At 45.7% G+C, this 124481-nt stretch overlaps 6 protein-coding genes across 16 annotated transcripts; 4 read left to right on the top strand and 2 right to left on the bottom strand.

The window, feature by feature from the left end:
- The first annotated feature begins 21067 nt into the window (after positions 1-21067).
- Positions 21068-32662, top strand: SMU1 (SMU1 DNA replication regulator and spliceosomal factor). Its single transcript, XM_062019177.1, has 12 exons — positions 21068-21198; positions 22191-22401; positions 22492-22644; positions 22936-23046; positions 23920-24048; positions 24749-24868; positions 25212-25328; positions 25527-25654; positions 28443-28569; positions 29621-29788; positions 30085-30237; positions 30848-32662. Exons 1-12 carry the CDS (start codon positions 21173-21175, stop codon positions 30944-30946), a joined length of 1542 nt encoding a protein of 513 aa, XP_061875161.1. The 5' UTR covers positions 21068-21172; the 3' UTR covers positions 30947-32662.
- A 3135-nt stretch (positions 32663-35797) lies between these two features.
- DNAJA1 (DnaJ heat shock protein family (Hsp40) member A1) lies at positions 35798-43658 on the bottom strand. Its single transcript, XM_062018492.1, has 8 exons — positions 43390-43658; positions 43025-43202; positions 42057-42161; positions 41727-41954; positions 40208-40322; positions 38329-38444; positions 37653-37753; positions 35798-37030 (listed from the first exon to the last, which is right to left on the bottom strand). The coding sequence occupies exons 1-8, from the start codon at positions 43519-43521 to the stop codon at positions 36812-36814; spliced, it is 1194 nt and encodes a 397-aa protein (XP_061874476.1). The 5' UTR covers positions 43522-43658; the 3' UTR covers positions 35798-36811.
- A 464-nt stretch (positions 43659-44122) lies between these two features.
- APTX (aprataxin) lies at positions 44123-54675 on the top strand. 4 transcript variants are annotated; one of them, XM_062018715.1, is made up of 8 exons: positions 44123-44209; positions 45041-45177; positions 46109-46155; positions 48398-48727; positions 50226-50285; positions 52975-53201; positions 53929-54032; positions 54298-54675. In XM_062018715.1, exons 2-8 carry the CDS (start codon positions 45048-45050, stop codon positions 54450-54452), a joined length of 1053 nt encoding a protein of 350 aa, XP_061874699.1. In that variant the 5' UTR covers positions 44123-44209; positions 45041-45047; the 3' UTR covers positions 54453-54675. The 4 variants fall into 4 exon arrangements, with proteins under 4 accessions (XP_061874699.1, XP_061874698.1, XP_061874701.1 ...); XM_062018714.1 differs by lacking the exon at positions 44123-44209 and adding an exon at positions 44240-44538; XM_062018717.1 differs by lacking the exon at positions 44123-44209 and adding an exon at positions 45946-46016 and having other exon boundaries at positions 45113-45177.
- A 6126-nt stretch (positions 54676-60801) lies between these two features.
- Positions 60802-61898, top strand: ACTL7A (actin like 7A). Its single transcript, XM_010203291.2, is given in 2 exon segments — positions 60802-61834; positions 61837-61898. Coding segments are annotated over 2 exon segments (1095 nt in total).
- Positions 61899-64487: 2589 nt separating this feature from the next.
- On the bottom strand, positions 64488-97179 carry ELP1 (elongator acetyltransferase complex subunit 1). 3 transcript variants are annotated; one of them, XM_062017891.1, is made up of 36 exons: positions 96975-97179; positions 95624-95776; positions 93299-93380; positions 91302-91382; positions 90925-91010; positions 89615-89714; positions 88641-88731; positions 88017-88140; positions 87244-87334; positions 86556-86786; positions 86105-86275; positions 85366-85465; positions 84520-84702; positions 83687-83793; positions 83010-83113; positions 82124-82177; positions 81917-82022; positions 81146-81261; positions 80403-80476; positions 79710-79788; positions 79386-79465; positions 78344-78484; positions 75891-75976; positions 75190-75338; positions 74238-74361; positions 73676-73773; positions 72587-72788; positions 71104-71165; positions 70546-70608; positions 70369-70429; positions 69271-69384; positions 68475-68586; positions 67242-67369; positions 66697-66851; positions 65585-65663; positions 64488-64642 (listed from the first exon to the last, which is right to left on the bottom strand). In XM_062017891.1, the coding sequence occupies exons 1-36, from the start codon at positions 97122-97124 to the stop codon at positions 64575-64577; spliced, it is 4005 nt and encodes a 1334-aa protein (XP_061873875.1). In that variant the 5' UTR covers positions 97125-97179; the 3' UTR covers positions 64488-64574. The 3 variants fall into 3 exon arrangements, with proteins under 3 accessions (XP_061873875.1, XP_061873876.1, XP_061873877.1); XM_062017892.1 differs by lacking the exon at positions 78344-78484; XM_062017893.1 differs by lacking the exon at positions 95624-95776.
- Positions 97180-99681: 2502 nt separating this feature from the next.
- Positions 99682-117528, top strand: TBC1D2 (TBC1 domain family member 2). Of its 6 annotated transcripts, none has more exons than XM_062017537.1 (15): positions 99682-100084; positions 100168-100328; positions 102260-102761; positions 103387-103519; positions 104446-104587; positions 106521-106657; positions 107254-107441; positions 108419-108805; positions 109581-109691; positions 111280-111467; positions 112603-113073; positions 113936-114056; positions 114675-114860; positions 115520-115641; positions 116322-117528. In XM_062017537.1, exons 3-15 carry the CDS (start codon positions 102354-102356, stop codon positions 116521-116523), a joined length of 2796 nt encoding a protein of 931 aa, XP_061873521.1. In that variant the 5' UTR covers positions 99682-100084; positions 100168-100328; positions 102260-102353; the 3' UTR covers positions 116524-117528. The 6 variants fall into 6 exon arrangements, 5 of the variants coding, with proteins under 5 accessions (XP_061873521.1, XP_061873520.1, XP_061873523.1 ...); XM_062017536.1 differs by having other exon boundaries at positions 106521-106660; XR_009820813.1 differs by lacking the exon at positions 116322-117528 and having other exon boundaries at positions 106521-106660; positions 114675-115297; positions 115520-115609.
- The last annotated feature ends 6953 nt before the right edge of the window (positions 117529-124481 follow it).

The raw sequence follows: 124481 nt of genomic DNA, 5'->3' as shown, positions 1-124481 counted from the left end.
GGTTACCTGTGGGGGTCAGGAAGAATATTCCCTTTGCTGGCCAACTGCATTTTCTGATTTAAATCCTCACACCTGTTTTGTCAGAGATGAAAGTACCGACCAAGTTTGGCATTGCAGTGAGTTAAAATGATCACGTGCACAGGATGCTCCAATGATACAGGGTAGACAAGCAAATTGAGCTCACCTGTGAGCAGGGATAGACCTGCACAGCTGAAGCCACTCCTTTGGTTGGATCGTCTCACCTTGAAGGGCTGAAATTTTTTATTCCCAGTCTTGTCAGCATGGGCTCTTGCCAGATCTCAACACTTTGGCCATCCTCTTCATCTCTGGCTGCACAGCATGATACCCATGACTTGCATCCACCTACTTGGGTACTGTTTGTCCATTTTTCCTCATGCAGCTTGTCCAGCCAGAGCATCTATTTTCTCTTGCATTTATTTTGCCAAGCCACAGATATACATGGTCCTGGGAGAGGGATCTCAGCTCTGCCAAGTCCCTTACTGCCTGTCGGTAGAGAACAGCCTCTCCACAAGCATCAGGTGCAAAAGCCCCAGCGTGGGGTCAGCAAAAGTGGATGCAGACATCTGGTTTTAACAAACCAGTTCTTCCTGAGTTCCAAGCCAAGAGCAATGCAGCTTTTTCCTCTGTCCCTGAGAGGAGAGGATTAGACCCTGGACCTCGGATGTTTTCCAGCCGAACATTTATACAAGGCCTTCAGCAGTCTGCCAGAGGAGTGCCACGTGGCCAGACAGACGTTAAACAGAGACAGTCCCCAAGGGAAGCAGCAGCAGGGCCAGAGGAATTTTGACAGCTGGGTGCAATATGGCCCAAGAATGAAGTGGAAAGCAGAAAAGCCCCCAAAAATATCCTGTTGGAAGGACAGGGCAGGACAGCTGCATGGCTCTCTGAGGAGATGCCTGAAGCCTGTGGGTGCGTTTAATAAGGTGGCCTTGTAATCACAGAGCCAGAGGGAAGCCCAGCACCCGACTGCAGAGCAGAGGAGAGGAACTAGGGTGGCTCACACACAGAGAGGAGTGTGGATAGATCCCACCATCCCACTCCAAACCTCCAGAGTATTTCTTCCTTCCCTGCCTCTGCCCTAAAGCTGCCTTCCCCGGCCCCAGGAGCACAGCCCATGCTGGTGCAGCCTTGAGCAGGAGGAGGAGGGACCCAGAGTCCCATCCTAAACCAGCAGGAGCCAGAGGGTGCAGTTGTCAGGTTGACTGACTTCTGTTATCTCTGGTCTGATTATTTCCTCCCCACTGCTGCATTCCTCAAATAGCAGCGTTTGTTTGGGAAATTCCTCTCCTGAAGAGTTTCAGGCTACAAATCTGGGAGGATGCTTGAGGGGGAGGAGGTTGCCCTTGCCAGGGTCTTGTGTGACAGGCTGCCTGTGTTTTCTTGCCTTGCACCCACTGGGGTTGCTGGGGGAAGCAATGCCCCAGTCTCGGAGCTGCTCAGCATATGGTTTATGCTGTCCCATCACTTGCAGTCCCTCTGTGGTTCCTCACTGTGCCGCGCAGCAGTGGTGGTGTGGCAGAGCAGCCCTCTCCACCCTTGCTGCCCCTAAATCACAGTCCCTGCCCTGGCTTCAGGACTAAGGCAGAAAGACTGCAGCTCAGCAGGTGGGATCTGGCTGCAGGGCATATTTTGCTTTCTGGTGGACACCATACTCTGTTTTGTGTTACTGCACAGGACACTAACAGCTGTGCTGGTTGAGGAGAGCCGTGAAATCACAGGAGAGCCTATGGGTGTTTTGCAGTACAGATGGTGACAAAGAGGCTCCTGGCCTGCATTTGAGCACACTCAGGGAAAGGGCAGTCCTTGAGCTGAAAACTGTATCCTGGGAAGTCAGGAATCAAGGGAGGGAAAGGTGCTGTGGCATGGTTGTACTCACCCCTGGACAGCTGCTTGGCCTCCTGGCCCTCTCGAGAGACAGTTGTGAATCGTGTACACAGGGAACATCCTGACCAAAGAGGACTTGAAGGAATATAGGGTTGTTGGTGCCGAACTGAGCAGCTGTATTTTGAACCTCAGTCCGATGCCAGCAACAGCTTGCCTGACTAGAGAGCAGGTCAGTGTCACAGGACTCATCTGCTGTGTTTATGGGGCGCAGGAGATGTTTGAATGGGCTCATACACAGGATGGAACCTTGGCACAGAATATACAAAACACCTCCTGACCCCTGAAACCTTGGGCAGGCTGACTGAGTGACATCCAGGTCTATCTCTATGCACATGCATGACTGCCCAACTTATTGCTGGCAGATACCATCTAGATGTCTGTATATCTGACAGCCTGGAGGTACTGCAGCCAAAACCCTCAAAATCTGCTTGCTACAAAGCTGTGCTGGTTCCAGAGGGCTTTTTTTTTCAGCCACAGAGGCACTTAATCCACCAGGAAGGTCATTAAAGTATGATTTGAACTGCAGATTGACCCCATTGGGTGAGCAAGAGAAGAAGGGAAACAAAAAACTGGGCAGCATGGGGATGGATCAGAGAATGAAAAGACAGTTTAATAGGTAAAGCAAAAGCAAAGCAAAATAAGGAATTCATTCACCACTTTCCACGTACAAAGGCAACAGGGATATCTTGCACTAGACCACAGGACAGAGAGTAATGCTGCTGCACCAGGGAGCTGCCATTTTCTTGGCTTCAGGAAAATCTGGGTAGTTGTGGAGCTCAAATTCTCACACGGGAAGGTCAATGCTGTGGTCAGTGCACAGAAAAGAAACACAACACCTCACACAACACCAAAATCCTATGGCAGGGAAAGCCTGAGTTGCAACATTTTTTGGATGACCTCAAGGACATAAATTAGCCTCGCTTCACTGCAAACACGGAGACTGACAAACACATCGCAACACAGCTGCTGAGTCCTGAGAGCTGTGGCTGTATGGTGGTGAGGAGCTCAGGCTGCTCTGGTCCAGAGGGCAGGCTCAGCTGCTGTTTGGGACAGACATCCTCTGCAGCACACGGAGCAAGGAGACTGCTCGCAAGTTATGGGTGTTCAAAGCAGGTTGGCCACAGCTTTAGACATGGGCAAGTTGTGAAACCAACAGGCTGAGGGCAATGGTCTCTTAGAAACAAGATGCCAATGCATTCATGGAAGACAGGGACCACACCAGACAAGAAGCATGGCAGAGGGTGATGGGGCTGCAATGCCTTGAGGGATAGATGTGGGACAGGTTTTTCCACCTTGTCCTTCATTTGGGATGGTTTGTGAGGCATCCGGAAGAGGAAGCAAGCTCAAGACCTTTATCAAGAGGAGTTTCGTGTTTCGAGCACAGCTTACTCCTAGCACACCCGTATTTACACAACACTTATTGGTCTCAAAATACTTAAAGAAACACTGGGGAACTTGCCCACATCCTCACAATGCCATTTGTCACCCAGACTGGCTCTCTAGGTGGGGACACTGAATTGGTAATCTGAGTCTGTTCTCACAGTCCATGGGTGGGGACAGAAAACTTCAGCCTTCCCATCTGGAGAAAGCATATTTTTCTGCATACATGATACCAAAGTGTCTTGAGTATCTTGAGACCTTGAATACCAGGAAAGTTGGCAGCATTTGCATGGCATTATGCCTTTTCATGGCCTGGGAAGGGAGAATAGCCGTTTCATTTCTCATTGGCTTCCTTTCGGCTCCTTATACATCTGCAGCAGAGACACCAAATGTATTTTGGCACCCAAACCCTGCACAGCCACTGCCACTCACTGGGTGCACAGTCTGAGCAGAGAGGCCCAACACAGGTGCTTGCATGCTGGGTAAAGCCCTAGCTGTACAGACTTTCTCCTGATTCTCCTCTCCCTTCATTAAAAGCAGATGCTCACAAGCCAGGGTTGATAGTGAATTACCCTGGGAGATTTATGCCCTCTGACTCCCACAGATGCAGAAGGTAGAGTTTTAATTGCTGCTGCTAATGGTAGTTTGCAGCTCCTGGCTTCACAGAGGGCCTCAGCTGCAGTGGGTCACAGACCTTACTGTGATGATTGCTAGTCCTTAACACTGCTGTCTCCTGCTCTCAAGTTGCAGCTGCAAAGACAGTTATCTCTGAGCCATGTTTCACCTCTCTCATTGCTCTTGCCTACAGATCTGAGCCAGTGTGTATCTGGACACAGCATTTTGCACAGCCCTGGCCAGCACACAGCAAGAGTACAAGCAGATATGCTTGGAGGGAGCTAAAGAGGAGCTTCATGCTAAGCAGAGTACATGTCCTTCAGGTGGCTGTGGGCAGTCTCAATTCTGCAAAAGGGATCCTCACGTTTAACTATCACAAAAACTGATTTAATCCTATCTTTGATGTCTTTCCTGCTGTCAGGGTAGTTCAAGACCTTATACACATGGCCCTGTCCCAGCATTGCCTTCTCATGTACCATTCCCAAAGTAAAGCTCAGGGGGATGCAAGCAGCTCTGTGGGCTCCCAGCCACTGCAGCAGAGAAATGCTGACTCATGTCTGCAGTTGTCATAGAAACCGTCCATCATCAGGCCTGAAATGTCATCATACTCCCTTTCTGCAAACTAACCTCTGCCAGCCCTGGGAAAACTCAGCTGTGGGCCAAGCCACTGCCTGGGAGATGGACGTCTCCAACCCACCACTGGCAGCTGAGATGCAGGGAGAGGCTCGTCCTGGCACTGCTGGAGATAGTGACGTATCCTCATCCTACAGCTGTCACCCCTCTCAGCCCAGAGCAGCCCAGAGCAGGAGGGTAATCAATGCAGATCTGAGCTTCAGGAAGCCCTCTTTTCTGTTTTGGCTGCAGTCTCACTTCAGACTTGAGCACTGGGTGTCCTTGCTGCCTTCCCATGCAGTCAGGCAGCATGTAGCTGCCTCATCTCCCCAAAGATCCCTTCTAGTGGGCACACAGTGCTTCATGGCCTCAAGACTTGCTGGTCTATGTGTGCCCAAGGAGGATGTCTGTGCAAAGGTGGACATATACATTTACCTTACTGTCATCTGGGCAAAGGACTGTCACAGGGAAAGTACTGCTTAGAGGCAAGGGAAAGCCTGCAGGAGGAGTGTAACTGGAGACCACAGTACTGGTAGGTGTCTCGGAAACAGCCCAAATCCAAACTCACAGACAAGGCTTAGGACAACCAGACCTGAGATTGGGGTTAGCCTACTTTGAGCAAGGGTGGTGAGTTTAAGAGCACTACAGAGCTCCCCTCTGATTTAAATGCGCCTCTGATGTCCTGCTAGTATGAGCCAGCTGGTTGTCTTAAGTCTCACAGGACCTCTAAGGGCAAGTCTTGTGTAAGATCTTCATTTTCTACATTCAGGACTGTAACTTATCAGAGAATCGTTATGGTTGGAAAAGATCTTTAAGATCATCAAGTTCAACCACTTGCACAACAGCCATCTGAATTGTCGGTCCCACTGCAGTGACTAAATGCTGTGTAGGGTCACTTGTGCCTCTTCACTACAAAGGTGAAGGACATGTCCTGCCAGGTGACTGCTCTTTGGTGACTCCTGAAGGTACAAGTCACAGCAAGCCTACCACAAGAGAGGGCCTCATGAGGGGCCATGGTTTAGCCTCATGGGCTTCCTGAGAGAGACAAATGAGACAACAGCTGACGTCAGATGAAGTAAGATTTCATCAAATGAGGATGTGGCCAAGGAGAAGTGACTCACAGTGGCTGCAATAGCCCAGCCCACAGACTCCCTCAGCTTTAGGGCCTGAGATGGACCATCAACACCAGATCTGGGTGGATCCTATAGCAAGGTTGAGGGGGGATATGTGTATCCTTAATAAATGATTGATATAGTCTTGGCTGCTTCTGGCAAGGGTCCACAAATGATCTGCAAAGGTGAGGAATGGAGGGAGAGACAGAAAGCCATAAAACTTCACTTCCAAGGGATGAGGCTGTGAAAATGGCAATTTGTACGCCTCCTACAGACAATTCATCTCATCTGCAGCCTCTTCCCACTTGCTTCTGAAGGAGCTTCATCCTGCCTGAAAACACAGGGGATGGGCAGAGGTGGTGCTAGGTGAGGCCCTCTCTACATTTCATAGAATCATAGAATCATAGAATGGTAGGGGTTGGAAGGGACCTTTAGAGATCATCTAGTCCAACCCCCCTGCAGAAGCAGGTTCACCTAGATCAGGTCGCATAGGAACATGTCCAGGCGGGTCTTGAAGACCTCCAAGGAAGGAGCCTCCACAGCCCCCTTGGGCAGCCTGTTCCCTGCCCTGTTTCCAGAACAGTGGTATTTGGAAAGTGACCTGGCCCTAGCAGGGTCAGGCCTTTCATCACCCTGGGGTGTGTCTCAGGCTCAGCCCTCTACCCTTGTACCCCAATATGTCCACATCTGGGCTCCTGGGGATGACCAAGCAGATGGAGGTGCTGGGTGTAATGCATTACTCATGTTGATTATGCATTCCTAGTTGACTGTCATCTCAAAAATAAATGCCCACCTGCATTCACATTTGAACACGGTAATATTTTCCAGACCTGGTGTTAATAAAGGTTACTGATTTGCATTCGGTAGAACAGGAGGAAAACTGCAGAGGAGAAAAAAAAAAAAAAAAAGGAGGTGGTGCTTGAATAATCAAATCTTTCTGTCATAAAAACACCTGGATAGCTCTTGAGCCTCTTGGATCTGAGTGCAGAGGAGACAGATGTTGCTGATGTTCTGCTGTATTAACTGTTGGTCTAAAATTTGTGCCTGGACCTGATTAAACCAAAACACTTCTCTTATATCTTCTCCAAAGTATTCCATCTATGGTAATGTGAATGCACTAGACAAATGAGCCCAAAGAAGAAAAATCTTCCCCATTCTGACACATCTGAACTTGGAATAACTACCTACAGGAAAAACTGCAGACTAAGGTCCCTATTCTAAGACTATAGTGCTGTACCTTCTGTCCCCTCCACTGAGGTTGCTTGTAAATGAGAGCAAACACAAAAGCCAGAACAAAGGGAGGCATTTGATTGCTTTATTTTGCGAATTTTGGTTGGAAAAATAAACCAGAAAGGAGTTCCTTTGTTAGCAAAGGCTGTGGCTTCTTTTGTTAGCGGCTTCCACGTGGTCATTGGTTGCACATGAGTAAGTGATTATCCTGTTTCAAGTAATAGCCAGGAAACTCTGAAAAAGCACAGACATAATGACATTGCAATGTTTTAACAAATCAAATTTCTAACCCCTGCTGTCAAAGTTACATTATTGCTAGGACTACAATACAAAATAAGGACAGAGCTATAAAGACCCTCCTTTAGGGGAAATAAGTAACTTCTGCTAATGTTTAACTCTGTGGGCTGCTGTTGCATCAACAGCTCAGGGTGGAGACTGCTTCAGCACTTCAGCAAAGCTTGCTCTGCTAACACAACGTGGTACGATAGTCTGAAACTCACCCAGCAGAAACCACAGTGATATCAACAAGAGCAACACTGGAAACATGGTGTGGACAAGGATCTCTCCAGAAAAAATAACTCCTAGCAGAAGCAAAACATAAGAACAAGCTGAAAGACAGCAAACAAACAGGGCCAAAACCTTCCCATTTTTGACTGAGAAAGGAACAGACTGTTTCGCAAGATCCACCCTAACCTTTGCCTTTCCAGTGTGGTGGGAGTGACAGCCCCAGGAAGAAGGAAGAAAGGATGGTGCTGCAGGCACCCTGCACCCCAATGCAGCCCTCACAGTTGCCCCATCCAGACAGGGAGTTATTTAGTCCATGACAGCAAGCTGCATAGTGTTCAGTCCTGTGCCTAACATGCAACAAAACTTCTTGCCTGCCATCCTCTGCAAGCATGTCAGCCCAGTTTGGTCTCCCTGACGAAACACATGGGTTTCAGCCAGTCTGACAACATGTAACCTTGGCAGGTGCATAGCGGGTTGTAAAGGAATCTTGCAGTCATCCATCACCCATCACCCAAAATCATCACTTGTTTTTCCTCACTGTAACACATTGTCTTGAGGAGCTTTTTGGACTCCCAGAAACACAAAAGTCTCCAACATCCCTCCACTGGGCTGGCCACAATCCTCCTTGTACTGCCCAGTAAGCAGTTTGCATTACTCACAACAAGAATGACTCTCGGCCTATGTTCTAGCTCCTGTTCAGTTACCTCTGAGTCCTATCCAGCAGCTCCACCAGTCACTTCCCATCCCAGACTGATGCTCAGGGTTATCTGTCTGTCACTCCTGTGCTATAGGTGCTACTGGTATTTCTACTTGCTGGGCTTTGGGAGCATCCCAGTGGTCCAGCCCTCCCATTTAGAGAAGTCCCTCTGGACTGAGGCTCTGCCTTTCACTATGTCAGCCACTGCATCATAATGATTATTTCCAGCACTGTAAAAAGAAAAATAAATATTGTAAGTATACATGTACTTATATATGTGTATGTATGTATGTACATACACAATTTCTACTGTCTACAGCTTCTAGACATGTTACTGCACTTCTGTTTTTTGAAGTTCCCTGGCAAAGGAAGATTTGTATCAAAAGCAATAAGAAAATAAATACCCAATCTACAAAAGAGGAAAACAACAGGAGCCAGAGTTTACTTCAAGGTCTTACCTGTTGACCCCTTGTGATGCTTGTAATAACTTCTGAACCCAGTCAGGTTTGAGACTTGATGCTCTTGGCAACTTATGTAGCAACTGGGAAGCAATAAAGTTAACTATTCGTGATACGGTTAGCATAATAACCTTTCCATTATTTGCTATCATGTTCCTGGAAGGCTGCCTGCAACTGAGCAATACCATCACTGGATGTATGCTAGGTGGTTTCTGGTTTGTTTTGTTTGCATTTTTACCCCATAGAGTTTCTCCAGATGAGGGACAATTCCTTACCGAGGTCTTTTTGTTGCACTCATAAAAGCTTTAGTAAAAGCACAGCAAACTGACACCTGAAGCTGAAATGCGCCATGAAAAAAATCATACTCCTATCACAGGGAAGCACAACCAGCACAGCTATTTGTTGTTTTTTTCCTTGGTTCAGGTATGTGAATGAGAGCACAGCACTGCCTTAAAATCAGCCATGCATCTGAGTTATGGAAAGGCCTTCCCCAGTTCCTGGGACAGAGCTTTGGAGCGTGGGATGCTCTATCCTGGCGCTATTCATGAAAGGAATGTCAAGATGGAGATGATCCAAACCTGACTCACCATATTTCCCTGGGCATATAGGGTAGAGAGGAAGGAGAGGCTCACTTTCACACACATATCACTACAGAGATACAAAACTCTTCACTAAATGCCAGCAACAAGTTTCTGGGACCATCCTTGAATCTTCTGTCAAGTCCATGGCCTCTGTGTGTTCATGTGGTGCTGTGACCTGGCCAACAAATCCAAAAGTCAAGGCCCTGACACTGGGTGGAAACCTGCACTTCTTGTGTAAGCCAGCAGAAAGCTCTCCTGGGGCAGCAGTTGAAGAAAGAACACCCTGTACTGCCTTCTCACCACTACAGTGCTCAAGGTATCGCAATCCATTCTCAACAAATTCTTCTTTAGAGGAACAAGAACAAAAGACAAGCAAACGTGCAGTGACAGAAGAATTGTAGGACATGATTGTGGTTGGGAGAGATCTCTGGAGCTGACTATCCTGGCTCAAAACAAGGACAGCTTCAAGGGTTTGAATTCTTAAGGGTTTCCAGTATATTTCTTTTCCATGTAGAGTAAACATCAGAACCACAAGCAGCACTCATTGCATACTGTGCCTCCACAGATATCCCTAGCATAGACAGGTACTGTAGATGTGTTTATGGCCACTAATAGCTCAGGAATCCACCACTTGAGCCACTACAATTTGGATGGTCGGGCAGGACAGGGCACCAGGAGGTCTCCATCCTTAGGGAGAGGCTCCTAGACACAGCTTCACAAAGCCACAGATGTCTTGACTTTGTGCTGGGGAGAGACTTGGGGTTGCAGATCTTCAGTCTGACTCCTGTGCTGCTGAGTTTTGTGCTGCTGGGCCCTCTGCAGCCCTGCATGTCACCCTGGGCTCAGCCCTGTCCCCCAGGCATTCTGTGCTGAGACAGGTGACATCATGAAGAGGTGTGCGCACACCACACTGCCTGAGGTGCACTGAGAGCTGCCCTGGATGTTCAGCTCCACTCCTTTAGGGTCATCCCCAGCCTCTGCCACCTCTGAGCTGAGCTGCTTTGGCACAATCAGTCCTGGTCAGAGTCGGGAGGTTGAACTGGAGACCCCCAGAGACTCCAGCACCAGCACTGCTGGGGACCCAAAATCTCTCAGGTAAGGCAAGCTGGTCAATGGCTGAAGGTACTTTACCAAATTCACAAAGTGCAAAACACAGTCTGTGATACACAACTGAAATTAAATCAGCAAACAATGCCTACAGCTTCTCATGTTGTGACAAATAAAAGAAAATCCCGCTTAGGTTCAATTACCTGCCAAATCCATCTTTGCACAAGACTTGGGTGACCCACCTTCCTGTCTTGGATCTTCTCTTGTCAAAGAAAACAACTCAAAGACAGCTTTGCTTATTTTGAATTTTAAGTATCTCTAGTGTCTTCTTTTCAGGAGGAGCCAGGCTTCCTCCTGGTCAAGTTGGATTCCTGGCTATAAAAACAGTAATTACAGGGTCCCAGCAGATACTTCCAAGACACTCAAACTTTTGCCTTCAGCCCCTGTGAACTGTGAGCTTCTCAATGATAGGACAGTGGGGGATCTCGTCTGGCCACCCTGCCACACGGAGGATTCTTCTTGACATCTCCAAAATGTGCTTTGTGGTGGATGAAGTGACACACTTGTAAGAATACTTTTCCAATGTATACAAGCAGAGTTGCAGAAGTTTCACTAGGATGTATTTCAAACTGATAAACATATTGTTCAGTGTCAAGACAAATGTCTTGGTGTTTGATGGTTTCACTCTCACAACTAAAGCCTTGTGTTCCTGCACAGGGGATGCATTAACATCAATCATTTCCCATCATTTCCCCTATTTTGTCCTGTACTCTGTGTTCTAATGGATAGTCCCATTGTGATTTAATCCTAGCTTAGTGATTGGGAATATGGTATATACCAAAGCATGATGTACTGATAAGACAAAAGCTGTGGCCTTATTGTTGATGTGATCACAAGTAAAAAAGACTAAATACCACAAAGACTGGAATTCCTTATCAAATGTATCCTAAATTATCTTTCCAATTTTGGAGGGTAAGTTGCCTTTTCCACCTTCTTTTATAATTCTGCTGCCATGGATTGCATCCATAGTTGAGCCTGGATACAACTAAGAGCTAGAAAGACATTATTTTGGGCCGTACTTCCACAATCAGTTGGTGGTGTCTTTTGTTAATTCTTTCCCACTGAGGCAGTATATGAAATAAGAGCCATTGGTTAATACGAGCCATTGGTTAATACCCAGTGCTAACAGAAAAAGATGGAAACGAGTGTAAACAGCTTTGTAAGGGTTTGAGGTAGTTAACAGAAATACGGCAGTTCCCTGCAGGGTGCTGTAAGATAAAACAGAGACTTGTTTCAGCAGTCTGAATAGGTTACCCCATTATGAAAAAGGAAAAAAAACCCCACAATATTGTGCACTAAATCTGTGTTTTGCATCACTGCAATTGATAGTTTACCAGGCAACTGGCCCAAGAGGTTTAGTCAAAGTCAGAAGCACAGTACTGAGAGATGGCATACAGAACTTCTATCCTGGCTGTAATGTTGTTCCATAGTCCCAGTAAATGGGACACTAAGCTCAATTTTTACAAAGCTCAGTTTTTACAAAGAATGGCTTAGAGTGGGCCCTTATCAACTATGCAATTGATGGAGTCCCCTATCCCATTGAGCATCATGTAATTTAAGATTTCTTTTCAATAAGTCATTAGCTCTTTCTAACCAAACCTTTGATATGGGGTGTGAAATATCCCTTTAATTCTTTCTTGTTTACCCAGTGTTGCACCTCCTTAACATAAAAAATGTAAGCTATTATCACCTTGGATAACACCAGAAGTAGGCAGATTTGAGAATCAAAACAAAAGCCCTCACACTGTTTCAACCATCTGCTTTCTGACACTTAGTCACCACAAACAAGCTGGAGACTACTTCCACCCCTGTGAGGACAAACCTGTGTCCTACAAAGGATTGGAATAGTTCAATATAATTAATTTGCCATGTAGACTATAAAGTTTTCCCTTCAGTGACAATAAAGTGGTGCTTTAGCAGAATGATCTGCTTGTAATTTCAATCCATGCTGGGGACATTCTGTAAGAATAGTTTAAGAAATTGGGCCTTTTTTTGCGTTTATAGGACAACCTGCTTTTTTTCTGTTTAGACGCAAAACCAAGTGCTTCCTGTGTGGCCTGGGTTTTGATGTAACAATTCTCCAGATTGGGTTAACTCAGGAATTAAGGTGATTTTCTTAATTTTATTTAGCTTATATACCTCTCAATTCCATTTTGTGTTTGGTGAAACCCCATTCAGCCTCAAAAGGGTCAGGGGAGGTGGGCAAGGTGTAATGGTCCCAGTGACTGGTATGCTTTGAAATCTTGAGTTAAAGTTTTTACCACCTCCTTATGTTCTAATTTACTATCCCAGGGTTTGCCTTTGTATAAGAGTGAGTACAATGGACTATTAGAAAGTCCAGGTACACACTTCCTCCAGTATCCTAAAGTCCCATCAGTTGTTAACTCCTTCCTCAATTGGGTTATTTGCTGCTCTTTGATGTCTCTTAAGGCATCTGGGGGAATCACTGCATTGCTTGTTATCCATCAAGTACCTAAAAATCCTATTTTTTTACTTGGTTGGTCCCTCCCATTTTCTGGGTGGAATCTCAATTTCAACTTGATTTAGTGCTTGCCACACTGCTGCTGCCGCTTCGCTCATCTCAGCGGTGGTTCTTTTAAACCGAATATCGTCTGTATACCGGTAGTTTCACATCCTGGGGGTGAGACCGCCTGTAAAAGTTCAGCAAGTGCGGCATGAGCAACTGTGTGTGAATGTTTACACTCCCGTAGGAGTCTGTCAAAGGTATATTGTACACATTCCAAAGCAAAATTCTCTTTATCCTCGTCCTTCAGGAGAATGTATCTGTTAGGTCCAGCGCTGCCATCCATGGCTGTGCCATCCATGTGCACAGGGCGTGTAACGTTGGGTGCAGCAGCTGGTAGCAGGGCTGTATCAGCATTCCGGGGCCGATAATCGATTGCTAAACGCCACCTCCCGTCTGGTTTCCGAACTGGCCAGACAGGTGAGTTACATGGGAAGTGAGTTTCGGAGACAATTTGCCGTTTCTTCAAGCCAGCTATGACTTCGGAAATTCCATTTCGCGAAGCAGCAATCGGATGTTGCGGCACGTCAGTAATTTTTGGGTCATGGAGAGCAGAAGCTGCGCTTCGTCCTCGCACTGCGACCTGCGGATGCCTGATGGGGCTGGGAGAGATGCTGGTGCCCAGGGATCACACGCCGGGTCGCCCGGCCAGTTCCAGACAAGAAACCTAACCTAATTTTCATGGTGATCTTTAATTGCCAAGCAAGCAGTCGACCTGGGAGTGGTAAATGGACCACAGCAGTTGGAAACAATGCTCTATTCACACCGCTAATTCACACCACTCTGTTCTTTGCCACCTGGATCACGCTCCCAGCTTCTCTGTTCTTTGTTGTTGTTGGTATTATAATCTGTGCTATCTATTAAAAACTTCACCAATTATCTCTGAGGACCATCTTGAAATTAAAATATAAGGGCCATCATCACTTGTTCACTGGTTAAGCCTCCCCTTTCCTTTCCAGACATGTAGGCCCAATCGCCTCCTGGACATTACTCATTTTTTTTCTGCTTCATGTCCTGCAATTCCTCCCTAAGAGGAAAGGAAGAGATTGCCCTTTCTGGGCGTTCTTGTTATGCAGCTTCTAAACGAGCACTTAGCATCTTGCAGATGCCGAGTTTTCATCCTTTGTGCTTCCCTTAGTTAATTTTAGGTGCTTTTCAATGACTCAGGGAATCGGGAAATTGTCGAGCCTGCTCTGAGAATTCTGGACTCTGATTGACTTCATGCCTCCATACACAATCAGTGATACTATTTGCAGCCCTGCTGACTATGCCAGTTTGTCCACTCAGTAAATGCAGCAAAAGGATGCCAGCTCCCACTCTGCCATCTCCTACAAGCCTGGCTGAAGTACAGGCTGCTGGAGTGTCTGTCTGTCCTGGTGGCAGTCCCCAGCCCATCAGCCCAGCTCGCCCTTGCTGGCTAGAGAAAAAGGCTGCCACCTGTCAAGCCCTGTCCTCTCCTCACACCTAAACAATCCTGTTATCACGTATCCCTGCATTTGTAAACCTGTCCAACAGCCCTGCCCAAGATTTCAACTTGGAAATACAACATAGCCTGCAAGTTAAATATACTCAATCCTATTTAACGTCATCAGGGAGTGTCATTATGCGTGCTTAACCTCCAGTTACACAGAAATTATTCATCTCACAGTTCTTCTCTGCCAGCAGTCATCAAAATGAAAGGCAAATGTCTCAAATAAATTTTTGCCTGTGAATAACAGCTCTTTCAGCCTACTTTCTAATTTCACTTCTACCCTTGAAGCAGTTTTGACACAAGTCACACATTAAAATGGCTCCAACAGACCATGAGAACCAGCTTCAGAAATAAATCTGTATCGTGGTCCCCCCCTCCAAGATGATACAGCTCAAGTACACCATTTCATGTGTTGCTTTCAGGAGGCTTCCTCTGCTCTGTGTGCACTCAAATGAATGCCTGTCTGTCCTCATGTTACAAATCCTTTCAGACTTCAAAACCTATGCAGATAAGCAGCACAGGGGCCACTTCTGTGAAAATTGTGCAGGAGTGCACAGCAGTGTCCTTTTGACACTCTGTGTGCCAGGACTGATGCACAGCTCCATGCATGGCTTCTGCAGACACTCTGTGCTAACTGCATGCAGAAACACTATGGGGCTGGAGTCCAAAAGCTGTCCTCCACAGGATCTTCAGCAACTGCCTGGCCATCTGCAAGCTGCACTGAAGTTCCCTATGCCCCTCAGCTGCTGCTCCTCATTGCAAATGGCAGAGAAAATTTCCCCACACAAACTGCTGCTAGTATTACTTTCCCTAGCCTCCTTCTTCCAGCATCATCCTTCCTCAACCAGACTCAGGGCAGCCACTCCTCATGGCCTGCAGAAGGTACCAGTGCTTCTGAGATGCCCAGGCCAGAAGACAGAAGGCCAAGATGAAGTCAGTGAGCAGTCTGAGAATGAGCTCTTTACATACTGCTGCAGACCCTTTCGGACACCCCAGCACACGTGAGGAGCCCTGGGCAGACCAGAGACTCCCCATTAACATCTGTTCACCCAAACCAGAGCTCAGGCTCTGCTGTATTTTCAGACTCAGTCCTCGTCCCCACAGTGGTGGGGTAGGCTTGGTCCAAAAGAGCATGTGAAACCTCTGGCTCAAGGCCTGCAGGTGGCCCACCACTGAATGTAGGTGAAGGAAATCTCCGACCACACTTAGGCCATCCTTTCACCTCTCAAAAGGAGAAGAGTGGCTCCACCTCTAACTACATTACATATGAATTGCCTTTGGCAGCAAAGCCACCTTCCAGGGAAAGAGCAGTTCCAACGGCTTGCCCTGGATGCCTGGGCAAGAGAGGAAGAAACCCTTGGCAGCTCTCAGGACCCTTGCCGACCCACTGCACACATATCTGGTGGAAAAGTGAGTCTCAACCCATCCCAAGAAATGATGAGGAAAAAGCTCATAGCTATTGTCAACAGTGGGAGCAGTTCCTGTGTTTTGGGAGGAAGGTTTGCCACCCAGTGTGACCTCAACAGGCTGGAAGAATGGGCCGGATGCAACCTCATGAAGTTCAGCACATGAGGGGGATCCTCCCTCACCACTTAGTGTTGCTAAGACACTGATAAACTGCAAAGAGTCCAGCAATGATCATCAAGGTGGTGAGGAGGGTGCAGCACAGGCCATATGAAGAGCTGCTGAGGGGACTGGGCTTCCTCTGCCTGGAGAAGAGACATGGGGTGTTCTTACAGGGGTGGCGACTACCTGACCAGTGGCTACGCAAAAAACAGAGCCAAACCTTTCTCAGAGGCAGATAAAGTCAGGATGTGATACAGGATGGGACATTTCAGCAGGGCATGAGAAAATTCGTCTTCATGAAGGTGGTGCATCTCAGAGACCAGACTGCCATCCTTGGAGGTGTACAGGACTTGACAAGGCCCAGCACAACGTGATCTAGCTTTGAACTGGGGAGTTGGACCACAGACCTCCAGAGATGCCTTCCTTACAAGACCTCATGGCAATTCTGTTTTATGGAGGGAGAAAGGGAAAATGGCTGCCTGCCTTCCTTTGAGGCTTTTGGCTTAGCCATGCTCTGAAGCATCCCTGGTTCCCAGGACAGACCTGAGACACTACATGCCTCTCTCTCACTTTCCTCCTTGCATAACATTAATGCGGAAGGGAGGATGTTTGGTGTGGTTTCTGCATGGCCTCTCAAAGGCTGGAAGTTGTGTGCCCCAGCAGGCTTGCCTGGATGAAAGTTCTGAAAACCTGGAGGTGAGTTGGAGCTGGCACCAGCTCTTCACCTCTTCAAGGAGTATTTCTATCTGCGCTGATGCAGAGCAGTGACTGAGCAGCCAGAGGAATGAAACAAGGGAGGAAAATGTCTCCAGGCATGTATTAAAGTATTCAGCTTATCCAGCTGAAAGAGATTTCTGCCAAACGATTTTATAAGGAATGAGGCATTTTACAGGAAAAGCAGGGCCTCTCTTCTCATTTCCTTTCCCTTCTCCTCTATGAACTTCAAAGAAAAGAGGGGTCAAAACAGAGGCCAGGCAACTGGAACTGAGTTCCTGAGCCCTAAAGCCTAATTAGTCTAAGATACATTTCATTGGCTATCTCTCAGAGACAGACCTTAATTACCAATCCTCCCCGCTGTCTGCGTCACTGAGGGCTGCACAAAGCAGTCTGCACTTGCAGGGCCTCAGCAGCACCAGGGCTCTCAGTGGGGTTCTCAGCGCAAGCTCTGCTGGTGGCAGGGCTCTCCCACCTCTCCAGGCTTTGTGTGGCCACAGCTAAGACCTCCTCCCTGGTCTTAGGGATCATCCTCATCTCCCTGGTGCCTTGTCTCAGGGCTGCTAGTGAAGGGGTTTTGCTGACTAAAGTCCTGCCGCGCCATGTGGCTGTGGCTCCTCATCCCATCAGCTGAGGCTCCAGCCTTCAGCCATTTGCAATTCCAACAGTTTTAGGCCTCTGTTCTGCCTTCCAACAGTTAAACCTCTATCCTGCCTGCCTTCTGTCTGCTCTTTTTGTAGATCACGTGCCCTACGCCCCTACTTGCCTTACAGATCATTGCTGTCCCACTCCAGCTTTACTGCACCCCTCCCTGACAGATGCACAGACAAGATAATAACGTCCCTTGATCTGGCTCAGCAAGTGGTTTGCCTCACCAGCAACAAGAAGCAAAGCTTGGTTTTGCCTAGGTTTAGGGACTCTCTAGACCCACACACCAATTTCAAATCACACATCTCTCCCTGTGAGACGTGTCACTTGAGATAGGGTTTTGTTATCTTTCAGGACTCATAAAAAGTATTCTCAAGAAGAGGTAGGGGTTTTTTTCAGGACTCATAAAAAGTATTCTCAAGAAGAGACGCAGGTTGTTTCCCCTATGCAATCTCTCTCAAGACGCTGGCCTCAGAAGGTTGCAACTTATTTTGAGACTATAGCACATGCGCTTCAACGGAAGGACTAATTTCCGGCCTTGTGGTCTGAAAGCCGAGAAAAGCAAAACTCTACTGGAGGTCACTGGACTGTAATTTGTAGAACAGAGAAAGGACGTTAGTGTCACTGTAAGCTTATGTGGCCTCCTGGTGCCATAGCACAGCTCTGGAGTGTAGAAAACTAAGTCTTGAAGCTTGTGAGTCAGAGAAGAGTTACATATGAAGCCAGATGGCCATCTGGCAGGGAAAGTGAGGCCCCTGTGGGTGTACAGCTACAGATGTTGCAACCTGGCCGGCACCTGGATCCTGCTCCTCAGCCACTACAGGACAGTGAACTGGTCAGCATAAAGCATGGCTCTCCTCTGGCCTGGTGCTCAAGCTGCTCTCCTGGGGAAGTGAGAGAGCAGGAGAGATGCAGGAGGAGAGTGCAGAAACTTGACTACTTTTGGAATGGGAGGGGTCCGAAAATTATTTTATTAAACTTTCTGCATGGAAAAAAGGTTACATTCTTCCTCTAAAAATTCCGATTCCAAGACACTCACTCAGCTGTCATGTAAAAGGAGACTGAGGAGGGACATTTTCAACTCCATTTTACTGCAATTACCTGTGCTGCCTAATGGCAGCAAGACTGGGACTATCTCCCTTCACATCCATTTCTCAGTGGAGACAAAATATAAAATGGAAACCTTTCCTTCCCTTATGTAATGCTCTGCTGGGGTTGGCATTCTGAGAGTGTTTGCTGGCAGGACTTCTGGAGGTCTCCAGACATGGAACTGCTTCCAGCAGCAGATCAGGTTGGCCTTAGCTATGTCTAGCCACAAAACCAAAATCTGCATCTTCTGGGCTTGAGCAGCACCTGGTACATTAGAGCCCCTTTTGCAGATGAAGTTCATTGAAAGCTCTGACTCATCACACAGGGAGGCTGAGGTGGGGTGTTCACCTCCCTCTGTAGCTATCAGGAAGGAAAGCCAGGTGGGGTACAGAGCACTGATACCCCTCCAGGCTGTTAGTGTGTTCCTCTGCGGGGTTCAGCTTTCAGAAAAATGCCATCCTGTGCAGGACCAGGTAGAGTCTGCCTATTTGGCTTTTCCTGTTAAGAGGCCAGTAACACAGGAGGAATGGAAGGAGGGAAAGAGGGGAGGGCACGCAGAAAAGCACCATCTGAACTTACAGAGGGATTGAGCTGTACTGCCAGCACAAAAATAGCAGCCATCTTTGGATTTTACAGCTTTGCTCTGTTACAGTCTGGATCAGATTTGTTTTCAAATCAACTTTCAACAGACATAAATACTCCTGTCATTGAAAACAAAGAAGCCTGGAATGATTAACTGATACTTCCCAGTAGTAATCCCTGCACCTCTGCAACGGCAGTTAAAAAAATAAGAGTTGAGATCATGGAGAGGAAACAACAGCAGGCAAAATGTTAGCTATGTGCCTCATTCACTGTTTTTTCAACTTTATGCTATTGGATTACTTTCTTAAGCACTCTGGGGACAGAAACAGTGAAGAATAGTTTCCCTTGGCAAAGGCAGGCAGTTTCTCACACACAGCTCTATTTTCCATGTCTCATCCAGCAAATTGTAAGCTAAGCCTAAAAAAACAGCAAAGGAGAAGTCCAAGAGGGGCCAAGTACAGCGGACTCTACATCCCCATGCACCGGCAGTCTAGCACTGCTATCCGGCACTTAGTGAGGGCAGATGGCAAGTGCCCCACAACAGGGAGACATGAGCAGCAAGATCCTTGGTGCTGCCCAGAGTGCATGGAGCTCCCTTCCCGGCAAGGCCACCTGACCTTATACGCAGCCAGGAGGTACATGGTCCATTTACTTGTACTCCAGCATTAACCAGGGCTTCAAGGCTTTTGGTCAGTCTGAGCAGCACAGATTGACTGCCACAGCCACCCTTTGTGTGCTGTCTCTCACATCTTCCCTTACCACTGGAGGGCTTTGCCTGGTGCAGCAGGATTTTCCCAATTTTCAGTCCAAAATTAAAGCAGCCAAGAGATGTTATTAATTTCCTTATTAATGAAATATTGCTTTATGCAGTTTCACACATGTGCTTTGCTTTTGAAACACATAGCTCACACCGACTTAAGGCTTACAAACAGCAAGGAAGGTTTCTGGCTGGCCTCTGCAAATGTGTGCATGCAAAGAACCAGGTGCCCAGGAAACTGTTTCATACCCATGCGAGGCCTGCCTTGAGTCCAGACACATCTGTGTCACCATAGAGAATCTTCTGGAATCTTGATGAGTGAAGGACAGTGAGTGGACTGCAACTCTGTGGGACACTGTCTGGAAGTGCTGTGCTCTGAATTAGTGAAATGTTCAAACAAAGCTTATGCTGAAGGCACAGACCGTACTTCTAAGGCAACACTGCAAAGCCAACTAGCCAACTCACAGAGTAACAGTGCACCTTATCTTATGTTAGTGTTATTCAAAACGCAGATTCATGCCTGGTATGCAATAAGCCAGCCTACACAGAGTTGAGATACAGCTTTATTTCTTGTCTGTGCAGAGATGGGTGCTAGGGGATAGTTCCACAAAGCCAGCATACCCAGCAGTACATCCCACGCTTCATTTCTACAAAATCTTCTGTAACAAATACTATCAGTCTTCTAGTGCCTAAGGAGGAAGGGGGTTCCTTCTTTATCAGTCTACTATCCTTTGTCAAGAATAGAGGCCTTAACAAACCACAAGCGTAAAGTAACCCCTTGATGATGGTCTAAGTACAGTCATTAGTGACTGGACCCACCCTATCAAGTTGTTGATATGATCCCTACCCCTCAGGTAGACAAACCTGTTACTATTCTGGGACATCCTTTAAGGGAATGGCATGTCTGTTCCGGACTCCACCCTTATTTTAATCAATATAATTTTAATATTAGTTCTAACTATGAAGTACCTATGCCCACTTTGATCTATCTACTATGATCTTCCCATCTGGTTTCCTTAGCAGTTTTGCCTTGGTGTTACATTTTCTGTGCTCACTTAATGGGCTCCGTTCTGCTCCAGAAGCTGCCGTTTTGAAGTAAAGAAAAAAAAAACCCAAGCACCTCTTGGTTGGCAGGACCTATAGCCACTCCTCAGAGAACACTTCTGCTGATTTCCCCTCACGTGCTGTCTCGCAGCTGCCCTGCCTCATCCCGCCCTGTGCTGTGTAGTTCTGCCCAGGGCCACACTGCACTAATCACTAATCAAGTTTCCTCGAGCCTCGTTCTTGGCCTGTGCTAGTCACAGACCGGACGCGCAACCCGAACTCCAGCTTCCCCACACGAGGACCGTGACGCGGCGGACGGCGAAGCCGAGGGCTCGCTCCCCGCGGGGCGCCGGCAGCTCCGGCCCGCCCCGCGCTGGCGGCCCGCCTCCGCCAGGGGGCGCAGCGAGGTGCGTGCCCGCCAGGCTCCGCCCCCTGCCCGTCACGTGACATGGCGGCGCGGCGCGGGACGGAAGCGGCGGAGTCAGAGGCCGGAAGCGGCGGCGGAGGCCCAGTCGTGAAAGGCGCCGGCGGACGCAGCGGAGGCCCAGTCGTGCGAGGCGCCGCCGGGTCAAGATGTCGATCGAAATCGAATCCTCCGAGTGAGTGTGGCGGCGACAGGGAGGGGAATTGGAGGGGTGCCGGGAGAGGACGCGGAAGCAGGGCGGGCGGAGGGGCCATTGCAGGGCGGCGTGGCCGCTGCGGAACCCTGGGGTGGTCAGGGACCGTCGGAGCGGGAAGGGGCCGCGGGGAGGAAAGGGCAGCTCCCGGGAGCTGCGCGGGGAGTGGCGGCGGCGGCTCAAGGTGTCGGTCGAAACCGAGTCCTCCGAATGAGTGTAGTGGCGGTCGTGAGCGGGGGGCTGCCAGTTTCCGCCCCCGTGGCGGTGCTGGTCCCCGTCGCTGCTCCGCGGCGATGCGGGGGGAGGACGATGAAGCGGGGCCGCCGGAGAAGTCGTTGCGACGTGGCGTGACCGTCGGTAGGAAGCCTGCTCCTGAGGTGGCTGGGGAACGTGAGGGCTGGAGAGTCTGTGGCGGCTGCGGAGGAACGCGGGGAACGGTGGCCCCTGGGACTGTTGCCGGCGTCTCAAGATGCCGATCGAAATTGAGTCCTTCGAGTGCGTGTGGTGGTGGCGGAGAGGGAATTGAAAGGGTGGTGGTCTTGGCCTCGGTGCGGGCATAGTGTCGGGAGAGAACGGTGAACTGCGGCCGTTGCAGGGCAGGGTGGCTGCTGCAGGGCTCGCCCCGGAGGTGGTCGGGGGACGTCAGGGCGGGAAGGGGCTGCGAAGGGCCACGAGTAGGGAAGGGCAGCACCTGGGACTGGCGCAGAGGGTCTAGTGGTGGTGAGGTAAGCGGTATCGGCGGCTCAAGATGCTGATGGAAATCGGCTCATCCGAGTGCGTCTTGCGACGGTGGGGAGGGGATGGTGCCGTTCCCGTCCCGGTGCCAGAGTAGTCCTGGGAGAGGACCGTGAAGTGGGGCTGATGAAGGAGCCGTTGCAGGTCGGCATGGCGCCGGAGTACGAGATGGTGGGAGAGTGCCGCGGGAAGGGCAGTCTGTGATACCAGTAGCCTGACCTCATCCTGTTCCCCTGCAGTGTGATCCGGCTGATTATGCAGTACCTGAAGGAGAACAGCCTCCACCGAGCCCTCGCCACTCTTCAGGAGGAAACTACTGTGTCCCTCAACACTGTGGACAGTATCGAGAGCTTTGTGGCTGACATCAACAGTGGACATTGGGACACGGTTCTGCAGGCCATACAGTCGCTGAAGCTACCTGACAAGACCCTCATTGATCTCTATGAGCAGGTGAGTTCCATGCAGGAAGTGTATGAACCTTTCTCTGCTCTGGAGGTTTGCATTTACATTCCTGCTGCAAATGTGTGTCTCTTATTGCAGGTTGTGCTGGAGTTGATAGAACTCCGGGAACTAGGCGCTGCCAGGTCTCTCCTGAGACAAACAGATCCGATGATCATGCTCAAACAGACTCAGCCAGAGCGCTACATCCACCTCGAGAATCTTCTGGCCAGATCTTACTTTGATCCTCGTGAGGTATGTTATGTCATTCCTGGAGACCTCATGATACTGTCTTGTGTGACCCCCCTAGCATTAGCACAAGTTGCTAACAGCTTATGGCATCTGGGAGTCAGAAGGTACAGCTGCGCAATTTGGTGGTCAGGGGTGGTTTATGAAATGTTTGAGAAGTTATGTATTTCAAGGGTTGATGTTAACGGGGTGGGCTCTTTCAAAGGCCTTAACAGAAAATTAACCTGAAAGGAGTTTCAGTTCAGAACAACTACTGTTTTTATGGAAAATGGTTTTCTAAAAATAACTTTTCTCTAGGCCTACCCAGATGGAAGTAGCAAAGAGAAGCGGAGAGCTGCTATTGCACAAGCTCTAGCTGGAGAAGTCAGCGTTGTACCTCCATCTCGTCTCATGGCATTGTTGGGACAGGTAAATCCTAAAAAACAGTTTAGTAGCTGTGTCAGTTTCTGTAGGTCTTTGCTGCATAGAACTAGCTGTGATATAGTTGATTCTCCAACTTCAGAAAAATAAAGCCTAAATATTGTACATTTACGTGTGTTATAGTTAAAAATGCTATTTTCTCCAGGTGGCAGGGTTTAGTGGTTGTAGGAGAAGTCACAACTCCAGTGGTAGGTTCTTCCCATAGAATAAGTACTTGGATCGCTTTCGAAGTACAATCCTAACACACAATTTCTGTTGTGCTTGCAACTATTTTTTTTTTTTTAAATTTTCAGAATATATTGATGAATAATCTACACAGACAGTATTTCATGTATTTTGCTGTTTTATGGCTTATCTAATATTTTAAGTATGCCAAATCAATTCTGTGAATAACAAGTCAGTCCTGTGACTGAAGGCAGCTCTCTTACAAAGGGGTTGCATAACATTCTGTCTTTTAAATGAAGCTCACGTATGCCTCCAGGAAAGCTTGTGTGTCATTTTTAGTCTCAATGTATACAATTCTAGGCAAATATACACGGGTCAGGAAATTTGAGTTAACATGAGACTGAATTCACACTGTGTACGTACTATGTGCCATAAGTGGCACGGGAAGGGTGAGCCTGAGCCGTTCTCCCTCCCAAAAAAACATTTGAGCATCATTTTCTACCTGTTTCCAGTCATGAGTTACAAAATATAATCTGGGAAGTCTTGTTTTAAGTAGTTGCAATGTATTTCTCTCAGACTGTACAGGTGTACAATTTGTAAGGGTACAAGAAATTAGCAGTGCATTGTGTTAATTAGAAGTAAGCTTTGTTCTGTGTTAACTGATACCTAACAATGTGTCTTTCAACTCCTCAAAAGGCACTGAAATGGCAGCAGCATCAGGGCCTGCTTCCTCCTGGTATGACTATTGACTTGTTCAGAGGCAAAGCAGCTGTGAAAGATGTAGAAGAGGAAAAGTTCCCCACACAGCTGAGCAGACATATTAAGGTGATGTTGCATTTGCTTTTATATGTGTTACTGCAGATTTCTCCTTTCTATGCTTTATGTTGAGAAATAAGAATAAATCTGAATTCTTGTTCTCTTTCTCAGAAGTCACTTCTCCCCCTGCTTACTCCTCATCATCTTCTTCGTGTTTAGTCTCATCAGAATTCATGAGAGTCTGAAACAAAGTCCCTTAACAAGATTGGGTACCCACATATTTGTGACTATGATAAATATATGAATCATTTATTTTCTTCACAGTTCAAAATGATTAATTTTTCATGAGTGGTTCACTCAGTCTCCCTTATCTATGCAAGGAAAAACCTTAAAGTATACATCCATGTTAGCTTCTGTGAACAAATGAAGTTTTGATCATGAACTGCTTACCAGGCTTATTAATATGACCAGTATGTTCTTCTTAAGGATTTTATCATATAACTTTTTAAAGAGAAAGTCATCCCACAGCACTCACAATGCAGAATAGGCAGCTTCCTCTTGCGAAAGCTTTGCACCGAGCAGTTCTGTACAGTAAGAAGTGTTAGTTCACTCTATTAGCTCTACGAGTTCTTGCAATGAATGATGTGTGAATCCTTACCTCTAGGAAATACTGTGGTTTAGCCACTAAAATGGGGCTACAGTTTTGCTTTAATGAGTTGCTTCTTTTAAATTGTCTGTTACGCTTAATTTATGTTCTCTTTTATAACAGTTTGGACAGAAGTCCCATGTGGAGTGTGCTCGATTTTCCCCAGATGGACAGTATCTGGTTACTGGCTCTGTCGATGGTTTCATTGAAGTGTGGAATTTCACTACAGGAAAGATCAGGAAGGTAAATTGCACCTCATTTCACATAAGTAGTTTCTTGGCTGGAGCACCTGATCTTATTCTTGGAGACTAAGTTTGTTTTCATTTCTGTCTGTTTGGGAAATTCAAATACCAGTCTGGAATCTTTACATCACAGACTCCCCTTTGCGACAAGACTTATTTTTCCCTTTCTGGATCATCAGTGTCACCTCTAAAATGCTCATAGTAGCACTGTCTTGGTGTAAGGCTGTGAGATCTGCTTGATTACATAAATTGAAGTCAAAACTGCTAGTACTTTCGTGCTTTGACTGAAAATACGTTTAATTGAATTCACTGTTTTGAATGGTGGATCTTCTGCTTTCCTTTAGGATCTGAAGTACCAGGCACAAGATAATTTTATGATGATGGATGATGCAGTGCTGTGTATGTGCTTTAGCAGAGATACAGAAATGCTAGCAACTGGAGCACAAGACGGAAAGATTAAGGTACCAGTCTTTTTGTATAGTGTGTTGATAGAGCTGCTGACCAGAAAGATGGATGCACTCACAATCACAATACTGTTGCCGTTCTGTATAAAAACAAATGAAGTTTAGCCTGGCTCACAGATACATGCTGTCTCTGACAGCTTCTGTGGTTTCATAACAAACTAACCACCTCTGTTTTACTCTTCATTTCTTCTACAGGTGTGGAAAATCCAGAGTGGTCAGTGTCTGAGAAGATTTGAACGAGCCCACAGCAAAGGTGTTACGTGTCTGAGTTTCTCTAAAGACAGCAGCCAAATCCTTAGTGCTTCTTTTGACCAGACAATCAGGTAAGTCAAATGAGAACGTGGCCACTGCAGTGCAGGAGAAACAAGAACAGAATTTTCATGTGAATCGTTTAAACTTTTGAAAATGGATTCATTTCACCCACTGTGTTTTGAATACTAATAGGAGAGCATGACTGCTAAGGATTGGAGAGGAACAGTGTGAAAGTTTGACCTTCTGCCTTGCTTACCTTGTGTTATTCCAGGGCTAGAGGCAAAGTACTTCTGCTCTGTTGTCATTTACATTGACCTTGCACGTTTCCTTTCTTAGGAGACTCCTAGCTTAAGAAACAGTTATGTTGACCTTCAAAGACAACATTTTTTTCATTATAAGCTTAGGGCAAAAAAGTGTGAGGATGACAGGAGGATGACAGCATGATGACATCTTTTGAAACAGCCTAAACAGCTTATTCACTGGCTTTGATGGGTGACACGACAGTGGTTGGTTCCATTCAGTTTATTTCCTGTGTGATGTAGTATCATAGACTTGCATTTTTCTACCACCTAAAGAAATCCTCTGAGAGCAGCTTTAAATGTTTTGGTGCATCTTCTCTGCTTCCTCTTGATAGTTGTTGAATAGAGCAAAATTTTGAAAAGTCGCAAGGGCTTAAGAATCTCAATTGGCAATAGTCATTGTTCTTGGTGGGCTTGAATAAGAGTCTGTGTGTCCCTGTGATCTGCGTGTGGTTGAGAGAAGATAAGGTGGATCTGTACACATTCAGGGACAAACACTTTGCATTATCTTGCTGCTAAGTCATACATTGCCAACTCCTTTTGTAAAAGGGTTTTTCACCCTCTCACACCTGTCTCTGGAATCTGAATCTGTCTCTGGAATCTCAGCCTCCAGGTTCACCCCTCCCTTTCAGAGTGGGAACAAGAGGAACAAAGACTTGAGGAAGATGCTTTCTGGGCATCTGTTGTTGCAGCAGTCTGACATGAAACCCTAGAGATGGGCAACCCTGGAAGACAGCCAGGCTGATGGACCTTGAAATTTTCAAGAGCAATTTGTATCTGGGAATGACAATTATAGCCTTTCCTGTGGATTAGAGTCATGGTTTTTGATCTGATTCTCTTCAGATATACATGCTAGGTTTATGTGACTGGAAAAAAAGTCTGAGAAGGAACCTAGTTGCCTCATCTAGAGGTAGTTGTAGATGAGGCAATGCCATCTGCCTCAAGTGCACACTTCCTACAGGGACAACCTCCAGGAACAGAAATTCTGATTCTGTAGAAGGAAATGCTTCACTTGAGAAAGAAGCAGTTCTTTCAAAGCTAACAAGATCATGACTGACTTGGAAGTTGACTTTGCTTTGAGGAAGAAGCAGTGGAATAGAGGTATAGTGAGGTCTCTTCCAGACTTTGTTATTCTGTGATTGTCTGACATATATTGCTGTTTTGGAACCTCTTGTTAGAGAAAATTCATATGCCATTTATGCTAACAAGAGGAAAAAAAAGTACTCACTCGGGGATGAAAAAGAGACATAGAGAGAGGATCATTTTTTTCTTCACTCTTGTTAGGTAACTCCTGTTTCTCCAGGCTGCCTTGCAGTTCTGCTTTCAGGCATGATGGTTCTCCATTTCTCATGCAAACCATCCCTTGCTGTTTAGCACTAGCACAGTGCTGGGATAGGATAGCTTGCTCAAGGCTTTATCTAGATGAGCTTTCAAAATCTTCAAGACTGGAGATTTCATTGCTTCTCTTGGCTTCTTTCCTAGGGCTATACAACCCTTTCAGAGAAAATCCTGTTTGGTTGTAAGGAAAGAGATTTAGATTTGAGGGTGGTTTTTTCCCCTTATTTCCTGTATTCTATCTTGTACTCTTTGCCTCTCGTCCTTTATCTGTGCACCTCTGAAAAGAATCTGACTCCATTTGTTCTGTAAAAATTGTTAGGTAGAGATGTTAACCAAATAGTAAAAAATATGTTTAGTAAGCATTTGGATATTATTTGTCCTCTTTTTTGGATTGCAGAACATATTGCCTAATGTTTGTGTAGTGCAGTAATTCTGATCCAGCACCTATGTGATGTCTTGTTCCTGAGTGGTATTTGCTCATTGCTGGGTTGATTTGGTTTGAAACAAAGCTATTCTGTTGCTACACAGATGCTTTGCTGCAGCTGAAGTCTGCTTGGATCACTTTTATCTTGTTTACAGTTATTTCTGTTCTTTGTGGTTATCCTGACTTGTTTACCTGGAAGACAGCAGTCACGCTCTCACTCTGGGCTGAACATACCCAGCTCTCTCAAACCTCTCCTCGTGCATCCTGTGGTCCAGCCCAAAGGACTACCTTGGTGGTCTCTTAGTGGCCAAAACTAGACTCACTCCTCCAGAGGTGTGTACACCTCTGTCAAGTAGAGAGAAGCCTTGATGTGCACCTGTGCCTCTCCTCCTGAATCTAGTATCTGCTTGCATAAGCATTTCAGTTGAAATAGTGTGAGGCTGAATGTTGAATCAAGGACAGCAAGCTTCATGAATTTCATTGGCAAGGCTTCAGACTGCTGCTTGAAAACCAAACAGAGCTCACTTCAGTTGAGGAGTCTGTTAGATTAGAGACTTCCAACCTCAAATCCGTAATTTTCATTCTGTCAACTTCATAGCTGTCCTTGAGGCTGAAGCTTGATGGTATTTCCCTAAGCTTTTAATAGGACACATAATCTGTGATGAAAGGGGCTTGGGAATTTTTAGCACTTTTTATTGTTGCCTATCAAAAGTATCTCAGGTTTAAAATCGGGTGAAGCCAGAGTGTGGTTCAGACTACCTCAGTTACTCATTCACTGTGACCTCTTTTATGTGACAGGATTCATGGTTTAAAATCTGGGAAGACTTTAAAGGAATTCCGTGGACATTCTTCCTTCGTCAATGAAGCTACTTTTACCCAGGATGGCCACTATATCATCAGTGCATCCTCTGATGGCACAGTGAAGGTAAGACAGCCTTTACCCTTTCTTTCTCACTAACACATTCAGGCTCTTTGCATGGTGTAGCTGGATTGTTAACAGCTGCTGCAGTCACTGGAGAACGACTTGGGGATTGTCTGCAATAATGTCACTTTTTTTTCGTTCTGTTTATTTCTTTGTCCTCAAGGGTCCCTTGCCTAGGTCATTAATGGGTTTCATTAGTGCTGGATTAGCTAGGTAATGCTAGGGAATCAAGCATTAATGAAACTGATTGTACAAGTGATAGGTTTGGCTTCTGCTCTCAGCAAACAGTGAAACTACTCAGTGTGTGGCAGTTAAGAGGAGGAAAACGTTGTTGTGCATAGGGCATTACTGATTAATAGTGAATAAATGAACATAGAAACAGCTACCCTAAGTAGGTCATCAGTGCAGTACATGGGACTGGGTGAACAGATACAGATAAAGCTTATAGATGTGGCCTAGGAGAGTGTAATAGGTTCTAGTTGTACAAAATCGGGCACTACTTCATAGTCTTTGCTACACTGCCTCAGTCATGGGAACATTCATTTTGATTGTACCAGTGTGTAAACAGCAAAAATATTCCACAAATGTTGAATAGTTTAATTTACTGTTACTAAACAGGTGGAACAGTCTGGTGTTGAGCGTGAAGCAGCTTTAAGCTGGGATGTGTCTCCCAACAGTGTCAGTGAGGCTTGGGTTTTCCAGAAATTTTCGTGTGTGGCTCGTGTAAGACAAATTGCATGTGCAGAGGCTGCACCATATATTCACAGATACCAGCTAAAACCAGAAGGCAAATCTGGTCTCACTCCTCAGGGGATACGTTTAATGAAAGGAAGCCAGAATGAATTTGGCTAATGGAAATTCACTTTCAGTTCAGTTGTAGTGAAATTGTTCACGGTGTCTGTGCTTCAGAATAGACACGATAATATATATATTTTTAAAATTTGCTTTAAAATGCTATTTTTTAAATTCATATTTCTCCCCAGAAGCCTGAAAAATCTGTATCCTGGATCAGCTCAGTTTTGTTAATTGGTTTTACTTTTATTTTTCATACCAGGTTTGGAACGTGAAGACAACAGAGTGCTCAAACACCTTCAAATCTCTTGGCAGCACTGCTGGGACAGACATTACCGTGAACAGTGTCATTCTGCTGCCCAAAAACCCGGAACACTTTGTTGTTTGCAACAGATCAAACACAGTTGTCATTATGAATATGCAAGGACAGGTATGTGATCTTACTGATCTCTTTTGCCTCTCTCGGTCCTTTTAAGTGTGCAAAGAACACTAGTTAATAACCTAGCCTTGGGTTAAACTCGGTGTCTCCAGTTTGCTTTCCTGATAAGCTGTTCTGTACCCAGGTTATTAAAACAGCTTGACTTGCAGAAAGTGATTGCAGTTATGGAGAGAGCCTATGTTCTAAGCAGACCTAGTACTCCTTAAATAACGTTGCTCTGAATGTGATGGTGATGTGCTAAAGTGTAATCCTGCAAATATTTTGTATTTGTGGGGGTCTGTTTACAGATTGTCAGAAGCTTCAGCTCTGGTAAGAGAGAAGGCGGTGACTTTGTCTGCTGCGCGCTTTCACCTCGTGGTGAATGGATCTACTGTGTTGGTGAAGATTTTGTGCTCTATTGCTTCAGCACAGTGACTGGCAAGCTGGAGAGAACTCTGACTGTAAGTTCTTAGCTTTGACCTTTTGCAGAGCTGTGAACACAAAGATGATCTGAATGTTTATTTATGAAGTCCATAAGGTACATTCCTTTTACCAAGGAATCTCACCTCTAGCAGCCGTGATTGGTAACAAAGGCATTCCAGTACGTTTGCCTGTAGAATGTCATTATGTTTTTAGAACCGTATTAATTTTAAAAGATACAGAAATGTATCTCCACCAAGCCAAGACTGAATTGGTTCAAACTTATTTGAACTAGTGCATGCCTTAACTGGCACTCAGGTTGACAGAGAATCTGACCAAGCTGTCAGATTTGAAGTTGCCAGTCTTAAATTTATCTTGGATTAAACTAAAGAAGAATACTAGCTTTAATAGGGAACTCTTGGATGTTGTCTATTTTTGTGGGTGTAAACCTTCACTGAATCTTGCCTGCCCAACAAAAACTGTTTGTAACTGGAACTTATTGGAGAGGGTGGGGTTCAGGGAAGATATTCCTCTCGGCTTCTGCTGTTAAATCTCAGTCCAGCTTTCTTCTAGTTCTTGTTTGAACATAATAATAGACTTGATTTTCATAGAGGAATAATCTCCTGATGCATCTTTCTTATTATTCTTTAGGTTCATGAAAAAGATGTCATTGGCATTGCTCATCACCCCCACCAGAACCTGATTGCTACGTACAGTGAAGATGGCCTCCTCAAGCTCTGGAAGCCATAGCTTTCTTTTATAATGAGCTAGGAAGTGTACCTGTCAGTTGTAGGTTGTTGGTGTCTGTGTGCAGGTCTGAATGCACAGTGTGATATTAGCTCAATTTTTAGTTCAAGTTTCCAGACAATTACATTTTTACTTCTGGGTCCTAAAAATAGAGCATCAGTTAATTTCAAATACTCTTACTTTTTACCAGAGCAGCTGGGCAACTTCAGCAAGAGTGTTTTTTGTGCCTCCTGAAGTCTGTACTCTTCCTAAGGTGTTTATAAACAAGTTGAATGAGCTAGGAACTATACACACAAGTGGTTGCTGACTTCCTAGAATACAGTAAATGTTTTGTGGCTTTTTTTTTCCTTTTTAATTTGAGTGAATTATGAGGAATGGGAAAGCTGTCTCTTCTCCACCGCTGAGACAAAGGCACAGCTTTTGACATGCTGAGCCTTTAAAAATAACTATTTGTAACATTGGCTTTTTTAAAAATATCACATACCTGTGGACCTAGATACAATGATACTTTGGTCCCACACTATGATAAAAAGCTTTCAGGCTCTTCAGTTTGGAGCAGAGCATGATACCATTTGAAGGCCTCACTAATGCACAGAGGACACTTCTAAAGCATGACCTGCAGTTTTCTGCAACAAAAAATTAAATTTCTTCTGTAATTTTGAGACAAAAACACGTAGTTTTGAATCTGACACAGCTGTTCCCTGTCCTCATTCTCGTAGAACGCTTTCCTCCATATTTTGTTACAATCTGTCATCACAGAAATAGCTTTTCCTTGACTTAGAAATTAGTTCCAGGTTAAAGAACCTCACAGCTTTTTTCAGTTTGAGGGCTCAAGTGTTGGTTGTCAGCTGGTGACTGACCTGCCCTGGTGCACTGGTGCACTTGGTTGGTCTGTGTTCATACTCATCTGAGAACATGCAAAAAAGTTGCAGTTAAATTTCTCACACAGCACTGCTTGTTCACTGCAGCTGTAGTGTTTAGTTCCATGTTTAGCTGTAATGCTGTTTATTACTTCCTTGGATATGGCAATAAAATTATTTTTTCGATAGAAAAAAGTGATTATTTTTCCTGCCTGAAAAGATACTGGTGTTTCAGGAACACCAGGCAGTAATCCTGTCGGGCTCCATTGGCAGTTAGTACTTTTGATACAAGAGAAGATCTTGACAAAATGTTTTTAATACTATGTAGTTAAGTGATTCATTTTTGTCTTCAGATTATACAGCACTGCTAATCCTCAATGTAAACTAATTCTTACATTGTTCTTTAAAATAAAGCCATTGTAGCAAATAAAAGTGGCAGAATCTTGGATGTTTAAAGATTGAAATACATTCTTTATCCTAAAAATATGAGAAAATCTGGCATTTCTTGTGCTTTTTATTTGTTTTCATCAAGGTCTCAAGACAAAGTGAAATGTACTAATTGTTGCAATGCAGTAAGGGCAAAATGTACCTCCTGGACTGAAGCTCTCATTTATAAAATACCTGTCAGTTGGCAGAAAACTACGGTGATAATCTTGACAATGTTGGGGATTTTTTTTTTTTTTTTTTTATCTACAGCGTTTTTTTTTCTTTAACTGTAAATGTCAACTTTTAAATGTTATCTAGGATGATGTTTTCTCTTTGTAGAATGAGTGAGATGTTATGCCACTTACCTGTATGTAAAGGCTTGAATGAGGCAACTTCTTTTGCTTGAACTAACATTAAAGAACACGTTGACCCATGGGCCTTTTGTTCTTGAGTAATTTTCCTTGGTGCTGGCTCATTCCTTCATACACAGAGGAGTGCAAACTGCTTTGTGGGGGCCAGGCGGTGGATTTCTCCTGGGCTGGTTGATCCCTCATGAAGGTGAGCTGTGCTTTGGTGGAAGGGGGTGCCTGTCTGTAAGCACTTGGGGGGGAGCTCTTGCCATCTCAGCAAAAAGTCAGCATGCTCAGGTTCCTGAACAGTCATGCAAGGGGTGGTGGGTGTCAAGTTTTTCTTTAAGGTTAGGGAGTAATACTTTGTCTGAGTGACATGTGAGCCTGTAGATACAGGGTGCAGTCCAGCTTTGATACCTACCTTTCTGTCTGAGAACTAAACCTAAAGTCTCTTTTTGAGTCTTGCTGAGATTTAGAAAGACCAGCTGAACCGTTAAGCCTTGGTCTCAAAAGGAAAAGAACCTTTGTGAAAGTCCCACAAAGCACCCAACTTCTCAAAAGGTCTGAGACAGTCACCCTCCATCAGTGCCTGACAGTCCTTGTGAATCCATGACTGCATGAGCCTGAGGATTTTGAACCATGCAGTGGAGTAACAAAACCCTCTTCAGTTTCTTTGTGTCCCTTAGCCTGCAAAACTGCTCCCCAAACTGCACCCTGTGTGGTAACAACTTTTTGTGATATGGCCTCTGTTAGGCAGGAACTGGCATTTACTTGTGTGGGAGCAGGTGTGTGTGGCTGTCAACTAGTGAAGTCTTTCCTGTCTTAGAATTAGAAGCTCTGTAAGACAAATCCTCAACTACATGTTCTTTCTTTTATTCACAGAACGACAGGATGGCTGAGGGTGGGAGGGTTGGAGATTCCACCACCCCTCAGGGCAACCTGTGCCAATTGCTTGCTCACTCTCACGAAGAAAAAAGAAGTGTTTCCTGACATTCAGAGGGAACCTCCTGTGTTGCAGCCTGTGCCTATTGCCTCTGGTCCTGTCCCTGTCTCTTTGCACCCTCCTTTCAGGTATTTGTATACAGTGATGAGATCAACCCCAAGCCCTCTCCTACAGGCTGAACAGGTCCAGCTCTCTCAGCCTTTCCTTGTAGGAGGAAAGCATCTTTGTAGCCCTTTGCTGGACTCTGTCCAGTGTGTTTATGTCTCTCTTGTACTGGGAAATCCAACCAGATACTACTCCAGATGTGGCCTCACTAGTGCTGACTAGAGGTGAACCTCCTGCTCCCTGCTGGCAACCAAAATACCATTAGTGTTACTTCCAAAAATGACACATTTCTGGCTCATGTTCAATTTGTCCAGTAGTGCCTCCAGGTTCTTTCTCTGCCCAGATGCTTTCCATCTGGGTGGACCCTAGCATGCACTGGTGCAGGATGTTGCACTTTCACCTTGTTAAAGTTGATGAGGTTCCTGTCAGCCCATCCAGTTCGCTCCGGATGGCAGAACAACTCTCTTGTATCAGCTGCTTAGAACCCTGAAATTCTATATGCAGAAGCAAAAAAGTGGGAGCAGGCCCTTAAATGAGTCTGCAGTGGGTGTTCTCAGTTTGACAGCAAAGCTGTGACATATTGGAGCTGCTAGATTTTGGGGAGGGGGAGGAAAACCCCAAGTCCTATATGCCTGGCGCACAGTGGAACAAGTAATTGTAATAGATTATACTATAAGCTTGATATGAATTTGGAGGTGTTGAAACACAGCTCAGGTGATGGTAGGTTGGATTCCTATGCAGGTTGTTATGGAAGAAACTATTTTTTGCTATTGCATCCTCAGTTGCTACAGCTATCCATTCGGTTCATTCCCCAAAATGGGAAATTGTATCCCACATAGAGCAATAAGAAATCAGAAAAACTTGGTCTTATTTCATTTTTCAGTGGCACAGAATATGTTTTGCTGCTAGCTGCACTGCAAAGCCTGGAAGGCTCAATATCCTGCTTGAAGCTGTTAAGGCCTGGGCCCTCCTCCTTGCTTGCTCTTTTATTTGCTAGTGCCTTTTGTTGAAGATTTCCTCTGCTGCTGCTGCCACAATGTTTCTTTGGGACACAGTTGTTAGTCACTTGCTAGCTTCTTTCAAAGCAGAATGCTGCTCTGCAAAGGCTTCTGGCCAGCCACTTGCTGGGAAGCAGGCCACCGAGGCCTGATCATCTACACTAGTGGTGTTGTCATCAAGCATGAAGCAGAATTGGCCACCATGGCCTTAAGAGTAAGGCAAAAGCATACACGTTATCTCAGCAGTGCTAATGTAGCTATGGGTGTGGTAAAATGAAAACTGAGGTGCTCCAGGGGGAAAAAAAAGAAGTATAGAATGTTTGAGGTTTTTATATATATATATATATATATATACACACACACACACACATTCCTTACTCATCTGAAGCAAAATACTGCCCTCTTGTCTTCCTCCAGGCACCAGCCGGAGCTCAGCTTGTCCAAGTTGTTCTGATCCAGCAGTTAAGGAAAAAGTGAAACACAGGTGCTTGCTTAACTGAAAACAAGCACTGTGTTTCAACAGTTTAGTCTCAAGATCCATGTGCAGCAACCTCAGCCCTTGCCAGGGGTATTAGTACTTTCTGCTTCTCCCCTTGACTCAGCTGAACACTCATGTTGCTGGTAAAGGTACCTGCTGCTCATTGTCATACAGCTCATGGGTGAGCTCATCCAAGGAGAACTTGGAACTGTGCCTATTGAGTTTTACCCCTGCTGAGACAATGAAAAGAACACCTAAGCTAAACATGCAGTGGGTCACTGTTCTCAAGGTAGCTGAAGGGGAATATCTGAAGTACAAAACCCATGGTACCAGCTGCCTTTGAAAATGAAATCCACAACACTGACATGAGCTAGAGATGTTTTCCAAAACTAAGCTTCCAGATACTCGAGTTACCACACAGGAACTGTCACGTAACATTTATTTCCAGGAAGAAAACCCAAATTCTCAGTGTGACACTTTCGCTTCTAAGCAGTATGAAAAGCACAAGCCCTGTCCCAGGCAGATGGTAGAAGAAGACTAAACTACCACATTAGAGGTTAAATCTGGACCCGCCTTCTCAGCATATTTTCTGGAAGAAGCTTTTTGCTAAGATTTTTCTGCTAATAGCTGTCAAAAAAGAAGGAGCTGGTGTCTTTAAGCCAACAGCTGGTCTGAGAAAAGAGGCAATGAACAATTTTGTAATTATATTGGAAATGCTTCATCTACAATAATCAGAACATTCACACAGAACTTTCAAGAGTCAGCTTAAAATAACGCACACAATACATTGATTTCAGAACATCCTGGCTGCAGCACTTGGTTGCAATTTTCTCTCCTCTGCAGGTTCACATGTGCCCAACAACACGGCTGGTACTGCTTTCCATGACACACCACTGAGGGGCAACTGATCTCAGACATTAATGTGTGAGTCAAGCTTCACATGCCAGATTCTAAACCACAAGTGTGGAGGTATTTTACACATGGTAGCCAATGAAGCTCCTGCAGCAGCCCTACACAATGCTAGTTCTGCAGGAAGGACAGTGGAGGACAGCAGCCATGCAGTATTCAGCTTCACATCTAGCTCCAGGGTCAGGAAAAAGCTGGCAGAGCAAGGTACAATCTAACCTTGGCATGCGGCAGCTTCAGAGAGCTTGTGCATCACATGGCTTGAGCAGGCCTATTAAGATTGACCACAGCCTCCTCAGATCCATGTGTTATGTGGTTGCACTAGGTGCAGCCCCTATTTAACGAACAGCAGTACAAGCCCAAAACATTAACATGTTATCCTAACTGGTACAAAAGCTAACTATATCTTACCATGAACTATAAGTACTTGTGCATACTTTATAACAGAGTATAAGGTCTAGAATGCCTATGAAAGACCACCACACAATCTTAGTTTAAGCCTGGGCAATTGCACACATACAACGCTTAGAATAAAAAAATCAAGCAGGTATAAGGGAGTTTTTGTGACCAAGAGGCAGGGGTTGAAGTACAATCAACTTCATTTGAGCTTGCATCCTGGAGCTCTATATAAATTGCAAAGACAGTTTAATTGCTGAAGTTTATTTTTTTTTTTTATGCTTTTAGAAACAACTATGGCTGGATAGAACAACAAATAGCAAAAGTGAAGGTCCACTGCTTGTTGCTCCTTCACTTATCCCCTAATGCATACAAAACAAACAACACAAGTTATTCACTGGCCCATTTATGAAGTCTGGCATTGAACACCACCTCTAGGGTGATGCTCATCATCTTCATAGACTTCTCCATTATAGTGGTGTTTTCTTTTTTGGCATGGATCAAAGTCCACTAAATCCACTTGCTCCATTTCCTCAGTTTCTTCTATTTCCTGCCGTGTAGGTAGCAGTTTTTCAAGTAAAGACAGCTTATCTGAGGAGAGGAAGCCATTCTCTGGGAAGTTCACCTGAAACCATCAAGAACTGGCGTTAATCAAGCCTCTCCAAACTGGCTTTTTTCCACTCCACTAGAAGTCAAATATCTGCCAAAGTCAGCTCTACCATCACAAATTAATTAAACCCAGTGCTTAAAAAAAAAAAAAACAAAACTAAGTCACAAGGCTCTTTTTAATGCCTGCATGAAGGTAGTTTCTAACTTCTGGCAACTTTAAAACCATAGAAGAGAAGAGAAAGCCTGCTGCATCAGCTCCCAAGCTTTAGCTTCTCTCCAGAGAAGCATTAGCATTTTCCAGCCTACTCCTTTGCTACTGCACATGGGAAGCTATTAATCCCATCCTTCCCACAGGATGACAGAAACCAAAGAATGTGCCAAGAGAACGGAAGTTCATGAGGTGTCCAAAGAAATTCTTCTGCTACATAACATACTTCCAGCACAGAGTGTTTTCTTTTCTCTTCAGAGCTGTAATTCTGTTTGGTGGATCACATGTTCCCACCATTATCAAAAACACATACTAAATCAGGACATCTGATTATCAGTATCTCTTCTTAATTGAGGTAATGGTTAGAGGCGAAGTTTTGGATGGACATTCAGCACTGGACTACGCCACAGAAACATGCTGATCCACTTACCCTGAATTCTATGACCAGTCGTCCTTTTTCATATGGCCTGCGATAAATCGGCATCCCTTCGTTCAACACGCACTTAATATCCCCATGTTTAACAACCTGGCCTAAAAAGCAGAACATGATAAACCACAAACAAAACACACAAAAAACCCCTCCAAAGCAGCGATCCATGCAGCCAACAGAAGCAACTTTAGTTTTAACCTCCTTCAGCGTTTAGATAACTCTCTACATTGTTGTTAAGACAACTACACCGATACATAGTACTCTAATACGACTTGCTGCCTGTTAACTTCTGAGTAGGAAATCAGGTTGACATCAACGTTACATCTTTGCAACCTTGTTATGCTTCCCAAAGGAAGCATACTTACAAATTTATTAAGTGCTCCATCAGTTCCAAGGCTGAAAAAGCGGTTTTCAAGAGAACCACGGCCTACAATTCTCATGAGGTATCCTCACGATACAAGTATGTCCATGAGGTAAGATCTGTTACTACATCACGCAAAGAGAAAGTTACTGCTGACTGCTACAAAAAAATAATCCCTTTTTGTTTAAAGATTTGCCCCACAAAGACTAGGGAAACTGAGTAACAGTGCACATCCCTTATGCATCAAGACTGGATATTTCTGTTCTTTTACATTCGCAGCTTACATTCACTATACGCCTGGACTTCTACACTTACCAGGATGGGAGGTAATAATAATGGTTCTGTTATCCAACATGGTGATTGGCTTTTGAAAGCCGCACAGTGCTTCAACCAGCTGAATATCCATAGACAGAAGAAGGTCTTCATCTCGTCTAAGGCAGAACCAGTCAAAAAACAGTCAGAGAGGGAGATGCAGTAAAAGGATCACAAACTTCAGTATTCACCTTGGCAAGGACAATAAAGCTGTAGTTTTATCAGAAGCTCAGGCAATGAAATAACTGTAATGGGGACAATCTCTTCCTTATGTGGATTAATATTGTATCAGTTTTAACACTACTGTTACAGTCTCTTTCCGAATATCTGGAACCAGGGAAGTTTGAACAGGTGATGTCCACTCCAGGCTATGGTGAAAGTACCTTCTAAAAACCGCCCAGAAGTTATTTGGAAGAGATGACATAATTCTTTTATAATTGCCTATTGTGACTCCAGCATGCCAAGAGCTAGTGATGTCTGCATGCACTGCAAGTTCAAAGGATACAAAGTCCTCCACACTATTCAAACAACTTTATTATTTCACTCACCCTGTTTTAAAAGGTCTTTGGAAGGAGACTTGCCTGAAAAGTTAATTTTAGACTCTCCTGTAGTAGAGTCTAAAATTCCACATTCCACTTGTCCCAGAGCAGCACAGGCTCAGCATAACCCCGTAACACCAGTAATACCAAGGACTATCTAAGGACACTAGAACTGAAAACAGTGGGCAAAACTATGGACAAAAATAAGCCAGAGTTGTGACTTCAAGTCTCATGTAACGATGCCAACTGTTTGGCCAAGATTGTTCCTTTGGCACAGCCTAATCAGTATCTGGTTTCACTGCAAGTTAAGAAAAATCAGCTGAGTAAGCTTATCCAAAGCAAACAGAATTGACTCTTAACCTGTAATCTCAGTGTTCTTTGGCATGGAGTTCTGGCACAAACTTCCAGAGCTCAGCACCACACAGGACAGTCAGGCAGACCAGCTGCAGGCTTCCCAAGAACCTTGGACTTACTGTTCCTATTTACAAGTAGAATGTCAGTGGCTGGTGTTGGAGACAAGTTTTTCCCTAAATCCAAATTCCCTTGTTATTGAACAGAAGCAGAGAGACATGAAGTGCAACCATTTCTGCAACATGATCAGTGCTCCTTTTAATTGCATCAAAATGTACTGGACATTCCACAAAGAACAATTTGAGACAAGCTGGCTTGCAACATCAAGCAGTACAGTCCAGTAACATGAAATACTTGAGTCGTGGTCAATGCTTCTTTAGTCACTTTTTGCTTTTGCAAGAAAGAATATACAGGACTGATTACCTTGGCGCTATGCACTCAGGCAGGACATGAAGTGTGGGAAACTACCTTTGGTCAGAAGAGTACACGCTATAATCAGTAGGTTTGTCACAAGTAAGATCCTTCAGCAAATATGAACACGCTGGAAGTTCTTTGTGCCTTGAAGCCAAGTGCACAACAAACAGCTGGGTACACTAAATGGTGATGTTCTGAGGTAAATAATGGAACGCTATCCCAGAAAGAGGCAGGGAATGAACACAGATACTCACATCTATTAAACAAAATCTCAGTATTTTAAGAGCCCTTAGAATTAAAGGCTTGTAAACTCTTTTAATAACTGCTTTGTTTGCCTTCCCTATGCTTCCAATGCCAAAGCTGGCATATAGATATCTTGTGATATTGCATCACAAGTGGCTGTGACTAGTTGTACCCGGATTCTTGCATCTTTGGCAGCCCCAACAAGCTCACAGATGACTTCTAGCTACATGATCCCATATACTGATACTTCCACTTGATAAAAGATGAGTGGTAATCAAGGAAGCATATGGACAGGCATCTCAGGAATTAACACAAAATACTTCCAGGGGTTTTACCTGGTAAATACAGAGTGGTCTTTTTGATCCAAGACAATAATAATATCCCCCGGTTCTAGTCCTGGCTCTTGGTCTCCTTCACCATGGAATGTTATTTTCTGACCATCCTTCATTCCTATTGCAGAAAACAAACATTTTTAATCTTTAAGTGAAAAGCAGAAGCAATAAACATTTTTTATAGGCACAAGCTGGTCCAGGAGATCTCTGGATCTTTCCATTATAGAACCAGGAACTTCTTGAAGCATTTCTTATTTCTTTTTTAATCCATTTCCATGCTCAAGAGATTTTAGTACTGCCAACCTGAACTATGTCTCAAGATCATTAAGTTCAATTGCAGTTCAAAACAGCCACCTGCCAAGATAAAAGTCCTTCAGGGAAACATACAACCAACGGTTATTATATGCACAAGTACTAAAAAGAAAACAGAATTGCTTCATGCAAAATACATGCTGATAACAAGTGACCTATTGGCTTCTTCAGCTTTATAAACTTATTTGGCAGAGCTACTTAGGAAACACAATCTTGGTGCCTGCTGAGTGCAAGCTGCACTCCCCCTAGAACTGTAATCGTCACACAAGAAGCCCGTTTCACCCACACAAGAGTCTCTATAACGTGAATTTGAGCTGCCTCTTTCTGTAACGAAGGGAAAAGAATCTCTTCACGGTGATTTCACTATTTAAAATGTCAGTAACACATCCCTACTAGCCCTCACATTTAGTGTTACTGTAGAGTTTTCCCTCTTAATAACAAATCCAGGGATTGCGTAAGGTGTGCTTACACATACAACAGCTGTAGGTGATAATCAGCCGCAAGTCTGTAAAAGCCATGTGCTTGTCAGCCTGCTCTATCTTACAAGCTGCACTACTCCAGAGACTTCTCCCACCAGCTTTTGAGGAGGCAGCCTCCTCGACAGCAACACATTTGTCACTCAGCACTGTCACATTCTACCATTGCTGCAAGGGCTTGTGTATCAAGTTGCATTTTGCCAGGCAGAGTACCTGCACTGAGCAGCACTGTCAGGGTGGCTGCCAACACAGCTCTAAGCATGGGAGGCTTAGCACTGTCTCTGCACCCTGTTACTATAGCAGACCTGGTTCCCCTTCACACTGAAACACAGTAGAAGTGATCGGAGTCTGCAGGTTTTCCCTTCAGGCAGGGAAAGACAGTGGGCAAGCTCAGCCAATAAGGCATCGATTCCAGTTTCATCAGCCTAGCTACCTTATCAAGACTTGTGCTCAATGTTGCTCAAGAATAATTCACTGATACGTAACACTTCAAGTTTCAGAATCTACTCTCAGTTATGGCTGCAGGTATTAGATACAAACACAGAAGTACTAAATCCTCTCTAAAAACAAGTCTCCTAATTTTTTAAAGGCAGCAACAGGCAACTTTAGGCCAGACATACTCAGCAGTGTACTCACCAAATCAACACTGTGCATTGCCTAAATCTTCTGTTCCGGTGCTGAAAAGTCAGTCAGTACACCTAACTACAGTACTTCACCTCAGTGTTACACCTCACCTTTGTCAATGTGAACTTCAAGGATCTTCTTCTCCCTCACAATCTTGCGGCCTGTGCAGCTCTTACAGCGGTCCTTGGGGCTGATGCGCTCCCCATGCCCCTGGCACTCCATGCACACCGACTGGATTTGCTGCACCATTCCTGGGCCAATCTGGTGGATTCTGATCTGCATGCCCGTGCCTCTGCAGTTAGGACAGCACTCCACAGCACCTTTCTTACCACCACGGCCTAAGCAGAATGAAAATTGGAGATGAGTGGTTATGTGCTGCCAGAAAAAGGAACCTGAAAGCTTCAGAAGCAAACTGTGTTAGTTTCAGTTGTGATAGTTACCTTCACATTTGTCACAGATAACATTTTTCTGCAGTGCAAGTTTCCTTGTGGCACCATTGTACATATCTTCTAAACTTACTGACAACTGATGGACCACATTTTTGCCTGTAAAAGAAAAAGGACATTTACTTGAGTTTGAAAGCTTGGTCTCTCAGTAACAGCAAACTTCCCATGTCATTATGTTCAAGTGACGTTAAAGCAAGTCTATAAGCTGTAACATCTTGTTTTAAAACAACTTTACACAGAATCTTAGACCTTTAAGCATTATAATGGAGAACTTTTGTTTTAACAAAGCAACTGATCTCCTATGAGGAAGTGGAAGACATGCTGTCTGGAGTCAAGTCACTTTCTTCCTCACACCAGGGGACTTTCTGGAAACTGAAGTGAGTAATTAAACCTTTACATACAGGAATTAATTAGAACTTCAGCTACTGCAGGTTTGATTTTGTAAAGGACATTAAGTTCTGGCTTACATGGAATACTTTGATACATACACTGAAACATTTTGATGGAAACTCTTTCTTCTTCCCTCAGTCACCACATCTGCACTAAGAACCTGAGGGGGTCAACTAACTCTAAAGTCTTTCCCAGTATGATTAATCTGGAGTTATAACTGACGAACAGCTTTAACTTGATTCCAATTAGCAGCACAGGAAAACAAAAAGGTTTCAAAAACTGAGTTTGATTTCACTATCTTATTTACATACAGTTACAAGAGACTAAACTAGCACTGCACAAACCACATGTCCTCCCCCTGCTCCTTCCAGATATTAAGGGCTAGGGATGCTGGGGGGTATTTTTTTTTTCTTCCCCCCCGCCCTCCAGTACCAAAAATCAGCGCTGTAACTTCATCTTAGCGCTATTTTAAATCTTACATCTCATAGCAATCTCCTTACGAGACTCTAACCCCATCTGCCACCGAAATCGCGCTCTAAAGTCTGGGAAAGCGGCTGACGATAGCACATTACCTCGCCTCTCCCTCTGCATCCTCCCACCGCCGCCAAAGAACATATCGAATATGTCCATGGGTGACCCGAAACCGCCACCGGAGCCACCTTCTTTGATAGCCTGCTCGCCTCCTTTGTCATAGAGGTCTCTCTTCTTCGGGTCCGACAGTACTTCGTAAGCTTGGGAAATCTGCTTAAACTGCGAGAGACGTAAATCGTGCCTCAGACGCCCGAGCCCTGAAACCCCGAGTGGCACTCGGGCGGGCCCCGCGCCCCCGCGCAGCCTCCCGCGCCCGCGGGCAGCCTCCCGGCCGCGCCCCTGGCCCCTCGCGCCAGCACCCCAGCCAGCAGCCGGCCACGCACCCACAGCCCGTCCCGCCACCCACCTTTTCGCCCTCATTGGGGTTCTTGTCAGGGTGGTACTTGAGCGCTAGCTTTCGGTACGCCTTTTTCAGCTCCTCGGCGGAGGCGTTGGGCTTGACGCCCAGCACATCGTAGTACGTAGTCTCCTTCACCATGGCGGAGGCCGACCCCTGGGCAGCGGCGGGTCCCGCGCTCCGCGCCGGCTCCGCGCCCGGCGCCTATCGCGACCCTTCTGGAAAGTTCCGCGCCGGCCCCGCATCCGGGAGCTTTTGAGCACACTCTGCCCCGCCCCGGAAGCCCTGCCCCCCGCGTGCCCGCCCCCGGGAGCCGGGCGGCCAATGGGAGCGGGAGGCGGGGAGCCGGATGGCCAACAGCCGCCGGCCCCCGAGGCAAGGGCTGGCCCGCCCACGGCCCCTCCCGGCGCGCATGCTCGGGGCGAGGAGCGGCTCCCGGCGTGCCCCGCGCGGCGGCCGGCAGGGCGGCGTGTGCGGCCGCGAGGCGGGAGCGGCAGGTGCCTCGCGCGTGCCCAGGGCAGGGCCTGCGCCTTCCCCTCGGCGCCGCCGCTCCCGGCGGGGAGGCGCTGAGCCGTGCCGAGCGGGCCCTCTGCGGCGCACCGCCTGCCGCCCTCCTGGCCCCACTTGCGCGCCGGGCCTGGCCTCGCTGCCGGCCCGGCTCGCCGCCCTGCCTCGGCCCCGGGCCGGCCCGCCCCGCGGCGCCTGCGCTCAGGCCGGCCCGGCGCTCAGGGCGCCTGCGCGGGGCCGCGCGCCGCCGCCTGGTGACGCGGGAGCGGCGCCGCGGCAGCCGATTGGCTGGGGCGGGCGCGGCGCCAGAGCGCTGAGCGCGGTAAGGCCGGGGCCCGCGTTGCTATGGGCGCGGGCGGGCGGCGGCGCCGCGGTGCTCCCGGCCGGGCGTGGCGGCCCTCGCCAGAGCTGCCGAGCTCCGTGGGTAAAGGCGTGGCTGAGGCGAACGGCAGCGGGGCCTGGCCCCGGCTTGCGGTCGAGCGGTAGAGGCAGCCGCGTGGGCCTGAACGCTCGCCGCGTGCCCGTGAGAATGTGACGGCGCTGGCGTCGCGCTGGCGGCGGAGGGATAAGGTCACTGCAGAACTGGGAGAAGCAGCTGCTTAGTGCCAGGCAGCAGGCGGCGGGAAGGATGCGGCATCTTTGCCGTCCTGGGTAAAAATTTGTGTAAAGTTGAGGGTCTGGTTTCATAGCATGATCCGTCTGCAAACAGTTGCTGGGCGAAGCTGTCTTTCTCTCGTGCCCTCTCAGTCTTCAGTCGATTCCTTTCTTTGGTTTGTGAGTAAATCTGTCAGATCAACCCTAATTCAGGGCGAAACAAGTAACTTTTTGTGTGGGTACCCTTTTCTGTCAGATGATGACCCAACTGATCTCCTGTCTGATCAGTGATCAGTGAGGATGTGTAGTGATGTAGAAGGAAAGAAAATATAGTTGCCCTATGCACACAGCTTTCTTTTAGATTGTATGAGAGTTAATGCTGTGCTGTGCCTTGAATTTCAGAAGCAGTGTGCACCTAGTTAGCAGAAGTTACTCAGCTACTGAGTACACCTCAATATGGCTGGCAGTATAATCTGTGGACCTTGTTCCACAGGAATGTGACCCATCAGGAAGCTGCATGTTAGTAACATTCTGTCATTCTGTTTGTTTTGCTCTCTAGCACAGTGATGCGTGTGTGCTGGCTTGTGGGGGAAGAGAGATGCGGTCAACGAGTGGAGCTGCCCCACTTGGAAGTGGTGGTAATTGGACGTGGCCCAGAGACTGGAATAACGGATAAGAAGTGTTCACGGCAGCAAAGTGAGATTAAGCTCAGATACCACTTTCTGCATGCAACAGCAACCAAACTTGTGAAGAGTGTCAGATACAAGTACAGTACTTGTATTTATCAACAAATGTCGTTCTTCTGTTTGGCTAAATTATGACAAAGCTAACAGACAATGTTTTGGTCTAATTCCTAGGCCTGCTTTGAGTAGGGTCTCAAGGGGAAAACCACAGTTTTTCTTTGAAATCTAAACAGGCTTTCCATAGGCTTGCTTCTTCTGTCACTGACTTAGAGTCTCCTTTGTCTGTGTGGTCCATAGTGTTGCCTGCTTCTTAAAGTCTTCAGGCATTTTTATAAGCACTTCTGAAGATCTCTGGGTCCTGAAAAATCAGAGGAGACATCTAATAACAAGAAAGTCACCCTTATAAACACAGGCATGGAACCTTAGCATGAGTGCCTGCAGTCATATACCGCTGCTTGGTGACTTGCTTCAAGTAGTGCTTCATCTCCCTGTCTTCCACTAATTGTTTTTAATTATGGCTTGTTATTTTATAGATGCACTGAAAGAGTTTATAGAAATACCTGTAATCTATAAAGTACTCCCCTTTACATCTTCCCTGTCTTATCTTCCTTCTCTCTGGACACAGTTCCATTCTGTGCGTGTTCTCACATATAGCTGGTGACAATAGCAATAATGTTTAGATGACTTCAACACATTTCACCTTCATTTTGAAGTAATTTTGCTGATCCATGACATGAATTACTTGGGTGTGACTCTGTATGGGCTGGTTCTGTTTTCACAGGATGAAGCAGAGGTATTCTGTCTGTATTTCACATCGGTCGGCTTCAGAAGGCAGCATGTCTTCAAGCACAGGCGTGTTTTCTGCAATAGGTGGTTCAGCCAAGTTCTGACTTTTTGATTTACACTATTTTGTGACACTTTCTTCTTTCTTTGTCTCTTTCCAGTTCAGTTAAAAGCAGACTGTAACAAAGGGTATGTCACAGTTAAGCAGGTATGTTTTTACAGTACAGTATTTCAGATGCTCACTGATATGGTTATTGTACTTAAAACTTGACAAATGCTGCAGGTAATGATTCTGATCACTGGGTCTGAAGGCTGTTTTATGACCAAGGAGAGCACAGCAAGTGGTCCTCAGAAGGAATCTGTTTGGGTTTTTTTTTCAGTACCTCAGTGGAAAGGCTGCACTATTCCTTCCAGATATGCACCAACCTCAGACTTGCAGCATCAGGGAACACTGCTGTGAATCTTCAGTGTGTTCTTTCAGGCATGACATGTGGAGATTTTGGGGTTTTCTTTTTCTAAACTTGCTGATCTGTCTTCTGAGCATTAACCCTCTAAAGCTGAGGCAGCCTTTCATTAAGGTCAAATAGGTTCTTGTATTAATGGCACTGGATAGTTGCAGAAGGTTTTTGTTTTGATGGCTGATAAAGCCAAAGGTGTAATCACCTCTGGGAAGGGATGGGACATGAGACAGCAGTGAAGGCATTCCCATGTTACTGACTGAATAGGTGAATACTTACAAGGACTAATATCCCCAAGATAAGGGAAAATTCCCTGGCTCTGGGTGCTAGGGCATGTAGGTACCCCACAGCATCAGCACGTGGCCAACACATCAATGTGTTCTCCACAGAAGCCAGCCTTGGCCACAATTTGAATACCATGTTACCAGAATCTGAGGGCTGGGAACTTTTGGTGCTAGGAATGTCTCAGGTGCTGGCATTGTTTTTGCTGCCTGCTGGATAGTTGCTTTCCAGGTGATCTGTGTGAGGTCCAGGGTTGCATTGATCAGTGATTTGATAGTGTATTGGCTCCAGGGATGTGAAATGTGCTTGATTTGAGTGAAACTGAAAAATTGTGGGCTGAAGAGGGAGATGCTGGCTGGAGTCAGGCAGTTGCTTCATCGCAGCGAATAGCAAATGATAAGAGGCACAGTAGCACCCTGTGAAGCAGGCAGGTATAGTGACAAAGCTAAGGAGACATTCTGTGACAGCTTTTATCAGTCACAGGGAAGAGCTGTTTCCTGAAGCTTGTTTCCTTCACAAACATGAACCACAGGCATTTTGCTGAAGTCTGAGACTCCTGATTTCCCTAGGGTCACCCTCATGATCAGGCAAAATCCACCTATCAAGCTGTTGCTGAAGGTTGCCTGTACAACTTTCAATTATCAGTTATACCTGGGACAGAGGAAAATGTTTTGCTTTTCAGTCATCAGCTAAATTTAAGATGAATTCTCAGTCTTCAAAACACTATTTTGAGGGGAAAATTTTTGTAGAGTTGTGCAGAGCTGTAAACTGCTGCAGCTGGAACAGAATAAATAACAGAATTGGTTTTGTGAAAGATACAAAATGAAAATAAATGCATTAAAATAGAGATAGGTTGGTATATAGCTTGTAGAAGCTGAGGTGGGCAGAGAGGTTTAGCCTCTCTTGAAGGAACAGGCAAGTGGTGTCACTGTATTTGAACACAATCTCTGGGCTGGAAAAGGGTTATCATGTTAGGCTTGGGAAAGGAAAAAAAGACAGGAGCAAGGAGCTAATCCCTGTGTGTGAGACTTTTCAGGGTTGAGAAAGACTTTTTTTCCTGTTTTTTTATCTTTTTGGTTTGAGGTTTGTTTTTTTTATTTTAGCCCTAAAAGAGGGAGTGTGTTAGCAGTGGGTGCTTGGTGGATCTTGACATCTTTATCTCTTGAAATGAGCCAGTAGAGTGTGCTTATATGTTTGAAGGCAGATATGTTAATGCGACAGCATTTGGAAGAAACAGAAAACAACATATAATAAAAAGGAAAGAATGAGAAAGTAAATAATTTGAAAACAGGAAACTTTCTGTGGATGGTTGGACTGAAATAATTTGTTAAAGCTACTGTTGCTGTTGAGAAAGAATTGTTACTAAGGCTGTTACTATTTTAGCAGTTGCTTGTTAGGTTGTTTATGAGCAAAGTGCAGCATGGATCATGTTGTAACTGTGTATAGCCAGCTGCTATGGAATTGTTGGGTCCCTGTGACACTATGTCTCAGAGACTTCAGTTCTGAGAGCTAAGGCTACAGGAGTGGGCCGCAGAGAGTTTGTGGGGCTTCCCTGATCCTCTAGGGCTGGTCAGTGTGAAGAGAGGGTGCAGTGAATACAAACAACATTTGCTGTCCAGGATAGTGGTATTCCAGGACACAGAACAGTAGTTGGCAATTCCAGATACAAAGTCATGTACTGTTTTTTTTTCCTTTTTCTTCCTACCGAAGATAGGAGTCAACCCGACTAGTGTTGATCTTGTGAATATTGGCAAGGGTAAAGTGGTGAAAATGAAACCAGGCCAAGTTCTGCATATTGTGAATAACCTTTACCCCTACACGGTGCAATTTGCGGAAGAGTCGCGGAGAAATGTTACAGTAACAGCAGGGAAAAGGCAAACTGATAGGCCAGCAGGTGAGGACTCGTGCGAGAACGATGATGTAGAGCTCGTGCCCAGAAAAACAATGAAAATGGAGGTGGTGGATACTCAAGGCAGTTCTGCGAGTCCCAGGCCGGGCAGTACCCACGTATCTGCACACAAAGGAACTTCGAGCAAGAAGGCAAGTGTGTTGGTGTTAGTGCTTGGGCTGTTTCTCCTTGGGTTGTCTCCTCCATCAGTGCTTTGATCTTTTACTTTTGTGGATATTGCTGATAGGGAAGCATCTCAGGTGAACACAGATTCTCAGGGTGGTCAGAGCACATCAGCTGACATGGCTGAGGCAAAGACTCTGCCCCTGACATCACTAAGGCCCTGAGAAAGTTACTGGGGACCCAGTTTAACCTAAGTTTGAGGATGGATGTCTGTGAAGGGGCTTGCTTGTGGCAAGTGAGGATTTAATTTCTGGTTCCTGCTGCAGTTTCTGCTCTAGGGACAGCCCACATGAGCTCAGTTTAGCTGGAGTCACACAAGGATACTGTGCTGGCTCTTGAGACGAAATCTGCTCTGTTACAAATAGAGCAGTAGATGCCTAAAAGCACAGAGAAGGGAACAACCTGACCCTCTTGGTTTTTAATTGCTTTCCATTTTTTCCCTCCTATCTTGGTCATTCTTTATGGTAGAACCATGTTTACATTAATGAGTGCTACCATCCAAAGTCTTTTTAAAGGGAGTTTTTAAGCCCTGCTATCATGGACAAAATAAAAGGCTGCTTGGTGCATCTGAGACTGTAACATTGCAGTTCCTGGAGGAGAAGGAACAGAAATTAAGCCCCTGACAATAAGATCTCAGCCCTGTTCTATGTTGAGTTGATCACTTATTTTGTGTGTGAACTTAGGCTAGCTACACTTCAGAGAGATTTTTGGTAGTATGAGCAGGGAGACAATTCATAGTTATCCTTGTCAGCGGTATCATAGAGCTTGAACATCTTCCTCTATAAGAATACAGTGAAGATCATCCTTGATAGTGCCTGTAAAGTGATCTGAACAGATGAAACATCTGTTTTGAAGAAAGTGGACTTGAGACACTTCCTGTTAGGCATTCAATAATCAAGAGGTACCTGCTAGTGTCTTCTGTACAAGCCAACAACTTGCACAATATGAAACCACATACATCCAAGAGTAGGGCCACACACAGTACAGCCACTTCTTTGTTTTACACAGAGAAGTGTGTGATAGGACAGTTAATGGAGTTCTTTCTCCTTCCTCTGGCTGTTGTGATACATGAAGCAGTGGGTCTTTTAGTAAATTGACCTGTCATCAATAGTAATCAAGGACTGTGCCATAACAAGTGCGTGCAAATTATTAAGTTCAAGCAGATCTAGAGTACCCTGTTGTTGAATGTTCAACATTTGAAAAAAAATAACTTTGAATCTTAACAATATCTTGTTAAAAGCTTTCAAGAATAGAATCTTAACAATATCTTGTTAAAAGCTTTCAAGAATAGCTTTGTGGGAGGCAGTTGAGACAGGTATGTTGGCATTTATAGAAAAGAAATAGTTCGGTGCCGTTTTGATGTTGTTCTACTGTTGTATAATAATGAAAGCACAAAACTGAATGCCTTAAAACATGTAAGTGGGTCCTTAATTCTCTTCTAAGTTATTTCTTTCCTCTGTGCTTTAGGAACACGTAGGACACTGGAGTCAGGGTCTAAAGAGTTCCATGCAAGATCCAAAAATGCAGGTGAGAGCTGTATGTTTGTACTTTACAGTAGTTTCTGTGTACCAAAATTAAATGAGCTTGCTTTCTTCCCTCTACAGTTCACCTCAGTGATCTGATTGACCTGTGGTGTACTGCAAAAGGGATGACTTGTGCTTTGCATCTCTCTCTGTAATAGTAGCATTCATTTGGAAGTCTCTACTGCACAGATATTGCACAATGTTATTATCTCAGTTGTCTTTGAACTCTATCTACACTGCCATCATGTTTGGCCAACAGATTTCAAAACAGTTGTTGGGAGAGCAGACTAGCAGTGCTTTGTTTCCATGGGGAAACTAAATAAAGTGGGGGTGTGGTTTGCAGCTGAGCAAGTAGGGGAAGTTCCTGTTTTCTTTTCATCATAGCTGCTGCTGTGGTGATGCAGTTTCCTGGTTAACTGTTAACTGCAACATCTCTGTGCCAGTGGACTGGATGTGACCGCTGGCTCCTACGCCACCTGGGTTGTTTGTGCCAAGAGGAATTTCCTGGGTGGTTTCTTTTAACCTGCAGATGCTCCAGGTGCAAAATGGTTTTCCTTGAGCTTTTTTTTTTTTCTGCCTGCTGCTTGCTTTAGGGGGAGGTCATCAGGCTGAAGATGCAGAAATGTGACAAATGTCTTTTGTGCCTGCAACATGTACACACTAACTCGGTATCACATTCTGAGGGGGCTTTGAGAGACTCTTCCCTATCTATGTGTAGAACAGGCTTTCATTTCATTTTTAAGTTATGGCAAATATGTAGACAGCTCTGTCTCAAAACCAAGCTTTTTAGCGCAACTCCAAAACAGGGAGAACGCTCTCTGTCGATAGATATTCTACTGTCTGGAAGGTAAGGCCTGAAGCTTTGGTCCACTTCACTTGGGTTTTGGCTGGCTGGCTGCTGCATGGCCATCTTAACCTTAGAGATACGTTTTTCTCTGTGTGCTTCTCAGGAAGTGTTTGTGTTCAGGGGGATGGGTTCCACAGACCCCTGTGATGCTTATTCTTGGAAATCAGTGAATCATTTCAGTTGGAAAAGAACCCTGGAGGTCGGCTGGTCTGAGCACCTGCACTGGGTGTGATTGCCCTGGCCTTTGGCCGTACGACTTGGGATGATCTCCAGGGGCAAAGATCCACCAGCCTCACTGGCCCCTTCAGTTGATGATCACTCTGATGCTGAAAATAATTTCTTTGATATCTCATTAAAAAATCCATGTTTCTTGATTGGTTTAAAAAAAATAATAAATCAAGTGTGAAGTACTGAATAGTGTAGAGTTGTAGGAGAACTCAATGCCCCTTCTGGAAGTGGCAGCAGTTTCAAATGGGTTGTTCTGTGAGGAATGAGACACCTATATTCACTTTTTAAACATGAAGTTTAATCTTCATCCTTTAAGTGGAATTTCATACGGTATGTACCAAGACAGCACTTTCTTGACCGAAGAGATAAGCTGGTTTTAAAGCTGTTCTTTGAATGTTAAGACACAAATAACTGTTTGTGACGCAGTTGTAGCTTTGTTACTTGTGGCGCTGAAATAAATATGCAAGCAGTAGAACTCCTGTCTTTGATTTTTAGTAAAATATTAAATATATATGGCAATATTTCTTCCTTCTGAAGACATTTAGACCATGATCCCATGCCTGTTGGCTGCATGTGCAGATGCTGGTGCATGTATATAAGAATATGCCAATGCCAGTCAGTCTTGCAGCTGAAGGGATCAGTCATCTGATGCGCGTGCTGATGAAATTTTAAATCTTCCTTCCTGTAGAGCAAGTCCAATCAGCTCTGTGTATAAACATAATGAGAATAATTAGCAAAATTGACAAAGACATCATCCATCTCTTACCAATAAATGTGCTGCTGGGAGATCCGAGACGCAGCACGCTCCAGAATCTGACAGGTTTTTATTGCTGGGCAGGCTGTTGCCCCTACTCACCACAAGCTTCATTCCCGTTCTCATCATCATCTGCGTCACATGGTTGCAGAAGGCAAAGCAACATGAAAACAGGGTGAGGAAGGCGTGATGGAAAGGATGGCTTTTCCTTTTTGAGAGTGGCGTTACAAAGTAGCGCATTGGGTTGTGTGAACCGGAATATCTGAGGGCTGCATGTTTGTGTCTTCCTAAGGCCAGTGCAGGTCTGCAGGGCTGTTTATAACATCTGTGAGACTTGTCTTTTACCCTAGAAGTCTACAAGGGACGGAGCAGCCCCATACATTCTTGTGGGCTCCGTGTTGAGCACAGTGATCTGAATTTTGTTTCAGTAGCTGCAAAGCTTGGATGTAGCCTGGTAGAAACAGTTTCCCAGACCTCACTGCTGTTGGAGTCCAGGTGACTTCCAAGAGAGTTCATGTCCCCCTGTGGTAATGGTTGACTTACTGCTATGTAAGAATAGAAAACTTTCTCATTAAGATATATAAAGAGGGATGCTGGAACATCTCTCCATAGCTACCTGGTATATGGTACAGAAGAGGGTGCAAATCTCAGCTCAGCTTAGCTCCAGGAGAAGTCCTCCCCAAAGTGGAATGCTCTTTTTTCCTGGCAGTCCTAGTTGCACTAGCAACACGTATATATGCTTAGGGACTTTGGCAGCCACAACAGGATGTGCAGATGGATAACATCTTGAAGTCTACTAAATAGAGTGCTTATAGGAATATTAAACTTTAAATCAGTAAATAATCTAGCTATTTGTTTTGCAAGGTTTACAAAGATGAAAAGACGGTAGTCATCAAGGATAAATATCCCAAAGCACGTTACCACTGGCTTATCTTGCCATGGGACCCCATTTCAAGCCTGAAATCAGTCACCAGGGACCATCTTGAACTCCTAGAACATATGCACACAGTTGGGCAAAAGGTGATCGAGCAGTGCCCTGCCAGAGAGAGTCTGGACTTCAGGCTGGGTTACCATGCCATCCCCAGCATGAGGTAGGACCTGGAGGAGTCAGCGGGTAGAGACCCGCTTCTTACGGTTGTATGAATTTGGGGCTAAGTCTGTAGTGTCACCTGGCACCTCTGGAGAACAGCCCATCCCCCTGAATGCTGGGGCAGTTTGGTGTCCATGCCCCCTGGGATGCGCCAGTCGGTTTTGCTTGCAGAGGTCTGCATTGCAGCTGTGATGCCCACACAGTCTCATTCCAGACACAGAGCTGATGCTGGTAGCAGCTGAGTGCCAGGGCATCCCAACTCCCAGGGCACCCGTTTTGGGTCAGAGAGTGTGACTCTAAAGCCAGTCCAGTCCAGCCTGATAACTGAGCCAGTGCCTCTGGTATTGCAGTCAGTGTTCCTGGGCTATTCTCCAGGTCGTGAATGAAGCTGTGAGTCACTGATCAAATCCCATTCAGGTACTTGACAAAGTTTAAACCCCCGATTTAATAAAACCACTGTCTGTTTTTATGAAGACTAGCAGGAGAAGTAGGCTGTAGTTTGGGACTGGTGGAATTTGCAGGCTGGTGACCTTGGCTGTTTGAGTGAAACACCTGGTATGAGACAGTGGCTCCAGAGCAGACTGGGCTTCCTCTGTCGCAGGAGGGGCTGTCAGAGATGACCAGGGTGCCTTGTGAGGCTGGCAGTCTGACTGCTCAGTCACTTTTGTATCTGGTGCTGCTGTAAAAGAACTCTGAGCATTAACATTCTCTTTTCATATTTGTCTCAGTCAGCTACATTTGCATGTAATCAGCCAGGATTTTGATTCTCCGGCCCTGAAAACCAAAAAGCACTGGAACTCTTTTACTACAGACTACTTCTTAAACTCACAAGGTAATGGTTAGGAAAAGGTATTTTGTAACACAAAATCCTGCTCATGGGTTCTGCCTTTGAGCTTGTTTATCAAACAATTGAATACAACACAAATTATTTTGTAGTAAATGAAAGGTTTTATGTAATTTCAGATCTGGGGGAATATTTAAATTAGAATGCAGTGATGATGCACTGTGAGTGCAGAGGAGTGTGGAGAGATTCTGCAGTCATGTGTTTCGTGATGCCTCATGATCCCCTCTGGTCTCTGTTGGTTTTTTTTTCACAGATGTGATAGAGATGGTAAGGAGCACAGGAAAAGTGATGGTGAAAGATCATGTCTCTGAACTTCTCAAGCTGCCTCTCAGGTGCAATTGTTGCAAACAACAGCTGTCCACTATCCCACAGTTAAAGGAACATCTCAGGAAACACTGGCCGAAATGATTTTGCAAAAAATAATTTCAGAAACTTGTCTTCAAATAAAGCCTGTCTCCAGGGTAAAACAAGGACCTAGAAACATTGGAGGATATGCATGTCTTTTGTTATCAGGAATGATAAATGTAATGTGGGAAAATGTAGCCTGGGAACAGCGGTATATACTAACTTTGTAATATCTTGGACAAAAAAAAACCAACGTGAAATAAAGTGAGTTTTGAAATGGAAAGTGCATTTGCACCTTTGTTGTGGTTCTGCTGTGCACCAAAATCTGGCCAAAGGACTTTGTTTGCATGAAAGGATTTATTTTAATTCAACAGCTGAGGTGTTGAGCCCAGATTTAGATTCCTACTGCAAAAGGGAGTTAACAAAACAGCAATTTAGAGCTCTTCCTCTGGATATTTTTTCCTATCACTGAAGCTTCTCGAGTGATAATGTTGCAGGGGCTGTTGTGGCCAAAGGCAAAACTGCCACAGGAATGCAGTGAGAAGATCAGGTGTAGTGTGCTCTCCTGTCTGCCACAGTGTGGCTCAGTTCCCTTAGCTATGGGGTGACAGGGTCCTTGCTGCTCAGCCTCCAAGAGGGACAGCCTCTCTCTCTCTCATGTACAAGGATGTATTCCTGAGGGCCAGCCTTGGTCTTCTGCTTTGGTCTTCTCTGCATCCTCAGACACGAGGGCACCCTCAGCGTTTAGCAGCGGGTCCACATTCCCCCTCGTCATCTTTCTGCTGCTGATGTATGGCATTGGTTCCTTGATCACCTCAGCCAACGAGGAGGGATGTGCTGCTGGACCTGGTACTGATGAATAGAGAGGGCCTGGTTGGGGATGTGAAGGTTGGGGGCAACCTCGGCTGCAGTGACCATGAGATGGTAGAGTTCAAGATCCTGTGTGGAAGGGGCAGAACACAAAGCAGGACATGACCCTGGATTTCAGACGAGCTGACTCTGGCCTCTTCAAAGATCTACTTGGAGGGATCTCATGGGATATGATTCTAGAAGACAGAGGTGCCAAAGAGAGCTGGTCAATCTTCCAGCACCACTTCCTCCAAGCCCAGGATCAGTGTGTCCCAATGTGCAAGAAAGCAGGAAAAGGAGATAGGAGGCCTCCATGGATGAGCAAGGATCTGCTGGGACAACTCAGGCAGAAAGCAGCCATCTATGAGAGGTGGAAACAGGGGCTGGCTTCTTGGGAAGAGTATAGGAACATTGCCAGGGCATGCAGGGTGCAACTAGGAAGGCTTAAGCCCTTCTAGAATTAAATGTAGCCAGGGAAGTTAAGGACAGCAATAAGGCATTTTTCAAGTACTTCAGCAGCAGAAGGACGGAGAGGGGGAATGTGGGCCCACTGCTAAATGCTGAGGGTGCCCTGGTGTCTGAGGGTGCAGAGAAGGCCGAATACTGAATGCCTTCTTTGCTTCGGTCTTTACGGCCAAGGCTGACCCTCAGGAAGCCCAGTCCAGCAAGGATAACAGGATGGCCAGGACAGCAGAGGAGTTGCCCTGGGTGGAAGAGGAAGAGGTTAAAGACTTGTTGGGCAAGCTTAAGGCTCATAAGTCAATGGGACCTGATGAGATGCATCCTAGAGTGCTGAGAGAGCTGGCTGATGTGATTGCTAAGCCTCTCTCCATCATTTTTGAACAATCATGGAGGACAGGTGAGGTGCCTGAGGACTGGAGAAAGGCCAATGTCACTCCAGTCTTCAAAAAGGGCAGGAAGGACGACCCAGGAAACTACAGGCTGGTCAGTCTCACCTCCATCCCTGGAAAAGTGATGGAACAACTCATCCTGAATGTTGTCACTAAACATATGAAGGAAAAGATGGTTATCAGGGGGAGTCAACATGGCTTCACCAAGGGGAAATTCTATTTGACTAACCTGATAGCCTTCTATGAGGGCATAACCGGCTGGCTAGATGAGGGGAGAGCAGCAGATGTACCTTGACTTCAGCAAGGCCTTTGACACTGTCTCCCATAAAATCCTCATAGGAAAGCTCAGGCAGTGTGGCTTGGATGCATGGACAGTGAGGTGGATCGAGAGCTGGCTGGATGACAGAGCCCAGAGGGTGGTGATCAACTGCACAGAATCGAGTTGGAGGCCTGTGGCCAGTGGAGTTCCACAGGGATGGGTTCTGGGACCAGTCTTGTTTAATATCTTAATCAATGACCCAGATGAGGGGACAGAGTGTACCCTCAGCAAGTTGGCTGCTGACACCAAACTGGGAGGACTGGCTGATTCCCCAGAAGGCTGTGCTGACATTTAGCGAGATCTCGACTGGCTTGAAAGTTGGGCAGAGAGGAACCTCATGAGGTTCAACAAGGACAAGTGCAGAGTTCTATACCTGGGAAGGAACAACACCATGCACCAGTACAGGCTGGAGGTCGAACTTGTGGAGAGCAGCTCTGCAGAGAAAGACCTGGGAGTCCTGATTGATAATAAACTAACCATGAGCCAGCAATGTGCCCTCGTGGCCAAGAAGGCCAATGGCATCCTGGGATGCATCAAGAATAGTGTGGCCAGCAGGTCAAGGGAGGTTCTTCTCCCTCTCTCCTCTGCCCTGGTGAGGCCTCATCTGGAGTCCTGTGTCCAGTTCTGGGCTCCTCAGCTCAAGAGGGACAGAGAACTTCTGGAGAGAGTCCAGCGTAGGGCCACCAAGATGATCAAGGGTATAGAACATCTTTCATATGAGGAAAGGCTGTGGAAACTGGGGCTGTTTAGTCTGGAGAAGAGGAGATTGAGGGGAGATCTTATTGACATTTACAAATATCTAAAAAGTGGGTGTCAGGAGGTTGGGACATCGCTTTTCTCTATAGTAGTAGGCAACAGGACAAGGGGTAATGGGATGAAGCTGGAACAGCAAAAGTTCCATTTCAACATAAGGAAAAACTATTTCACCGTGAGGGTGAGGGAGCCCTGGCACAGGCTGCCCAGAGGGGTTGTGGAGTCTCCTTCCTTGAAGGTCTTCAAGACCGGCCTGGACATGTTCCTATGCAACCTGATCTAGATGAACCTGCTTCTGCAGGGGGGTCAGACTAGATGATCTCTAAAGGTCTGTTGTGGATTGGCCCAGCTAGCACAGCAGCACCACGACAGTCTCTCACTCGGTGCCCCATTCACCCCCACCCTCGTTAGGATGACAGAGGACCCAGCAAAATGGGAGTAAAAAGATAAGCAAGGTTGTTGTGGGTTGAGACAAGGGCAGGGAGGGCTCGCTGTCAGTTACGGTTCTGGGCAAAACAGACTCCAGTACAGGACTTAGAGAGGAAAGTAGGAAAGTTTATTCTACAAGAAACAGAACAGAGTAAAAGCAAAAAGGGAGTAGGATGATGAGAAAATTACAACCAGCACTTTAAGATCTCCCTCCCCCATCCCTCCTTTCTTCCTGGGCCCAGCTCACTGCTCCCGATATCTCTACCTCCTCCCCGCTCAGTGGCTCAGGGGGGCAGGGAATGGGGGATGTGGTCAGTCTCTCACAGATGGGCTCTGCTGCTTCTGTCTTCTCAGATGAGAGCAACTCCTGGCATTCTTCCCCTGCTCCAACACGGGGTTCCTCCCCCGGAACACAGTCCTTAACGAACTTCTCTGGTGTGGGTTGTTCCCAGCAGCTGCGGCTTCTGCCGATACAGGGTCCCTCACACGGGACACAGTTCTTGGTGAATACCTCAGGCATGGATTCTTTACCACGGTTGCAGTTTCTGCAGCTGCAGGGTCCCTCTCTCGGGACAAGGCCTCTCCTGGGCATAAGTTTAATGAGCTGCTTTGTTGTGGGTTCCTCCCCATAGTTACAGCTGTGGATATTGGGTCCCTTCCTCAGGACACGGCCTGCTCTGACCATAGTCACTGTCCCTGGCTCGGGGCCTTTAATGAAGTGAATCGCTGCCCCTGGTCTGGGGCCAGCTTTAGCAAAATGAGTCTCTGCCCCTGATACGGGCTCATTATCAAAATGAGTCTCTACTGCTGATGTGGGGTCTTTATAGAAATGCAAATAAATCTCAGCTTCACCAGTTCTCTCCATAGAATGCAGGGGAGTCTCTGCTCCAGCACACCTCCTCCTCTCTTTCATCACTGACCTTGGAGTCTGAATGGTTGTTACTCTCACTGTTCCTACTCCTTGCACCACCACCAGCCAGAAGAAGAAGAAGGGGCAGAAGAAGGAAGAAGATGGAGAAAGAAACCTCCTCATCCGGCTTCTTCTTAAAAAGTGATCGTGGAGGCGTCTAATTGGCTCAGTCCCAGAAGTGAGTCTGGTTCTGAGCTGGGAAGAGTTGCGAGAAACTTCTTACACGAGCCATTTTACAACCCCTTCCCCCTTACCAGAAAAGGCTGTCCTGTCAAACCATGACAAGGTACCTTCCAACCCTACCATTCTATGATTCTATTGTATCAGTTCTATATAAAAATACGTATCTAATACAGAATGACCAGCCTCACAGCTCCTCAGAGTAATAAACTACTGAGGTTTGCAGTTGCTTGGCTGTGTATATTGTTTGGTACAGAAATTGTGTGGTTTAATGCTGTCCTGTTTCCCCACGTTGGGATTTTGGTGAGCCTTTATCATTTGGTTGTCCTCAGGACATGAACTCCTCGAGAGGCAGCAGACCAGTAGAAATAAAAGTCTGTTTCTGGGTCCAGGCCTGGTTTGTAGCATTCAATTTCATTCCAAGCCTAGCTTTGTCCTATTAAGTAAATGCCTTCTGGGTGAAATGTTTTTTAATAGAGCACACAGAGTTTTTGTTACAATGGTAACAATATCAGTGCTGTGGGTAGAAAGCGTCCTCCTCTGCCCTGCAGCAGAATGTTGTTACACATGCTCTGATGGGACAAGGAGGGACCTGTTGCTGTCAGAAAAGAACAAAGCCATTCCTGCAGAGGAATAGGGGATGGTAAGGATGAGGCCTGTGGCCTAATGTCAAACACCAGTTACACTTGAGGATTTATTTTCTGATGGCAGGTGTATGTCACAGTATGTCAAGCAAAACTGAAAAAAAAAACCAACAACAAAAAAACCAGAGAAAGAATGATAAAAGCACAGCCAGTCTAGGGCTTGACACCTGACAGACTAGGGCTTCCCTTGGCCCCAGAGGTAAGGAAGGTAGTGCTTTGCAACAGGAACCAGTTTGCACCAAGAGCAGTTGGAAGTGCTTTGGACGGTTTTGTCCTGACATGTCGGGTGCAGACCAGAAAGGAGAAACACATTGCTCACCGTGCAATGTGCTGTTTGTGCCCTACGTGCAGCCCATCACGTCCAGGTGGGCATCCTGTCCTTCAGCACCTCCCAGAGCAGGGGAAAGTGGAGCACATGTGCCTGCAGCCCTTCTCTGTAGCAAGGACGTGCAGCTGGCTGAGCCGCTCAAGTGCTGAGGCCTGAGCAACAGGCCCTGAACCAAAGCTGGACTCTAGATGATCCTCCCAACCAAACGTTATCCAGAATTAGTATCTGATTATTAGTGAGGTATATATGATTGCTAGTGAAAGAGGTAGCTTAAACAGCATGTAATTTAGTGAAGATGTCATAAGAACGTATTCTTTTGCTTGTTCAGAGGCAGGCAGGCTGTCAAGGCTGTGAAACCAGGTGCCTGGCCTTGTGTGAAAACATGTGACCAAAGCCAAATAGATAAAGAAACTTGCTCGATTCTTCCCTGAGCCCTGGGCAAGCTCCAAGTGGCATCTCAACGGAGAGTGAAACCAGATGTTCCCGTGTTTACAGTTACGTAACTTGTTTATTCAACAATATAAAAGCTGGACCTTCTTGCAGTGACTTTGGAGGCCTCACCTATGAGGGGACACACTGCATAGGACGTCCCAATTGCCAGGACAGGTTCTCCAAATCCCCACTGCACCTGGGGCTCCCCAGTGACTGTGGGTTTGGATGATGCTAACAGATTAATAAAGCAATTGGTGATCTATTTTTCTTAGTTACTATCACGTGCCTTATACAGTAATGATTTGGGTATTACCCTGCTTTGCTTTATTCTTGCTGCTTTATTTCAATGGTTATCTTAGTGCTTTAAATGTAAGTAAAAAATCAGCCTATTTCTGTTTAACCTTGTGTCTGTGTCCTTTGTGCTGACCCTGTCCGTTATCAGAACACAGTCACCATACACTTGTGTGCAGAGCACCAGGTTCTGAGGGCCAAGCCTGCACATGACGTCATAAGCCTCAGCAGAACCACTGCCACCAGGGTTCAGGTGGGCTGGATGGTGGTAGGGTAGTGCTCCTGAGAAGCACGTCCAGCATTCGCTCACTGTGCAGAGTCACAACCATGCAGGAAAGATCTGCAAGGATGGCAGCAACTGATGCAGGATGTTTCAAGCCTGTAAGGGACAGCCACATGTCTGCAACCCAGGGCAGCCTTGAGGCCATGACAAACACTAAAGCAGTAGTTGTAGACACTGGCACAGATTACTTCAAGTGTGGCTTTTCAGGGGACCCATGGCCTTCCTGCATTGTTTCATCTACCATTGGTAAGCTCACACAGGAGACTGGGAACAATCCAAAAGAAACCTTTGTTTGAAGAGAGCTTCAGAATAGCAGTGTACCCTTAGCACTCATCAACCCAATAAAACATGGCATAGTGGTGGACTGGAACTGTCTCCAAGATACTTTGCAGTGTATTTTCCAGCATGAGATGAAGATTCAGCCAGAGGACTATGCTGTTCTGATGTCAGTGCCTCCTCTGTGTTCCATGACTGACAAGAAGAAATACGCGGAGATGATGTTTGAAGGACTCCACGTGCCTGCTGTCCACGTTGCCTACCAGTCCCATTTATCCATGTACTCTTATGGAAAAACCTCAGCTCTTGTGGTGGAAAGTGGCCACAGCCTTTCACACGTGGTTCCCATCTGTAATGGCTACGTGCTATGCAGTATCACTGGGAGGGTAGAGTACGCCAGCTTAGACATCACATGTTTACTCATGTAGTTACTCAACAAGTCTGGAAACAAGTTCACAGAACTAAATGTCATACAAGATCTCAAAGAGAAGTGCTGTTACACTTCTCTGGACCTTAAATGGGACTTGAGTGTGCCTGTCCAGAACCAACAAATGGATTACAAGCTGACAGATGGACACCTTGTCACTGTAGGCAAGAAGAGATTCCTCTGTGCAGATGCGCTCTTCACACCTTCCTTACTTGGCTCACAGCAGCGAGGGCTCTTGCAGCTGACACTCAGCTGCCTCAAGAAGCGTGATGCTGCCACCCAAAAAAGTGTGCTGGGTAACATCCTGCTGTGCAGGGGCAGCACTATGATGGAGGGCTTTGCCAACTGCTTCCAGATGGAATTGGACAGGATGTGGCCCACTGACAAGCTCATCACAGCTGCATCCCCTCACAGGAAGGCTTCAGTTTGGATTGGTGAGTCTATTCTGGCCTCACTGCACTCCTTCCATCATCTCCGGGTTCACAGAGTGAATATGAAGAACAAGGTCCTTCCTGCATCTTAAAGAAGTGCTTCTGAGGACAACATGAGACACCTTAGAAAGGCCGGTGCTGACAAAGTGTACCTGAATCAATTCCAGAGCATCTCACTTCCACTTTTTCTCTTGCTGCAATTAAAACATTTTTGCTGGAGCTGTATTATGTTCGTGGTATTTTGTGGCTGAAGCAGGTTTTGTTTCTTTTGTAGTTAATGAAGCTAGGTGGCATACAGCTGACAGACTCTAATGAGAGAATCAAGCTCCCATACAGTCGTCTTTTGGAGGAAATTGGGACATTTGTTAAGAGAACTCATTTCTGTATTAATGGCTGACTTCAATTCCTGATAAATGCCTCCGTTAAAAGAGCCTCCACAGAACTCAGAGGAGCAAACTCAAGGCGTCTGTAAAAGACAGAGGCTAAAGCAGAACAAATTACAAGATGCTACGCATCACTAAGAAAGCAAAAGAGCATCCTCACATAAATCAAGGGGAAGCAGCCTCTAGTCTGTTGTTATAAGAAGCCAGGTTTAGCAACTGCAGGAGCAGGAAGCAAGAAAGCAGGACATCCCCTGAGGCTCAGAGACACTGGGTGCTGCTTCTGGCTCCACAGTCAATGATCACCTCGGATCACTCAGGCAAGGGGTAGAGGAAGACAATGGTTCAGTGAGCAACTACCATGTGAATGCTTCAGAAGACCAGTCTTCCACCTGGATGGCAGATTTACAGTGATGTTTCCTTGAGGGGTGAACAGGAAAACACCAGAGGATGTCTAAGACCAGAGGGTCTTCAGTTTAGACTATTACTGTGATGGAATAGCAGAACCATTCAGGAACGGAGTATGTCAGTGTCATCTGGGCCAGAGTCCTCCATACCCTGGAGAAGACTGCAGAACACCCTCATCACCCCTTTCTGCAGAAGGGCTTCTGTGTTTCACCTTGGACTACATTCTGCTACCATTTTGAAGAGTGAGATCCAGTAAACCTCTCTTACCCTCTGCAGCCTTTTAGGTGTTTTACCATTCTCTAGACCTCACTCTTAGTGAGTACACTTTCCAGTGTAGTCGCAGTACTTGACAACAGGCTTAACCTATTCCTACACCTGCCAGAACCAGCCACACACCTCAGAACAGCTGGAAATACCACCACTCCAATCCTTCACACAACACTGGCAAAGGATTGTTTTGCCACTCTTTAACCTCAAGCCAGCACAGTCCATAAAGGCCCGCATGGCCATCCCAGTATGATGGAGTCCTCCCATCACAGAACAGTGATCTACAGCCCAAGACACAGCCTGTTGCTGTGTCATGAGGTGCCTCCAGTAGACTGAAGTGCCTTGTTTGTGCTGGCATTTTTGCCCACACTACCAAACCGAAATGGCAGCAGCTGCCAGTCCAAAACTAACTGAGGGAGAGGGGGCTGCTGCCATATGAAGGGCTTCCAGCCTCACCTGCAGAGCTTGTCCCCAGCCTTTGCTCCCAGGGCTCCTGCTGATACCTCTCAGCTTAGATTGCAGTATTCTGGGTGTAATTCTCAGGTACATAGTTAGATCACTTGCCGAGACAGTTCTGCAATGGGACATGGCACAATCAGGATACAGATGCTGATTGGTCAGTGCCGTACAGCAGCATGAGCAATCATTAAACTCAGATAATTAGGGTAGCATTTACCATCAGGCTGTGACACTCCCACCCAAGTATTTTTTTTTGATGTTCTCCTCTACCCAAGATCTTCCTGGTGTGAAAGGGCACTTTCAGGACAGTAGCAGCTGCTGGTACTGCAGTGTTTAGCTGATGTAACAAAGTGATTCTGATGAAAATCTGCTAGTATCAACACATGGCTTCAACAAAGAGAACGTAACTCGTCTCTTTGGCAACTACAGTTTGCTATTGGAGTAGGCCTACTGGTAATGTCTCTAAACCAGGCTGAGGGAACTGGGGTTGTTTAGTCTGGAGAAAAGGAGGCTGAGAGGAGACCTTATTGCTCTCTACAACTCCCTGAAAGGAGGTTGTGGTGAGGTGGGGGTCAGTCTCTTCTCCCAAGGAACCGGTGACAGGACAAGAAGAAATGGCCTCAAGATGTACTGGGGGAGGTTTAGATTGGAGATTAGGAAACATTTCTTCACACAAAGAGTTGTCAAGCATTGGACGAGGCTGCCCAGGGAAGTGGTTAAATCATCATCCCTGGAGGATTTTAAAAGATGTTTAGATGTGATGTTTAGGGACATGGATTAGTAATGAATGGGGCTGTGCTGGGTTAACTGCTGAACTCAATGATCTTAAACCTAAACAATTCTGTGATTCTATTCTATGAGCAGCTTAAAACGTGACCTGTCACCATGGTGGGTACCATCCCTGGGAAGGAGCGATGGCAGCAAAATCAGCCTGTCAAGCACTGGTGGGGTTGCTTCATCCAGAAGGGAGAGAACAGCAGATATTGGATCTGAGCATGAGCACTCAGAGCTGCATACCCTGTGACTGCCCAACCACTCAAACTACCTTTGCAATGGCAGGTGAGTGGCTGTTCCCAGCAGCATGATGCCACGGTGGTCACAGCCACAGCTGTGCTAGGCATGGGACCCTTCAACTGCACAGCTCCTGCAACAGTCTACCAGAAACATCAGGACAACAACAGTTTCCATAAAGATGTAATGAAATTATGTGGAAAGTTACAGTTCAGGGACACAGTTCAGTACAATCAGTGTTATTCCCTGGCTTTTGGTTATTGGAGAAGATGCAGTTTCCACTGTAGATTTTTATTGAGTTTTGGTGGAATAAGTAATTCTGGATCTGAAAGGCAAACAAATTGAAAAGTGTCAGGACAGTAACAGCAATATGGCTTCCTCAGGAGCTGGCAACTATGTAATTTACTTCTCTTCATACCAAAGGACACTGCAAAGTCTCATTTCACAGTGTTTCATTTCACAGACACACAGCATTTCACTTTAGTGTCTGATCACCAGCCTGCACCAAAGAGTGCCCCTGCAGAACTGCTTACAGAAACAAATCTCTGGGGCAAATCAACTATCCTCTCCACTAACTTGCTATCATTCAAGAGGAAGAGGAAACAATCAATGGCAGAAAGCAGAACTCTTGTCCATTCACCAATAACTGGGATATCATACACAACAGCTCTGCTAAGTGTAAGGTTTTCTCTGGCACCAGCCTTGGGAAGTAGCAACAGGCAGGTCACTTCTAAAGATTTATTAGAGGATTTCTCTAGACAATTTCAAGTCCAGTGGAAAAGAGAAGAAACAGAGGGGAGACAAGACCATCCCTTGCTAGGTCTGTTGGGGCTAAGTTTGTATTAGCCACCAAGGACTTCAAGACAGCAAAGGACCATGAGACTGCAGCCTGGCCTGGCCAAGAGCCTGGGCTGGCTGCCAAAGCCAGATGGAAAAATTCAGCAATTTAAGTTACATGTAGAATTATCTAACACATTCCCTAAGCAATCAGACCTCCAATTCCATTAAAACACAGACATATATGCACCTGAAGCCATGAGCATGACTCAAACTAATTTTAGCACAGGACTTCAGAGCGAATGAAACCTTATTAAGAAGATTGCTCACTTGCCACAGGGTAGGAGGGTTCACCATGAAGAAAAGTAAGGACCTCCTACAAATGCATAACTGCTACCTCTGTTGGCAGGTAGCAATGCTCCAAACCTCAAAGTCTACTGTGTCCTCATTGTCATTCCACACCCACACCTAACTCAGAGCCTCAACTAACCTTGTACACCTGGAATTACCATCCTCTTCTGCTGATAGGCAGCCATAATGCTGTTTGCAGTTGAATTGGGTCCCAGGACCTGTAGAAAAAGGCAAGACTCATGTTCCAATCTGCACAATGCAAGGCTAAGAGCATGGATACATACCTAAAAAGAAAACTCTGCTGTAGTCTCCAAAAGCAGAAGCAGGTGCCTGTGGGAGACCTCACAGTGTAAAATGACCAGGAATATGCAGACAAACCCCAGTAATGTTTCAGAAAAGTTAACAGACAGGCAGAATGGGAGAACTGCTTCCAGACAGCTTCTCACAATGCAGAGGGCTTATCCCAGCACCTACTTCTTCAGAGCACTGAAAGTGTCATGACTTGGCAGGACTATTTGCATTAGTGTCAGCAATATTTGAAGTTCATTTGAGAGCTTCAGCTCCCTGTCACATGGAAGAGTTTTAATCTGCCCTTGGAGTCCTGCTAATAGCTAGTTACGGAGAAGATACTGAGGAATATTTTGTGCTCACTGTGAACACTCAGAAACTATTTAATAGAAATAAGTACTTCAGAAGGGAACCAAGTGCAGTCCTTGTGATTCTCTTATTCTGTATTAAGCTGAAGCTCAGAAGCCTGAAATTACCCTTATTTTGAAATATTCTTTTTATGATACACTGGTTCAGACTGAATTCAGTCTGGTAGCTTTTCAGTTCACAAATACCAGGTCAGACAACCATTACTCCAGCACATAAAAGCTACGCTAACATTTCAACTATCAGGCCTAAAAAAAGAAAACAGTGTTTCTATGTTTTACAAATTGCTTAAGATACAGCTTATGAAAATAAGTCACCATTAGGACCAGATAGCACAAGCACTATGAGACCTTGTCAGGTCCAACGTTGCATTCAGTGCAAAGGATGCAGCAGGCTGTACCTGTTGTACACATCTAGAGTGTATCTAACTGACTTGGCAGGTACTGCACAGAACATCTACTTGACATCTATAGAAAAAAAACCCCAGATCTGAAAAGTGAGGGGAAGATTCCAGACTCTTTGCTGGAGCATGAAAAACACTGCTAAGTGCTTGCTATTGTATAGCTGGTGTGATGGGTATAATGGATGAGCACAAACCGGGTTGACCGAACTCTGATGCAGGTCTGGAGTCCAAATTTCTGGAATTGAGGTCTCCATCAACTGCAAAACCTCATTCAGGCCTTGCTGCAGTACCCTAGCTTGTTCATCATAGCCAAACAGCACAAGCTGCTTCAGAAGGATGTGTATGTCTCCTGCAGGACAGAACAGATGCACAATTAACACAGGTATGCTAAATAAACAGCTGTGTTTCTCTGCTATCAGGGCACAGGAAGGGGTGCAGCAAATCAGAACTGGTTCTGTCCCTAACCCAGCCCCTACAGTGCCTGAGTACAAACGTGAGGCAAACCTGTCATAGCACTGACAAGGCCTCACTGTTCTGCTCCTGAACCTCAAACGTAGAGAGCTCATACTATTACATGTTCTTTCAGGCACAGAAGCAAGTGAACTAAACAAAGGTCCAACACACAGGTGGTCTTATGGGTCAGCCAGCTTCTCTCCCCAGTATACCCATTAAGAACAAGAGGCGGCACACAGTCTCAGCTGTCCCCACATGCTGTGGAGTGGATCATCAAGCATCCTACCCTTCACAGTCTCAACAGCGCGAACACTTTCTCCCAGGACCTCCAGAAGGGCCATATCTTCAAAGGGACTCCCCTCCTTCAAGCTGTATCTCTTGCGCTCAGCCTTACGCCGGTTCTTTGAGGATCGCCTGGAAAGGAAGATGCTTCATTACAGTGTGCACAACAGGACTGGCTGTAGCAGAGTAAATCTGAGGAACGTCAGCAGTGTGTGTGAAACTCAAGACACAGGTCCTTACTCTCCCCGGTGAGAGGTGACTGCGCGTCAGCTTAGGTATCTTTGTTTTCAGTGCTACTCAGTCCTTTAAGATCTGCTATTTCTTTTCCACAGAAGGATGGCTCTGTGTGTTGGCAAGGTTAAAGCACTGCTCTAAGCACAAAGTAGGGGAAATTGTTTGGCAGCAGCCACTGTCAGGCAAAGCTGAGCTCCTCTTAAAACAATTCAGTGAGAGGATTTGTGCTTTCCTGTATTCATTTTCATTTCTGCTATCTCCACAAGCTGTACACCAGTACAGTTCAGTTCCTGCCCATTATCACAGAAAAGCAACTTCAAATCATAGGCCAGTGCTAGCTGCAAAATGTGCCCAAATGATTAGCACACTCTGACATAGGTATGCCAAACTCTAAGGTTGCATTCTCTTCCCCTTTTCATCTGGGTTACAGAAAGTGCCCTAAGAAGTCCACTTTTTCTTTTTTTGCTCCCCACTATTTTTCCACATTTCAGCTAGGTAATTCAGAAGTGGTCACACTAACCTCTAACACATCCCACCCCATACTGCAGCTCACATCCTCAAGAGCACTCAGAAGCATCACAGATGCCTCCCAACTGTGGAAAAATGTCGGTATGAGACCTACTATCAGCCCTCATCCATCACGTGCAAAACCTACAACAAAGAGCATGAGTCACATCCACGAGCTGTTAATATTTGAGGAGTTCCTCTCATATTCTGTACTGAGCTTCCTACAGCGAGCTACTCTGGCAACATGTCCAACACCCAGAGAGACAGGCCCTGCGCAGAGTCTGTGCTCACAGCTCCTCTCCTGGCACTCTCTTCCTGTTGCAGTAGTAACTTCTGGAATTTCTTGGTCTCTCTCTCCCAGTAAGAGTTAAAATAACCATGAAATCAATGTAATTAGAGCAGCTTCAGGGCACACAGCATGCCAAGCATGAGCAAGTTGCCCATCCAAATGCTGATGCCAGGGCAGCCACCATGTAAGTAGGATGCAGGTACTTACGCTGATATTCTTGAATTGCTGTGTGAGTATTTGCTGTTCATGTCGCTGGCTGTCACAACACTGCTGGTTTCAGAGAAAATCTCCAATTCTGGGCAATTTGGTGTTTCATAATCTGCAAAAAATGTTAACAACAGTCACATTATGGAAAAAGGTCACAGTTATTCCAAGCTTTCTCTCTGGGTAATCTCTGTAGCTTGTTGGAGAAGCAGCTTAAGCAGGTTCATTCTGCTTGCTGGTGTTTGGAGTCTTATGGCTCCCAGCCCCACTCAGCCAAGCACAGAAGAAACAGCAACTGTGAAAACACAGCTCCATTACTGTGACACTGAAGAGCATAACCAAGAGAGATGGCAATCTCAGCACAGCACATCAGGACCAGGACAAAGCATTCTGCTTTCAGAAAACCTCCCTGAGGTTGTGGGCTGAGCAAACGCATATGCCCAGTAGGTATGCAGCACAATGCGCATGCTGAGCACTGTCTGACCCAGCCAAGCTCCCACTGTGGAGACCATGTGGTCTCATTCTGAAATGCTTTTAGGTGCATTTTGATCCCAGGATAGCTGAGACACTGATGGCAGTGAAAATAACAGTCGTTAGGGAACGTGCAGGGTCGAACAACCACAGTCCAAATAAGATGCAAGGAGGAGGTGAGAGGAATGCTGCTCTGCTGTTGTAGATAAAACAGTTGTAATTTGAAGATAAAATTGAGCACACCTCCACCAAGGTAAATGGATGGCACAAAGAAATGATGAACTCAGTTACTAATGCAGGAGAAAGTCATACGCATTTCAATACCAACCCTGTAGGCTCTCACAGGCCTTCTCCTTCAGCTCTCGGACCACTTGCAGGCGACTCTTATGGCGAAGAAACGCTGTCTTCTGAGAATCCAGGAAGATCAGCTGACTTTTCTGAGCTGCCCAATAAGAAAACCAGAACATGAACATTTATGCAAGGGTGCCAGAGCAGTGGAACAGTATGCCCAGAGGAGTTGTGGAGTCTCCTTCCTTGGAGGTCTCAAGACCCGCCTGGACATGTTCCTATGCGACCTGATCTAGGTGACCCTGCTTCTGCAGGGGGGTTGGACTAGATAATCTCTAAAGTTCCCTTCCAACCCCTATCATTCTATGATTCTGTGAAATAGAAAAGCAATCTTTACACAAGAAGTCCAAAGAAGCACCGTCCTTCAACATGCTTGGAAGTGAGGTGCAAAGCACAATAAAGGACTCAAGTGAAAAGAAATTCAAAGCTTATAATACAGGAGCCAACGAAACAAGGTGCATCTGGATGCAGAGTCAATTAACCTGCCAGACAAGCACTTTCTAGAACAGTCAGTCTGTTTCTGATACATGAAGAGCAGAAAGCTCTACGGCCAGATCTCATTATTTAGGTTTGAATGGAAGAAAAGCCAAAACCCCTCAACTCAGCCTACTACCCACAGCATGGAAGGGAAACACAAGGAATAGTAACCAACCATCCTTCATGGATGGGAGAATACAGCTATCAAATTGAATTTTTAAAAAATTATTCACAGAATCTTACAAGACAGGCAGGACATTTCCTTAGTCCATAGCTCTGCTGCAACATGTTCTCTTGAGCAAGTACTGTCCTGCTTTTTCATGGACATGAGGACAGAGATCCCATTGCAGTTTGTAACTGAGTTCTGGAAAAGCTCAAAAACTTGAGATTGACTAAGGTAAAAAGAGCCCGTTGGCACAACAGTGCTTCAAGCTGCATTGAGCACAGCCAAGTGCAGCTAACTGGGCAGCATCAGTTAGGCACAATCAAAGCATCCTATACAGCTGCCTGTACTGCAGTGCTGTGACTTCTGAAAGACCTGGTAAAGATCTTCTTTAGCCTCTACAGCACAGAGAAGTCTCAGATTCTCGCACAGATTCACCTTCCAGAATAGCAGGTTTGAAGTTGGTCTCCACAATATCCAGTCTACCGTATTTGTGAATCTGAATCAAGGAAAGGAGAACAAAGTATTAAAGGACCTAACCCAGACTTCATCCCTCTGTTCTTGCATGCTAAAGAAATATTTCCACTCTGGTTCTCATGCTCTGAAGTGTCTTACCATTCTTAAAGCCTCTTCCCAGAGAGCCCCTTCTAAGAGTAGAAGAACGGCCTCTTCATAGTCCTAGAAGTAAAGAGCAATCACATATTGCCACTGATGCTATTAATACACATTCAGGTAGCATCTATTCAGATGCACTCTGCTGCAGTATCATAGTCAGGAGAGGAAAACACTACCGTGCCAGGTACTTTGAAGTGCTGATATAAAAAAATAAACCCAACAAACTATGTTACTTCTCCCATGCTGTGGGGAAATCCCTCTGGAACTCTGTCTTCCTTACTCCAGCCCTCATGAACCAGCTCTCTGAGATAAAGACTTTCATACCAAAGCAGAGGTATCTTAATGAGCAGAAAAGCTGAGGGATGCAGCATTCAAACCCATCACCCTCCACAGTACATCACCTGGACCTGCTTTGCCCTCCCCAAGGGGGCTCATGGCACAGACTGTTTTTGCTTTTGCTATGAGCCTGCATAGAGTCACATGTGGCTCAGAAGAACAGAGGAGACACAGATGGCAGTGAATATCACTGGGCCACAGTCAGGAGGGTGATTGCCTTACCTGAGTGTACTGCTCCAGAAGTATGGCTGCCTCTGCATGCTTTCTCTGTTCAACCAGTTTTCCTGTAAGAAAAACTGGGAGTTCAGCTTTTCAGCAGCAGTTGCATTTTCAGCCACAAAGCTCCAAAGTAGAGGAAACTCCCACTCACTGAAGCACTTCATACCCACTGACACTTACTCAATCTGCCTGCTAAAGAGACGGGCTGCCTGATGCCAAGAATTACATTAACTTGCAACATTATCAGACAGTTGCTTATGAAATTGCTAGTGCACATCCCTCAAGGCCAGCTGGAGAATGTTCTCCCCCTGAGTCTGAGACAAATAGCAAAGAATATCTTAAGTAGAGGAGGCCAGGATGTAAAAAAGAAATCTCTCTTGAGAGCTTTAGCATAACACAGCCTTGCTAACAGCAGGGAGCACTTTGCCACCTGCTCTCTGTGGTATGGGCAGCAATCATCAAGCTTGTGGGATTCAAGGCTTCTAGCTCCTTACAAGTCAGAACCAGCTTTTGCACTGGTTAGTATGCTAGGATGCAGTGTAAGAGACCAAGTGATACACAACACCAGGAAAAAAACCACAGAAATTACCCAAGCAAAGCAATCTCATCTGAGACAGTTTGTGTCTACTCATTTCATGAAATTACAGTTGTGATTTAAGAGGGGCACCAGAAAAAAGTATTAAAGGCAAGACATGGAGGATCTAAATCACATTAAAGTGTCAGAAAAAGAAAATACTAATATCTAGCTCTGGAAGACAACACTCCCAGGAGTCAAATTGCCGCTGTGTAAGCTGGTCTTTCATAAACTCTGACTCTGAGTGAGGCAGCAGTCAGGATGATGCTTCATTTCCCTTGCTGAAATATATGCCAGATCCACAAGACATCTCAGGCAGGCAGCCTGACATGTCCCAATGAGCACAAATTCTGAGACTGGCCACCATTTTCTGCTGCAGTAGGACAGCACATAGCTTCACCACTTGCTCCTAGCTGCTAGCAGGCCTCAGGGAAGAAATATGAAGATGCAGCTCTGAATTACCCAATAGCCTTTAAGGTCTGTCACTAGGCACAGCACTTATGCCAATGATGTCGAGAGGCCTCAATCATGTCAGTCATTTCCCATTCCCTGAAGTTAGCCAGGGAAGCAATCTGAAATAGCAGTTCAGCAACTGGTTGCACAGAAAAAGTGCAAGCAGCGGTCAGCAACGGGCAGCCAAAGCCACAGCTAGCTTGGCAGCTCCTGTGTGCTGACCCCACAGCTCCAGCATCTTTTTGCCCATTTGAGGGAAAAAAAAAAAAAAAAGGTGATGTGCAATCACACAGACCCTAGGGAAACATGAAATCTTTGTTCTCCCTTGAAGAAAAATGCTGGTTAACACTGAAGTTTTCACTACATTTTAGGAAAACATCAAAATAAACCAGCTTTGCTCTACACACTTCCACCTCCTCAATGTTTTGTTCTGAGTGCTTCCACCTTCTCAAGGCCTACCTGCCATGCTCCCTGCCAGGCTGGACAGTTTATCCTTTGTGTAACCAAGGTGTGAAGCCACACAGAGGGCTTGCTGCCAGTTGCCACTGCTCTGAAAAGCATCAAGTGCTTTTGCAAAGATGCCAGCACGAGCAAATATCAATGCAGCCTGTTCATATAGCTGCTTCTGAATCAAATACTCCCCGTATGCATCACTGATATCCTGCAAGAAAGGTATAAAGGAGAAATATGAAATCAGCTGTAGAGGCAGAGCGGTCCTCCATTAGTAAAATTAAGTGCCCATGAACAAAAGTCCATTTCCCCCTCCCACAAGGAACCTACAGGCACAATGTTCTTGCCCCATTTCAAACTTTAGACCAAGCCAAGGGCTGATGGTTAGCACATGGAGACATTTCACAAGACACATGAGGTATTGAACTCTCCAAAGCCAAAGACCAGGTAAACTACTAAATTGGCCCCTTCTTACACATTCGCATGAGTGGTTGTTAGAACATCTCCCTGAATGAACTTACTCCAGGAGTCAAACACTGGCACAAGGGACGCTGTAAGCTCTGCAGCTCTATAGGCATAGCATGCTGTGAATCAACATCCTGACCTTTGCTATACTATTAAAAGCTCACAATCTCCATCAAGAAGTGGTGGGTGGATTTGACTGGAAGAATATATACGGGCTAAAGAAAGATTTCCAATGAGTTAGAGTGAGGAAAAAACCCTTTCAGCTTTCACTGTGTTGCAAACAGTCAGAGTTTCTACAAAGTCCAAGTCCTTTGTGGTAATGGGAGTTCTCCAGGAGACCAAAAGCTAGTACAGCAAAAACTGGACTTCCAGGTGGTCTCTTGGGCCATGAGAATAAAAAAAAATAATAGCCATTCTGTTGATGACTAGACCTTGCAGGGTTTGTGAGGAGAGTCATTCCAGCTATTATCTCAAAGGAGGGTATCAGACAACCAGGCATTGCTATGAGCTGCAGAACTTGAACCCAAGCAGCTGCTGTCTCAATTCCTGCCCTTAATCACGGAGCTGAGCACACAAACACATATGTGAGAGAACGAAAAACCTTGCATGCTGCAGTGTCAGGTTCTTACACACCTTATACTCCTGAGTGCTGGAGGGGTACAGCTTCAGAGCTTCACAATACTGATTCTGATCCTTCACCAAGTTCAGAAATTCAGAGAAGTGTTCAGGACCTGCAGAAATAATTTATTTCTCTTAGATCTAAAAGAGAAACAGCATGGGTCTTGTGGTTCCTAGACAAACTAAGTTTATTGCATTAAAAACTAGAGGTGCTTCGGTAGAAGAGCACAAAAGCACCTATTTTACTGCTGTAAAAACAAGGTGTTCACTTCCTTGAGGTTTGCTCCACTTTTGACAGCAATATTAACTAAGGACTACTCACCTACAACAGAAGCAAAGCAAGATATACGCTTCACAATCACCGAGCAATAAACTTGCTCACACTTTTCTCCCTATGCAAAGCTAAACTTGTCACAAAGAACATGTAGCAGAAGTTGACCGTGCATTACCAGGAGGGAAGATGACCTTGTGCAATCCTTCCCTTTATTCAGCTATTTCCCACCGAAAGGTTCTCCAAAATGGAAATGTTGCACTGTAGGATTTCTCCTTAGAGATGCTGCATGTGCAGGACACCTACCACATTTGCTGAGGTGCCCAAGAGCTTTTGTGTATCTTTTCAGGTGTCTGTCTATTGTATACCGCTGATAATTGGTTTCCATTTTCCGGAGGGTATTCAAGAAGGGCAAGTATTCTTTTGGGTCCTGCAAAGAATAACAAACACTGCAGTTGAGTTCATCTGGTAAGATCCTTATTTGCCCCCATCTTCACCAACACAGTCCCATATTTTAAACTGTGCAGTAATACGCTAAAAAGCTTCTTATAAAAAAAAAAATCATCTTAAAGAATCAGTTTTGTACATGTACTCTTGCCAGCAATGACTAAAATTACCAGGCTCTCACACAGACTTCAGCAGTCTGTGAAGGCTGGTGATATTTAAAATTCAAGGTTATGTATCATATCAAATATTGTTTTCTTTTAGCTATTATCATCCGGAAACCTGCAGCTGTAAAGCTGATTAACTTCTCCCTTGCCAAAGGTCATAAAACCTGTTAATAGGAATAGGGTGTTTTAATTGATGGATAGCAGGCTCTGTTGAAGATCCTTTCAGAGTTTCCATTCAGAGTTTTCAAATTAAACCTCCTGGAAGACACACTCTGTTATGGTGGCCACCACCATAAGCCAAATAAGCCACAATCAAGAGTACACAACTGGGAATGCAAGGTATGCAGCCACAACACTTCAGACCACTGTTCCTCCCTTCCACAGAGCTACTTTGCCATACTGCTCTAGAAGAGCCTTCCTTCACCTTGAGCACAAGCAATTTTCAAAAGCTGTGCTAAAGAAGTTCTAAGGAATGCAGAGATGTGCCACCTTTCCAGCATCATCCCAAGCACACACAAGACTTCTGAGCAACCGGCATCCTGCCTGGATAGAGCACTATGACTAACAAAGCATGTTGGCTGACCCACAGACTACAAAGAACCTTTGGGAAAGCAGAAAAAAAGTTCCTCAGAACTATAAGCCAAGACCTTTTGAGACTTTTCTGCCACCATGATGACTAAATCAAAGTCATATGTCCCCAAGGAATAATTGTACAATTCATTGACATCCACAAGGAAAAGCAGGTACTTCAGCGCCTCTTCTGCACTCACAGCTTTGCCATCTGGAGTAATGCTTTCTGTAACAAGATAAAGAAGCATACAGTTACACTGTCAGCACTGTTCTACAGGGGGGATGCACTATTGAGCACATTCTTGACACCAGATTGGGCTTGTCAAGCTACCATCCCATTCTTGCAGGAGGGGTTACTTTGCCTTTCCTGGGCAATCTAAAGGACCAGCCCAAACATAGTACCTTGTTAAGTGTGCAACAGTGACAAGTCAGAGGCATCAGCACAAAATGAAAACAAATTTTGTCAGTCTGTGATACCAGGACCAAGAAGGGGAACCTCCCATTCCATGCTGGGAGAAAATAGTTTGAAAAGAGCTCCAGCTGTGGGCTATCTGCTGACATATCTAGAGACAAGGAGGAGCTGAGGGCACACACAGCAACATATCTTGGCTGACAGGCTGCTGTTCCATTAACACACTGCTAGCTTCAAGTGCATTTCTGTTTTCTGACTGACTCCATGAACAGCCACCTTAAAATAATTTTCAAGGTGAGCCAAGTTAGCAATGAAAGCTCCTGCAATCCACCCACTTCAGAATTTTTTGAGCTTCTGATACAACACCTCGAAGATCATGAACCTTCTGGAGAGCAACTTCCAGTTCTGGAGGACTTTTCTTTACATATGCTGTCAGTATCGATAAGCAGTATCTGAACAAAACAAAAGCAGTAAATGAAAAAGTGAAAAGCAGAAACATTGCTTATTCCTATTTTAGCAAAGTTTATGCAAGTTCTAGCTTACATTATAGTAAAACAAACCCCAAATACTCACGTATTTTGATCTTTTCAAAGGATGGAAGGAAAAATGCGCAGAAAGGTTTTTTTTACTTAGCACGTCTTCTCCAAACACGTCACATGACTGAAGGTGCATTTTGAGCAGAACTAACTTCCTTACCATGCCACCCAGCATAATGGAGAGAGAACACTATGCTCTGACAGCTAACTTAGATGGATGCAGTTTTCCAAATAAAATTTGGCAGGAAAATGCCTTTTTTTTTAATTACAGGAAAGCTTTCTGGAAGATCATCGCCACTTTCACATATTTCACATGTAGTACTTTAAAATACCTTTACCAGCTAAGAAGATACTTTGCTTTACAATAAAATGCTGAAAAGTGTCAAAATTTTCATGGTTCAGCAGCAAACCGCCATCTGTTGCTTCTTTATCCACTGTTTCACATAGAAGACACAAGCTGACAATGATTCAACATTGCTTCTCTACTGTTATTATCCTATTCTCCCCACTCTTTATATCCTTGTCTGCTGTTGATTGATCCAAGAATCATGGTTACCAAAAGGTATTAGTTAATAAACATGCAGCTGAAAAACTACAAGAGTAATTCAGCCCCAAATAGAACATCTGATATCCTCCTGAAAGGCCAGCTGCTCCAAAAAGCCAGGATCTCCCCAGGGTAACAATATTGATCATGTCTCTGTCCTCCATGTGACACAAGCTGTTCCTAAATTGAGGGTATTTCCTAAACCCATATGTGCATCCTAGATCTACTACTTTAAGCCTAGCTGAAAAAAAGTTGTTTTGCTATCTTTCAAATTACTAGTTGTTGTGAATTTCAGGACAGTATCCTTGGCAGATGGAACATATGGCTACAGAAGTTTTGTGAAGCACAGGCTCATCTCAGAGGTACTGAGGCAAAATAATTGATGTTAAAGACTGTCATGTTTTGACACGACAGCCTTTTCTGGTAAGCGCGAAGGGGCTGTAAAGATGGCTCGTGTAAGAAGTTTCTTGCAACTCTCCCCAGCTCAGAGCCAGACCCACTTCTGGGGCTGAGCCAATTAGACACCGTCACGATCACTTTTTAAGAAGAAGCCGGAAGAGGAGGTTTCTTTCTCCATCTTCTTTCCTTCTTCTGCCTCTTCTTCTTCTGGCTGGTGGTGGTGCAAGGAGCAGGAACAATGAGAGAAATGACCATGTGGACTCCAAGGTCAGTGATGAGAGGAGGAGGTGTGCTGAAGCAGAGACTCCCCTGCATTCTATGGAGAGGACTGGTGAAGCTGAGATTTATTTTCATTTCTTTAAAGACCCCGAGCCAGGGACAGTGACTATGGCTGGAGGAGGCTGTGTCCCATGCGGGGGACTCAACCACTTCACTGCAGACCCCGAGCCAGGGGCAGTGATTTTCCTCTTTATCACTATGGCCAGAGCAGGCCGTGTCCCAAGGAAGGGACCCAATATCCACAGCTGTAACTGTGGGGAGGAACCCAAAACAAAGCAGCTCATTAAACTTATGCCCAGAAGAGGCCTTGTCCCAAGAGAGGGACCCTGTATCGGCAGAAGCCACAGCTGTGGCAAAGAATCCACGCCAGAGACATTCACCAAGGACTGTGTCCCATGTGAGGGACCCTGTATCGGCAGAAGCCACAGCTGTTGGGAACAACCCACACCAGAGACGTTCGTTAAGGACCGTGTCACAGTGGAGGAACCCCATGTTGGAGCAGGGGAAGAATGCCAAGAATTGTCCTCATCTAAGAAGACAGAAGCAGCAGAGCCCATCTGTGAGAGACTGACCACATCCCCCATTCCCTGCCTCCCTGAGCCGTTGAGGGGGAAGGAGGTAGAGGTATCAGGAGCAGTGAGCTGGGCCCAGGAAGAAAGGAGGGATGGGGGAGGGAGATCTTAAAGTGCTGGTTGTAATTTTCTCATCATCCTACTCCCTTTTTGCTTTTACTCTGTTCTGTTTCTTGTAGAATAAACTTTCCTACTTTCCTCTCTAAGTCGAGTACTAGAGTCTGTTTTGCCCAGAACCGTAATTGGCAGTGAGCCCTCCCTGCCCTTGTCTCAATCCACAACAATCTTGCTTATCTTTTTACTCCCATTTTGCTGGGTCCTCCGCCATCTTAACAAGGGTGGGGGTGAATGGGGGCACCGAGCGAGAGACTGTCGCGGTGCTGCTGTGCTAGCTGGGCCAATCCATGACAAGGACAGCTTTGCTTTCTGCAAATTATTTAGGAGAAATCTCTCAAATGGTTCCTTCACCTACAATTAAAAAATGCTCACTTTTGAGGGTCAATGTGTTCCATGGCAAGTCTCATCACATCACACACGACATTTACTTTTTTCTGATCAGGATGCTGGTGTGGTTGAACATTACTGCTACCATTCAGTGATGGGTACATACTCTTTGTGAAATCTTCTTCTCTAAATAAAAGCAGATACCATGAATACCAGTAGAGTCCATTACATAGCCCAGCACAAAGGCAATAACATTAAGAAACACAAATGCATGCAGAAAATAACTACTCAACAAAATAGCTCATATGTCACTCAGTACTGATACACAACCTGCCCCACTACCAAGAAAGCTCTCCAACATCCCTCATCTGACCCAACTGATTCTCTGTCAAGACAGGCACTGAAAAGAGCTGTTCAGAACAATTACTTCAGTTTCACAAAAAAGAATCTGAAGGCCAGATTTTCAAGATTCACTTGTCTTCTACTAAATCTACTATGGAGAGGCAGAGTAAAGAGTACTTCTGAAAATTAAACTGCTTGCTTTTACTTGATGATTAAGGTCAGGTCAAAACTGAAAACAAAACAGAATAGTCAACTGATAATTCCAACACTTAAACAATTATTTATTTACTTTGTTGAGCTTTGAGAGGTCCCAAAGCTACCAATGCCCTACAACCTCATCACCCAGCCTTTGAGAAAGAAGTCATGGGAGGTGATGTGGGAACCTAAGTAAGTGTCTTGGCCTCAGTCTTCAGATAAGCTGTGCTGTCTTGCACCTCTTTATGAGAGAACTACACTTTCTCCATCCCCATTTACCCCTGTACAGCAAACCGGAACACAAAATGAAGCAGTCAGGTGAAGTACTAATCCCTTGCTGGAGAGATCTAATGGCTCTCTGCAAGTTGGAATTCCCAACAAGACACAGTGACTGTCCCTGAAACTACTGAGCTTACTTGAGTCTTTATGACACAATGTGCCAGGTTTCTGACTGACTCCTTGTACCCACATTGAAGAGCTGCCAATATTTTGAGAAAATAACATACCACACTGATTACATGCATGCTTACATCTGCAGAATTATACTCACTTCAGTTCTGTGAAAAATAAGTTGATATAGTTCACAGAATCTATTTGTCTGATAAAGGTTTCTGCATTTTCCAAAAACACCTGAAATGAAATACTACCATTATTCTGAGCAAGCACATTCAGTACAAGAACAGAGACCTTCTATGAAGGTATAAGATGAAGGAAATGCTAAATCTGACTGAGGATGCAGCAGTGGCAAAGCAGTAATCTCTGCTGAAGGCAGATCTGACAGCACCATCTACTTATTTGAGCCCACTGCTTAATGTCAGTGGATTTCAGGCTAGACAGATACAGAAAACAAAACAACAGAACTGGGTATACATGCCTTGGGATTGTGGTCATAGAGAAGATTAAGGTTGATTCGCAGCTTCCTCATACACTGAAATGCTTCCCTGAACATAAGCCTGCAGGAGTAAGTGGGATAGTTTACACAGTGGATAGGTGTTAGCATCTGCAAACAAAGGCAACTGGCTAGAGGTAAGCACAGAAGCCCTGGGAATGCCCCAGGCAATAAGCCATATAAGTTGCCTTGCAGAAAAACTGTTCAAGGTCAGTCCTGTTTGTTACTAGCCTCTATAGTGGGATAGAACTGTATGCTGATCTAAGGATGGAATACAGGGCTGTGTTTTTTCTCTCTTAAAACAGGGAACTACATTTTAACCTAATGGGCTAACTTCTGTTCCAGAAAACTTCAACATAAATCAATTAAATAAACAAACCATGAAAAACAGCAAGTTTCATCATGAAATGTTTGAGATGTCTGGAGACGATCTGACAAAGATTTGTCCCACCCATACAGTCTCAGCACGTAGCCCTTCAGTGGTGAAGTGAGAGGCATCTGGGACTGCTGGCAGCTGGACTTCTAGCTGGTAGCCCCAGAAACAGTTTCATCCTGACTAATGAAGTCAGTTCCTTGGAGTTCAGCCTCCCCTCCCTTCTCTGGGACAACAACATCAGGCCAGCTAGCCTCCAGCAGCTGAGACTGAGAGGAGGACCAAAATACACTGGTGCCACTTACCTGTCTAGCCACTTGCGAATCTGGGCAAGAACTAGAGCTCGGTGGTGAATGGTCTCCAGATTTCCTCTTGGCATCTATAATACAAGATCCACACAGTTATTTATTTGCAGTTACTTTGCCTACATTGATAGCAAAGTGAGGACTGGCCAATTCCCTGGGCCTGTCTGCTACTTGCAGGTGCACAGATCTGTTCACTGTGGAAAAACATTTCAAAACTATCTCAGCTCAGAAACATTCCTTTCTCAGGAGGCTGCACTTCACTCAAGTCGACAAAACCCAGAGCAACCTGACTAAGCCTTCAGGTTAGACCTGCTTCAAGGAGGACACTGAGCCACACACCTCCAGAGGTGCCTTTCAAATGACATCATTCTCCATCCTGCAAACCTCTGCTGGTTCTGAAGAATGGACTCAGAATCTCAGATAAACTTAGAACCATGGCCAATGGAGGGCTGCTAGCAAAGACAGCAAGTACAAAAAGGTGAGCCTGAGATTTACTGCAAGAGGCCACAATATGTAGCACTACATTACTCCAGCCATTAGGAATCCGAATAGTCCTTCCCAGCCCCATAGATATGTAGCTGCCTGTGCTGAACCAGACCCCAAAGGCATGCTCAAAATACATCTGCATCTAGCCAGGAAAGCACAGCACTGCACACAGTTTGCAGGTTGGCCAGCTGCTCACTGAGATGGTCCCGCTACACCCCCTGCTAGCAGCCTTCAGCAGAGGCGGGCAGAACACTGACCTGCAGCACAACCTTTGTGTCCTGGGGCACAACAGTGACGATACGTGAACCTCGCTCCACCTTGCGCAGGGTCTCGCTGCTGGGCGCAGCACAACTGCTCAGGGCAGCCTGAAGGGCTGAAGACAGCACATTAGTCAGCACCCATGACACAGTTCAGCACAGTGCCCCAGGCAGGCCTTCCTGTGTGGCCCTGGAAGGTCGTACTGGATCAACTCAGTCAGCAATACACCAGTGAACTTAATGGTCCCAGCTAGGAAGAAGACCTTTGTGCTAAGTACTGCTGCACTCAAAGCAAAGGTATATCCTCTATACAATAGGATCAAAGAGCTCCACAGACCAGATAAGAGGAGCATTGAAAGACATAAAGGATCAATGAGTTGTCATCCTGCATTTCCCAGGGTCCTCATATCTCTCATAGTCAGGTGCCACGAGAAACTCTTTCTACTGGGATCCCTTCTTCCCTAGACACCTTCCAAGTAGCACACAGCCCTTTTTTTTCCCGGATGTGGAGGGAAGAGAAAAATTGCAGGGTGAAGCTGTTGAAAATAGTGAAGGGACAACAACTACTGGACAAGTCCTGGGAAAAGCGTATGATATACAAAGTCAGTGCTTGTTGATAGATTCCTGAAAATAGCTCTTGTCCTCCCTCTCTTAAACAGTTGCTCTGGGACCCAAATACTGCAGATTTGAATGTGAAAAATGGGGACACCTGGTGGTTCCAAGACAATGGCCACCAGTTGCCCGCAGCAGGCAGCCAGAGCTGGAATTTACCTTTCACTGACGTGTTCTTCAAGCAGAAGCACTGACAGGTGTGGGAGTTAGTTGTCACCAACAAAAACTCGTTGTATGTTGCAAATGATGTGATATTGGATGCGACCTGTAGAAAAATGATGAGGTTTATAGCTGTGTAGAGCACAACAGGAAAGCTGCCTTCGGCAGAGACAAAGGGGATGCAACCAGGGGCAAAAACTGTAGTACCTCAAGATCATTAACAAAAAACCGGCATCGATCGGTGAGGCCCAAGATCACTTCCTGTAAATAAAAACGATGATGACTCTAAGCTATCAGTGTAGTGTCACAGGCTGCAGTGTTTCACAATGCAAACTAACACTGGATTGAAGCACGTTACAATTAGGTACTGAGTACCTGGTATTAGTTAAGAGAAGCTGAACAGGAAGTCATGCTACCTCTATATTAGGAAGGCTTACTTAAGTGTCATTACACACTTCTGGCTGGAAATCCATCTTAGTCTACCCTATAACAGAAACCGCAAAGTAACAAAATTGAAGCAAAAACCATGCCAGATAACTTAGTTTTTTATTCAACAACATTTGGTCCACAACACCAGAGGAAAACCACTAGTACAGAGCACAGCAAAGCAACTCCATACAACATTCACGTTGCACAGGATGCATACTGAGGAAAGAAACCCTGAAACTATCAGCAAAATAGCTAGCTGCTCCTTATGTTGTTATAACTATCAAGAAATCACCAACAACTAGGAAACTCCAGTAGCAGGAGATCTGTAGTAACGCAGTGCGACAATATTTGCTAATAAGGTAGGTTCAGATAAAACAGGAAAATGCTGCTTTAAAAAAAGAGACTGTTGGAAACTTTAAATCTGAAATTTCTCGCTTTTCAAAAGCATCATTCACTGTATTCATAGACTGTAGAGATTGGTGTTCAGTGCAAGCCATCAGAAATGCTCTATAAGACAGAAAAGATATGCTCTCAGCTCTGCATAAGGTCTAATGAGGAATGCTGTTAGGAAGCATCATGGGACTCTTAAGAAGAGAACCACAATGCACACTTGACATGGAGAATGAATGAGTAGCAAATTGAATCTGCTCACAGTCTCACTTACTTCACCATTGATCCTCGTGATAGAAGTCTGCACACAGGGGTAGGGGAAGTGAACAACAGAGCCACTGCCTGTCCACCAGGGTTCAAGGGCTGGAGAAGAAGCCTCTAAAGGGCAAAGAAGAGCAAACAATCAGAGACTCAGACATCACAACCACATGACAAATATCTCAAGAAATATTTGAGATATGAAGCTGACAGAGAGGGGGAATGCCAATACAAGAGCCTGGGACGTAGCTGACAAGAAGGCTGCAATCTCTAGGGACTCAGCAGCACCTTTATTCACTGAATCTCAAGGGCTGGAAAGGATCTCGAAAGATCATCTAGTCCAAACCCCCTGCCAGAGCAGGACCACCTACAGTAGGTCACATAGGAACTCATCCAGGTGGGTTTTGAATTCCACTGTGGAACAAGAAAAAGTGCCAAGGACAAGGCAGCACTTCTGAAACCACTAAACCAATCATCTTATATTCAAATCTGAAATATCATTCTCAACAATATTAACTGCTTTCTGACACAAATCACTCATTTGGGCCCATTTCTGTGAGCAAATGAAGCATGAAAGGCAGGATCAACTTCCAGCAAGAGTAACCTAAGCCCCAGAAAGTCATATTATCTCATTAAAACATTTTGAGACATCTGTAATAACTATACCTTAGACCTGGAACTTTAATAGCTTACCCCAGCGATATTTGAGGATCTGTCTATCAGCCAGCTGCAGCGCCACAGTTCTCGTCACTGGGCTGCAGCACAAGCTGACCACTTCTCCATCTACAGGCACAGACAACCTGGAGCAAGACACAGAACATTAGTCACAGGAGATATAATTAACACCTAGATCCTGCATTTTCCCTGGCCAGATGGAAGGATGCACATTTCCAGCACGGACAGAGACCTTGTCCACTTAAGGATCTTTGCACCTATGTCAGCTGACATTGGTACCACAGAACACCAACAACTCCAGCCAACAAGCAATTGCCTAACTGCACAAGTCATCGTCTGCATTCTTGGGGCACTCGGAAGAGCCCAGATCTCTTGTGTTCTACTTCTCAGTTCATACGCAGATCAGCTTGTCTTTCCTGTGTGAGTGCTGCAGAAATCAAACGGTGGGGTCCCTTTAGGAAGCAGATTTATGTACCCTAGGTGGTTTCATTTTGTGATCTGGTTTCAGTTCAACTGAATCTCACAAAGCCCAGCAAGTGAGGAAGCAGAGGTCAGGAATAACAAGGGATAACAGCCCTCTTCTGGACCATGATCCAAGTTGGCAAAGGCTAGAAAGGAGGAATTCAGTCCCCTGCCTCCCTAAGGGTCTGGAATTTAGACAAATGGAATTTAGACAAAGTAACAGAGCTATCCTGTACTAACATAGGCATGCCAGCACACACCCTCTTGTCAGGCTGCATGCAGGCATTAGGACCTCAGGCAAGTGCAGACCAGCAGACAGCTTAAGAGGTTGTTTGGTTGTTCTCCTGCAGGATGAGAGTCAACTCCCCCAACTCACAAATCTCTAGTACCATAAACTCAGGTGCTTTTCTTCAGCTCCAGCCTTGTGAGACGGCGCAGTCAGATGGTGAAGGACAGACTGGGAAGCATGCCGACCCTGACCAACCACCAGGAAACTGTCATCCTGCAGCCAGGTGAGAAATCGGAGTCCCAGGGGATTCAGCACTTCACCATTGTCACCACCCACATCAACTCTGTCACAAGACAATGGAAAGCAAATAGATTTCAGTAAGCCACCTCAGTGGAGAGGTGAAGGTCTACTTAGGCACAGCCTGACTGCCCAGACACACAGCATGGCTAGGAGGGCTCCAGTGCACACACAGGAAGCCAAAGCACAAATCCCAACACAGGTTGGGCTGGAGATGAAGGATGAGATACAGGGTGCCTCATTTGTTCTCCCTAGGCAGCAGTGCTCCTGTGCCAACTGTGTATAGGAACAAATGCAGGGCAGTGTGGGGTTTTTTTATCTTCTTGTTGCTGCCGTGCAAGCAGCTCTGTTGCTCAATGTGCCATGGTCATAAGTCTGGGCACTGCACAGCCATTCCTGTGGCAGCGGGAACACAAAGAGCAGCATCACAATGCCAGGAGCACTGGGCACAGGAAAGGCTATCTCAGTGCTGTCACTGCTCCCACAAGATCAAGATCTCAGTCAATCAGTGGTACTTCTCAGGATAAACTGCTCACTGTATTGCCTAGTCCTTAGCACTAGTTGCAGTCACTGCATCAGCACACTGAAACTGTGTTATCTGACAACCAATTCAAAATCTCGAGCGAAGTAGTGAGGGCTGTGACCTCTAAAACATCAGATCAGGCACTACCCTTTTCTCACCACTACAGCTGTACTAGGTCTATATTACCTGTAGGTTTTATCTAGGTGTGGTGTTTCCACAGCTGCTTTAAATCCATTTCCACTCACAGCTCCAAATCTGACAGTGGGGTCATTCACTGTGCTCTGTCCTAGCAAACAAGAGAATAAAGTAGTATTTAGAGATCCTGACAATGGAGCCCCTTCCATCTTCATTATTAGAAAAAAGTAGATGCTACAGGTAACTACTAAGAAAATCAGAAAGTATCAGCCCTTCATGTACAGCCAATACTTAATCCTCACTGACACCCTGAGGAACACAGTTACGTCCTAACGTCACAGTACAAAAGCAGCAACAGTTTTTTGTCTGACGACAGCCCATTTTTGAATATTACACTGTACATAGGACTGCTTTGGACAGTGCTGAGTGACTCAGATAAGACCCTGGGTAGCTACTCCCAGACATTTCCAATGCCAATTAGGACAGATTACACAAGGTAACACTTGCTGCACTCTGCTCAAGTTGAAGCTAGGCAGGGGTATATTATTATCACAAGCACTTAGGCAAGTGCTGAATCCCACCTTCTACCAGAGCAAAAACACCACCAAAATGCTCCCAGGCCACCGAAATTACTGGAGATGAGACAAGCACGCTCCAACTCACACTTGAATCACTATATCTCACGCCTGACTACTAATGGCTTGAGTGACCATCACCCTACTAGTCCCCCAGTGTACTGCTTTCAGGGACAGAGAGTTTCTTTCAACAAGACAGTGCAACATGCTCTCACCGTATCTGTATACATAGATCTTATTATCAGCATCCAGGACAGCCATGTCTCCACTGTGTTTGGGATCTGTGTGAAATGCCACCTGATTAACTGCCTGTTGGAGCTGGACCTCATAGGTACACATAGGTGGAGGCACCACAGCATGCTGGAACGCTGTGACAAGCACTTTATCTGTGGAAGAAGAGAGAAAGCTGTAACCCTGCCCAAATGTTAGTGAGGGTTGTTAGGTTTCTTAATGAATGTAGGAATAATGTTACAGGAAAATACAGCTGCTGTGCTCTTAACCATTAACTCCATTGAACCACCTCCAAAGTTTCCATGGTCCCCCTCACAAATGGCTTTGTAGAAACAACATCTAATAGAAGAACTACCATAACTCCACCTTGCCTGCATACAAAAGGCCACGTTACTTCTTCTGACCCTAGAGCAGCAAAGCAGCCCCAGTGCTTACCTCCATCTATGACAGCCACATTTGCCGCATGCTGGCTACTCTCCCCCATCCCATGGTCTGTAGTCCAATGCCAGTCATAAGACAGGTACTGCCAACCCTGGCAGAGCACATGCAGTCTATACGGGTACTCTCGGTCCCACAGCAGTGACACCAACTGATTTTCCTCCAAGCTACCAAAATGTAGACTTTGCTTCAGGTACCAGTGGTAGTTCCCTGTGGTCCACAGTTGAACTATAAAAAAACCCAAAGGGTTAGCACTGACTGCTATTTGAGACTCACCTCAAACCCTCCCCACTACCACTGCTCTTCTTGTGAGCTATGTGCAACAAAAATAATCACTCTAGCCTTCAGCCCACAGGCTGTGTCATACAACACCCAGTGCAAGAAAATATAACAACAGACTGTGCAAAAGAGTTGATCCTAGAATTCTTTAAGCTCCCCTTGTGAGAAGACATCCATGTTTTATGAAGGGCTCACACCTTTAGCATTCCGCTAATACCACTTCCAGTTATAGCAGCCTGGAATATGCTTTGAGCTCAGGCTGAACTACCAGTTCTTCCTGACATGCACTGTGGTCTCAAAGCTGTAGATAAGCCTACCCAGTGTCTCCTAACTTGCAGAGGAATACCCACTGCTAACCACACTTGCAGGCAAGTGTAAGAGACACAGCTTCACACAGTGCTCTTACCATAACTGTCTGGGTTGGAGTTTTCCACCTTCAGGTCTTCCAGCCACACAGCTAAGACTGTAGAATCTGCATTCCAAAGCAGCTCATTAACCTGCAGAAACAAATACAGCTCTTACTGATACCGTTGGTTCTCCATAGGGTGTGTATGCTCTCAGTTGGTTTGCAAGACCATGAGTTGCTCCTTATTTTCAACAAATTAAGATACATTTGCTAATACATTAACATCGCCCTTGTCCACTGCAAAGCTCCCAACAGCTGAAGCAACGCATCCTGTGGTAGAACCTGCCACATCAGTTCCACAGAGCTAAAGAGGTGATACAATCATCAACTGGACAGCAGTGTTCTCTTTGCGTTCCTTGGAACTGAGGAAGCATCTGGCAAAACACATCTCAGCATCTAAAGGCAGAAGTTGAAGTAACACCCTAGCAGTAGCTTCTCACTTGTCTTAATTGGGATAATGTGAGTATTTCAACGCCACTCTTGCAACAGGTAACATCCTGAACAGCATTTTTAAAGCATTTGCCTGGTAGAAAGTATAGAGGGGCCAGAAGCAGCCCAGGGCTACAATCCTTCTGTACTCATCTCTGTACTACAGGTCTGCACAGGGCATTGCATCTTCTTCACAGCCTTCTTAATTGTTCTCTTTTCAGGTCACTCTTTCAATTAGCATCAGCACTAAGTGTTAAGTTAAAAACTTCTTCCTAGAATCTGGAAAAGATTTAGTCTCCTTCTCCATTATGCTCTAACCCAAAAAGCCCAGAGAGAACACTTACTTTGACCTGCCCTTTCTGGAATGGGAGGGTGAACTCCCCATGAAGAAGTCCATTCTTCTCCAAGAAAACAATATCATGTCTGTTGGGCTTTTCTTGTGTGGATGCTATCAGGTTTCCAGAGGGCCTTTAAAAAGCAATAAATGAAAAATGTTTGCTCACATAACCACTAGCTGTCATTTTACACACCAATCATATAATATTTTCTCTAGAAATAACAAGAAAAAAGGCAGCAGAGGGAGTGTTTTCCTCAGCACTGTTCAGACAATGCCATAGGTCCAGCACAGACATATTCCAAGGCTCATTAAATCCTCCAGTGGGCAAGTAAATGCGAGCAGTGGCAAAGAGCCCAGTAATATTCCGATCTATATACTGGAGTCCAGAAAAAACATTCAGACTGTGCAGAGAATCTATCCTTTCTTCCCACATGTAATGTAAATTTTAGACTTCTCAGGGTTTAAAGGGCTCCTGCTCCTCAAGCTGGATCACAAGGAAGCTTTCTTCCAGTTTTGGGAAAAAAAAAAAAACAAAACACAAGCAAAATCAAATCAATGCTGATCAAAGAATGTGACCAGGAATTAAAGACCAACACTGTGCTGTCAGCATGCAGACTGCTCTGGTACTCACTTCCAGGACAGCGCTTGTTCCAATCCTGAGATAGGCTCACTTGTTGACTGCAGCACAAGCTCTCTGTTCCATACTCGGACCTTTCGACACCCTACAGGTTGACAGTGTAATGAGAAAGAGGCTTAGGAAAGCACCAGAAAGAGGCTTCTCACATTTTATGAGGACAGGTGAGGAAATTTGGATGCACATGAATAAAAAGAAGATTTCTCTTGTGCACCTTAACAGGTAAGAACTTTGTTTCAGGCAGTTCTCCTATAGTCACTGAGTGACCCTAAAGGAACAGAGTAGGAATTTCAGTCTGATGTAGCTTAGCCACAGCCATATGCCTCTCCAACTTTCACCACAGAAATGCTGAAATCTTGCTGTAAAGGCAAGATCCTCCCTAATCTGAAATAGTGAAGGTAAATTCCAAACTAGTGGAAGAGCGGTGCAGTTTGTTGCAGTTCAATATGTTAACCAATATATTTATACTGCTCAGTGATAGTAATCACAGAAGACATCAATTACAGTTTTATAAGAAATGTATGTGCTCATCACTTCTTTGGCTTTAGGACTAGGGAAAAGTATTACCAGTATTTAAGCAAAAGTGTGCAAGGCCAAATTGCTAGTATTAGCAACAGCGGGCATGGCAACCCAAAGACTCATCCATATGGCATTGGGAGGCCATTAGAGATTGCTTACAGCTGTAGTGGTGATTCAACAGCTTAGTGATTTAGCAGTTCAGACCGTAACTAGTCACTAGTGACCTCTCCTGGCTTCTCACTGGACTGAAAACCAAACTGCAAAGAAACTGTTCTAGAGACGGCTTTTGTAAAATGCCTCTGACCAAAACAGAGAAAGGAGAAATTAACTAGCTCCACTTACCCCTTGCCTTAAGTGGCCAAGAACCCACAGACACTGGCCAGCTCTTGCCTAGTTTCTGCTTAAGAAGCCTCTTATAAATGTTGGTATTTCAAAGAAGTTTAGTCCCATACCTGTCTCTGGACAGATGGCACTCACTGCAACAAACTGCCCATCTCCTCTCCACGTCACCCGAGGCCTGCCGTCATCCCAGGCTGAAGCAGGCAGCACTTCCTGAAGTCACAGAAAGGAAAGTTGCATGAAAACCTGGAAAGCAATCACTGTCTTGGTCTAAACAGACCACATTGATAAGACAGCTCTTTCAAGAGCCTTGGCCTGAAACTAATCCATTAAAAAATTCTCAAGGTCACAAAGTTAAAAATTAATTACTCAGAACATTATTTTAGGAAACACTAGAATTAAAACTGTCTGTAGATTCAAGCTGCTCCTACTGCAAGTGCATATGACTGTGTTTACAGGATCATGCACTACCCTTCTCCACCAGGGTCTCTGCTTATAGAACAGCTGTGCATAACTGGACAGAGGACGAATCAGAGTTTATTCATGACTGATGCCTGCAGTCACAGCCCCCATGGCCCCCAGGCAGTCTGTACTGCACATAGAAGCTGAGATGAGACACAGTGTTTTTTGAGGCAAACAGATTCTCTGCAGAACAACATAGCCAAAAAACTCCACATACACAAAAAGAGTCACCCGTTTAACAGTTTAACTTTGTCAAACTAGACACATTTTCCCAGACACAGGCAAGCCTCATCTTGTCCTTGTCCTCCCTAACAGTAAAACTGTAACGGGCCACATTTTGTGTCTCTGCACTCTGGCTTGACAGGTTTCAGCTGGACAGTTTTAATTTTGAAACTTAGAAAAAGAAAAATCCAGCAGAGAGGTGTTTTAAGCCATGTGACTTTTCAGCAAACAAAAAGGAGAGAAAACAAGTTCCAAATAAAGCAGTATCTGACAAAGGAGCAAAGTGTGCAGGCACACAGAGCTACCTCATATGATTGGTGATGCCCAGTAGCTCAGATCTTCTGGCCTTCTGGGAGCTCAAACTACTGTTTTTCTGTTCCTCACAGCCAAACTGCATGGTACTTCTCTCAGTCATATGAACACATTAGTGCCTAACACACGTTCAGCAAAATCTGTTATGCTGCTTTAAGGGTGTCTACTTCTGCAAGCACTAGCACTTGCAATTCTTGCTTTGAGCTCTGTATGAACAGTCCTAAGTACTCCCAGCTGCTGTCTTAAATTAGAATGAGGATAAAACCAGTAAATTTCAGATAACAACAGAAACAAACAGAAGAAGTAGTCTGAAGACAACTACCAGAAGGGTGGTAGAAAACTGGCACCAGAGGAGTAAAAGAAACTCCATATGTACATGTTTTCCCAGAGACAACATGGGCCCAGCGTAAGAGAACTAGTATAATACCGTCTGTTTGCGATGAGCTGCCTGTTTTCCCTCTGATCCATGGAACTGTGTCTCCTTTTTACCCCAGCCAAGAGCAACAAACTTTCCTGAAGAAGAAATAATCATTGTAATGGAAGATTTACAGCACTACTCTGCATAGTTTAGTAAAAACAACCACAGCTCCAAATTACCCACACATTCCACCCAAATTTAGTTCTAAAAACCTGCAGGAAATTTACATATCCCAGAAAGTCCTCAATAAAGGGAATTAATGTGAATTTATGCTGACAAGTAAATGCCCAGCAACATACAGCCTAGAACATCTCCTGGAGTCTATCTGCATGCCTACTACACATCAATGACATCAGTCTGAACAACTTTTTTGATGCACCTCTCACCTTCCCCAAACTCATCTTGGTGGATTTGCTTCTCGGTAATTGGTTCAAAATCCCTTGTCATCATGATGAGTGTTTGCTGACCTGCAGGGTAGACATTAAATACACTATTGGTATCTCCAGCAAATAAAAACCTCAATGTTCCCTTGTGTTGCCTTGTTGTCACAGACTAGAACATACAAATATTTCTAATGGTCATATGACAATAAAGAGAACACATCCTTCAAAGTAGAAAATCTCTAACTGGAACAGAAGAATAATTTCAAGTCTCTCTCTTAAAAAACATGCTTCCTGGCCTAACCTTTGAAAGTTCTTTCTACCTTCAAAGCACCTTGCACTCTTAACATTTTCTCTTAAGATACAAAGAACAGGAGGTGACTGGGAGCAACTGGCATGGATTTATGAAAGGGAAATCATGCCAGACTGTCCCCAGATCTTCTGTAATGAGCTGACGAACTTGTGGATATGGGGAGACCAGTGGACATCATTGGACTCTAAAAACTGGACTCTCTTATGGATTCTAAAAAGGCTTTTGACACTGCTTCCCATAACACCATCACAGACAAACTCACAAAGGATGGGATAGATAAAAGGACAGCAAAATGGAGTGAAAAAGCTAAACTGCCAAGCTCAAAAGCTTGTTATCAGTGGCAGAAAGTCCAGTTTGAAGTCAGACACCAGTGGTGTGCCTGTGGACACTAGTGGTGATGTTTATCATATTCATTAATGACATGGAGCATGGGACCCTCATTAAGTCCGTGGATGACAAAAAACTGGGAAGAGCAGCAGGTACACCAGAAGATTGTGCTGTCTACCCTGTCATGCAGGTAAGATGGGCTGTCAAGAATCTCGTAAGGCTCAACAACATAAAAAGCCATGTCCTGCACCTGGAAAACATTAATCTCAGGCATTAAGACAGACTGCATCAAAGAGGCTGAAAAACAGCTTGGCAAAAAAAAAAAGACCTACATTTCCTGGGGTACATCAAGTCGAATGTGAGCCAGCAGAGTGTCCCTGCTGCATAGGTGGCCAGTCTATCCTGGGCTGCATTACAAGTGTTGCCAGCAGATTGAGGAATGTGATCCTTTTTACTCAGTGCTGGTGAGACAGAGGTGGAATGCTGGTTCCAGTTTTGGGCTCCCCAGTACAGAGGAGAAAACAACACAGTGGAATGAGTCTAGCAAACAGATGGACACACACAGATGACTAAGGGCTAGGAGAATGTCATATGATGGGGGTCTGAGAGAAGTCAGACTTGTCTGGCAAGAAGGCTCAGGGGAAGCCTCATCACTGTGTACAGATATGTGGGAGGTAGGGTACAGTCCAGAAGACAGAGCCAGACTGTAGTGGTGCCGAGTGACAGCACAAGAGGCAACGGGCACAAATTAAAATACAGCAAATTACATTAAAAGATAAGAAAACAATGGTTTACTCTGAGAATGGTCACAGATACGAACAAGGTGCTCACAGAGGCTATGTGGTCTCCATCCCTGGAGATATCCAAAACCTTACTGGGTACAGGTCCCAGTAACTTGCTCCAGGTAACTCGCTTGGAGCAAGAGGATTAGATGACAGAATTCCCTTTCAATGTCAAGCATTCTGTTATTCTGTTTTGCTTGAGGCTAACTTTATTTCCTATGTGAGACACATCTGTAGCTAAGTTGAACCTGTGACACATATTTCCTGTTAAAGGACCAGAAGCAAATTTTATGACTAAGAAAACAAACATAGATATAAAGCAGGAGGCAAGATCAAATATACTTCCTCGGAAAATCTGAAAGACTAATTACTGTTCTACAAAACAGCTTTTTGGGCCCTGAATCACCAAAAACATCTCATACATCATTGAATTAAATTTCATATATACAATCAGGTGGGGTTTTTTCCTCTTAGTTCCAATTTCATAACTGTATTTTGTTTTTTTCTACCTTAACTGCGTTTTACATTTTGGCCATAGTGAGCTTCATTGTAAATGCAGAAAGCCTGAAAGTTGTTAATACCTGTTGCAAGCAAAACAAGCTCTTGGTCAGGACTCCAGCTCATGGTACTCAGCCCACTGTCCACACTTCCAACACACTCCACCTGCAAGACCAAAATAAGATCACCAAAGTGCACGAACACCGGGGCAGCACCATCCCGGAACAAAAATCAGTCACCAAGGCAGGGACATCCCCTCCTACTTAGAGACGCAGTAAGTCTCAGTTTACTTTTTGTGTTGAAGGAAACAAACACTTCTAACCAAAAATGGTTCCAGAATGTTTATGTATGAAAGCACAGATAACCTAGAGGTTAGCATTTTCTAGCTGTTCCGCTAGGTTTCAGATGGGAGAGTTAATTTTCTTCCTAGTAGTTGCTACAGGATCGTGTTTTGGATTTGTGCTGAAAACAGTGTTGACAATACAGTAATGTTTTAATTATTGCTGAGCAGTGCTTGCATAGCGTCAAGGCGTCTTCTGCTCCTCACTCTGTCCTGCTAGCAAGGAGGTTGGGAGAGTACAAGAAGCTGGGAGGCAGTGTGACCTGGAGATGACCTGAACTAGCCCAAGGGCTGTTCCATACTATAGGATGCCATGTCCTATATACAAGCTGAGGGCCGTTTGGCTGGGAGGGGCAGATTGCTGCTTGGGCATCGGTCAGACTGTGCTGAACAATTGCACTGTGTACCACTTGGAGTTTTGTTTGTTTGTTTTTGTTTTCCTTGGAGTTAATTTTGTTCTGTTATATTCATTATTACTGCTGTTATATTTTATTTATTTTATTAAACTGTTTTTACGTTAACCCACAAGTTTTACTTTCTTCCCCATCCCACTGGTGGAGAAGATGAGAGAGCGGCTGCGTGGTGCTTAGCTGCTGCCTGGGGTTAAACTACATCACCACCACACATCATTTTAAGAAGAGCTTTATTCTGCAGCTCTTAGTCTTACATCAACATGCATGGTGCTAATACTTGTACTGCCCGATTGAGACTGTGGCTACACTGGTAAACATACGGAAGCCACAACACACAGAGCAATGGTTCTTACCTAGAGAATTCAAACATATAGTTAATGCACACTGTAGCTCTCAAAACTCTAATTACCTTGTATGTGCTGAACTTGACAGCTGTGTATAGCTACACTAACTTCAAAATTCACGACAAACTGAGCCAGTTTTACTAGTGCATCATGAGTATATAAGCAACAGCAGTGGGCAGGGAACTTCTCGCACATTCTGTTATCCTCATTTGGAAAAGTCACGAACGGAACACTTGTGACAATCAGCTAGATGATGCCATTCAAGGAATTATGCTTGTGTATCAGAGTTTTTTCAGGTAAGCAAATTGGGTCTGGGCACCACTGGGAAGAGTAACCACCACCTGCATTCAAAACACTTCAGAATAAGCAGAGTAATTGTCAAGACTTCTCTCTTGGTGCCCTGACTGCACCAAAAGAACTAACTTCAAAACCCAGAAATTATGACAACACACATTGAAATAAAGGATCTGAACTCTTAAACCTCAAATCAGTGCAAGGAAAGTCTTATGCATCACATTTCTTTCCTTTATGACATTTAAGTTGCAACACAGGACATATTTTTCAGCCTGATTGCACATTTAAGTAGCATTTGCCAATCAAACCCAAACAAGAACCAAATCAAGTGAGCTGCAAATAACCACAATCTCACAGCTAACCGAGGAAGACCACTGCTCTCTTAACACCTACTACTGAGATGTGCATTGCTGTACTGTGAGAGCTGACACCTTGCTGAAAATGGTGGAAGTCTGACACTGATAAATGAATGGGAAGGAACTCCCAGCTATGTTTACTCAGCTAGGATATTTCAGTATCCCTTCAGTGTTTTCTAGGGCTCTTTTATTCCAAATGTTTTCATAACAAACAACACTTTCTCCTCTCTTAAGTCATGTCAGCATGGTGGTCTGTATTGACCGACAATAATAAAAAGTGAGTTATACACTGAGTTATAAATGGATAATTTTATTTTGTACGTAGCCTCAGCAATATCAGATTTCTGTAAGATTGTCCAGGGGATCCCATACTGCTGGCTGTATATTAACAGTCCCCTAAACAAACACAGAGGACTAGGGCTGTGGACAGGTAGGTCACCATTTAAATTCCTTTTTTTTTTTTTCCTCCCCACCATGTGTATATTCTGTCCTTAAGTCTGCTAAAGGGTCCCACAAAAAACGAGCTCATTTGCCCACAAAAGAGAGATTAACCACAGCTTTATATGTAATGCACACACAATTGACCCTTGAAGAAATTAAAACAGCATCCTCCTTTCCTTTGAAATCCCTCAGCACCATCGTGCCTTTCCTGCCACACTACCTGTTTTGTGCCGAGATTGCACAATAGGATGTCTCCAGCTGCTGTAGCTACACACACGCACTCCTGCTCTGGAATATCTTCAACACCCACAATGCAGCCACTTCCATCTTCAGGCAGGAAACCCTCAGCAGCCAAGGAAACTTCTCTTGTTACCTTGACATAGAGAGGCCAATGACTTATTAGCTATGCATCTCATCAGTGAGATTTTTGCAGACATGACAGAATAACATCTGTGGGTCTATTTCATCATACTGTAATTACATAAAGGATTACACGTCAGAAGTGAGTATGCAAATAGCACTAGGTTAAGAGCAACCTGCAAGTACGTATCCTCAGTTATCCACAGGAAAACTGTGATGGTCCTCCTATGTTAAAAGTGCTAGACAATGAGAAAACTCAAAGGACAAAGGAAAATCATTTGGATGTGCATTCAGGTACAGTTAAACAAGAAAAAAAGAGAAAAGGACGTTGGCATATTTAGCGACTTCAGATAGGTAGCTTTAGATTCATTTAGGGTTTAAATCTTAAAAATATTTTAGCTGACAGACTTTACAAACAGACCACTATAAAGATTTTCAGAAACATCCTTTTTTAAAAGTGAGATCCCAGGAAAGACTTAAAAGCTCATCTGTCAGATAACTTCAGATAACTGAACATACTGAAGGAATCAAATGCCTCAGAATTGCATGGTGTGTTTCCAGAGAAGACACTGCAACCCAGCTTTACCAGGAATTAGTGCCTTGATAGCATTTTTTTATTTTGCAGTATGTTGTGGGGTTTTTTTCCTAGTGTGTGGTTTCAAAAGCTTTTTGTGTACCCTTCACTATCCCTTTGTGTGTTTCCTTCTGTTGGGCAAGCTGTATCTCTGATGCAACTGTCTGCCAGATACTGCTCAAGACTAAATCAGATCCTGCTCATGACCTGTGCCAAATACAACCACCCTCTTGGAGGGCCGATTCAATACTTTTAAAGCACGAGAAAACACTTCAGAAGCTAAGATCACAGTGCAGCCTCACAGCCAACTTCCTAGGCACCGGAAGACAGCAGCGTGCGTTGCCAAAAAGCAGCAGGAGGCTCCAAGACGCCGCAAGCCCTGCTACGAAGAGCGAGCCACACCGAAGGTCAGCCGCGACGCGCCCCGACGCGAGCTCCCGGCGGGACCCGCCGCGCTCTCGCTGACGGAGGCACGAACGCTTCACTCCGGCTTTGCGGCAGGCGGAGCAAAGCCGCCGCTTACAACGCGCCTGCAGCGATGCGCGGAAAGCGACAGGCACCGGCACCCTCCCCCGGCGCCCGAGCCTGGCAGCGAAGAGGTGGCTGGTCTGCCGCTGCGCCCGGCGGCGGCTCTCACCGAGTCCCCGGCGGGGCCCAGCTCCACGAGGCCGTACTGGGAGCCCACGAGGACCGTGCCGGCCTCGGCGCTGAGGCAGAAGCACCGCGGAGTGCCCGTGGCGGTGGCGGCGCGGCGTCCGCCGGACCGCAGCAGCCGCAGGTTCCTCATGGCGAAGGGATGGCGGGCAGCGCCGCACACCGCTCACAGAGCCGACATTTTCTACGCCGCGGGCGCTCAGGAGGCGGCGTCAGCGCGCGCGTGCGTGCGTGCGTGCGCGCGTGCGTGCGTGCGCGGGCGCTTCGGGCACAGGCGCGGCCCCGGGAGGGGCGGGGCGGGGCGGGACGCGGCGGGACGCGGCGGGGCGGGGCGGGGCGGGACGGGGGCCGCTGGCGCCAGCAGCTCGCCTCAGCGCTGCTCGAGGGCGCCTTCTCGGCTTGCGGTGGTCGCCATCTTACGCTCTCATCAAACCCTTGCCAGCGGCTCTTGGAGCCTTACCGGTGCGCGGTGGGGAGGGACTGCCGTTGGAAAATGCTATGGCAATGCCGGCAGCGCGAGGCTGAGCTGGCGGGGCCGGTCGCTTCCCGTAACCCTCTGGTGGCAGGATTCTGGCCGAGCCGCCGCCTCAGCATGTCTGCTGGCCTGTGTGCCGTCACGGACTGGTGCGTCCTACCCGTGCGGAGTGGGATCTTGGCGAAGCAGGCAGGCACCCCACGCTTCTCCCACACTGCTGCGTCCAACATCCGCCCTCTTGGGTCATGCAGAGTGTGGTGGGTCTGGAAGCTGCATGGGGCTGCAGTTTAGACAAGAAAACCAATACTTTTGACTTTTCACCGTCTCAGTTCTCTGTGTGGTTGCAAATCCCTGTGCCAGTGCCAGAGTATTAGGTAACACTGGGAGCAGGGTGGTTATTTTGCAACTGTGCTGGCACTAACCAGTTGAGGAACTTCAGATGAGACTTTAAAGGAACTGCCAGGGCATGGGCCAGTGTGGCACTGATACTACACATTTTGTCACGCTTGGTCCTCTCCCTCCAGCTATAGCTCAGAGGGAGGAGAGGCAGCTCAGGCTTCTGAGGGGAGAAGGACCGCATGCAACCTTAGGTATAACCTTCATACTTTCTCCTTTTGCCCAGTTGAGCTAGTCCCCATCACCGCCAATCCACTGTAATGGCCAGCCACTGCACAAGCTCAGTTGGAGTCAAATTGGTTTTGAGTATGGAAATGTGTAGAATCTACATGCTGTGATCAAATTCACGTGTGCTGCAGTTTGGGAGCTTAGGCCAGGCCTAGGCCACCAGATATTGGGGCAGCTTTGCTTCTTGCTGCTCAGGTACTTGGCCGAAGTAGGTGATAAAGCTAGGTTAAATTGTCTAAGCTCAGAGACAGGTTTCTTGAGACCAAGGAAAATTATTCATACTGTCAAGGCTAAGCTGTTGCTTGTATGCAGATAAAATCAAAGCCATACAGCCTCTTTATCCTGCGGGCAGGCTGTAAGAAATGCCTTTCCAGGCCAGCCCAGCAAGGCCTGGTGGTGCTGGCGGGAAGAGAGGAGGCAGCTGCAGAGAGCATGCCAGCCTGTCTGTGCTGTACACCCCACCCCCCTGCGCTCCTCCAGGACCTGTGTGACTGAGGGCAGATTAGGGCAGATTGTGACACCTCTGTTCCTACCAGTATGTCTTTCAGAGGCCTTTTCAGAAGTCCATCTAGATCCTTTGTCCCAGCTTCATCCTACCAGATTCAAGTCTCCTCTGGCACCAAGTACCACAGTTTTTACCCTCTGAAAGTTGTTTGCCTTAGCTGATTTGCCCAGGTGACTACGCAGCTGTGGTTCTGGCACCATGGGGCACAGTGAACAGCAGGTCTGCATCCCTTGTCACAGCGGTTTGGCAAGCTCAGGGCACATCCCTCTGAGCAGACATGACCCGCTGTCTGTGGAACATGCCAGTGTTGTTTTTTTCAGAATGTACCTGTATTTATGGGGCAGGATATAGCTGTCAGTATAGGGCTGTATCTGTGAGATGTAGCTGTGCTTGTAGGATGCAGCTGTGTCTGTAGAATGCAGCTGTGTTACTGGAACCAGATATAGCTGACAGTATATGGCTGTATGTGTGAGATGTAGCTGTGTCTGCAGGATGTAGCTATTTTTGTAAAATATAGATCGTTTGCTTAAAATGTAGCTGCTTTGTAGTATAAAGCAGATGTGACAGTAGCTGGGACAAAAGAGCCTTAACATTAATAGTAGTGGAAGTCAATCACTTGCCAATGATCAGGATATACTATTGAAAATCTTATAGGAAGGAACCAATAAATCCAAGAGGGGTGGGGGAGATATTAACCCACAGGAATCTGAAACATCCCGGGTAAGTTGTACACCTTGGAGTACGCAGCCAATGGGGAAACAAGGGAGGGACCTGGCGAACGCGAATAAGGAATAAAGAGCCAAACTTTGTATCCACGAGGTGTGCCTACTAGCTAGGACACCCTCTCTCTTGAAAGAACGCTTAACAAAAGTGCTTCCTTGCAGTCTGACCTGAGTCTTTCGCAAGAAAGCTTGTTTGTTTCTTAGCTGTCCTCTTCGGCCTCGGAGCTGTGCCCCTCCGCGCTCGCTTTCGATATGCCGCAACGCCCAGATGAATCATTTCCTTCCCGATACCCGGCTGAAGTGACCTTTTTTCAATTGTCTTGGTTTTTCCCGAGCTGCACCGCCTCCAGTCCCGTCTCAACCCGTCCCGTCGCGTCCCGTCCCGTCCCGCCTCTCCGGCAGAGCAGCCGGGCAGGAGGCGCGGGGCGGCGGCCGGGGCAGCCCCTGTGGCCGGAGCGGCCCCCGCCGGGGCTGCGCGTCCTCCGCACCAGCCCACCCGCCATCCTCCGTCCAGCGGCCCCGATTCCTGCCCTCCCATCCCAGCGCCGAGGTTTCCCGCTCCCCGCCTTCCCGGGCCGGGCGGTACAAGGGGTGCCAGGGTTCGGTCCCCGTCGCGCCAGGCAGGGCAGCCCTGTGCCAGGCTCCAGCAGCCTTTGCTTGTGCCCCAGCGCGGTGCAGCTGGGCTGAGAGGTGTTTCTGCGGCGCTGGAGGAGTCAAGGGACGGGGGAGGGCCACCATGCGCTGCTCACCCCAGCAGCTCCAGAAAGGTCCGTGCAGAATTTCACCGTCATCTTCTGTTTTTGTTGGTGAGTCGGTGTCAGAGCTGCTTTTGGCTAAATATCTCTTTCAGATAGTACCCTGGCAGTGACTGGACTGAAGGAAACTTGAGACAAAACTCCTGTTACTGTTGGATGTGCTTTGGAGTCTGTGATTAAATGCTTTCTGCTGCCTGCAGCAGTAGCTCTGTGCCAGCTGATGGTGACTTCCAGGAGCATCTCTCCATCTAAGGAGGTGAGATCTCTTCTTAGAGTGCTTTGCAATGCAGATTGGACATGACTACTTATAATTTGGTGCTTGAATCCAAAATGTTTACTTGATCCTTACTTGATGTGTGGACCATCACACTGCCATGAGGTTGAAGTGTGATGGTACAGGAAGTCATTATGCTGGTACTGTCATAGGAGCTCATCAGGGGTCTTTTAGGGAGAGTTGAGATCACTTCTTCCTCCTCATAACCTTTGTGCCAGGGAAAATTATCTTGGAAACAAAACTTTTGGGTGCTACAGAAGCTTAGCTGAGGCAGCATCTTCATGAAGGGTGCTTGTTCCTGGCATCTGTGAATGTATTCAGCAGCAGGATCCGTGGTGTCAGGGAAATGAAGTACAAAATGTTCAGTAGCTTTCCAAAAAGTGAACATCTACATCTGTCTAGAAAGCTAAGGTGGGAACAGTATGGGGCCGCAATAAATGTGACGGGGCTTAGCTTGCACTGGGATGTGTAAGCCTTCTTTCAGCCATGAGGATAAGTTGTTCCTATAAGCATGAGCTTGGGCAACAACATCTTTCACATGAGGAAAGGCTGCAGGAACTGGGACTGTTTAGTCTGGAGAAGAGGAGACTGAGGGGAGATCTTGTTAACATTTACAAATATTTAAAGGGTGGGTGTCAGGAGGTTGGGATATCCCCCTTTTCTATAGTAGCTAGCAACAGGACAAGGGATAATGGGATGAAGCTGCAACACAAGAAGTTCCACTTAATCATAAGAAAAACTGTTTCACTGTGAGGGTGAGGGAGCCCTGGCACAGGCTGCCCAGAGGGGTTGTGGAATCTTCTTCCTTGAAGGTCTTCAAGACCCACCTGGACATGTTCCTATGTGACCTGATCTAGGTGACCCTGCTTCTGCAGGGGGATTGGACTAGATAATCTCTAAAGGTCCCTTCCAACCCCTACCATTCTATGAAGTCTCTGTTGGTCTTTTCATTTGTGGATCTTTAAACCATGTTTTTAGTTAAGAAAAAAAATTCAACAAAATATTTATAGATGTTTTTCTGCAGTGTTGTTACCTTTCTTTGCACAAGAGCCATTGGCATTTGCATTTCAGAGAAGAAAAATCACACCTGCTATATGGTTAAGCCCTTGGAACAGTGCCCAGAAATGTGACAGAAATGCCATCCTTCTGTATGATCAAATTTAATCTGAATCTCGACCTGAGTATCTGTCTACAGCGTTGAAATTGGCCACTTCTCTGGGAGGGAAGTTGAACTAGACATGTCCGTAGATCCAGCCATATTTTTCTCTTACCTCTTGCTCATTGTGTTTCTCTTGGGAACCCAGCATGTTACTGTGGCCACTGAGCAACAAAGTTGCCTTTTTGCAAGGCTCACAGAATTACTTTCTCTGATACATAATAAATGGTATGATGCCTATTGAATGGAGACCCAATACATGGCATCATGGCATACAGGCATGTAACAACAATTCTCAACTGATGCAAATGATTTATAAGGATCCTGGAGAAGTCTGGATATTTTTCCAGACAACATGGCTTAAAATATTAAATGAATATCCCATGGAAATGCAAGAATACATTTGCCTGAAATTCCTTTGCCAGAATACGTCCCAGCTTGTTATCTTGCCATTTTTTCTGCAACTGTTACTTAATGTTGTTGTCTGTGACTTCAAATTCCCTGGTGATGGCTGTTGATTTGGTATGGCCACATACTACCCATTTTTCACTCAAGAGATTGTGATACTACTTCTTGTCTGCTAGTCTAGGCTAATTTACGGATGGGAAAGGAAGAAAATAGATATATAGAGGCTGTCTGAGCTGAGGAAAGTGGGGAACAATGACCAAAAATAGAAGTCCAAGACATTGTCTGGGCAGTTTGAAAGCTTGTTGTATGCCAGATCTGAGCTTTTTCTTTCTTTTTTCATTTGCTACAGGTTCTGTAACAATGATGATATAGTTGGGATCTGCTGTTGCTTTTTTTTAGCTAGAGAATTTCCTGTTTCAGTTTGATTCTATTTCCTGAAGGAGATGGAAAAAGTACCAGAAACTGGAGTTGGTCTCCTTGCCTCTCTAGGCAGTTTAGTGGAGTCAAATCCAGACAATAACAGCAGCAACGGAGCCTCAGCAAAAGAGAAAGACATGCTTTCCTCTTCTGGAGAGATGGAAAACATACAGCTGAAACCCAGCAGAGAAACATCCAGAAAAAAACTCTGTGGCTATTTAAATAAGCTGGGAATCAAGGGACCAATCAAGACGTGGAAGTCTCGCTGGTTCTTTTACGATGAAAATAAGTGTAATTTACTATACTACAGAACTGCACAGGATATCAATCCTTTGGGATATATTGATCTCTCCAGCGCCAGCTTTGACTGCAAAGTTGAAAATGGGGAAGGAGTTTTTGAGATCAGAACACCAAGCAGAGTTTTTACTTTGAAGGTAAGGGGCAGTATCTTCTTGTGAGGGCTGTTATGCAACATTGTCTGCTAAGATAGCACTTAGCTTGAATTTCACTCTAATTCTCGCAGCCTGAACTGTTACCATTTGGACCTAAATTTACTTGCATTGTTTGGGAAGGCTGGGACTCTGCAAGTGGACGTTGTTTATCAGGAGTAAAAGCTGAACTGAGTGTTGAAGTAAAATCACTGAGATGTCCTGCAGTTCACATGTAATTTGCTGAACATAAATGAGCTCCCTTATCCAAATGGTTGCTCCAGCAGGAACCTTTGCTAGATTTTTATCTCTATGAAAATTGCTATTAAGAAGCTCTGTGGGTGATTCCTGGCTAAAATAATGATGACATTTTTGCTTAGCTTTGCAGCACAGTAATCCAAAGTGCTTAAAATTAGGTCAGGGGTCTACTGAGGTTCTGTTACTAAGGACGTGCTGAATATCTACTCTGTCCTATCAAATCAGTGTTATGGACTAGAGGATACAGCACAAGCTTGACACGACTGCCATTTATTTCTGCTGACTTGGGCAGCGAAGTGGTGGTCAGCCCTTCAGGATGTGTCTCGTGTTGATGAGTGTATTCACCTCTCTTTTCTGTTTTGTGTTATATTAGGCAATCAGCAAACAGGCAATGATGTACTGGCTACAGCAGCTACAACTGAGACGTTGGGAGTTTTGCAGTGCTCAGAGGGGATTTCCTGTGGGCAATCCACAGCTTGTGAATGAGCCTCTGGCAGGCAGAACAAGTAGGTGTCACATATATCAGCCTTTCTTTTCAGTCCCCCAGTGATAAATGGTTCTTCTCATCTGTAAGTAGGCAAAGGTTTTGACCATGTTTTTAAATGCAGGTGCTGACTATCAATGCTTGGTCAATGTTTGGAACTTGTGGCCTTATGGATGAATGTGAGCAGGCTGTCTCCTAATTCACAGCATGTGGTTGGAGATGTATCTTATGGTCACAAATTTCCTCTTGGTATTCATCATGCATGTGAAGTGTACATGTTTGATCCATCCCCTCCGTGTTGCAAAGCCTGTTAAATTTACAGCAAGCAAGTTTTTTTTTCCCAGTGGTGATCGGATGGAGATGTGCATTCCTATCAGTAGCAGTATGCATGGTGGTGGGTCAGGGGAGTGTACAAGCAGGGTGTCCACCTGGTTAGTTATGAATGGATGCACTTTTTGTTAGAAAGAAATAACCCCCTCTCTACTAAGTATCTGCTCTGAAAGGTTCTGGGTACCTCGGCATTCCGTGACAGTAAGGAAATAAATGGACAATAAATTATTTGAAGAATTATCTGCACATTAAAACTATCAAATGCTGTTTAGGCTGGTGGAAAAGAACAGCAACAGCTCCTTTCCTCATTATTTTAGGTGATTAAAGTTTGATTGTTTAGGGTTAATCATTCTCATATACAAATGGATGAAGTCACATGATTGTCCTGGAATAGGTGACTGTATTTGTATGTGGAACCTGCTGTAATTTGACCTAACCAAGGAAACCTCCTCTGCTGTCCTTTTTCCGTCTGGCATACATTCCATGTACAGCTGTAGTAAAATTCTATGTCTCTCAAGTTACATGAAGGAGCCAAAGTCTGATGGAATTGTCTTGCTTATTTCCTTGTGTGTCCTGGTTTATTTACTTCCTTCTATGTCCCGGTTTCTTTTTACATAGATGTTGTTGACAACGAACACTTTCTGCCTCCAGTGAAAACACCAACAGAAGCCGTGGGTTTAAAGGCAGCATCTTTGCCTGCACCCCAAGCATCTACTGCTTTACAGAACATCTCCCTTAAGCACCCTTGGACAGAGATACAGTAAGTGCATGAGGAGAGCTGCAGTACTGGCCTGCCACTTTGTGCCTTCCTTGCTTGTCATTGTGTGAAATGGGACTCTTGCCTACATGGAAGAACCAGGAAACAGCTTTCCAGGTGAAAGTAAACTTCCTACCAGGGGGTCTTTCACATCCCCCAGTTCAAGTGCATTTGTGTCATCTAGCTCTTCTAGGAAAGGTTCTCATGGCAGACCTGGGGCTTGGCTTTCTTCAGAGTCGGTGGTGGTTTGCATGCCTACTATGGTGCATCTGCACATCCCTTGGAAGGTGCACAGGTCTGTTGAGCTGTACTGCGGTCTAGTGATAGAAATTCATTAGCCCATTTCAGTGGTTTCAAATGACCTTGAACAGAGCATACTGTAAAGCAGGAATCCAAGCAAAAGCTGTTGAGCCTGTACCATGGCTCTAGAGAAGTGCACAGCTTTCTGCTCCTCTCTGAGTTTCAAGTGGCTATTTCTGCTGCCACAGTGTTGCTGCTGAAGTTGCAATGTGCAGCTCCATCGGGGCTACAAGTTACAAGCCTTGGGCAGTTGCATTTGCACAGACAGCTGCCTTCAAGGTCTCCTTAGGTGTGCCCTAGTTCCTTATTTGCATATAAACCAAAAGTGTGTGAATGGCCACAGGTGTGGTAGACAGCCTGCCACTCACTCATCAAATATTTTTGGTAGGGAGATTGGCTATAGTTTTTTACTACAACTATGGTTATGGTCTGATGATGACAGAGGAAAGATCTCCTGTGGGACCAAAGAGAATCATTTCCAGGCAATACATTCTCTTCTTCCCACTTTGATTAAAATCAATATGATCACAGCTCCTCCTGTCTCTCCAGCCTTGCTTTTTCTGGCTTGAGTAACAATTGCTCCACCAGTTCTGTGAACACATCTTCATGGGTGTAATGTGTGTGATTTGAGCTAAGTTAATCTGATCCCTGAGCTACTGCTGTCTCAGAGGGAAAACAAACTGCAGTATGAGGTAAAGTAGGGAAGTTGCATTGGGTGAGTGCCAATTACAGACTACAGGGAATTAAGATCTGTTGTTATGATTTGCTAATATGTTCCCTGAAGTCAGAAATTCCTTGGAGCTTTACAATAACAAAGAAAAGGAGAACATCATCTAAATGCTATCTTCATTTACAGTTAGGAAGTAGATGACACTGAGTCATATATTTTGAAAGAAGAGATTTATTTTGTTTTGACCGACGGACAACACTGGAGTAGAACGGAAAAGACCTCCATAGAGACAGACAACAGTCTTACTTTCCTGTATAGATTTATACAAATACTTGTGGATTGGTGGTTCTGCATGATGCTGTAAAGTTACCTCTTAGTGCTTCTGGCAATATCTGATAACAGCAGCCATTACAAACTCATTCTGGGCCTGACTGTAGTTTTTTTCCTGAGGCATTTTAGTACATCCAAGTGTACTGAGTTTGTTGTGATGAGGCTATAAAAGTAGTTCAGAGCATGGGACCCGCGGCTGCTTCAAATATGATCATTGTGTCAGTTTTGTCTGGGCTGTAGATAGCCGAGATTTCCTTGTTACCTGGGGAATTTTTCAGTGAGCTAAGGAAAGGAAGAAAGAGAGGGAAAAGGAGAAGACATTGGTATATGTTTACCTTTGATCTCTCTGTGCAGCTTGATGTGTTTATATACAGGGCTCAATTGCTTGGGGAAAGATCTCAATGATTTACACTGCTGTGCTGTTAGTGATTTTGTCCACCTTCCTGATTCGTACCTTCCTGATTTCAACCTTGCTCCCTTCAGATCTACCAGTGCTGTGAACAGCTCATAGTCTAATCACATGAAGGAGATAGTTTGGGAGGAGGGGTGGGGTATGGGGAGAATGGTTTGAATATGCACTGACTGCAGTAGTCATGCTCCTGCTCACTAGGCTATCTGGGTGTCTTCTCGTTTCAGAAACACTGTCTACAATATCTGTGTCTCCAAGCAGCTTCGGGGAAACAATGGGAATGTTTTTAATTTCAGTGAATTCCAGGAGCATCCTGAGAATCCAGATGAGGATCAAGAAGCAGAAGTGGAGGCAGAGTGTGCAGGTGGTTGTTACTGATCTGCCTTTTAGCAAGGAGTCAGACTTAGTGAGAAAAGGAGGGAGAGGGTGGCAAGTCACCATGGGACATGAAAACTCTATCATATTGTCTCAGGACCCTTCCTGTGTTGTTGGCACAAGACTGACTCTTTTGACTGCTTCAGGCTGCATCTATCTCCTGTCTCTGGAATCTTCTGCAGAGGCAAAAAAGCCATCCATGGTGCCATCCCATACTGATGTTTCTTAGAAGCTGAAGTTAAATTGCTGCATAGTCACAGGCTAAGCTCAGCAGCTTTGCTACATACTTGGGATGTTATCTCTCTATGATGGTAACTAGTATTTAACTTGTATGCAAGATAGATGGGCAGGGTGCAAGGTGGGTTAACAGGTACCCATAAAACATCATGGCTTTGTTAATTCTTGGGGTACCTGTGGCTGATCCCTGCTGTCTATGCTTCAACCCTATGGATCCTAGCATGTCAGTTTTTCTTGTCCTTGTGTATCTCTCTTCTCTGCCAAACTGTTGTGAGTGCACCCCATATGAAGACTCAGGAGTCCATAGTAGCTGCCCAATTCAGTGTAATTAACTCTATTTCCCTTCAGTTAAAGAAGGGATCCCAGAGGACCAAAGGATGGAACCCAGGCTGAACTGGGTTAGGAAAGCCAGGTGGATGAACAGTGGCTTCCCAGGCTTGCCCGAAGAACTGTCCAGGGAGAGGAACCCAATGGATAAAGTGAGCGTCCTCCAGCAACAGATCCTGACACTCACAGAGGAAGTCAAGTCACAGAAGGTGAGTGTGGTAAAAAGTCTTCTGCTTCTGAGAGCAGAGCCCAATGACTGGTCACAGGCACTCCCTTATACCTTGATGTTAGGTTGAGGAGTGCTCTGCAGGCACTCACTGGGAGGAACCCCTTCAGACTCCTGGTGTTACCCTTTTGCATCTCTGTTGCATGGTGAATGTATGAAGCACAGACCTGAACAGGTACAATGATGCTGCCAGGGGCTGCCAGATTGAGCAATGCTAATAACAGTGGGTCATTCTTTTTGAATGGTAATCCATCCTTAAGAGGTGATTGGACTATAGAAGCCAGCTTTTGGGTCACTGCAAGGGCTGTCTCCTGAATGGTACTGAAGCAATGCCATGCTCTCCACTAATGGTGCTGCCTCTTTCCAGCAGAAGAGGCAGGAAAGCCAGGTCCCATGGTGGGCAACCAGTTGCACCCTTGATTTATTTAAGTATCTGAGATGGCAGAGCCTGAATCAACAGTGTGTTGCTGTGGCAAGCTTTTGTGCTTTCATGTGGAGGGATGGAGTGAGGAAGGACTTGCAGAGGGAAGGTCAAAATGGATACTATAGTTTCCTTCAGATTCCTTAGATAGATGCAAATTGCACTGTTTCTCTCCCTCCCATTTTACGACACTGCTGACCAGATCTCCAGCTTCTCTGCTCTCTGATAGGCCTCCCAAGAATGATGTCGGTAAAAATACCAGGATTAGAGTGTGAGCAGCGTCTTGTCTGTTAATAATCCACAGTTGATGAAGTCAAGTAAGCTGTGGCCTCCTGCAGAGATCTTTGAGGGGAAGCAGAAGTTCTCTACTGGGGAGGCACTGGGATTTCAAGATTGCTGCATTCAGTTTTGCTTCTGAAAGGAGTCAATTTCAAGATCCCAAGGACTCTATACACTTATTACTCATTGGGTTTGTGCTGTTCATGCTGCCATTGCCCTGGGCAGCACTGTGATGTGATGGCTTTACATTCTCTTTCCAGGAACTGGTTAAACTTCTCCACAAAGCTCTGGAGGCAGCCCAGCAGGAGAAGCGAGTATCTAGCATGTATCTCTCTGCAGCAGAAGATAAGGACAGACTTGAGCTGGTGCGTCACAAAGTGAGACAAATTGCAGATCTTACCAGTCGCCTGGAAGCTCTTGAGCAGGAGAAGAAGGAACTTGAGCAGATGTTGACTCTGAGAGACAGACACATCCTGGAACTCAAGGAGCATGTGCAGCTTCTGATGGAGAAGAACCACGCCAAACAGGAAGTCGTCATGGCCTTGACAGAGCAGATGGCTCGGGAGCTCTCTGACCCCCTGCAAGAAGCCAACACCATCACTGCAGAGACATTGTATAAGCAGCAGGAGGAGATTGAACACCTGAAGGTGTGTGAGATGGCACAGGTTATTTAGGAGCTCCCTTTTCTGTGCCCTTTGGTTTAGTGGGGGGGTGTTCCTTGCTGGAAGCACAGGAAATACTTCTCCTAGTTGATCCCTTTGTCTCCAAATCAGAGGCAGGCTGGAAGGGGCTCACCTGATACCAACAGGGTGCTCAAAAGCACCTGGGTTAGTTTCAGTGTCAGCTCAGAGCCTGTTTTGTTTGACTTTGTGTCATCATTCAGTGCTTACCTCTTCTTTGTGCTTTGTTTCATAGCTGCAGTCAAACTTGCTGTCTCGTTCTATCAAATCCAACCTCTTATATGCCAATGCATGCATGGTTCTAATAACTAGTTAGTGTGGGGTAAAGAATTGCCAAAAACCACTCATTGTGTTGTGTCAAAGTTTCTGGTTTTGCTACCAGCCATGGGGATGAAAATTGTGTCTTTTTTTTAATAGGACAAAACATAGAAATTCTTTATCTTATTTAGGTGCTTCTTTAGCTTTATATGACCTGGATATCTCTGTGTTTTCCAACCATGTACAAGCAGTGCACTTGTCATTTTCATTTCTTGAAGAGTCTTGTTTGTGCAGGACACTCCTATTTTATAATTGTGCCTTGTTTTACTTTGTAGGCAATATTTTTCCTGGGAATTCCTGTCTTGTCCCCAGAACACAAAATTGTTATTTTCTTGCCCTTAACACCAGCTGAGGTCCCTGCACGGAGAGAGGATTTCAGCCCCCCTAAGAATGCTCCTTGTGTGACTGTTTTTCTTTGTGGCAGGATGATATTGATGCATACAAAACACAGAACCAGTTTCTCAACTCTGAGATCCACCAGGTTACTCGTCTCTGGACGAGTGTTGCTGAGAATGAAAAAGCCCTGCTTATGAAGGTAAGACAAAAAATACCTTTTTGTCTTGGTGAGAGCTGTTACTAATTTATTTCCAAAGTTGGCATTGGTATGGATTTTGGTCCAGAGCACTAGGAATAAGCTTTTGTCCCAATGTGTTGGGTTCTTTTTTAGTGTGACCTTTTTTTTCCTGTTTTGTATGTTGCCAAATTAGTCATGATTGTTTTCACTCTTCAGTCAAAGTAAAGTATCTGCAAAGTTCAGTCTTAAAGATGCTGAAACTTAACCTAGATTTCTGCATTTTGGCTATACATTTGGATACAAATAAAAAAGCAACACTATGTGTAGGGAATTGTAAAATTTTCCTCAGAGCTGGCAGATTGACTGAGCCCTATCTCCATCTAGTCTTGGTTTCTCTACCAGGCTTAACACTGCCAGGTGGCAGCACTCTCAGTTCCCATAGTCCTTAATTTTTCTTACACTCTGTTTTTACATCTAGCATTCTAAGTGTACATAACCTGGTTACTCTCAGACTTATCTAATCCTACCTTCTGTTCCTGAACCACTTCCCCAGGTTGGTGATGTGTTTTGGCATTTGTTCTGCACATTTTCCCAGGGTTTTAATTTGCTTGGATTTTGAGACAGGGTGAAAAGCTGCTTCTAAAGTGTTATTGCCATTCTTACATCTGTTTGCTTTCTACTTCTTTGAAACCCTACCTAGCCCTTCTCTGATCCTGAAAATGATGTAACCTTCAGGAATGAAGTAATCAGACCAAGGTGCTCAATGTGAGGCAAAGTGTTGGTTAAAGTGGTAGTACAACAGTATCCTTCAGGCTTTTCTGTCAACTCTATATGCAGCCTAGTTCTCTTTCTGTTTTGGTTTTCTTTTCAACTGCTGCTTCCCACAGAGCAGGAGCCTTCATAGAGCTTCCCTTGAGACACTAGGTAAGTCTTGTCACCTGTGTGGCCTCAGTTCCCTGCTTGTGGAATGGAGATAACAGTTCTTTCCCCTTTTTTTTTTCTGGTTTGTGTGCCCAGGAGTAGGGTAGTGGGAAGGACCATCCTGCTGTTTGAACTCAGTTGGGCTTCTTATACTTAAGACACGCTGTGTACCAGTGTCATGGGGTTGTTGAAGGGCATGCAGTCACCTTGTCTGTGGTGCTACCATGTATCCTGGAAATGGCATGGACATAGCTCAGTCTCAATAGGATTGCGTTTTGTCAGGATACAGCTCAATGTGGGGTAGAGAACTTGTCTGAGGAACAGGGAAAAAGCCTGCAGAGAACTCAGCTACAATGGTTGCTTTTTGGTTGTATCTGAGCTGAGCTGTCTGGATTATGGCCATGCACTGGTACAATGCAGTAGCTTAAGCAGGTGATGCTGTAGTAGGTCTCCCACTCAATAAGCAACTTCTGCTACATGCTAGCTACTGCACATTGTACTTGTTCATAGACTGTGGATTCACTCATGGCTGCAATTACACTGACTGTAGAAAACTGCTGGATGTATTTTCTGGGGCTTTGCTGTTCAGGAGTCTTCATTTTGTGTGCAGACCAGGTCAGTAGAGAGCAGTGGAAAGGCAGGGAGAACCATTACTGAGACACCTTGTTCCCACTTGTTTCCTCACCAGTGTGCCTGCCTACAAGCACGAAACTGCCAGATGGAGAGCAAATACCTGACAGTCTTGAGGAAGCTGCAGGAGGCTGTGCCTGGCCTGCCCAGCTCTGATACTGAATTAGTGAGAAACCTCATCCAGGAGGCACTCCAGTGGGATGTGAAGGAAGAAGCAGAAGAAGGTTTTAACCTGAACCCTGTAAGGTAAGAGGAAAAAGTATGGAAATATTCACATCCTTGGTCACAGAGGGGAATGTGCAAGCAAGAAAAGTCCAGGGATAGTTCTATAGCAGTGATGTGGAGCCATGATTTAGGTGTGGAGGCTGGTTCAGTTTGGTGTGTGGAGACCACAAGTGTCTGAGAGCATACGTCACTGTAGGAAGGGGAAGTTAAAGGTGGTAGAACTAAATTTTCTTGACGGGGCAAGTGACACAGCCATGGTGTGCCTGGATGGTAAACACAGGACATGAGGATTCTCTAGGAGAGAAGGTTAGCTGGATGTAGCAGGATCTCCATCCTTTGTGTTTTTCTGGTCCCAGTTGTACAAAGCCACGGTTGCCCTGTTGTAATGCTGGGGGACAATCTCGCAGTGTAGGGGGCCTGGACTGGAGACCTCCAGATTGCCTTGCCACCAGCACTGCTGCGGTCCTTACATTTGTGTTTATGCTTTCTTGCCAGGTTAGTTTTCTGTATCTCTCCATTTCACCTGTTTGGTCAGACTCATGGATTCTCCAGGTAGCTTTGCAGACGAGACTCCAAGGCCAGGCTTAGTCACTCTGGCAAGAATGTAATGATATTTTACAAGTCCCTCAGCTTGTGGACTGCTGGTGCTTAAACCCTAAACAAGCTGTATTAGCAGCACCCTTGGTGATTTCCAATCTGTAGGAGATTTGCATTGTGTACAGGGAGACATCAGAAGGGACTGTGGATCTCTGTTTTTGCTCTGATGCCCCAAAGCCTTTGTGGTCCTTTCCCACAGAACTGTCTCTGCACTAGGACATGTTAGGGAGAAGGCACACAGGCTGAACTAGATACTCCGTTAGGGACATGGGAGCAGGTGAAGTAAGAGAGGTCTGATGAGATTGGACTGTAGCTCAGAGCAAAGTTACGCTTTGGTTCATGTATGTATGCCATTGCTGCAGACTCATTTGTCTTCAAGGCAATGAGCATGGCAGGCTTCCACTGCAACTGTGAGAGAAGTGAAGGAGGAGCACCTGTACTCCAGCATGGGTGGCAGGAGCCTGGCACCAGGCTGCAGATGGCATGGCCTCATACAGCAAGTGGCCCCTGATGCAGGTACAGCACTGTCCTAACTAACCTCTGTCTTGTGTCCCTGCAGTGAGTATGATGAGTATGGGTTTATGACTGTTCCCGAGTATGAGGTTGAGGACTGGAGACTTCTGGCCAAAATCCAAGCCCTGGAGATAAAATCCAACAACCTGTGGAGTCAGCAAGTGGTAGAGAAGCCCCTCCGTGACCGATGGAACAGCGTTGGAGAGCTGACCCCCTCTGCAGAGCTGAAGAGCCTGATCCGGAGCGGCATTCCGGTGGAGCACCGCCAGCGGGTCTGGAGGTGGATCATCAGCCGTCGCTGCAACCGCCTGCCTGAGCACTACCCGCGGCTGCTGCGGCAGAGCAGGAGCACCGAGCACCCTGCCTGCCGCCAGATTGAGCTCGACCTGCCCCGCACTCTCACCAACAACAAGCATTTTTCCTCTCCCACCTCTCAGCTCATCCCCAAGCTCCGGAGGGTGTTGCTGGCATTCTCCTGGCACAACCCTGCCATTGGATACTGCCAGGGACTGAACAGGTGTGCTGCTTCCTCGTGGGATAGCACTAAGAACATGTAGACACATACTCTAGGCTGTGATTCAAGCAACCCCAGGTGCCTGCCTCTCTAGGGTTCTGTTCTGGCTCTAGGTATTTTGCTACAGAATTCTTCATTTGGTGTCTTTTTTCACCCAGTGTTGTTGCTGGGATGAAGTAAGTAGCATAATTCGTTGTCTCCATAGTTACAGAATAGGAAGGAACAGCTATAGGAGTGAGGAGTAAGACAGTCCCAGAATAACACCATGAGTTTGAGGCTGAATTTCTAAGTCTTAATGTGCCTTTTTTGCTGAGAAGAGTTGGAGGAAACACTGGGAAGTGTTACAGAGAAGGGAGTTGCAGCAAATGACGTGAGGAGAGGCTGAGGAAATGGATTGTTCTGTCTGGAGAGGCAAAGGTTCAGGGAATCTAAAAGCTTATTTTTCTTTTCAAAAACAGCTATAAGAAAGAGAAAAAACAGGCTTATTTTAAGTGTGCTGCTAAGTAAAAGAGTTACCAGACACTAGGTGTGAGAAGAGAAAAGAAGAGAATTTCTGGTGAGACCTTTTCACATGAAGAAGATCTGTGTAAGCTATTCCTTGCTGTTCTTTGAATGGTCTTCAGAAAGACATTTTCCACTCCAGAGAGCTCCAATCTAGAGAGCCCTTGATATTAGACATCATCTTTCCAGTCGGAATGAAAGGAGGTGAATCAGAGCTGAAGGGGGTGTCCTGCCACATTGAATGTTTTTGATAGTCACAGAACAAGAGAAGTGCCAAGTAGAATGCTGGATTCTCCAGTTCCTATGCTGGCCTATGTTTCTTCCTACAGTGTTGCATTGTCTCTCTGTGTCTTGTCCATCACAGATTGGCAGCTGTTGCCCTCCTGGTGCTGGAAGACGAGGAAAGTGCTTTCTGGTGCCTAGTACATATTGTGGAGAACCTGATGCCAGCAGACTACTACAGTGACACACTGATAACATCACAGGTGAGCTGGGCACTCTCACATCTGCTTGAACTCTGATACAGTCATTACAGTAAAGGTTTAAAAGCAAGCAGGCAGCCTACAGTGTTTTTGGTTTCTCACAGGACAGATACCACTTTGTAACTTCTTCCATTGATAGGTGTTATAGACTTGAGAACACAAAGTTGTCACAGTAGCAGCAAAATTGAAGTCAGAGGGATTCTATATGTTTATTCAGTTGGACCGTAGGCAGTCATTTAGATGTGGGCAGGTTTTAATCCCTGTCATTCAGTTAGATGCTCATGACATCACAGAAAATGCTAGTAAGACCAATGCAGGAAGATGTTGCAGCATTTTTCCTTTTGACTTTGAGGCTGGGAAGGAATATCATCCTCTGAGTAAAAAAGAATGTATGTATCTCTGCTTGTACCTTGGCCTTGTTTCAGCTCCACACCTTGTGCTGGGTACAGCATACAAGTACACTGCTCAGTTGGGAGACTGAAAGGCTGGGAGACAAAGGATGCTCTACCCATCCTATGGTATGGTTAGGCTAGAAGGCCACTGTCCTGTTGTACTGCTCTTTCAACAGCAGGACCACTCTTGACCAGGACTTAAATGTTTTCCTTTTTTTGTCAACTTTAGGTAGATCAGAGAGTCTTCAAAGACTTTCTGTCAGAGAAGCTGCCTCGCCTCATGGCTCATTTTGAGCAGTATCGGATCGATGTCTCACTCATCACCTTCAATTGGTTTCTGGTGGCCTTTGTGGACAGCCTGGTCAGCGACATTCTCCTGAGAGTGTGGGATGCCTTCTTGTATGAGGGAACTAAGGTGCAACTCCCAATCTAGGCTTTCCTCCCATCTGAACCACCTCTGTGACATGACGGCAGGGCAATGGACACACACATGGGTCAAAGAGATGTAGGGTTGAGCCTCTTGTCCTGTTCTGCCTGTTTGGTAGAGTGCTTTGATGGCTTCCACTCTCTATATTGTCTATGTACTTGCTGCCAGAAGGCAGACCTTGTCCCTGATGCTGTGTACAAGTATCCCTGGCACTTTCTAGCAGGTAGTTCTTCTATGAAACAGCTCTCTGACAAGCTATGGTATCCTCTGCACTATGACAGTGCAGCTGAGAGTGTGGTGGATGGTGGGAGCAGAAGACAAGCAGAGAGGCAGTGTCTGAAAACGTGAATCTTGGACTGCCTCTGTGCACAGGGAGAACTGGAGAACCCTTGTGAAATCCTTATGGGCCTCTTTTGGAGCACCTGGTATGTTCTGGGATTGTAACTTTGCTTACAGAGGGTCATTACCTTGGGATTAGCTCTGTGCTTCTTTAGGCCTGCCCTAATGCAGCCTATTGAGAGCAGGAGAAGCCCAATGTCCAGCTTGTGCTGCAGTGCTGTGTCCTTCGCCCTGTGTTTTATGCCACAAGTGACTGGTTCCTCAATGGCCTAAGACTTTGTCAACTCAAATACTTTTCCATCTCCCAGGTCATTTTCCGCTATGCTCTTGCAATTTTTAAATACAATGAGGAGGAAATCCTAAGAATTCATGATAGTGTGGAGATCTACCAGTACCTACGCTTCTTCACGAGAATGATTACGGATGGCAGGTAGGACTGTGAGTTGTAGATAACCATCCACCCTGAGTTTGTACATGCTTTCCTATTAGGTCAGCCTAAAGAGAGTTGTGCTCAGTCTGTTGAGAGATGCACGTACATTGGCAGATCCACGGGACACAAACAGTTTGTCTCTTTTTTACTTTCCCTTCATGATGTTACTTAAAGTCTTTTTGGCCCAGGTAAAGGCATGCTACAGCAGAGCAGGCAACAAAGTTTGGGCCAGCCTCCTTTTTGCAGCAGCTGGAACTCATGCTGCTACTTGCTGTGTTTCCCTTGGCTGTAGTTGCAGTATTTGGGAACACAGCGCCACTCATAACCTTTACCAGTGTGTCTGAGAGGAAGATTTCTGTGACCAGAAGAGTCAACATCAAGAGTATTCCTCTCTCAGGAGCCATCAGAGCTGACATCTGATTTGCCTTTTCCTGCTTCTGTTGGCTGCACACTGGTGCCTTAAAAGGTGATGTGACATAAGGCTGTTGAAAGCATCACTTGGGTTGGTGTTTGTGTGAGAAGGACTTACCTATGATCCTTTTAAGGCTCTGCTGCTTGGTGACTTTTGAGCTCAGAGAACTTAAATCTCAGGCCCTACTCTTTGCAGACCTCAGGATGTACCTGAGGTATCTGTTACCAGCCTGTAAATTGATTCACCAGACCTGTCTGTTCCATTGTAGGAAGCTGATGAACATTGCCTTCAATGACTTAAACCCCTTCCCCATGAAACTGCTGAGGAACCGTCGGGCAACACACAGAGAAGAGCTGGAGACAGAACTGTGTGAGCTGGAACAGATCAAAGCAGCCTATGTCAAAGAGAGAGCAGAGCAGGGACCTCAGGACCTGAAAGAGGTTGTTAGTGAAGAGGAAGATGAGATTTAACAGGAGCAGTTCCTTGTCACTTCCTTCCCATCTTGCAGAATGTCTTCATTACCAACTGTCTGTAAGAGATGGAGCAGAGGGATAAATGTGGTCATCTGCCCCCGGAAACAAGGCTATAGGGAAAGGACCATTTGATGGATGAAGCCAGGCTTTGTAATGAATTGGAAGGTGTCAAATGAGTTATATCCTCTTCTATGCTTCTCCTTGTTCAGCCCACCCTGTCCTGTGCAGTTCAGGATGAGAGGTGAAGGTCCATAGGAAATATTTGTGGTACCATGACAGAAGCTGACATGGCATGAAAGACTCAGCCAAGCAGGGCTTTTCTACATTTTTGGTGGGGCTTGAATGAGATCTTTATGTACAACTAAAACCGGAGAAAATAATAAACCGAGATCGCTTGGTATCTAAAGCTTCTGAATTGCTCAGGAAGGAAACCTGCTCTTTAAAGGCATGTGCATTCAGTGGCTAGCCTGCCAGGAGACTGTGTTTAACATTGCAACTTCTGAGTCATGACACTATTTCCAAATTAGTCTTGGACCTGAGGAAGTCTTGGGAGCTGGAGGACATATTCCCATGGGACTCAGGCTGGGAAAAGTAAGATGGGACAAGTGAGATGTGTTGTAGGAGAGCAAAATGGCATCTCCAGTTTATTATGGTTCCCGTGGCAGTCCATGGAAGCAGAAGGTGTGTCTACCTGCCTGGATGAGAAATGCTGGGAACTACTTCTGCTCTTTGTTTAGCTTTGAGCAGAGCCATATATGGGTTGGCCTGACTGTGTGTCATGCTTCAAAGCCAGCCAGCTGCTTGCTCACTCCTCCCGGCTCACAGTGGGATGGGAAAGAATTGGAAAATGAAGTAAAAACCTCACAAGTTAAGAACAGTGTAATAACTAAAAATAATGTTACAACAACAACAACAATAATAATAATAATAATACAATACCAGTCATAGTAATGAAAAGGAATGTAACAAACAGAGGGAGAAATAAAACCCAAGAAAGACAAATGATGCCCAGTGCAATTGCTTACCACCCACTGACCAATCCCCAGCCAGTCCCTGAGTAGTGGTCCACCCCTCAGCCACCTCTAGCAGTTTCTGTGTTGGTCATGATGTCCTGTGGTATGGTATAGCCTTTGGGATAGACCTCTCCTGGTCATGCTCCCTCCCAGCTTCCTGTGCACTTGCTTGCTGACAGAGCATGGGACATTGGAAAGTCCTTCACTTAGGACAAAGTCTCATTAGCAACAACTAAACTATCGGTATATTGTCAACATTATTCTCTCACTAAATCCAAAACACAGCCCTGTACCAGCCAGGCTTTAACCTAGGTTTAAAAAATGAACTCTCTACCAGCCAAACGAGGACATTCTGGCAGCACTGTGCCTTCCAGAGGTGAGTTTGCTCAATAAAGGAGCTCTCATCTCAACATGAAACCGACTTCAGCCTGTCTGCAGGTAGGGCCTAATGTTATGGAGACTTTGTGTACTGGGGACACCTGGGTTTTCCAGTTGCCTCACATTTGCGCAGAATGAGTGTGTGGCCATCTCTCTCTGCCTCACCTGTGCTGGGTTTCTGCATTGATGTCTGTCTCTGACTCCCATTTGTAATGGGAGGGAGAAGGTTTTTTTCCTAAGAGTTATCAGTATTGAAGGTGTTTGACCCATGTCATATGGCACTCTGAGGGTAAACCTGCAAACCTCTTGGACTAGGTCACAAAGATGGCTTGATATTCTTTAGAAAAAAAATGTTACTTTCCCCTGAATCAAGCAGCTGGCCTCCTTCACGGGTGTAGCACAAAAAGATGCCCTGCCTTCCTCTGGGCATGAGGCCTGTTAACCTTCTCTCCTGCTCACCCATACCCTGAGCTGTGTGCTCTGCCTGTGTACATAGTCTTCCACAGACACAGGACAAGTCAAGTGCTTCAGATAAATACAACTCCCTAATGCCATGCCAGATACTGCTGCCCTGCTCTCCTGCTAAGCAGTGCTTTATTCCAGGTATGCCTGCATTGCTGGCTCTGGCAGCACAGAGCAGACCCCACTGAAAAGGTGGCTCTCCTCTAGGTTTTTAGACAGACCTTGAACGCAAACCTGTTCGGTGCATGATGCCTCCTTTAAACCTTTCATGGTATTAAGTCATCTGTGCTTGCAGAGGAAGGGAAAAGAAGTATTCATAGCACACACTGTTCTCAGCCAAGATCACATACTCAGTGGGAGCAAGACCAGCCTCTATTCACCTGAAACACATGCTCTGCCTCACTTCTGCCTTAGGTACAATTGAACAAAACAGCCAGTTTCAAAGAATTATAGAATTCTCAGCTGGGAGAGAGCTGTGGAGGCCAACCACACCGAATTTAAGTAATCAAAGTGGAAACGAGGTTTTGGGAACAGTGGATAGGTGGGCAAGGGTGAGGTCAGTCCCTTGCACATCAGTGGCAGCTGCATGCATTGAGAGAGTGGGTCAAGAGAAAAGTGTTACTGGTGTCTTAGCGCCGTTTCTCCGAAACAAATACACCGGGTTTAAAACGATGCCATCTAGCTGGAAGAGCTCAGAGTGCAGGAGGCTTTTCCTTACAGAATGTGTTGGTAGCCTGATTTACTCCTACTTTTATGTGTATGGATGCACACAAACACATATTTTTGCTACTGTTACAGACTCTTGAAAGATATTGTCTTCTAAATCAAGATCATGGGAATTCGAAGTATACATATAGTTGCATCTTCCTACAGCCTTTTGCAGTAGCTTAAATACCTTCCATCCTGCCCTAATGTTTACTTAAAGAAGGCATTTGAAACATGCATTGTTAGAGCAAACCATAGCCTGACCTATGTCTACAGTATATAAATAAACATTGGTCTATATGATATGCAGTGACCCAGTAAAAACCTGACTTTTCTGAAGAAGCCGTAAGGACTAAGCTGTCATCCCTGATGGGAAATTCTGAAAATAATTTTTAATTGAAATCAGAACAGAAAGACATCTCAAGGTTGTTAGAAGTTTCTCTTCTACCGGCACATGACTTGTGGTCATTCAAAATGTGGTTAGATGTAGATGCATGGCCTGTGCAAACCTGCACCTTGGACACAAGCTAGCATGTTCTCATGGGTCCTACTCTATTTCCCTTCTGCTCGACAAACTTTAGGGCCACTGAAAAGGTCTGAACTCATGTTACAAGATGCCTACAGGGACCACCCCGTGGGATGGGATTCATGGATCATGCATCAGACCAATATGATCAATGCAGAAGCTGTTTATTTTAGCATTCAATCACATTATATATATTATTCTTTTCTAAATACACTATGTATTCTGATTGGATAGCTCAGTCTATCATGCTCTGTTCATGTGCCTAATAGCAGAATATGATTTGTTAAACTTAACTGTGTTAGCATCTTGATAGTAGCAGTTTCTACATTCCTTTACCTAATTCCTTCTTTATCTAATTTCTGTTCTAAGCTTACACTGTTTCTTTCCCACACACAGCTGCCTTCATATCTACATTCTAATAAGCAACTTGTCCTTGACTATTCTTCAGTCCCACTGTTCACTGTCCGATATAGCTAAAGCCTGTGGCCTGCATCTGAGGCCTGCGTCTGAGCCTCATGCAGCTTACGGTCTCATACAACCAAAGTCTGGGTGGGCCACGTGTCCATTTTCCTTCAGGTACATTGCTACAGATGCCAACTGGGCCCAAAGATTAGCTTAGCCCTATACCAGTCCCTCAGGCCTCTAGAAGACCTGCACTGTGTGTCAGTGCTGGGAGTGTTCTGAACAGAGATTAGCATGAAGCATGCACAGATAATTTGTGCCGTCACAGTCAACTGTTGTGGATGGAAAACCACAATAGCTCCCACTGCCTTTGCCAGCAGCTGTGGACAGTGCAGGTGCCTTTCCACTTCAGGGTCAGCCTTTGCTGAGCTTTGCTGTATGCATAACATTACTTGTCAAATTACACATTCTCTCTCTGCATTAATCTAAACCTTGGCATACCAGCACCAACCCTAAAAAGGATGGTTTTGATTATTTTATCAGCACTGCCCCCCCAGCCTGAATATGCAATTAATCTGCAGATCACCTTATTGCAGGACTTTGGAGCCACCAAGGGTTTATACAGTTTTGAGAGGTTAAATTGATAGAGGGTGGCCAAACACACAGAAAGCTACTGCTGGCTCAGTAAGTCACTGAGTTGCAAACAAGTAGAGAACAGGAGGCCTCTCTTCGTCACCTCTTTTTGGCCCTAGGTGGTATTGGACTTGAGAGATCTTTAATCTGAACTTGCTTGCTTGTGAAAACACTGGTGCACTGCAAGGACACTGTATCCACTCCTGTATCCTGGCACACTGCCCTGGAAAGAGGCATTGCCAGGGAGATTGTTTCTGTGTAGGGTTAATATTTATCCCAAGCTTGAGCTCCTCATCCAGGATGAACGAAAGGGCTAGGGGACAGAGCATTACCCCTGAGCAGGAAGCAACAACACACTGTAGCAGGAGCTATCCCACAGTGCTGACTTTCTCCTCCAGCTGCAAGCTGGGCAATGGTGGCCTCCTGCCACCATCACATTCACAAGACCTGTGGCTCTCTTCCCATTTGAAGGCTCATTTTTGGTGGCCTGAGCCAAAGCTGGGGTTTCCAGCCATTTTTTGGTGCTACGAGGTCCTCTAAAGAATATTAGCTCTGTGTGGCCTGGAGATGTGCCAGATGCAAGGAGACAAACCATTTTCTCATGCCAGGGCCATAGCAGTGGAGCTGACATGATGTAATGCTCTCCGAGGTAGTTTAACCCCTTTCCTGGAGTTCAGTGGGCTGCACTGTGGGCTGCACTGAGCTGCTAAAGCATGAGAATACCCCTGTGCACTTTCTGCTCAGCCTCAGGAGCTCCCCAGAGAGGAAAACAGCCTGATGGGTTAGGCAATGAGGAGGAGGTATCACTTATCTTGGCAAACACGTTGGCGATGAGGGTTCCCTATCACACTGCATTGCTTTGGGCACAGAGTCCACTACCAATAAGAAAGAGTCCCAGTTTCTCCCTGTTATTAACTGATGACTTCCTGCTAAGGGTAGAGTCTGGCTTTGAGATTGCAGCTGGTGGATCGATATCTGCTCTGGCTTTGAGCTCTGGCATGTTCTGGTGTCAGGCTGGTAGGAGCTTTGAGACCTGAAGCAACATCCAAGGTAAATGAATTTCAAGGTCCTATGGGGGAAAACAGTACTCAGCCCAATATCACAGTCACCTCCTGAAAGTAACTTTACCTTTTCTTTTATTAAGTGATTCTGTTAGTACCAAAGTACTCTTTATGGTAGCATTTTGTAGGGATGAAAAGTTCCAAAATGATATTAAAACAAATTTATTTTTTTTTCCTTCATCTTCTTATAATTTAGCATTTTCTGATGTGATGAGGGCTCTTGCACATTGAGGAGGAGTGCTGATGCCATTGACTCTGAAAAGCTTTCCAGATTTGACACTACCATCACACTGGTGTTTCAAATTAGTCGCTGCAGCTGGTGAGTGTTGCATGGGCCCAGCCTCCTCTCTGCCTCTCTGTGCCACCCGCTCCCATATATGTGGCACAGTTGGTGATCTTGAACTTCATAGAGCTGGAAATAATTGCAGCAGGAGAGGTGGGAATTAGGGAAGTTCTTGTTAAATATTATGCTAATTATTTATAAGTAATTAGCAGCTTTTTCCATGCCCTCCCTGCAAACCTATCATGAGCACATCAGGCCCCTTGTCCTCAGGAGACAGATGAAGTACAGTGCTTGCTGCAGCACCTCCTCTTCAGTGCAGATGTGTTGGGCTGTGTGCCAGTGTAACATAGCTTTCAGATAAATCTACTTGAGGATATAATGTGTGCAAACTGGTCATGCTCTTCCTAGGGTTTCAAGACAGCAGAAAGCTATTTTTCTTCTGTGTCATCTCATCCACATATGCAGCTGCTACCTGCAAGGCAGGACCCTGCTCCCTCAGAGCACTCCTCAACTAGGTGACAGTTGCTTTGTCCGTAGCTGCACAGACACTCTGACTGCAGCCACAAGGATGTAGCTCCCTTGACAAAGAGCAACCACAACAGGTACCAGCTCTGCTTTGCTCATACTTGCTGCAGGTTGCAGTACTGCACTTGGATTCTGACTTGCAATGGGACAATGGTGGTATTTGACTGCACTGTTGTTAAGCTCCCTTGATAAATGGCATAGTTACAGGGCACACATTGCTCCAACTTCTGCTGTTGTACCCCAACAGAGAGCATTAACAGCAGTATTGTTGTTGGGCCTGCTGAAGAGGCCCTTTACACAGCAGAATAAGGTTTGTGTGGGGCTGCTCTTTGCCAGAATCCACCTTCATGGACACGATCTGTCAATAGGAGTTCCTCAACCAAGACCTTGCTGTTCTGTGCTGGTGAGCTGTTGAGAAGCCTTAGGACACTAGACAGAGAGTAGAATTCACCCGGATGGCCAAGGGACACCCCAGTACAGACACAAGTCCTAGCCACTCTGTCTTAGGATGCAAGGGGGGATGGGCAGCAAAAGCACTGGCTTGGTCAGTACCACAGAATCCTGGAATCACAGAATCATAGAATGGTAGGGGTTGGAAGGGACCTTTAGAAATCATCTAGTCCAATCTCCCTGCAGAAGCAGGTTCACCTAGATCAGGTCACACAGGAACATGTCCAGGTGGGTTTTGAAAACTTCTAGAGAAGGAGACTCTGTAGCTTCCCTGGGCAGCCTGAGACAGGGGTCCATCACCCTCACAGTGAAATAGTTTTTCTTTATGTCTAAGTGAAGCTTTTTCTGTTTTAGCTTTTGTCCATAAAACAACCCAGAGGAACAGCACTTGCACATGGCTAGGTTAGCTAGATGCCTACACTGGACTAGATTGCAGGCAGTAGTAACGTTTCCCACCCATAAGCTCAAAGAAAGACAGAATTTTCCCTCTGTCAGTCCTGCATTCAGTCTTCAACAGCTCAATCAGGGTCAGAGTACAGTGTGTTTGAAGGGAAGCACTTGAGATCATCTCTGCTGTGTTGTACTTCTCCATGGCAAAGATGTGAATGCGCACTGTAAGGGTCCTGATGGGTTTACAGAAGACATCTCAATTCCTGTAGGCAGGGCTGGTCCAGGACAGTTGCTGCACAAGCAGCCACGGTTAGTGTCCACAGCTGAATTGCTCTCTGCACTCCATCCACAGACAGTGCTGCTCAACAGCTGTGTCTCTGCTCAAATGCCTCAATCTCCTGGCTTGTCCCAGCCAAACACCAGGGCATAGCAAGGCATAGAGATTACTTTTGGGGACTGCTGTTTTCTTCTGAAATTCTGCTCAACTCTCTTGAAAGATTTGATGAGACTGTTCTTGGCAAGAGCTTGCTTTTATTTCCCCACAAATCTTCAGCAGCCTTGAAGGACTGACAGATTCCTGTCTTATCACCACAGAATCAAAGCAGAGACACGTGAACTGCAGCCTCTCATTTCTGGAGGACACTATCTCACAGTTTTGTTACAGCTGCTGGTTCAGCCCAGAGCTGTCCACAAACTGCTCCCCACAAGCTGGTGGGATGGGGCATGGAGACTAGCAAGCTGCCTCAGGGTCCATTCAGGCAGGACTGGAGTGGTATTAGCTGAGTGCATGACCTACACAAGGAAATCTCCTCTGCCCTTTCATCTTGGGCATTGCTATCTATTTGACAAATGCCTAACCCAGGGTACCAAGCGGGCTTTTATTGCTGCCAAGGTACCAGATAATTGCCAAAGTCTGAATGTGAGCTCTGTAGGCATAATAAGCTCTCTAGAGTCATGCACCACCAGTGAAGGCCCTGCAGCTTTGGGCTCACGTGGGCCAGTGTCCCTCCATCTGCCAGGACCTACTGAGCCAGTAAGAGGCTGCCAGCTGAGGCTGGGGCACTAATATGTGTTGTTAGGGTAATGGTCAGGGCATAGCACCCAATAGCTGGCAGTTGGGCTGAGGA

The sequence above is a fragment of the Colius striatus genome, chromosome Z, assembly GCF_028858725.1.
Source record: "Colius striatus isolate bColStr4 chromosome Z, bColStr4.1.hap1, whole genome shotgun sequence".
Taxonomy (NCBI): Eukaryota; Metazoa; Chordata; class Aves; order Coliiformes; family Coliidae; genus Colius; species Colius striatus.
Note: the sequence above shows the minus strand (reverse complement) of the source record. Positions and strands in the feature narration are given on the sequence as shown.

Excerpts from the sequence above, each read along its gene's own strand:
- APTX (XM_062018714.1), top strand. The coding sequence starts at position 44,516 with ATGCGGCATCTTTGCCGTCCTGG. Across the intron at positions 48,728-50,225 it reads AAGGAACTTCGAGCAAGAAG|GAACACGTAGGACACTGGAG; the intron begins GCAAGTGTGTTG and ends TCTGTGCTTTAG. Across the intron at positions 54,033-54,297 it reads CTACTTCTTAAACTCACAAG|ATGTGATAGAGATGGTAAGG; the intron begins GTAATGGTTAGG and ends TTTTTTTCACAG.
- SMU1 (XM_062019177.1), top strand. The coding sequence starts at position 21,173 with ATGTCGATCGAAATCGAATCCTCCGA. Across the intron at positions 22,645-22,935 it reads CTTACTTTGATCCTCGTGAG|GCCTACCCAGATGGAAGTAG; the intron begins GTATGTTATGTC and ends ACTTTTCTCTAG. Across the intron at positions 23,047-23,919 it reads TCATGGCATTGTTGGGACAG|GCACTGAAATGGCAGCAGCA; the intron begins GTAAATCCTAAA and ends ACTCCTCAAAAG.
- TBC1D2 (XM_062017536.1), top strand. The coding sequence starts at position 102,354 with ATGGAAAAAGTACCAGAAACTGGAGTTGGTCTCCTTGCCTCTCTAGGC. Across the intron at positions 106,661-107,253 it reads GGAGGCAGAGTGTGCAGGTG|TTAAAGAAGGGATCCCAGAG; the intron begins GTTGTTACTGAT and ends ATTTCCCTTCAG. Across the intron at positions 114,057-114,674 it reads ACACACTGATAACATCACAG|GTAGATCAGAGAGTCTTCAA; the intron begins GTGAGCTGGGCA and ends TGTCAACTTTAG.
- DNAJA1 (XM_062018492.1), bottom strand. The coding sequence starts at position 43,521 with ATGGTGAAGGAGACTACGTACTACGATGTGCTGGGCGTCAAGCCCAAC. Across the intron at positions 43,203-43,389 it reads ACCCCAATGAGGGCGAAAAG|TTTAAGCAGATTTCCCAAGC; the intron begins GTGGGTGGCGGG and ends CGTCTCTCGCAG. Across the intron at positions 41,955-42,056 it reads TATCTGTGACAAATGTGAAG|GCCGTGGTGGTAAGAAAGGT; the intron begins GTAACTATCACA and ends CATTCTGCTTAG.
- ELP1 (XM_062017891.1), bottom strand. The coding sequence starts at position 97,124 with ATGAGGAACCTGCGGCTGCTGCGGTCCGGCGGACGCCGCGCCGCCACC. Across the intron at positions 84,703-85,365 it reads CACCTAGATAAAACCTACAG|AGTTGATGTGGGTGGTGACA; the intron begins GTAATATAGACC and ends GTCTTGTGACAG. Across the intron at positions 73,774-74,237 it reads TGGGCACCTCAGCAAATGTG|GTCCTGAACACTTCTCTGAA; the intron begins GTAGGTGTCCTG and ends TTATTTCTGCAG.